Here is a 122,640-nt window from a genome sequence, read left to right as displayed (position 1 = left end):
GTGATGAGTTGGAGAATTTCATGACCCAAACTCATGCCTGCTGGATTTCTCAGTGGCAATGTGGTCTGGATGAGAGAACTTCATTCCTGAAGGTTGCTTCAGCAGTGGGGAAGGGTTGGGGAGCAGCTCTCTTGTAAGGACAGCAGGGAGGAGCTGCTCAGGGCAGAGAAGCAGCTGTGGCAGGGGAGCATTGTGGTTGAAAAGTGACTCCTTAGTATCCAAAATGTTTACAGGATCTGTAGGCAAGGCCCATCTTTTATTGCTGATACTAGTAATGTGTTTATTTGTTTTCTGTTTTTCTTTACTACTTGTGATAGGAGTTTATGCACTTATTAATTTTCTTCAAAGAATCAATGTTGGCTTTGTCAGTTTTCTTCTTTTTTGTCTATTACATGCTGTTAGATTTTTTTCTTTTTTTTGCCCCTGAGCTTTATTGTTTCCTTTGTTTCTGCCTTGGGTTTAATTTGCTCTTTGTTTACCAGCTTCTTACTGTGGGAACTTGGATCATTGATTTCAAACATTTTTCTTTTATAATATATGCATTTAAAGATATAAATTTCCCTCTTATCACTGCCTCAGTTGCACAAATTTTGATATGTTTTTATTTCATTATCATTCAGTTCAAAATATTATCTTATTTCCCCTCTGATTCCTTCTCTTATTTATTTAGAAGTATATTATTAAATTTCCAAATTGGGGGAATTGTATAGATAGTTGTTACTGATTTCTAATTCCTTTGTGTTCAGGTAATATACTCTGTAGGTTTCAACCTTTTGAAATTTATCATGACTTTTATTTTAGGAGCCAGCATGTGGCCAGTCTTGCTGAAAAATCCACTTGGACAGAATGTGGACTCTGCAGTAGGGACTCTACAGCACTTAGTAAATGTCATCACATGTTACACATCCTTACTGACTTTTTTTGCACTTGCTCTGTCAATGACTGAGAGGGGGCGTTTAAATCTCCAACTGTGATTATGGATTTTTTTCTGTTTTCAGTTCTGTCAGTTTTTGCTTCAGGTATTTTGAAGCTCCTAATTGGTATATACTCCTTTATTATTACGTCTTCCTGAGGAATTGATCCTTTTATCATTATGAAATGTTCTTTATCTCTGGTAAAATGTAAACGGTGGAAAGGAAATGCTATAGAATATAAAGACTAGGAGAAAGAGGAGTCAGAAGGAGGGGATGAGTGGCCGCTTGCAATTTTTTAAAGTGATCAGAGAACGCCTCCTTAAGAAGATAACATTTGGGCAAAGACTTGAAGAAGTTAGCAAGGTGGCTGGCCAGGGGAAGAGTGTTCGGGCAGGGGGTAGTGGAAAGTACAAACGCCCCCAGACAAGAGTGTGCCAAGTATTTTCAAGGAATAGGGAGAAAGCCAGTGTGGCTGGAGAGGAATGAGTGATGGGGAAAGAGTAAGAGAGATGATGAGGGAGCTCACGGGAGACCAGATCATGGAGAGCCTTGAAAGTTTTGTGAAACTTGGCTTTTACTTTTAGTGAAATACAGAGTCATTACATGGCTTTCAGTATGACTTGCTGCATGCTCTGTATTGAATATAAGTAATAGTGGAACAAGGGGTAGAAGTGAGGACACCTATCTGCAGACTATTGCAGGAAGCAGTCCAGGCACAGAAAGGGATGATTGGAGCCAGGGGCTTAGCAACTGAGACAGCAAAGTATAAGAGAAAAAGAGTGGGCAAGGAAGACTTCAAGTCTCTTGGACTGAAGAAATAGAACTTTTATCTCCATTTTACAAGTAGGAAACTACAATCTGGCTCAGTTCATTAGTGACTCCTCAGAAAATGAATCACAGGGGAGTTAACATTTATCAGGCCTGGAGAGTTATTATGCTAAGAGAAATGAACCAGTCAGAGAAAAACAATTCTATTTGATTTCACTTACATATGGAATCTAATGAACAAAATAAACTAACAAACAGACTCATACAGAGAAAGAATGACAGCTGTCAGAAGCGAGAGGGGATGAGGGCTGGGTAAAAGAGGTGCAGGGATTAAGCAAAAACAAACACTCTCATAGACAACAGTATGGTGATTATCAGAGGGAAAGGGGGGTAGGTAGGAAAGGTAAAGGGGGGATAAATGGTGATGGAAGGAGACTTGGGGTGCTGAACACACAATACAATTATAGAAGTATATAGAAGTATACTTCTATATACCTCTGAAACATATGATTTTATTAAACAATGCCACTCCAATAAATATAAAAAATAAAAATAAAAAATAATGATATTGAATAAAAAAATAAAAAAGTTGTCACTGTGTCTGTGAGCCAGAGAACTCCACTGTAAATCTTTGGTCAAATGGGAGAGAAGCCCTGGGAGTCAGGCTTCAAATGAAACATTTTATGAGGTAGGCAAAGGTGGTCAAAATTGCTTACAAATTAAATGAATTCCTTAGTTAGTAACAAATGCCTGAAATTATTTGAAATATTGCTTTAAAATCCATATAGATTATACTGCCAAAAGTGATAATGGAATTTTTATAGAGTCGATATATCTCACTGATGTATTACAGAGAAGATACATCATGAATAATTTAAATATATTCTTGGGAAGTTTTGAAAGTGAACATCATCAAAAATGTTGTTAATGTGAGAACATGAGATAAAAATGCTGGTCCAAGAAATAGGTGTTGCAAGATGTTAAAATAGGAAAATAGATAAGTATAGATAAAAATGGGAAGTATTAGCATCAAATTTTTATCACCCAATGGTAGTCACACTTAATACTTAAGTTTTCATATGTCTAGATTTTTATTAGCTTTTTTTGCCCAAATGATACTGTAAATATTGTTTTGTTAGTTGCTTTTTCCAATCAATAATTTATATTTTTCATTTCAGTAAATTTTTATTCCACCTGCCATCCTGGACATATTCAATTATTCTACAAAATGTTCTTTGCAGATGGTTTGTTCAATACAGTATCTAATCCAAGCCCTTTTATGGCTGTTTTTAATGTATTATAAGTGGCTTAAACTAGCACAATCCTTTTTTATGACACCAACTTATTGGACAGTCCAGTTCAGACTTCTGTGAGAACTATCTCCTGCCCTGGTCTGATTGCTTCTTTATTTTGCATTTTTTCTGCTTCCCTGGAATTACCTGAAAACAACGTTAAGTTGAATTAATCATTTTTTACTAGACTACCTCTTAGTAGATAATGTACTTAGGATATGAGTAACTTTAATACTTTTTTAAAAGCATATGTTGACAGAAGATACAAATAACATGAAAAATTATACATCTTGTTATTTAAAATCTCTCATTTAGTCATCAGACTCAACTCGATCTTCATGAATTATTTTTTACCACAGCAACTCAGGAGAAGTAAAAGGTCACTCTCAGTTTTATAATCTTTGCTTTTCTTCTTCCTCTCTCTAGTGAAGGTGCACGTGAGCAATGAAACAGCAAAGTGAAGAGCATCAGGAAAGGCGGCGGGGGGGAAAGCAAGAGACCCCCAGTCACAAACTAGATAAAACCTCTAAGTAATACGTACTATTAGAGTAATAAGCACAGATACTTTTATTTCATTGTTTAAAATTGCAATGTGTGGGGGTGACATTATTGAGAATGTCAGAGTAAGAACCTCAGATACCCTCTTTTCTACCAAAGCAATTAGTATATTGGCAAATATAGTCAAAATTAACATTTTTATAACTTGGGAAATAAAAAATCCAGGGAGCATTTATTCAAGAAAATGGCTGAATCTCAGGAAGAACAACAATCTTTGGAACATTTTAATTTACCCTAATCCTATCTCCCTTTCTCAAGCTCCATGGAAATCTTGAAAACCAACAGCTTGCAATCATGGTGAAAGCCAGCAGCCTAGCAGCAACTGGAGGGGGCAGAATGGCTTTGGAGGTAATTCAAAGTCCCATTCTCAGAGAAATGGAGTCATTTAAACTACCTGGCAGCTTCCTGGCAAACTCCACTTGCAATGCATGTCTTCATTTGACCTGATTCAGAGCTCACCCGATGTAAGCAGCCTTTATCCAGGGGCATTTATTGAAAATAATCAGTGGTAGTTGTTTATCTTTGCAGCTATGTGAGGCAGTGATCATGGATAGGGCAAAAAAGACACTAATGAAAAATATTTAAAAGGAAAAGCTGAGGAATGCTATGTCCATAGGAGACTGTGTAAAGCTCTGACCTATTATTGGAAATCGGTAAGTCCATGTGCATACGTAGGGTTGTATGCATGGTAGGAGAGACCTGAGAAGGCCATAATCCCTAGCTGACTTTGGGGCTTTATGCAGGAATACTGTAATGAAATCACGTCCCAACACACACAGGGACCTCTGAGAAAGAAGAAATCTTTCAGAAAGAACCTAGACAGTAAATCAAATTCACAAGAAGAAATAAAGAGGGCTAAAAGAGTAACTACAGAGGTAAATATAAAAGACAGTATAAATGCAATTCTTGCTTATAACTTTTTTTCCTCCTAAATGATAACTGTATAAAACAATAATTATAAATAGGTGTTCTTGGGCATACAATGTATAAAGATGTAATTTATATAATAACAATACGGTGGAAGGTGGAGGGAAAGGAGATATTTAGGAGCACAGTTTTTATGAACCCTTGATATTAAATTGGTACTAATCTGAACCAGATTGATATAAATTAAGATGCTGTATTAGTTTCCTAGGGCTTTCCTATCAAATGACCATAAACTGAGTGGCTTAAAACAACAGGAATTTCTTCTCTCATGCCTCTGCAGTACCGATGTTTGAAATGAAGGTGTCAGAAGGGCTGTGCTCCCTCTGAAGTCCCTAGGGGAGAATGCTTTCTTGCTTCATCCTAGCTTCTGGTATTGCGGACTATCCTTGGCTTTCCGTAGCTTGCAGCTGCATCACTCCTCTCCCTGCCTCTGCATCACATGGTCTTTTCCCCTGTGTCCATGTTGGCGGGTCCTCTCCTCTTCATATAGAGATGCTAGCCATTGGTTTTAGGATCCACTCTCATCCAGTCTGACGTCATCTTTGTTTCTCAATGGATAAACAAAATGTGGTATGTCCATACAATGAGATGTGATCTGGTAATAAAAAGGAGTGAAGTACTGATATATTCAATGACTTGGTTGAACCTTGAAACACTGTGCTCTGAAAAGGAAGCCAGACACAAAAGGCCACATTTTGCATTATTCCATTTATCTGAAAGGTCCAGAATAGGCAAACCCATAGAGAAGGAAAGTGGATTAGTGGTTCCCAAGGGCTGAGGTACAAGGAATATGGGGAGTTTCTTTTTAGGATTGTGCAAATGTTTTGTCAATGTACTAAAAAGTAGTGAGCTTTATAATTAAAAAGGGTGAATTTTATGGCATAGGCTATATCTGGATTTAAAATGTTTACTATATAAAATTCACAGAGTTCAATATCATTAATTTAAATAGGGTTTTGAAATTTTCACTTGTGCTTTGTTTTGCCTTCTCTTAATTTGACCAACATTGTGTTGTTACAAACAGAACTATGCAGAGCATTAATCTCTTTTATGTGCTGCAGGGTACATCTGCCACTAATTTCCACATTTATCTTTGCTTTCTTCCACATTAAAAACTTGTCCATGTGTAAAATTAAAAATAAAACAAAACTGATTACAGCATCATCACAACTCGTAAGCACTTTCAATAATTCATAATCACGTTACAGTAAATGGTTCAGCAATGACAGTCACCCATTAATGAGTGGGGCACAGAAATAGGCTTGGGTTATTTACCATTATCTTTGTGTTGACTCTAACATCTCCTTTCTTTCCCACTCAACCAAACATTTCTGGAAAGCCTGGAATGGAGCTGATGTCTGTATAAGGATGAATTTTAAATGGTGCGTTTAATTGTCAAATTTTGTGTCTGACACTAATAACAAAGTAGTTATGAGACACAGGAGCTGAGAACTTGAGGACAGTGCAAGTCTTAGGTTACTGAAATTCTTACCTCCTAAAAATAGCATTTTCTTATTCTATTCACGTTGCCACTGTCCACCGTTATTCAGCCCTGCTTTCACCTGCCATTCTACATTCCCCAGGAAACCACCAGTCCTTTCCCTGCAAATCACTGGGGGAAGGGACTGGACAAAGGGGAGGTGGGATCATGCACAGGGAAGTTGGGGTGATGTAGGGAAGGTGCCTGTTAGTCAAACATGGGGACAGAGATCATTGGCGAGAGGGGGCAGGACCACTGCAAGCCTGTGAAAATTGGGGGATACAGAATTCCAAGACAAAGGATCTCACTCTCTTGGTTCCCTTTGCTGTCTTGTGGCTCCCTTGCATTGGCCTGTGTTCCCTCCATAGCCATGTGGCCCTGCGGATTCCACACACAATGGAGTGAAGAACTACGACAGGGAACACAAACCAAGCTAGCTTCATGCTGGATTGGACTGCGCCCCAGCATAGGCTGAAAACTCTGGGCAATGACTTTAATCCTAGCTCTGCTGAAAGCAAAATGGGATTTCTTCCTTGGTGGAATGAAAGGAAATGGGACCTTGGAAACTCAAGGGTTTAATTCCATAAAAATAAAGCTTTCTGCAATATCTGGTTCTCCCATGCAAGTATCAGAAAATTCTCTTTCTGGTGATATCACAAGAAACCCACATCCCCTGGAGACAGGTGGGACATGCAGAGCTCCCCACTGATACCATTCAAAGCCAAATCTTCACTGACCAGGCATTGAAATGATATTCCTTTTTGCAGACCTATACAACTAAGTTTACTTTATTACTTTGCAATTTTCAGAAATTAAAAAAAAATACTAGCTAGCATCTCGTTTATAAAGTAATGTTTCTTAGAAATCCGTCATTCTTGATTTTGAGACACTGTCAGTAATATTGTCCAGAGTTTCCTTCATATATTATTTTTAGCTTTGCTAGCAATAAAAAAATCATATCTAGAGTCACTAGGAATGTTTTCTTGACATTTTAAACATTTTTCTCATAAAGATATAGCTTATATTACATTTGGTCAAATATATAATTTGACTATTAAAGAAATTTTCCTTATACCACAGTAATAAATTTTGTAGCTATTTTCAGCAAAGTTCATAACAAATGTAGAACTTTAAAGCATTATCTTTTTCCCAGTAAAGATTCACATTTAACCCTTTGCACTCGCTTGCTTTTTTCTCGATTCCTTTATTCTACTCGGGATTTAATTTTTTAAATACCCCAGATTTTACAAAGCGTGGCAGTAGAATAAAAAACTGGAGTTTCTTTTCATACAAACTTATTTATTTGGATTTTTTTATATTTCAAATTATTGATACATTCAAAGAGTAATTTTAATCTCTATAATTTTTCATGGTGTGATATTTTTTGAAACATTCACCCACATGAAGACCTGGTTTACATTCACATGTTTCGCAAATATTAATCGTCTCTCTTCTTCCTCCTTTGATTTTTCTATTAGAACAAACAACACAATCTTTGTGTTTTTTGTTAGGGTGAGGTGTGATTATATGGAGCTTTCCATCTAAACGTTGCTCTAAGTTAGTGGATAATAATCTACCCCTGGAAGTTAGTGTACCATCTCTGAATTCTCCAACAAGATCATGTACTAGTTTCCTAAAAAATTTCACATGCGTTATCGGTTTTAATTTTTTCTTTTTTGGCATTCTTTGTACAATATATAGGAATTTACAACACTGACCTCAAGCCCCCAGAAAAACAATTTTCGCCACCATTTTAGAGTCTTCCTCATAAAACAGTATGTGCCTGTGTAGTGATCAGCTATATCAACACCCCCCATAAACTTTGTATAGTTGGTCACGACCTTGGGTTTGAGAACTATTTCCTTCCTACTACCACGCACTCTCCTTTCCACAGACTCAGTCTCTGAAGTGTCCCATGTACTGAGCATTGTGACTATCCTCTTGTCTTTCCACGCAAGAAGCATTACATTTTCATCCCTTAAAGCCACTATCTCTCCTTTCATTAGCTTTGGATGTTTGATAACAGGTGGATTGGGCATTATTGTCCCTGTCAAGTGTGTTTTTTCCTTGAACAATTCCTTTGCAAGAGTGACACTAGTGTAATACCTGTCAGTGAAGAAATGATAACCTTGAGAACCAGGTACTGAGTTCTTCAATCTTTCATGAAGCTCTAAAACTATTCTGCTAGTAAAAGGGAGATCAGGTCTCACCAACGTTTCAGATGTTATTCCTCCATAATAAGGGACAAATGAATGTACGTAACCACATTTTGAATCTGAGAGGACATATAAATGAATACCCCATTTTGTTGGCTTTTTAGGATTATATGTGATGAAGTGTATCTTTCCCTTGAAACCAACAACAGCCTCATCAACAGCAATCTCTCTTCCAGGACAGAATCTCTCCCTAAATTTCATTTCAAGGTATGACAAGAAGCAGTTTACCTTCTTGGTTCTTGTTCTCAAATCTTTACTTGACTTTTGGTCATTTTTCAAGTGTAACATCCAAAATATTTGCAAGAACCTTTCTCTTTTGAAAACAGATAGAAAAAATGGTATATGAGACTCAAAATCCATGGACCAATAACTCTGCAAGTTGGGGTGATTCAATATACCCATATTTAGTATTACACCAAGAAAAGCCTTCATTTCCTCTATCGTCACATCTTTCCAATTATTCCAAGTGGATCGCTGGGATAGTTCTTTCTGGCTAATTTTATGCCTAGCATACTCATTTGTCTCATCCGTTATATTTTTTATCAACGTCTCAGTAAAAAACAACTGAAAAAAGTCTATTGGTGTGGCACATCCAGAAGGAACTTGAGGTCCAACATGTAACTGACCAGTGGAGAAAGGGATTCTGCTAGGCTCTTTGTCATTCACAGATGTAGATGTCCACTTTTCTTTTTCCTGTTTTCCCCTAGAAACGCAACTTTCACTGGGTCTTATACCCGATTTCTCAATGATATCACCTATATCTCCATCACTCTCACTCGAATAAACAATTGTGCGTCTTCGTTTTGCCTTTATGAATTCAATGTCACTGTCACTGTCAGTACTTTCAGCCAGATGTTTGGGCAAAGCAAGGGACTTTTTCCTTTCAGTAGTTCCACTAGGACCAGCGATTTGTTCATCATCTCCACTCGCATCCTCGGAGAACTCACTTTCGTCACTATTACATTTTTCACTTTTTTCTTCGTTTTCGAAGTAAAATTCATCATCGCTGCTTTCTATGTCTTTGGAAAACTTATCCATCCTGAGGAAGGGAAATTCACTCAGAACGTGCGACTGCTAGGGGGCAAACCAATCATCCAACTAAACCCTGTGTCATGACAACATCTGTGATAGGCTAATAGAAACCTAAACAAACCTAGGAGACGAAATGATAAGGAAGGTTCTTTACCAAGGGAAGATGATGCAAGCTCAAAAAGGCATGATGCAATGACTCATGCCTTGGACCCTCCTACTCAAGATTGCTGCCTATGCAAAAGATAAGCTTAGGTGGTGGCATCAGTTGAGACGGCATTTACATTTTACTTGTCCTTTCATGCTAATGAAAACAAGAAAATATACTGGAAAAATAGACAAAAATCCCCCTTCCCCCCGTGGTGAAACTATGTGTCGAGTGTGGCTCGACATACGAGCTGCTACCGATGCTAACCGTGTCAAGTCACACTCGACATCCGAGTGCAAAAGGTTAATATGCTGTGAAGGAAGCTAATGTGGTTCAGCTATTTTAAAAGAGTTTTCTAGGAGTTAAAAATTCAGGGGGGAAAAAAAAAGGTAGGCCAGAGGGTATGAAGATGAGAGAAAATGATGATTAATTTATGGGAATTAAAGAAAAAGGAAAAAATAGAAAAGAAAAGAATTCCTATGCATGATGGGCAATGAGAAGAACAACGAAAAAGAGTAATTTTTAAAACTTCTACTTTCATTGAATCTTGAAAGGGTTAGGTTACACAGGGTCATTATTTCACTAATTTCAAGTTTTCTGCTTCAGAATAATCTCAAACTCACACAAGATGAGCCAAAAATTCATCTAGCAAAATGAACTTTTGTTAAAGCAAAAACTGGACTTTTGCTAAAGCAAAAACTGGATTTTACAGGCAACCAGAAAAAAGCATCTTACCTCTGTGGATTTGGGAGTTAAACTCCTCCTATTTGATCATCTACATAATCATATCAATTGATACATATTTTTTTCTAAATTGATATTGTTTACATTGGCTTCTCAAGAATGTGAAATTCAGTATTTATTTTCAAATTGTATTTTTTTCCTACATTTTAGATTAAGTCAACTTCTTGGTTGCTTAAATATTAATCCTTTTTTTTTTTTTTTAATTTAGTTTAGTAATACATTTTCAAGGGAAGTATAGCTTCTGTTTTATAAAGTGGGCTCCCAAATCTCTACTTACATCATTTTGAATTGTTTTAATAAACTAATATTTCCAAGTCTCAGTGCTGTATGTCTCAATTACTTTAATGTCATTTGAACTGTAGTATCTTTTATGAGGTAGCAAATAAAATCGAAGCCTCTTTTTTTCTTTTATTTTTATTGAATTTTTTTGGAGTGACACTGGTTAATAAAATGATACACAGATTTCAGCTGTACAGTCCTACAACACATCATCTGTACCCTGTATTGTGTGTTTACCACTGCAAGTCAAGTCTCCTTCATCATGATTTCTCTCCCATACCCTCTTCCACTTCCTTCTACTCCTCCCTCCCCCTAGCAATCACCAAACTGTTTTGGGTTTTCATGAGTTTTTTCTCTGAATATTTTATAAAAAGTATAAGGGCTTTTGAATCGAATAGCATTGAGTTAAAATATTGGCTCAACCACCTACTAACTCGGAACATAGAAATAATTAACGTAACTACTTGAACTTCAGTAGCTTAACCAATACAATGAAATCATAATTTCTAGTTAACAAAAATTAAGGGGATTTTATTAGATAATGTAACCAGAGTTTGAAGCTCAGTGACCACCATAAGGTAGCTCTCATTAAATGGTCTCTTCTAATATTATCACCAAACTATTTGAGAAAACATTAGTATATCTAAGACAGTTAGACTTGTCACCAAACATTTTTGCTTTTTTATTCAGATATTTTGCTTATGTAAGCAATGAGATGCATAATAGACTGTTTTATATAAACAAATACTAACCCAGTGTCTAAAACAGTTTGTTCTGCATATTTCTGCTTGTAGAAAAATTTCACACTTTCAGTTTTCCAAATACAAATTGTCAGACAGGTTCTGTGGAAAAGAGAACTGTTTTCTGAAGTCAGTAAACCCTAGGGAAGTTAATAAAATTTTCCCTATTTTACCTTCTTTTCCATGGTTACTTAGCAACCAGCTAAATCTCCTTTGAATACAAAACTGCCATTGAGATTTGTGTCTATTGCTAATTTGAAGATCAAGTAGCAGTCCCAATTTCCCTAAAGGACACAATGCAAATCTAGTTATTACCTCATTACCACTGAGAGACCAATGTTTTGCCCTTCCTGTTTAGGAATACCATTATGTGCTGTTAGTTATGCATGATAAATTTATTACAAAGTCTCTGAGACTGGGATTGTAAGTGGGAATGTGTCATGGAGCCAACTACCCTTCTATAATAATATGAGCCAGTTCTCCAGAGCATTCCTTAATGCTTTCAGAACAAACACATAGAGTGTGACATGAATAAGGTAATAGTACCTTCTGGTTTCCTGGGATAGATAGCATTTACATCTATTGTAAACCAATTAAAACTTGATTTTAACATCTCTTCTCATTCTCAAAATTGACCTGCTTTGAACAATAAATTACATGCTCACCTTGGATTTGAAAAATGTGGAAGCAGTCCAGAGGAGATCCAAGAAAACTAGAGGCATTGGAAACAGCCTCTGTGAAGAAATGACTAAAGGAATTAGGTTTATTTATTTGTTGCAGAAAAGAGAATACTTAGGGAGATTGCACTACTTAAATATAGGACATACTCTAAGAGGAAAAAAAGTCTCTGACCTCTTTCCTACCCAGGGCTCATATTCCCACAGTGGAAATGTGCTGTGGAGGGAGTAGAGATTAGGAAGATGTACACACTGGATTGTTCCCCTGGGAAGGGTTATCATTTTCTATTTTGAATATCCTTTAAAGAAACATATTCTATGTTCAGCAATTCTACTTCTAAGTATATGACCTAGAAAACTTGTGCAAATGTGCATCATTATGTACATTTATTAACCAGGCTGTTAATAGCTTCCCTGTTTGTAATAGGACCACAATGAAAATAACTAGTGTCTATTAACAGTAAAATGTATGAGATACTCATCAACAAAACATGCTGTAAACAAAAATAATTGAGCCATATATAGTTACATGCCACCACATGTATATGTTGAGTGAAAGACATGGTACAAAAGAGTATATATGCTAAGATTTCATTTATACAAAATTCAAAAAATGGGTAAAACATTTTCTTAATCTGATTGCCCCCCCAAAAAGATCTCAAATTAAGGATTCAAGTTCAAACATTAAGATGAAACTACTGGTATCCAATCATTTTTGACCTACGAAAAATGGCAAATATGGTTCAATCAAACAGTTAATTTGGAGAGGAAGAAAAATAGCAGTAAATGTGGGGAAATAGATAAGTAATAGAAGCAGACAAAATAGGTGCATTTTCAAGCCAGTTACCACTATGGATGACTAGAGCTTAATCCCATTTGGGAGACCCGAGGAAATCAGTAAAACATGTGTGGTAATTAACTTACGCAGGGCAAAGAAACTGTGATAGTTATGTACCGTTTCCCGTCAATTTTTGTTGGAAAGATCTGCCAGGGTTTGCAGAGACTCCACACAGCATCACTCTCTACCTCAAACATCTTAGCTTGATGGGCTCAGCTAGGACATACATTTCCCAAAGTATTGTCACTTGTAACTGCTACCAGCCCTTTTTTGTTCTGGACCCAATCCCAACTGGTAGTTCTTCCAAGTTACCCAATGAATGGGTTTGAGGCAATATTCCCAAGTATAATATATGCTCTCCAAAATCCAAAAAGACTAAGTAAACGTCTGTGCCTCTTTCTTCATTTTAGGAATTGCAAGGTGCACCAACTTGTTCTTTATTTCCAAGGAGATATGCTGGAATATCCCTGACCACTGAATCTCTAAACACTCTAGGGGTGTTCTCAGCCCCCGAATCTTTGAAGAGACCATTTCCAAGCCTTACTAGGGCATCCAGAGTATTGCAACTTCTTCATCCTCAGTTCCAATTATTATGCTATCAAATGTAGGTGTGATGTTCTGAGAAGTGTCCAGACAATTGAGGTTCCCATGGACTATATTGTGCTCAAGAGCAGGAGATTTATCACAGTCCTGGGAAGACTGTGATGTAGTCTACCATCATTCTACCACGATCCATATGGTTTTTGCAAGAGCTGGACTGGTGAATTCAATGGAGATATAATGGGGACATCATAGTGTTGCCACTTCTTTTGAAACATGGACTTGGTTATTACTTCGCGTGTTGAGTTTGTTATCCAAAATATCTTCAAAAATATCACAGCATGATTCAGTCTCAAATCTGAGAACTTCTTTTGTACAAGAAAAACATGGAATCCACAGTGTACATTTTATACTATTGAAGCAAATGTTTATCCTTGGTAAAAAGAACACAATTTCATATTTTTATTTTTTAAAAAATTTTAGGTATCATTGGTTAATAACAAGTTTCTTGCAAAGCTATATCCAAGTGGGTTGATTTCGGGACTTTCAGTTCTACTCCATTGGGCTAGATATCTGTCCTTATGCCAGTACCACACTATGTTATTGTAGTTTTGTATTAAGTTTTGAGACTGGAAGGTGTGTATCCTCGAACTTTGTAATTTTTCAAGATTATTTTGATTATTCTGGGCCCCTTGCATTTCCATATGAATTTTAGAATCAGCTTGCCCGTTCCTGCAAAATAGGCAGTTAGAGATATTTGATAGAAATTAGATTAATTCTGTGAATCGCTTTGGGGACTATTTCCCTCTTAACAATATTAGATCTTCCAATCCTTGAACATAGGATGTCTTTACATTTATGTAATTTAATTTTTTTCAACAATGTTTTATAGTTCTCAGTATACAAGTCTTGCACTGCTTTGGTTAAATTGGTATATAGAAATGCAGTTGATTTTGTAGATTGATCTTGCATCATGAACATTTGCTGAATTAATTTATAAGTTCTAAATTGAGTGTGCATGTGTGTGAAATTTAATTATAAAGGTTCTTACATTTAATTTTATGCATATTTCACAAACATATTTACAACAATATCTAGTCTATGTTCTCCCAAAGGTGAGAAATCATCTAGAGTTTTGAAGGGATAAAATTGGGTAAAAGATTAAAATAAATTAAGTTGCATTTCTGAAAATTTAATGGAGTCCATACCCATGTCAAACCGAGCACCTAAATAAAATCACTTAGGATAAAAGATAAAAAGATCCAAAGGTGAAAGATAAACTTTAAAAAGACATAGTAGTATTATAAAAACCTTTGTGAATTTGCAGCTATTTAAATTCTAGAGAAATGCAAGTTCTTCCCAAATGATAGAAAATTGACTACATTTACATGTTCAACTCAAGAGGATAATGGAAACATAATCCTCTTAAATATACAAACCTAAGAGCATAATGTCTGAATTTTCAATTAAAAATGAAATAAAAAAGAATAAAAACTTTCTCCCACTGTTTGTGGTTGCCTGGACTGTGTTACCATTCACAAATATTTGCTGCCCTTATCTGAAAGAGCTTCATATTTTCCTGGATCATTGAATGGCAATCTTGGCCATGTGGCTTGATTTGGTCAGTGAAATATGAGTTGAATTGTTTTTGCATCACTTCTAAGCAAAATCTATAAAAACTATTTTTTCCTTTCTCCCAAAAAATTCCAGATGAAGGCTTCTACTCATCTAGGTTATTCAGTGAACATAATGTAGAGCAGAGATACAGCCAACACCATATGGACATATGATATGAGTGAGATGTAAGCTTTGGGGGTTATAAGTCAGAGATATTTGTTACCAAAGCATAGCCTAATCCTAACGGATACACTTCGTGTTTCAGCCCTTTCCAAAAGGCTACTTGAATTGGGTATATAGAGAAGAGAATATAATGGGGAATGTTTTACAGGCTGGAAGTTGGGAGGGAGGATTCTTCTCAAATCAAGGAATATATGTCTTAGCTGTCCCCTGGCTAGAGAGGCAAAGAACAGCATCCAGATTAATAGGCCCTTGTTGGGTGGGGGGTACTGTCTACCAGGATGGAAAATAACATAGAATGAGGTTAAAATTGCTCTTGAACACATTCAGGCCATACAACTTCTTGGAAAATTCCAAGAGGGGGGACAGTGAGGTTTAAAATGCTGATAATACATGGAACCATTACCTTCAAAGAGTAGAAGATATTCTGAAAAAGCTCTATGCTATATTGTTCACAAAATCAAAATATCACTGACACTTATTTTCTCAAAGCAAATCACTCTTACTGACCATGAATTGTGTATATTCCAGTGGATGTATTATTGACTCTTGAGGTTCCCACAGAGTCAGTCCTTCAAAGAAATGATTGAGGATGAAAACCAGAGAAACAAGTATGTGTCTAATAACTCTTCATGTTGTAGGAATCCAGTTTTGTAGATGAAAACAAATAGATGATAAACTTAAAATATGGTTTTATAAAACAGGTATAATAAACGAAGAGGCTGGAGCACAGAGATGCTTCTGGCTCTTCATAACCCACAGTTCCAAATACAATAGTTCTTTTTGTTAATTTCCTAACTTGGGGTAAGTGGTCAACTAACTATATTAAACTGAGTATTAAAGGTTTTAATCTGGTGAAATAAATTATGTTTTCATTTATTCTATGCAGGAATTTCTAAACTGAATCATAGAATCAATTGTTACTCTACTCTAGACAAAAACTTAATTAAACCACATACTTTTTTTTTTTTTTCAGGTAAACTTAGTGACCCTGCAGTGACTAGTCAGAGATGGACACTTATTGGAAATGAAATATTCTGGAAAAACAATCTTTTCCTCAAAGTGGTAATAAATTACATTTTCTGAAAAGAATGCTTTTCATCTCAAAGGCATTTACTTTAGAAAGCAATCTCATATGCTTAACCTACACTTCGAGAAGTTAGATAACTGAGTGAGATAGTTAAGTGTCCATTGGTCTTGCCATGATTAATATTGTTTGCCTGGTAAGCTTGTGGGTGGTGCACTCATACACTCACTGCTGAATTGATTATAACAATTTATAACGTCCTAATTTCTGCTGTTGTGAAGTAGCATGATTGAGCTCATGTCTCCCTAGTGAACTAAGGTGTATGAAATAGTTCACCTCTTGATTTTAAGTTTGATTTTAATAAGTTAATTAAAGACCCAAGACATTTTTTTCTTTTTTCTTTTTCTATTTTTTCTTTATAGAGTTACCTCAAACTGTGCTATGTGAAACTAAGCTAAAGTGCACAGTCTAAAATGTAATTAAGGCAAAAATACATGTTTGTAATATAATTATGTTAGAAAACCAATTTTTGGGATCCTTATCCTTTGTTACTCTAAAATTACTTTACCTAGGGGGAGAGTAGGTGGGTGGGAGGTAATCAACCAAAGACCTTGTATGCATATATGTATAACCATGGACACAGACAATAGGGTGGTGAAGGCCTGGGGTGGGGGCAGGCTGGAGGGGGTAAATGGGTTGGGGGGGGGAGGGCACATATGTAATACTTTCAACAACAACAAATTTATAATAAAATTACCTTAATCGTGCTCAGAGATTTTCTGCACCTGCTTTTGTCGATGAATTCCCTCACTTGGAATACCAGTGTCCCGTCACCTCCCTCTCTCTGTTTTTATCTATTCTGAGTTCTGTTTGCAAGTCTTTCATGACCTGGTATCAGACCCAACCTGTCCAGGTCTTGTGCTCAGTCCTCTTCTGAGCTTTAGGGTGCCTGTATCTAGTTGTCAGTGATTGCTGTGTGATGAGTAATTTAGTATTGTTAAATATAAAAACATTCTTTTGTGTGTGCTATAATTCAACTATCTCTAGCAATTACGCCATAGACTCTTGTGGGCAAGGATCACATATTTGCAAGTCCAAATCACCTAACCCAATACTGTATAGTTCAAAAGAATGTGTATATTAATTGTCAGATGTGAACTAATTGGCTTTTTTTTTAAGATTTGAAAAAAAATTAAAACATTGTTCTTCCCATCTACCACTGCCAAGTAAGACTCAGTACCCTGGTGTAGGCTAAAGGGAGCAAATTCTCTTCTAGGTTCTTCAGAATCAGGTTTTATGTGCATTTCCCCTTAAAAAGCAGGGGTTCAAAGCTCAAATAACTTAAAGGGGGTCACACCAACTGCTGGAATAGTTCATTTGTTTTGTTTTGAACAACTTTATTGATATGTAATTTATATATCATACAAGTCATCAATTCAAAGTGTATGAGTCAATGATTGTTAGTATATTCACAGATTTATGTAACTATCACCACAAGTCACTTTTAGATAATTTTTAAAACTTCCTTCCAAAATCCCATGCCTTTTACCAGTCACTCCCCATTTCCCCCCAATTTCCCTCTCCCCTTCAACCTGAGGCAAACACTAGTCTACTTTTTATCTTCATGGACTTGCCTGTTCTGGAAATTTCATACAATATTGTATGGAATCATACAATATGCAGTCTTTGGTTACTGGCTTCTTTCACTTAGCATAATATTTTCAAGGCTCAGCATGTTGTAGCATAAGTCAGTACTTCATTCCTTTTTAAGGCTGAATAATATTCCATTGCAAGGATATGCCACATTTTATTGACCCAGGCAACAGTTGGATAGACATTTGAATTGTTTCCAATTTTGGATATTATAAATAACTAGAGGCCCGGTGCATGAAATTTGTGCACAGTGGTGTGTGTCCCTCAGCCCAGCCTGCACCCTCTCCATTCTGGGACCCCTCGAGGGATGTCCGACTGCCCGTTTAGGCCCGATCCTACCGGGATCGGGCCTAAACGGGCAGTCAGACATCCCTCTCACAATCCAGGACTGCTGGCTCCCAACTGCTCGCCTGCCTGCCTTCCTGATTGCCCCTAACTGCTTCTGCCTGCCAGCCTGATCACCCCCTAACCACTCCCCTGCTAGCCTGATTGATGCCTAACTGCTCCCCTGCCAGCCTGATTACCCATAAATACCCTCTCCTGCAGGCCTGGTCACCCCTAACTGCCCTCCCCTGCAGGCCTGGGTCCCCCCCAACTGCCCTTCCCTGCAGGCCCGGTCGCCCCCAACTTCCCTCCTCTGCCGGCCTGGTCACCCCTAACTGCTCTCCCCTTCAGGCTTGATAGCCCCAACTGCCTTTTCTTGCAGGCCAGGTCCCTCCCAACTGCCCTCCCCTGATGGCCATCTTGTGGTGTCCATCTTGTGTCCACATGGGGGCAGCCATCTTTGACCACATGGGGGCAGCCATCTTGTGAGTTGGAGTGACAGTCAATTTGCATATTACTCTTATTAGATAGGACTAGAGGCCCGGTGCACAAAATTCGTGCACGGGTAGGGTCCCTAGGCCTGGCTGGAGATCAGGGATGATCCGGGCTTTCCTTCCCCCAGCTGCCGGCTGCTGGCCAGGGCCTTCCTTCATTCCGTGCTGCCCCCTGGTGGTCAGCGCACATCATAGCAAGTGGTCAAACTCCTGGTCAGTCAAACCCCCGAGGGGACAATTTGCATATTAGCCTTTTATTATACAGGATGTTGCTTTGAGTGGGAACCATGCCAGAGTATGCCAGATGATCAAGGCCAATTAGAGCACAGAGGCCTTGTTCTTAGTATGCTGGATGTCCAAGGCCATGCTGAGTGTAGGAATTTCAATCAGGGTGTCCAAGGACTATACGCAAGGTGCAAGGATGCAGCAATCTAGACTGCACAAAGGTGCCCTTCTATAACCTGAATGATTGATGTCATTATTTGGCAAAAAGCCTCTTGTCTAAGTGGTATTAAAGCATGTTACTGAGGCTGCTGAGATGAGAGGACTCAGATGCGGCTGCTATGTGAAGCTGTGGGTCCAGAGGCAGCGCTGGCTGCTCAGAGAGTAGCTCCTGTGTTGGCGGCTGCTACTACGTAGGAAAGATGTATTGTTACTTAGCTGTGTGTGTGGCTACCTACTGCCTAGGACTGTGCTTTAAAGGACTGTTTTGTCTAGTAGCTCCTTGTTAGCAATGGCTACATGGCCACTGACTACTATAATAAAGACTTTATTATACCCCCACAACTTCTCATGGTTTCTCCGTCTACTACCAGGTGTCCAAGAAGGTCCAGCCCCTGGCAGAGGGGCTTGGACCCAACAGTTGGTGTAGGAGTGCTTCCAACAATGACGCGGTGAACAGAGAATAAAGGAGGAACTGAGTTACCCACAGTTAGTACAGTGAGCAGGGTTTGAGGAGGAACTTGCTCTCACAATTAGTGCTGTAAGCAGGATTTAGGAGTAAGTACTCCAAGAATTAGACCTTGCTCCCACACTTTGAATGTGCAAGTACACGTTTTTATAAGTACATTTTTTAAAAGGACACATGTTTGCATTTCTCATGGAGGAGTGGAATTGCTGGGCCATATAGTAATGTTATGTTTAATCTTCATGAGGAACTGTCACATTGTTTTCCAAAGTGCCTGCACTATTTCACCTTCTCGCCAACAATAAACGAGGGTTCCAGTATCTTCACATCCTTGCTACTTTCTTTTTAATGCTATTTTGAAAAACTAACACAGAAAAACTCTTGGAGTGTGGAAATAAGCAGCAACTTGGCCGCAATTTCAGGGAGGCAGTTTGGGCCTGGTGGAGCCGAGAGCCTCCGGAGCTCAAGCTTATCCAATGGGGAGGCAGCCTCCAGCTCAGCCGACTGCGCCTTTGAAGGTTGTAGCCCCTTCTTGCCAAATCTGGTTTTTCAAAAAAGGTCAGAAATTTGTATATTTGTGTGAAATTATCCAATTTTTATATTTTGGCAACTACTTAAATAAAAGTTCATGTATGCCTGTGGTCTGCTGTTTGTGCCCTCTGCTACAGAGAATACCAGCAGTTTCTTAGATCACAGACGAATGATGTTGTCACAGTGGTTACTTCCGGCAGTTGCTGTTGCTACAAGGCCTCCATCCAACGCAACCCCTCCCTCACCTTATCCCCGTTCCCCATAGGGTGACTTTGTAAATGCTGCAAGCCGTGTGTGTGTGTGTGTGTGTGTGTGTGTGTGTGTGTGTGTGTGTGCGCGCGCGCGCGTGTGCGTGCATGGGTGGTGGCATAGAGAGAATAGTGCCTCCCTCCACTTGGTCTCATTCCTCACTGAAACTGAAGTGAAATGTGTTAGGTCAGGTTAAGAAAACCGTCTCCCTCATCAGAGCCTTCTCTGGCCTCCTTTCAAGACAGGAAGCATTAGAACTTTTGCTTCCCAATTCACTCATCGCTCAGAGTTCCTTGAGCTACACAAGGGTGGTGGCATTTCTGGTCAAGTTCCTGCAGAACTGGGTCTTAGCAGAGCGTGCAGAATCCTCCCCGTGGCTGAGCCCCTGGGCTGTCACTGTCACCATAGCGAATGTACAGAAAGTCTAGGCTACTGTTCTACATCTAGTTTGATGCATTTGTATTTGTCCAGGTTGATACAGATAGTCTGCTAATAGTAATTTTAAGGATCTGTTCCAACGAGTAAACATATTGAGATTTGCCAAACTGTGTCTAAACATTTATTTAAAAACTAGAGGTCCGATGCACAAAATTTGTGCAAGAGTAGGCCTTCCTTTCCCCAGCTGCCAGCACCGGCTTCTCTCTGGCACCCGGGACCCGGGCTTCCCTCACAGCCCCGGCTTGGTCCAGAAGGTCATCCAGTCTAATTAGCATATTACACTTTTATTATTATAGATTTTAAATACATTTGGAGTCAGAGCTTTAGCTTATATAAGGCCTTTGTGGGGCTTGGAGTAGTGAAATATGTCGCCCCTGGGCACTCTCCCCCCCAGGGCTTTATATAGATTTTCCCTGTGGCATGAGGCTTACCAAGGAGCAAGTATTTTTTGGGAAGAAAAAGACCCTCAGAGTAGAAGATTTTGCAAGTGGAGTGTGGGTTCCCTTCAGCCCAGTGCTTCCATGTGGTGCTGAGCTGTGTCCCTGGTTGGACAGGCTATTGGATCAGGCACTCCTGGGTTCGAATCCTGCCTCTGCCATTTATTAGCTGTATGGTCTTAGTTAAATATTCCAAAAACTCAGGTCCTCCTTCTGTTTAACAGAGATGATAACTATGTAATGGAAATAGAGGTGGGAAGGAAAATGGGGGACATCTGTAATACTGTCAACAATAAAAAATATGTTAAAACAATAAAAAATGTAATGGAAATAGGGAGAGGGTTAAATAAGATAAGGTATGTAAGGCAACTAGTACAGCGCCTAGCCCATGGTAAACAGAAGCTGAACAAATGGGAGGCTTTTATTTTTATTACACATTGTTAAGAAAAAATATCCAAAACTTAGAACTAAAGTGTAAGATTGACTGCATATCCCACAGGCTGGAGCGGGGTCCACCAGGCCCACTTGAGAACTGTTTCAGTATCTACAATATTATTCATGCCTGGGCTTATTTTGTGATTTTACTATTGATTAGGGCCCTATCCCCCAAGTTACATATTAAATCTTGTAGGTGTTTATCTGTTATACATGCAAGCGATTTCTGCCTGGTAGAAGAGATAAACTCATGGGTTCCAGTTTCATGGTCCAGTAAGAAATTAATCAGTTTTGTATCTAACCTAGTAATCTCCTATTCGTTCAGGGTCTATATACATTATATTGGGGATTCTTTTTGACCCATCGTTACATTCTGCTGGTTCTCTCATTAATTTACATGAGAGTCATTTTGGGAAACACTCCCTTGACAACACCCACAGTGCATGCTTGGACAAGGACCTAACTTTGAATAAGTGGCTGGTTCCACTAATTAAAATATGGGTACACCTCCTCCTCCTAAACTAGGTCTGCCTTTGCAGAGAGCCCCCACGTTCTCAGTAAGAACTCACGATTTGGGGGAAGCCTAGGGTCTTTACTCAGCTTCTGATTTATCCTTTCTTTGCTGTTGAAGGTCAATGGGTTTCTCCTTTTCCAGTTACCACTGACCTTCACCTTCCTGTCTAGGGGCCTCCTCTTCATTCAACCTTCCACCGGCCTTCCTCTCCCCACCTCAGCCATAAGCACCCAAATCCGTTTATGTTTGAAACTAGTAGCCCACTGCGCGATATCACACACAGTAGGCCGCCCGCTGCTTCCGCAGGAGCCAGCGGGAACCGCAGCACGCCGCCAGGAGCCGTGCTGCTTCCGCGGGAGCCGGGAGGGACCCGCACCGATTCCGCGGGAGCCGGGAGGGACCCGTGCTGCTCCACCGGGAGGCGGGCCGGCTGTCTCCTCTCTGGGCCTGTGCTTGGCTGAGGAGACTGTGGGCCAGCCCCCGTCCCTGTCCACTCCAGCTCCGGGGGCCCGTCCCAGGCCGCTCATGCTGCCTGTTCTCCGCGGCCGCCCCTCCCTCCCGGAACTGGGGGACTCCGGCGGGGCTGAGCGCTGCCATCTTGTGGCTATGGGTGCCGCCATCTTTGTGATGGAGTGACAGTTAATTTGCATATTACCCTTTTATTAGATAGGATACCTTTAATATAAACACATTTAATGGTCAGGAAAAAGAAGCAAAGGGCAAATTACAGAGTGTTCAAATTCTTAAAAAGCACCCTCAGGCTTGCCTCCTCCTCTCTCCCCTCCCCTGCCTCAGTCTTCATTCTCCATTTCAGTATAAATGAGCCAGCTCTGCTTTCAGCTAACCTCTTTTCTCTTTATCAAACTCTTTGAAAGTTCCCTTGGGAGTTTCAAATCATCCCTTCCAGCCAACCACTCTTTTGTTCCTAGGGGTTGAGCTATCAAGCCCTCCACCCTTGTTGAGAAAGGTGTTAACTAGCCTGCCATTCAAGTTACCCCTGACCTTGAGGATCTTTTTACATCTGAAGGAAGCTCTAAGCTGGCATCTCTAACCTTGAGGTCCAGCCACCTGGCTTGGCCCTCTACTTGCCCTAGGAAAAGTCAGTTGAGGTCATTGCCTAACAGAACCCAGGCTCCATGGGCTTGGTGAGTAGAGGTTTTCAGTTGAGAAGTATGGGAAGAGTGTGTGGGTTTTACAATGCTGACGGTGGGGTGGGATGTGAGAGGGAAGGGGCAGGTCTGTGCTTTTGAAAAGGCATATTCCTCAGGGTTTTTTTTTTAATACTTGGAGCATTTTTAAAATTAATATTTTTATTGTAGAAATTACAGAGCAAGAAGCATGACAAAACTGGCTGTTGGCCATGACTGGAAAGGCAGTGCTTTTCTATGCCGGGATGCAGTGGGAAGCAGAATCACTGGAATCTCCGGGAGATAAGAGATTTGTATATGCACCCAAAAGGACATGAATTGTTTACATAGTTGAGAAATGTTGTGGGGTTTTTGGATAAAGCCTTGGTCCAGCTCAAATCCTTCTACTGCTCCAGATTCTTAAAGGGATTTCAAGTAGCCTAACTTACAGTTTTCCAACCCAGAAAAGTCAGTTACAATGTACAAAAGTTTCTAAGCTGTAATCAAATTCTCTCTGGAAGGTTCTGTTTGCTTTTTTTTTTTTTTAAGCTACAAAATGGGAAATAGTGACACATATGTGACACATTAAATGCTCAGATATGTTCTGACAAGTAATAAACGAATAGTTATGATAGTCCCTGAACTATGTGGATGAAATGTGGTTTGTATCAGTGAATATGTGTATACATACACAATATTATAAGGAAAAATTTATGACAACCCTCTGACTAGTGAAAGATTGTTTCAGAAAAACATAAATCACAAGGGAGCCAAGTAACAGCTTTCCCTGAGGGGCCTTCAAAACATTAACATTTGAATTGGATCCTGAAACTCTAAATTTGAATTTATGACCCATTCTTCAACAAGCATTGTAGTTATGTATAAGATAGCACTATAGAAATGAAATTTAATGAAAGAAATGGGTTTGGTGTTTTAAAAATATTACTAGAATTGTGACTCTACTGATCTGACTCTTGCTTTAAACTCAACTGTCCTTATAGCATCAAGAATCTGACCTCAGATCGATTTCAGAAATAATCATTTTTATGAAGTATCATGAGAATACTCACATGGAGAATTCAACTAGGAAAAAGAACTGGACATAACACAGCTTAGTAACTAGAAAATTATTCACCTTGGCTTCTTAAATTTGTATTTCCATTACCAACAAGATAGGCATATAGGGGCATAAAATGACCATTTTCTAGGACCTAACCCAAATCCGTTCTAAATATTAAGATACTTATGTCTTTATAGATTCATCGATCAGTTTAGAATACCACTTATGATTCATCTGTTCCATCATTCCTAAGGATGGAGTTAATTACAGGAAATAATTATAGGAAGTTCATTGTTTATTTAGAGCTAATGAAGAGTAACTTATTTAAATATGCAGGGATTTAATTGCATTCTGTAATGCTTTTCCTTATCAGGAATCAAATTATGTATATTACATATGTAATTACATGTATTGTACATATTTTAACTATAAACTGAATGAATGACTTATAGCACTTATAGCTCTGTCCCTTCCTTGTTGTGGCCTATTTATTGGACCTTTCTGTGCAAGTTCCCTCATCACATTTAAAATTGGGAATAACAATAGTAATTACCTCTGAATTGGTGAGATAATTACATAAGATAATATGAGTATAAAAAACACATAACAAGGCTCAATGGCTGTTACCATTTTCATGGTTAACAAATTCAAATGATTGATAAAATATGAAATATGCCCTTTAATCTGTATTTTGGACTTGTTCTCCTTTCTAGTTGTATTTTATTTAATGTACAATGTAGCCATCACGTTTGTACTATATTTAAATCATGTCATAAAATACGTTGTTACATACTTTGTTTAGGTGCTTAAAAGGGCTACTTCCAACTGTTAAAGTTACTCAGCTGCTTTGTAAGGAGAGAGGAGGAATAATGCCTGTTGAACAAATATATTGTTTTCTATTTTTGTTACTGTCTTATCTATAGAATGGTGTGAAATAAGTTTAAAAAATGGAACTAGAGGGTAAAATGGAAAATCTCAGTTATGTGCCCCCAGGGACACAAAACGTAAGGACTGTGAGACTGATTTCCTATGAAATCCTGACTTACAGAAAACTGATAATATTGGACTTCTCTTAAATGATAGGGAATTGGTCAGTGGTTACCTCATATTAACCTTGGGAAATTTTGCTTATGGTTTCCCAAGACATGAACAAGAAATGACCCAGGTCAGGTTGATCTTGTAAAATAAGATGAATTGAGTGTTGTTTGTATGACTGGACTGTATTTGTCTGCTCAGGAAATTTTCAAAGCTGGTCCTTTTTTTTTTTATGTTAACAGACTCTAACTGAACTCTCCCCCTTTCCATTCCCTGCCCATAAATACAGCCAACCCCAAACCCTCAACAGACTTGACTATAGCTTTTCCTTAATAAACTCCTTTATTTTGCAATTCCTTATTAAACTCACATTTTTTCGACAATTTCGAGCTTGCCTCAGTTTACCTCTGTAGGCTGACAATGGACAGTTCTCACTTTGAAAGAGCCGGTGGGAGTAATGCCATCTGGAAAGTACATAAGAGACCGCAGTCTTTCTTCAACAAGGAAGTCCTCAGCTGTCAGCTCCTGGTGTTCTTGCATGGCCACATGACTCCTAGTTTCCTAAAATTAGTCTAAGAATATTCTGTATTCTGTAAGAGCAATGAATAAACAGACTCACATGCCACTGTGATTTAACGTCTGCTTTGCTAATGAATCAGCCATGTTTGGCCAGCCTTGCTGTCATCACATTTTTCTTTGTGTTTATCCTTAAGCTTAGCAACCAACCAAACATTGAGTGGAATACCAATATTGAAGAGTAAAACGTATTATGAATTTACTAATTGTTCTACAGAGAGACTGAGTTTGTATGGTTTACTTTTTTGTACTTTCCCTTGTACTCATGGTATTCTGAATGCAGGACATTTTGGCTTTCTTTTGCTATTCACAAGTTTTCAAATACTGGTAAACTATATGTCTCCAGTTCACAGAAGAGACTGTTATTTGTTTGTGAAAATACAATTGTAAGGACACAAGGACAATTTTATTAAAGGATCAAAAAGTAACAAATATGCCCAGCTCACTGGTTGAGCATTGACCTATGAACCAGGAGGTCACGGTTCAATTCCCAGGCATACATGTGTCTGGGTTGCAGGCTCGATCTACAGTGTGGGGCGTGCAGGAGGCAGCTGATCAATGATTCTTTCTCATCATTGATGTTTCTGTCTCTCTGAAATCAATAAAAATATATTTTAAAAACAGGACATTTGGTTTACCTTATGGCAGTGACAAAAATAAAGCCCCGCCTCACAGGCAAATAGTTTTCTTTTTAACCAAATAGTTAAAACCTGTATTTCTTAACATAAAAATGTTTTAAGTTGAAAAAAATAGTGCTGATTTTTACTGAAAGGAAGTTTTCAACAAAAGGTTCTATTTTTATGCCATTTAAAAATTATGAATGCCATATATTTATAATCACAGAATGAGTTTTTGTTTTGTTTTCCTTTGGGAAGGTAAAACAAACCCATTTTACACATATTAAACTAATATAATTTAAAAAAAAAGAAAGTGATCATGTTTTATTTCAGGCATTGAATTGGACTAGGCAAGGGAAAATACTGTTTATGCATCAGCTCTGTGTCTAAATGATGCCTCTTCTACCAATGACAGAACCTTTAGGATTGGCAGGGTCTTTCAAGATTATTTTATACCTGCATTTTGTGGTGGGCAGTTAGACAGACATGAGCTAGGACGATGGGCTAGGTACAGAAGGTCACCAGGGTGTAAAGCCCCAGGTGCCTAGCAAGGGACAAACTATTGTTGGGTGGGACCTCACCCTAGGGTGACTTTTTCCTCCCCTAGCATATCGCTGGTGGTGCAGTTTGGACCCCCTGACCTTTCCTCCCTAGAGATAACATCTATGTCTCAGTTGTATTTCAGCTCCAGGTCTAGAAAAGCAGTAAAATCAGACCAGAGACCCCCCCACGGTTGCCCTCAGGGCCAGCTGCATTGAATAATGACCGCCCCCCTACCCAGAGTGGGCCAATCAGTCAGGGGAGACCACAACCCTGAATGGACACACTGTGGAGAACTGCTGAATATTCTATTGGAATCTTCCCCTGGGACCTCCCTAAAATCTGCATCCTTAAACCCTTAGAACAGAGGACCCAGTGCCACCCAGCGTGCTCACCCTCCCAGGAGCACCCCCAGCCTTTCTCTGCCCCTCCCCAAGGCAGGTTACCATTAGCTTCCTCACTCCCCAGCTCTAAGCACCCTCCCTTTACTTCTATAACTTGTTTCCTAAGCCCATTTTTCTTCTAGGAATCACTTCTTCTACCTCTGTGATTTACCAAATAAACGTTATTTTACAGTTTGGGTCTTGGGTCTGAATTCTTTCCTAGCCAGAACCCAAGTCCCGAGGTTGCTGAACCCAGGTTTGGTCTGACCCCACCTAAAGAGCCCGAGGGCGGGGGGGGGGGGGGGCGGTAAGTGGCCAGGGTAGGGTGCCAAGCTCTCCGGCGACCGGCCCAGGATCTGCCCCCCACTTCAGTATCAGGGAGGCTGCTTTCTATGTGCCATTCCCTTTCCCTTTAGGAACCTCATAAAGATAATTCCCAGTGTTTTGAAAGATGACTGCAAAACCGCAGGGCGTATCAGAGGTTTTCTTTCCTCCCTTTCCGAACCCCCTTTCCTTTCCCCTTTCTTACTGTCTCTGCGTGCCCAGCCCGCTTCTACGGGACGGGCGGGTGGTGGCTCCCGCTGACCCCCTTCCCCGGCCTCGGATCTGCTCCCGGGCCGCGTGATGCCGCCCAAAAAGGTGCAGCCGCGCCCGTGTTCCCGCCGGGGCCGGGCCTCTCGCGTGCAGGCCCCGCGCGCCGCCGCCCAATCGCCGGCCGCCTCGCGCTCCGGCCGGTCTGCCACCCGGGGACGCCGGGGACGCCGGGCACCGGGCTCCAGGCCACCCGCCGCCATGCGATTCCGGTTCGGGGTGGTGGTGCCGCCCGTGGGGGCGGGCGCCGGGCCGGAGCTGCTGGTCGTGGGGTCGCGGCCGGAGCTGGGGCGCTGGGAGCCGCGCGGGGCGGTGCGCATGAGGCCGGCGGGCGCGGCGGCGGGCGCGGGGGCGCAGGCGCTGCGGGAGCCGGGCCTGTGGCTCGGGGAGGTGGAGCTGGCGCCGGAGGAGGCGGCGCAAGACGGGGTGGAGCCGGGCCGCGTGGACCGGTTCTGGTACAAGTTCCTGAAGAGGGAGCCCGGAGGAGAGCTCTCCTGGGAAGGTACGGGGAGCTGGCGCCCGCCCCGAGCGCGGAGCGGGGACCCCGGCGGGCACCCGGCCCCGGCGGCCCCAGAGTCCCCGTTGCGATCCTTCTGGGAGCCTTGCCCGACGCTTGGCTTCCGAAGCCGCCCCCTGTCTGCTGGCCGAACTCTCCGCCGGCCGCGACCGCGGCCCCACACCGGGCCCTAGGTTTTTGCTGTGTCCTCGTCAGCGCCCCCTCTCTGGGGTCTTTTTTTTTTTTTTAATTGTTGACTGTCGTACAGATGCCTCCCATTTTCTCTTTTTGCCCCCCCCCCCCCGCCACCACCCCCCTTCCCGCCCTACCCCAGGTCTTCCCCATGGTATTGTCTGTGTCCGTTCGGCTCTTGGGTCTTTGAGCCTCTGACCGCTTCCCTGCACACCCAGTGCCCAGTTCATTTCCAGTCCATTGCCCAGGTCACCCAGCATCGCCGGCGGTTTCCTCCGCTCCAGGCACCAGGCCCCGCCCCACCCTCGGGGTCCCCCCTGCGCCGAGTCCCTGGACTGCCAGGGAGCCCCTCCGCTCAAGGGTTCATGCCTCCATGTGCCTCAATTGTTGTGCTCTCATTTTCTTGCCTTAGTTCACTAAAAAAGGACCCAACCGGTGAAGCCAGCCATTTCACCATCCTAGACTGCAACGTGCCAATTACAGTATGATTTCCCCCCCTTAGGTTTGAGTTTTTCCTCTTCTTGGATTAATTTGATCCCAAATACATGACAGTTGAGGCATGCTCTGATTTCTTGAAATATAAAAGCAATAATGCTGGTAGTAAAAAAAAAAAATCAAATAAATTCACAGGGTAAAAAAACTGTTTGCTCTTCACATCTTAAACCCACCCACTCATATGTATGTGTGGGTGTATATATTACCTTTTAGGGTTATTCGATATAGATGTGTCTCGTTTTTTAAATGGCATCAAAATATTCTGCATGTACCAATGTGCATTTAAGTGCCCCCCCCCCCCCCCGCCCCCGCTCTGTTATAAACAGTAATAGCCTAGTTGAAAATCCGTGTATAGAGTTACCTTTGAGCATTTGGCAAGTGTTTCTGTAGGGGAGATTCTGAGAAATGAAATCCAAGTGTAGCCCTAGTTTACATTTCAACGAGGACTGCCAAATTCTACCCTGAAAGGGTTTCCCCAATGTAGACCCCTGCCAGTGATGTGAATTTACACAGCCCTTTCTTTAAATGAAATGGGTGAGGTGAAGGATTGGAGTGTGTGATACTCAATAGATATCTACAGCCAATGAAATGAAGGTCTTTTTAGAAGTTTATATGACAAAGATAAAAGATAGGCCATTTAGACCATAATGATGTGGAAACAGACTCAGCAAAGATGAGTATTCTGTAATATGCGATATGTTATCTTGTGCCTCTTTTTGTACCCCACGGGGTTACATGGGCTGGTGGCACTTACTGTCCTTCTGCATTTTTATGTCAGAGGTGAAAGTCTCCCTCTTCAGTTTTTTTGCCCTTTTTTTTTTTTTTTTACAGTACTATCATTATTAATAGTAGTGTGTACTTATTGTTTATAATGAAATAAGATCTAATATTTTTAATAAAAATTAAAATGGAAAAAACAGAAATCATCCCAGACCCCCCTCCTTTTCTATTTTTAGCTTTTCTGATTTTCCTCCCAAAGTTTTGAATAATTTGTTTATACTGCTATTTCTTTGTTGTTGTTTTTAAATTTTTTAAATTGATTTTTTAGAAAGAGGAAGGGAGAGAGGGAGAAAGAGAAAAAGATCGATGTGAGAGTGAAACATTGATTGGCTGCCTCCTGCATGACCCCTACTGGGGGTTGTCCACAACTGGGGCATGTGCCCTGACTGGGAATTGAACTGGCAATCTTTCAGTGCCCGGGAGGATGCCCAATCAACTCAGACACAACGACCGGGCAATACTGCTATTTCTTTTATTCTTTTTTTTTAAAAATATATTTTATTGATTTTTTACAGAGAGGAAGAGAGAGGGATAGAGAGTTAGAAACATCGATGAGAGAGAAACATCGATCAGCTGCCTCTTGCACACCCCCTACTGGGGATGTGCCCGCAACCAAGGTATATGCCCTTGACCGGAATCGAACCTGGGACCCTTGAGTCCGCAGGCTGACGCTCTATCCACTGAGCCAAACCGGTTTCGGCAATACTGCTATTTCTTGATGTAGCAACTTTAACTTATGTTTTTAGATTTTTTTCTGAGTTACCATATGAGATATATATATTTAAAATATATTTCTTTATTGATTTCAGAGAGGAAGGAAGAGGGAGAGAGAGATAGAAACATCAATGATGAGAGAGAATCATTGATCGGCTGCCTCCTGCACCCCCCCCCCCCCCCCCCCCCACTGGGGATCAAGCCTGCAACCCAGGCATGTGCCCTTGGCCGAAATCGAACCTGGGACCCTTCAGTCCGCAGGCCAACATTCTGTCCACTGAGCCAAACCGACTAGAGCAAGTTATATATATATTTTAATTAAAATTAGACAATATCTAGTGACAGTTGATGTATACCCATAAAATCAATCACGATACTTGCTATGAAATATGAGGAACTTAGCTAAGTTCATTATCTCTCTCCCCCTGCTGATTTTTATATTATTTTAAATTATATATAAATATTATACAAACGTATAATATATAACATGTATTTTTAAAGTTTTATGTAATTTAAATTCTGTTTTATAAGTGTTAGTATGGCATCCTGCTGTAGATTGATAGATTGATTCTAAGAACTGTAAGTTAAAGAGCATTATGAGGAGGTGTAGGCAGTGTTTAGGTAGGAGCAGGTATTCTGGAACCAGAAGGCTGGGGTTCACTAACTAGTGGGTGACCTTGGGAAAGTCACTTAGGACTAAATTGGCTAATAAATGTAAAGGACTTAGAGTAGTATGTATTTTAAGTAAGTGTTGTTGTTCTTACTATTATGATTAAGAAATATTGTAGAACCAAGTAGTTCAAATAGACTGATAGAAAAGGAAATATAATTCTGTGTCATAGAAACTGTGCCACGAGAGCAAAAAAAAAATCTTTTTTTTTTTTAATATTATAAATCATGCTCAAATTTTACCTAAAATGACACCAGAATTTGTTTTAATTCATATTTGGATGGTAATGTTCTTCAACTTGTTTTAAAAATTCTAGTTAAATTTTTAAACAGGGGAAGCACACAGATCCTCAAAATTTTCTAGCTTGACTGCACTATTTAATGAATGCAAATTGCTTACTTTTTGAGAACATTTTTTCCTAAAAAGATTGGGTAATTCCTCTTCTAATTTTCACTAATATGTAGCTTCCTGAGCACAGTTATCTGGGACTTTTTAAAAAAAATTGAATTACTGTGTTATTTGCATTGTTTTGGATTCCACATCTTCCTCTTTCTTGTATATATGGGTCATTTTGTTGGATTGTGTTTTCAAATAATTTTCAAGAAACAGTAAATGGAAGATAAAATATCTGAGTCCTCAAATACCTGAAAATGTGTTTGTTTTGCTCTTACACTTGATTTATCATTTGGTAAATATTCTAGTCTCAAAATAATTTTCTGTTTGATGGCTTTGCCTTTATACTTTCTAGCACCCATTATAGTTGATAATTCGAATATCAAAATAAGCTCATTTCCATGTAGGCAATCTGCATTTTTTTTCTTCTTCTTTTGAAGCTTTTAACCTTTTCCTTACATTATTTTTTTCTTTTACTATAGGCCTGTGTTACCAGGATGTATCTGAGGGTGTTGTGTGTGTATGTCTTGTTAGCTCATTTATTTTCTACTAGAGGCCCAGTGCACAAAATTCATGCATGGGGGGCGGGGGTGTTGTCCCTCAGCCCAGCCTGCACCCTCTCCAATTTGGGATCCCTCTCACAATCCGGGACTGCTGGCTCCTAACCACTCGCCTGCCTGATTGATGCCTAACTGCTCCCCTGCTGGCATGATCATCCCCAATTGCCCTCCCCTGCTGGCCCGATCGCCCCCAACTGCCTTCCCCTGTGGGGCTAAGGGGACTGGGGGACTCTGGCTGGATGAGGCAGGGCTGAGGGGACTGGGGGATTTGGCTGGATGAGGTGGGGCTGAGGGGACTGGGCACCGCCATCTTGTGGCTGTGGGTGCCGCCATCTTGTGAGGGCGTGGCAGTCAATTAGCATATTCCCTCTTTATTGGCTTGGGTGCCACCATCTTGTGAGGGTGTGATGATCAATTAGCATATTCCCTCTTTATTAGATAGGATTGCTGAGTAATATTACATGGTATGGATGCACCACAGTTTGTTTACCCATTTATCTATCAAAGGACTTGGCTACTTCCAGGTTTTGGTGATTATGAATAAAGCTACTTTAAACATTGATATGCAAGGTTTTTTTTTTTTTTTTTTTTTTTTTTTTTTTTGTGTGTGTGTGGAGACACAAGTCATTCAGAGTGCCATAGCATTTTTTAAATCCTATTCCTGACAGCTATGAATGAGAGTTCCTGCTCTTCCATGGTCTCATCAACAATTGGTATTGTTTGTTTTTTGGATATTAATTATTCTAATAGGATGTGTTGTGGTATCTCATTGTTTTAATTTGCAATTGCCTAATGATAACGTTGAACATCTTTTCATATGCTTAATTGCCATCAGTATATCTTCTTCAATATACTGATATTATATCTTAGTGTCTACTCAGATCTTTTCTCCATTTTTAAATTGGGTTGTTTGTTTTCTTATTGATGACTTTTAAGAATTCTTTATATATAACTTCTTAAGAGATATGTGATTTGCAAATATTTCCTCCCAGTCTGACTTGTCTTTTCATTGTCTTAACAGTGTCTTTCTCGATGCACAACTTTTAATTTTAGTAAAGTTCAGGTTATTAATTTCTACTTTCATGGATTGTGCTTTTGGTTTTGATTTAGGTGACCCCCAAATCCAAGTTCACCTAAATTTTCTCCTATGTTATTTTCTAGAAGGTTTATAGTTTTACATTAGGTATAGAATCATTTTTGTGTTAATTTTTTAATGTGTGGTGTAAGGTCTGCATCTTTTTTTTTTTTTTTTTTTGTATACAGACATCCAATTGTTCCAGTAACATTTATTGAAAATATGATTCTTTCTTTTTTGAATTGCCTTTATAAATAACTAGAAGCCCAGTGCACGAAATTCGTGCACGACGGGGGGTTGTCCCTCAGCCCAGCCTGTACCCTCTCCAATCTGGGACTCCTGGAGGGATGTCCGACTGCCCCTTTACACCAGGATCGGGCCTAAACGGGCAGTCGGACATCCCTCTCACAATCCAGGACTGCTGGCTCCCAACTGTTTGCCTGCCTGCCTTCCTGATTGCCCCTAACCGCTTCTGCCTGCCAGCCTGATCAACCCCTAACCACTCCGCTGCCAGCCTGGTTGATGCTTAACTGCTCCCCTGCCAGCCTGTTTGCCCCCAACTTCCCTCCTCTGCCAGCCTGGTCACCCCTAACTGCCCTCTCCTGCAGGGTTGATCACCTCCAACTGCCCTCCCTTGCAAACCTGGTCCCTCTCAACTGCCCTCCCTTGCAGGCCTGGTCCCTCACAACTGCCCTCCCTTGCAGGCCGGGTGCCTCCCAACTGCCCTCCTGCTGGCCATCTTGTAGTGGCCATCTTGTGTCCACATGGGGGCAGGATCTTTGACCACATGGAGGCAGCTATATTGTGTGTTGCAGTGATGATCAATCTGTACATTACTCTTTTATTAGATAGGATAGAGGCCTGGTACAGGGGTGGGGGCCAGCTGGTTTGCCCTGAAGGATGTCCTGGATTAGGTTGGGGTTCCCTTGGGGTGTGGGGCAGCCTGAGCGAGGGGCCTGTGGTGGTTTGCAGGCCAGCCACACACCCTGGCGACCCAAGAGGAGTCCCTGGTATCTGGAATTTATTTTCCTTCTACAATTGAAACTTTGTAGCCTGGAGTGGAGCCAAGCCTGCTGTTCCCTCTGGGGTGGCAGCCATTTCTGTGGCAGTTAATTCACCTTCTACAATTGAAACTTTGTAGCCTTAAGCGGGTGAGCCCGGCCAGGGTGTGCGGAAAGCTTTGCTTCCCCTGTTGCCGGCGGCAACCCTGGCCTGCTCTCTCAAGCTCCATTCTGCCGCCATTTGTTTGAATTTGTTTACCTTCTATAATTGAAACTTTGTAGCTTGAGTGGAGGCTTAGGCCTGCAACGGCTATGGAAAGCTTGGCTTCCTCTGTTACCTGGGAAACCTTGCTCTCTGTGGCTATAGCCATCTTGGATTGGGGTTAATTTGCATACTCGCCCTGATTGGCTGGTGGGTGTGGCTTGGCTAGTGAGCGTGGCTTATGTACCGGAGTGATGATTAATTTGCATATTACCATTTTATTAGAGAGGATGAGTTGACTATGTTTGCCTTGCATGGGTCTATTTCTGGGCTCTCCACTGATCACTGTGTCTATTTTTCACCAATAGCACACTGTGTTGATTAGTGTAGCAAGATACTAATCTTGAAATAATGGAATATGACTTGTTCTCCAACTTTGTTCTTCTTCAGTATTATATTGACTCTTCTTGGTTCTTTGCCTTTTCATATACATTTTAAAATCAGTTTGTTGCTATCTATAAAATAGCTTACTATGATTTTGATTGGGATTGCATTGACTCTATAGATCAAGTGTACAAGAATTGACATCTTATAAATATTGAATCTTTTAATCACTGAACATGGATTATATCTCTATTTAATTAGGTCTTTCATTAGGGTTTTGTACTTTTCCACATACAGATCCTGTATATGTTTTGTTAGATTTATATATACGTTTTTTTTAAATGTATTTTTTTTTTTTTTTTTATATTTTAGAGAGAGTGGAAAGGAGAGGGAGAAAGAGATAGAAACATCGATGAGAAACATCAATCAGCCACTTCCTGCATGCCCCCTACTGGGGATCTAGCCGGAAACCCAGGCATGTGCCCTGACCAGTAATCAAAATGGTGACCACTTGGTGCATGGGATGATGCTTAACCCACTGAGAAGTACTGGCCAGATTATACATAAGGTTTTTTTTGGTGCTATTTTACATAGTATATATTTTTTAATTTTAGTTTTAAATTTCAATTGTTTATTGCTGGTATACAGGAAAGAAATTAACTTTTACCTCTATTGATTTTTGTTTGGATGCTGGACATTTTAGTTTTACATTGTTTCAGAGAGTATGGTTTTTCCCCTCCCCCAGCAGTTGTTTGTGGATTTGCCAGAGAGTTAATGGGATCTAAAATGTAAATTTTGCTACTTTTAGATGACTTGTTCATGTCCCCTAGAAGCAGAAGGAGGTTTTAATTTTAGGAAAAATTAAAATATTGTTGCATGATTATATGGTGGGGAGGGAGAAAAGTTACAAAACTCTTTTTTTCCAAAAGGTGGTGGAGCAAGTACAGTCTTAAAAATGTTCCTTGGACCTTCTATGGAGACAAAATAATGAGGTGGATAAGGCACACAAGTATAACATTCTATGGTGTTTAGGGAAATAGAAACACATACGGTAGAAATTTTATGTTTCATTAAATATGTTTCTTTGTGTAATGGTAATGCTCATGAGTGTTTGAGATTTGAGAATGAATGAGAAAAAGACTTATAATTTGGATCTGTAGAAAGCCAGAGAATGGATAACTTAACGAGATAAGGGAAGTCTGAGGAGATTTCAGCTTTCTGGGAAAGAGACAAGTTCCTCTAGCAGGTCAGGTTTGACTAGCCAGAGCAGGGGTCCTCAAACTTTTTAAACGGGGGGGCCAGTTCACTGTCCCTCAGACCGTTGGAGGGCTGGACTATAGTTTAAAAAAAACTATGAACAAATTCCTATGCACACTGCACATATCTTATTTTGAAGTAAAAAAACAAAACGGCAAAAACACCCACATGTGGCCCGCGGGCCGTAGTTTGAGGACGCCTGAGCCAGAGCTTCTGTTACAGTAAGCTCATTAGTGTTCTTTTATTCCAACACCATCAAAAAATTGAAACTTTTGTTACCTGGAAAATTTTCTCAGTTTTCTGCTCTGATGGTGGGACCCTGGGCCACGCCCAGCTAGCTCAGGTCTGCGGAACAGGCAGCATACACCAGAGTGAAAAGTTTAATATTTTCAATTCCATGACCTTCATGTTTTTAAATGTTAAATCATAATGTCACATTAGCATAGAGCTTTATTCTGAATTTTAGCTAATTAAATCCTAGGGAATCAGAGGAATGGCTACTATAAAATCAGTTTCTTTTTCAGTTTAGTTGCAGAAGGATCTCAGCTGTTTCCAAGAGCAAAGAGAATTTTTATTGTCATTTGATCTCTTATTGCCGTCATTTCTGGATGTTTTATTTGTAGATCTTATGAACTGTTTGTACCTTTGGAAAATGTTAATGGAACATGTACAGTCATGTCTTTTGTCATAAATTACCAATATATGACCTTATTTTTTGAAATTTTAGTTTAGTTTTATTTTTCTATCACCATTTATACCCTCTATGCCCTCCTCCACCCTCACCTCTACTCCCCCCCACCAATCACCATAGTATTGTCCATGTCCATGAGTTCTCTCTTTTTCTCATTTTGTCTTCAGCAGAGCTAGAATCAAAGCCATTGCCCAGAGTTTCTGCTCCATATGAAAGTCCAGTCCAGCATCTGGCTAGGTTAGCTGGGTTCCCAGCTGCAGTCCATTGCGTGCAGGGTTTGCATTGCTGTGGGCCATGGGGCTGCTTAAGGCCACATGGCTATGAAGAAGGAAGAGGCAGGTGCACAGGCCAGTGGGGGTCATGGAGCAAGAGGGAGAACAAGAACAAGAGCAAACAAGAGAGAACAAGAGCAAGAGAGAGGGAACTTTTTGTCTGGGGATTTAAACTCTCCAAGATTTTGCACACTTCTGATGGGTTCCACCCCCTAGCCAATCCATTGTTCCCCAGGCTAGACTGACAGGCAAGCATCTCCCCTGTGCCACCCCGACTTCTGTGCATGTTCATGTCTCCCCATGCTCCCCCTGAAATACAATCCACTACAGGAGGTGGGAAGGGAAGAGTGTTAATCCCCTTAGAGGGACAATGTTGTGGTTCCCTGGGGTGTGAAGCTGTAGCTTCCTGGTGGAACAAACAGGCCTCTTCTTCCCAGCTGGATATGCTCAACAATGCCTGACTTCCCCCTTTGCTTTCTTTCCTTTTTAAAATATTAATAATTGGCTAATTACGACGATAACAATAGGGCAATTCTATGCTATTGAGGAAGTTTACCTTCTGAGGAAGTGCCAAACTGTTTTGACAAATTGCACCATTTTAATTTCCCACCAACGGTGTATGACAGCTTCAGTTTTTCCACAGCCTTGATAACGCCTGTTATTGTCTGTATTTTTTATTTTTGCCAACCCAGGGAGTGTGAAGTGGTATCTTGTTTTTGTGTTTCCCTAATGACTGATGATGTTGACTGTTTTTTTCATGTGCTTATTGGCCATATGTTAGTCAGTAGATACACACACGTGTGTGCATGTTCTTGGAGAAATGTTTATTTGCATGTGCTGCCCATTTTTAATTGGCTTATTTGTTTCTCAGTTATTGAGTTGTAAGAGTCCATGTTTTCTAAAAATCATGGGCAGGTCACATTAATACAGATAATCCTTGTATGGGCAACAGGAAACCATAGGGTAAGCAGCTGACACACCTAATTGGACTGAACATTGGAGCTTTTACTTTGAAATGCATGAGTTGGTTTTGTATAGAGCTTCACTTTTTTGGTAAACAAATAAGGCAGTATGGTTCAATGCTGATTTAATGGAATTAGCTGTTGGCACATTTATCCTTCCTTCACCAACTCTAATATTACCAAGTTCATCTTCCTGTACATTACCATTAAGTGTAAGTGCTCTTTGCCCTCTTCCCTCAGATCACCTCTTATCTCAAGCTACCTTTCTTCTTTGGAAGTCCTCCTTTAGTCCTGTAAGGATATAGCTTTAGCTCTAATCTCTTTTTCTCGGCTCCAGACTCATACATCCTGTTGTCTGTAAGACTTTTTCTTCTGGATTTCCATTAAGTACTTTAAATTTAATATATCCAAACTTCAACTTATGAACAACCTTTTTCTGTGCTCCTGATTCAAAGACACCATAGCTCAGTCACTCACATGTATGGAAACATATGAACTTCTTAAGCTGGGCTGCCTGATCATGAGCCCCTGGGCAGATTTTGATAGAACTATTTCATAGTTCTGGGACTGGCCAGTGAATAAGAATATTGTAATTTCCCCAGTTGCTTTTCATTTGGGAGACTACTGTAAGAGATTCTGGAGTGGAAACATTGCAGTTTTCCCTACCTCTCCTCTGCCCCCAATCACTCCTTTTTATTTTCATCCTGTTGCTTCTGCTGTAGTTTGGTTTCTTGTCATATCAGTGGACTTCTACATCATCTGACTCCTTTGCCTCTCAAGCCTATTCATTCCTTCTTCCACATTCCAACCAGAGTTGGGGTGTGGCATACTATTACGGTTTACCAATACCCACATTTTCTCTCCAGGGGAGGATTATTCTTTGTTGAAGAAGTATATCTTTGTCATGTGGCTAGCTTTTGTCAATAAAATGTGGTGGTAAATAATGTATGTCATTTCCTGTTGCTTTGCCTCACTCTTTTCTCTCTGCCAATAGATTGTTATTGATATTCAAATAGTGATTGCTTTGTCTGATGGTCTCACTATGAAGATGATGACAATGTCAAAAAGAGCCCTTCGCCAATCTGCAGTAAACTCTAGCTTGGGCGGTAGTAAACCTTTGTTCTTCTGTGCCATGGATAATTTGGGGTTGCTTGTTATTACAGCATGTCCCAGGACTTAAAACAATGCCTGGCATTTGGTAGGTATTCATTAAATACTTCATAAATGAAAGAACTTGAACAATGCACTTTCCAGGTGTCTCAAACTGCAATACTCATACTCTCCATCTTCCCATCCTCAGTGTGGTCCTGGGCTAGTGAATTTGTAGCAGGGGATAGCTGTACCATTGTCTTAAAGCAACAATTTTTCTAATAGACTTTGGAGGGAAAGAAAACATTTTATAATTAAAATAGACATGCATATGATATGGAATAGAACACAAATCGTACACAAAATTTTATTTATTTTTATTTTTTAAAATATATTTTATTTTTTTATAGAGAGGAAGGGAGAGGGATAGAGAGTTAGAAACATCGATCAGCTGCCTCCTGCACACCTCCTACTGGGCATGTGCCCACAACCAAGGTACATGCCCTTGACCGGAATTGAACCTGGGACCTTTCAGTCTGCAGGCCAACGCTCTCTCCACTGAGCCAGACTGGTTAGGGCTTACACAAATTTTTAAAAGAAAAATATACATCTTAAATATTTTCATGACAGTAGGGTACTAGTATTGCTTCAAGCCACACTCCCAAGACCCCTTGGAAATGTTTGAGAAGCCTTGATAATCTGAGTCTGGTTTTTCCTCTGTGAAATGCAGTGTTTGGACAAGAGCAGAGATGTCGAAGGCTTTTTAGGAGGGCTGCCTGGTGTGAGCAGCAAAGAAGTGGGAGCCAGCAGCCCCGGGCTCCAGCACTTGCTTTGCTGCTAAATAAACATAGAACCCTGTCAAGTCATTTAAGTTATGAGAATGTCAAATTCAGGAAAAGATGTACCCACACTTCTGCTATCTGTCCCACTAAATTGTTTTTTTAAGGAATTATATTTTTGAAAATATTTTGAAAATAATTAAGCTCTATTATTTCAATTGAAAATTCTTGCAATCTTCAAATTTGAAGATTTTATTTATATTGTTATTCCACTGGGTGGCAGTATTTCATTATACTCTACTGTAACTTTACAGTTTGTATATAATCAATCCCATGGAAAAAAATTTAATAAACATCACATTCTCTCCTAATCTTATCTTTCCCCTTTCCCATCCCATGCTTTCTCTATCTCCCAAAACAAATTTGAGAAAGTGTTATCATTAACTTAAAAAGAGTTAATAACTCTTTTTTAATGACTCTTAGGGACAGGACAGTCTTCCTAAGTCTGAGCAATTTTTCCAGATTTCTGCTTCATTTGGGAAGAAGTGTTGGGTAGCTTAATTTTGCTCAGATGTGAGCAAATTACTTTGATGTAGATAATTAAAATCAGTTAAAAATCATCTACAAAAATCTTGCCTTTGACTTTTTTGTGAATGCTTGCTAACTTCTGTTGATATTGAGGTTTCAATATAAGTGATGGCCTAGGTCCATGGTCGGCACACTGTGGCTCGCGAGCCACATGCGGCTCTTTGGCCCCTTGAGTGTAGCTCTTCCACAAAATACCACGGCCTGGGCGAGTCTATTTTGAAGAAGTGGAGTTAGAAGAAGTTTAAGTTTAAAAAATTTGGCTCTCAAAAGAAATTTCAATCGTTGTACTGTTGATATTTGGCTCTGTTGACTAATGAGTTTGCCAACCACTGGCTAGGTCTATTAGAGTAGTCTTGTCCTGTAGAGTGGAAAAAAATTAAAAATCTTTAGCAATGTAATGGATTACTTGTTTTCACTTGTAAGAAGACCACTGATGCAATTTTAAGGTGCCATAGTCACTACATTCTATACAAGAAGGGGAGGCAGCTGCTTTGAAAAACGTGGCTGTTGAAAAGTTGTTTATAAAACTTTATACATAGAGAAATCTTTATTTTTAAATGGCTGACACTTGATAGAAAATTTTAATTGTTTTGTGCCAAATAAATCTTTGCTGTTTTCAGGGAGGAAAAAAGAAAAAGTTGTATAAAAAATAGATGTCTAAATTTTACTTGGTATGTTAATGAAAATTTTATATCTTTCTCTTATGGTCGTAACTGTGAATCACATTTCCTCTCTTCTAATGTGTGGAATAATGATAAATGTGTATGCACTGTGTGTATGAGCATTAACCATTTTTTGGGGGGAGCAAGGATGATCAATAGCTTTCCATGGATTCTCAAAAGGGACTTACTAGTATGACTCGTAAAGTAAAAAATACAACAACAAAACACCCTGGTATTTCATCATTATTAAATACTAGAGGCCCGGTGCATGAAATTCGTGCACGGAGGGGGGTTGTCCCTCAGCCCCGCCTGTACCCTCGCCAATATGGGACCCCTCAAGGGATGTCCGACTGCCCGTTTAGGTCCGATCCCACACAGGCAGTCGGACATCCCTCTCACAATCCAGGACTGCTGGCTCCCAACTGCTTGCCTGCCTGCCTTCCTGATTACCCCTAACCGCTTCTGCCTGCCAGCCTGATCACCCCCTAACCACTCTGCTGCCAGCCTGTTTGCCCCCAACTTCCCTCCTCTGCCGGCCTGGTCACCCCTAACTGCCCTCTCCTGCAGGGTTGATCGCCTCCAACTTCCCTCCATTGCAGGCCTGGTCCTTCTCAACTGCCCTCCCTTGCAGGCCGGGTGTCTCCCAACTGCCCTCTTCTGCTGGCCATCTTGTGATGACCATCTTGTGTCCACATGGGGGCAGGATCTTTGACCACATGGGGGCAGCTATATTGTATGTTGCAGTGATGATCAATCTGCACATTACTCTTTTATTAGATAGGATAGAGGCCTGGTACAGGGGTGGGGGCCAGCTGGTTTGCCCTGAAGGGTGTCCCAGATCAGGTGGGGGTTCCCTTGGGGCGTGGGGCGGCCTGAGCGAGGGGCCTGTGGTGGTTTGCAGGCCGGCCACTCCCCCTGGCAACCCAAGCAGAGGCCCTGGTATCTGGAATTTATTTTCCTTCTACAATTGAAACTTTGTAGCCTGGAGTGGAGCCAAGCCTGCTGTTCCCTCCGGGGTGGCAGCCATTTCTGTGGCAGTTAATTCACCTTCTACAATTGAAACTTTGTAGCCTTAAGCGGGTGAGCCCGGCCAGGGTGTGCGGAAAGCTTTGCTTCCCCTGTTGCCGGCGGCAACCCTGGCCTGCTCTCTCAAGCTCCATTCTGCCGCCATTTGTTTGAATTTGTTTACCTTCTATAATTGAAACTTTGTAGCTTGAGTGGAGGCTTAGGCCTGGCAAGGGCAGGCGGAAAGCTTGGCTTCCTCTGTTACCTAGGAAACCTTGCTCTCTGTGGCTGTAGCCATCTTGGTTTGGGTTAATTTTCATACTCGCTCTGATTGGATGGTGGGCATGGCTTGTGGGTGTGTCGGAGGTATGGTCAATTTGCATATTTGTCTATTATTAGGTAGGATTTTGAACTAGCTTTAAAAATTGCTCTCGATATTTAATCCCATCAAATATCAACCCTCATTTGTACAAGAGGAAACATGGAGGAATAATGTTATCTTAGTTTCATAAAGAATTTTAGAAAAATCTCCCAATTTCTTTGTGCACAAATTAAAAAGCAGCTGGCCAGCTAATTGATGAGTTAGGTGGGTTCATTGCAAGTTGAACAACTGAACCTAAAGTGCTCTGATTAATAAATTGGGAAGAACATGAGGGTGAATGCAAATGGCAGGTCAAGTTGCTGGTCTATGTGCTTTCCTGATAAATCTTTTTATTAGTCATTTAGGAGGCTTGCTTATCAAATTTGCTGGTAAGAGAAAACTGGTAGAGAGAGTTGTTATTTTGTTTCCGAGAAGCAATATGCAAAATATTAAGTCCCCCAAAGATAAGAATAAACTGACAAAGAAGAAATTAATAAGTTGTCTTGTATTTGCATGAACAAGTTATTTTATAAAAATAGAGAACTAGAAAAATTATTTTGAGAATAATTCAGAGGGAAAATATTTTGGAGTTCCAATTAGTTTTGGTTTTAGGGAGAAGTTAGCAGAGTTTGGGCAGAGTTTGGGCAGAATTTGTAGACCAGGTGAATTACTGGAAAAACCAGTGGTCTTATCTTTGGAGCCCATGAACCCATGTGAAGTAACTGTTATTGTGGTCGTGTCTTGAAACATATAGGTCTGAACAAAGCTGTTGTTGAAAACAATTTGTCCTCTTTTAGTGGTTTACTTGTTTTGCAAGTCAGCGTACAGATTTGCAAGCACATATGAAGGGCTGGAAAACATGTAAGAAAATAGTAGCTAGGAGTTGTTAAATTGTTATTAAACACCAACCATGTTTAATCCTTTAAATGGATTATCTAAGTGAATTCACTCACAGCTCTATGAGATAGATAGCAGTATTATGATCCCTTTATCACACAGGAGAAAACAGAGACACAGGTTGCTTAAGTGACTCACTACTGTTTACAAGCAGTAAATAGTGTAGATTGGGATGGAGTTTGCGTCTGAATGTTGAACCCATGCACTTAACCCCTGTAATATAGTGCCTTCCAGGAGAAGAGAATTATGGAACCAACAGAGGAGAGTTTCAACAGGGAGTGGTCACTATTGCTAAATGCTTAAGGCAGGTAGAGGAAGATGGAAAACGAACCTGACAGGGGACGAGTTCATTTAAAGTTTTTTGTTTTTTTCCTCCCATTGGAGTGTTGAAGGCAGATGCCAAATCGCAGTGCAGAATGAAGAGTGAAGTGAGGTTGTTCAGTGAGGACAGGGCCAGTTAGAGGAAAGATAAGGTTGTAAGACATGACTGCGGGGCAGAGACTGCAGGAAAACTGGAAGAGGAGGGATTTGCAGAGGTTTAAAGCTAGAAATAGAAGGAGATGCTGTGTTATAGCAAAGATGGTATAGCCAAACATAATCAAGTGCTAGACAAATAACACCTCTCTCTTGCATTTTTTAATTTTAAAAAATATATTAAAATCCTTTTAGTTTTACTGTTGATTTAAGCAAGATAATTTATAATGAAAAATTTAGTACATTGGGTACTTTTGAATTAAATCAGGTAGAGACATGTGGTATCTAAAGAAATGGGGTTTATCTTCCAAAATGATTTGCTGGAGAAAGATGATGTATTCAGATGTAGCACAGTTGCCATCAGTGACCTAATTAGCCTTTGTTTCTCCCCACTTTTCCGGGCTAACAATCCTGATTTGTTTTGGTAGAGGCAAGATGAATCATTATTGCTCTAACTGGTGTGGTCATCTTACTCCTTGGCTGACAACTGGACTAAGGATGGCTATGTCACGTAGTTCTGGCTAATGAGCAGTAAGAAGTCTTTTGGGTGAGGCTCCCAGGAAAGTTTTCACTTCTCTCGTGAAAAGGAACAGAGACTCTTCACCCTTCTCCATGGCTAGGACTCCCGACATGATGCCTAGAGGTCACCCCCTGAATGTGAGGTGACAGGCATGACAACAAAGGCAATGTGTGAGGAATGGCAAAGCTGACATTTAGAAAGCACTTGGTACCTCACCAGTGTGCTACCTGGCTTTGCAACTCTTGTTATGTGAAAGACCTGTATTTGTTAAGTCACTGTTAGATTTTCTGTTGCTTGCAGCCAGACATAATCCTAAGAGAAGCAAAATCCTTCTTCAGCTCTTATACATGTGCAGTTTATGGCTATGGTAAATTTTAAGATACTCTCCCTAATTCACCCTATTTTGTTTTTTACAGGTGATAATTTCTTATTGAAAGGGTTTAAAACTATCTCATCAATTTCTAAACAAAATGTCATCTTTAAAAATTATATTTGACCACTCTATTCTCTCTTTCAATCAGCTGGACATTTCATTTCTTTTCAGTAACTAGAGCAGTGCCTACATGCCTATCAGCTGGGTCTCTATAATGTCCATAACATATTTTTGTCATGGAAGAAACCATAGCATAAAGCCATCAGAGATGGATTTCACATCACAACTAGACCAGTTCAAAGGAATATTTCCTTAAACCATTTAGTCCACATTCTTAAAAATCTTAATGGAAGAGAGATTTCATACCAAAACATTTACTTACTAGGAAACTGCAAAAACGCCTGTCTGCTGGGCTAGTCGGGGTAGGATGAAGTTAAATGTATAATAATCCTCAATGGCTTTCAGGGTTCCTGGGATGAATAAGATTATTCTGATTTCTTTGCATCTAAATGCTGAACACTCTTGAGATATAGCAACTAGGGAAGGTAGCACCTTCTGCCTCAGCATTATTTGACTTGAAGTTCACAAAGACAGGTGACATGGGAGTTTTTGTCTTAAGATTCAAGGTATGTCAATGAAGTAGTGAAATTACTGGTTAGAGGAATTTATACAGTGAGTCTAATACCAATATAAATACTTCCTCTGTTTTTATAGTGTGACTTGGATTTGTGTTCGGACAATGAAACACAATCAAATTTCTAGTCAATTCTGGGAGTGCTGTGGAGAGAAAAAAATGACCTGTTAATTTAACAATAATAAAAGTCTAGACACTACTATGAAATTGTTTAAGCGAGAGTAGGAGAATCAACATTAAAATTATTAGAGCAGTTAAATAAAATTTATTGAACACATGAATATAAACATCTCTCATGGGACACAGCAAGTAAATGTATCCAGCAAATATGTCCAATTATGCAGAGATGGAATATTTTAATATGCTGATCTTCTTGTTAATCTCCTGAATCATGGCATAATTAGCTACCAGAGGATTTGATCATTTCAAATCAGGTGGTCAGATCTTTGGCCTCACTCTCCATTATCACACTGAATGAATTATTAATAATTCAGTCTTAGTGCTTTGAGTCAAGCCTATTAAGAACAATATAAGTTTCAGATTTTCTCTAAAAATGATATAAGAAGGAGAGCTCTTTTATTGTATTCAATTTTAAATGGAAGCATAATTGCCTGGTAATGCCATTGTTTAGAATGCTTTTAAAGAGAATCTTCAATCTTTGAGATGCTTCCCATGAATCACTAATTAATATAAATATTCATTAAAAAAAAGTCTGACTGCTTAAATCATGGTTAAAGAAGTGGTAATTCTGTTCTCTGCTTTTCCAACTTATGAAATCCATTTATTTTACAGTGCTTGTATTAGAATTTGATAAGTTATATGGATCTCCTATGAGTCCATATTATGTGGTCACGCTACCCAGTGAAATAAACCTATTTCTTATTATCTACTAGAGGCCCGGTGCACGAAATTCGTGCACGGAGGCGGGGGTGTCCCTCAGCCCAGCCTGCACCCTTTCCAATCTGGGACCCCTAGAGGGATGTCCGACTTCCCGTTTAGACTCGATCCCACTGGCATCCCTCTCACAATCCAGGACTGCTGGCTCCCAACTGCTCGCCTGCCTGCCTTCCTGATTGCCCCTAACTGCTTCTGCCTGCCAGCCTGATGACCCCCTAACCACTCCGCTGCCAGCCTGATTGATGCCTAACTGCTCCCCTGCCAGCCTGTTTTTCCCCCAACTTCCCTCCTCTGCTGGCCTGTTCACCCCTAACTGCCCTCCCCTGCAAGGTTGATCGCCTCCAACTGCCCTCCCTTGTAGGCTTGGTCCCTCTCAACTGCCCTCCCTTGCAGGCCTGGTGCCTCCCAAATGCCCTCCCCTGCTGGCCATCTTGTGGTGGCCATCTTGTGTCCACATGGGGGCAGGATCTTTGACCACATGGGGGCAGCCATATTGTGTGTTGGAGTGATTGTCAATCTGCATATTACTCTTTTATTAGATAGGATAGAGGCCTGGTGCAGGGGTGGGGGTCAGCTGGTTTTCCCTGAAGGGTGTCCCAGATCAGAATGGGGGTTCCCTTGGGGCGTGGGGCGGCCTGAGCAAGGGGCCTGTGGTGGTTTGCAGGCCAGCCACACCCCCTGGTGACCCAAGCGGAGGCCCTGGTATCTGGAATTTATTTACCTTCTACAATTGAAACTTTGTAGCCTGGAGCGGAGCCAAGCCTCCTGCTCGCTCCGTGGCCGGCAGCCATTTCTGTTGGGGTTAATTCACCTTCTATAATTGAAACTTTGTAGCCTGGAGTGGAGGCCTAGGCCTGCCAGGGCAGGTGGAAAGCTTGGCTTCCTCCATTGCCAGGGGCAACCCTGGCCTGCTCTCTCCAGCTCCGTGGCTGCCGCCATTTCTGTTTGGATTTGTTTACCTTCTATAATTGAAACTTTGTAGCTTGAGTAGAGGCTTAGGTCGGCAAGGGCAGGCGGAAAGCTTGGCTTCCTCCGTTGCCTGGGAAACCTTGCTCTCTGTGGCTGTAGCCATCTTGGTTGGGTTTATTTGCATATCTGCTCCTGATTGGCTGGTGAGTGTGGCTTGAGGGCGTAGCTTGTGGGTGTAGTGGAGTTAGGGTCAATTTGCATATTACTCTTTTATTAGGTAGGATTTCCTGCTTTGAATCACATTCATACATTCTATGCCTTTGTTAATGTATCTATAACATACCCTGTTGTCAGTCACAGCTTGTGACCCAGCCCATTATCTATCACAAACCCTTTCTCAGTAATTCTAACTCACACAGCGACAACCATCTCCATTTTCGGTCTTCTACATTTGTGTACACACCACAAATCTATCAGTTCTCTTTCTTAGTGAGGTGATTGCTCCTATAAATATATCTCAGTATACTATTGTACATTTAAAACACCACTGAGATGAAGCCTATTTGCAATCTTTGAATGATCTATTAATGTAAAAGTATTTTATCATATACTTTTAAAGTGATGTCATCATTTAGTTTAGTGTTGTTTCATTTACTAATTGATTTGTGTAACCTTTGTCTAAACACCAATGGTCCATTCATTGTTGGAATCAGGTTTTAAATTTCATTTATCTATCTCAGTTTACTACAGAACTGGATACGTAACAAGCTCTCAATAATATTTGGTTATTAACTGAATTAAATTCTAGAATATTTCACATACATGAGGGTATTAACCTGCATGAGCTGCTATAATGAAATACTATAGACTGGGGGGCTTAAATGACAGAAATGTATTTTCTCACAGTTCTTGACCAGAAAGTCCCAGGTCAGAGGGCCAGCAGATTTGGTTTCTGGCGAGGACTCTGTTCCTGGCTTTGCTGATGGCTTTGCTCTCCTGTGTTGTCACGTGGCCTTTCCTCTATAGCTGCATGGAGAGAGATCTCTGGGGTGTCTTCCCATTCTTATAAGGACACTGGTACCTATGGGCCCCCATTGTGATCTCATTTAACGTTAATTATCTAAGGCCCTATCTCCAAATAGAGTTCTAGAATGCTTTTCTTCTCAATCAATATTGTGTTTCTTTGTGACTCACACTACATCCTTGTTTCCATTGCCATTGTGTTCAGATGCATCATAAATTCATTTTCCTAGTTCAGACCTCTGGTCTGAGTGTCAAATAATGGACTCCAACTCTCTACTTGACGTCCCCTTTGGGATACCTAAACAGCACTCCAAGCCCAGGGTGCCAAGCCAGACCAGTGAGCTTCCCTTCCAACCTCTCCTAGGTGTTGCGTTATATATCCTAGAAGTGTATTGATTCCCTTCCTCCTTCACCTTCTATGTCTAATGAATCACCAAGCTGTGTGGCGTTTTCCTCCTGAATCTGCCCACTCCTTTCCTTTTCTACCTCCAGGCTTTCATCATCTCCTACCACGGATTTTGTGCTTCTAGTCCTAGCGTGCTTGAATCAGTTTTTACTCTGAAACCAGAGAGAGCTTTACAAAGTACAAACTTTGTCATGTCACCTGCCTGCTTAAAATATTTTAATTGTTTAATTGCTTTTGTGGTAAATACCTAAATCTTTAACATGACTTAGTGCACAGTGCCTGTCATGTAGTTGGCACTCAAATATTTGTGGAAGAATGTGTAAATGAACTTGTGTAGGCTACAGTATTTGCTATTAAAATAGTGTTGCCACATACATATATATCTGTATGTATCTTCTTTTTGTTCATATTTCTTTTAGGTATATTTCTAGAAGTAAGATTGCTGGTATAGTTTGGTTTTCATCTATTAAATATCCAGGTTGATAGGGCAGTTGGTATAGTACCTTGCAGCTATCAAGAGCAAAAGAGGCATCTCATCCAGGAAGATCAGTGATGATTTATTAAGGAAGCCATCCTTACCTTCTATCTGATGGAACGGAATTATATCCTTAAAGAGTTGCCCAATGACTTAAGGAATTTTTTTTTGAGATTTTATGTCAAATAGCTTTAGATTAAATATTTTATAAGACAGAGCAAGGAACAAATGAGTCAAAATATTATAGACAGAACACATGTGACTTACACCTATTTTCATTTTGCTTATGTTTTTAATTAGTGACAAATTATGGAAATTAGGTAATTTAAGGAAAGGAATAACTTGAAATGGGGTGGTGACATAAAACACTAAGAAAAATGTTGTATGATTTATAATTTTCATGGAAGTGATCTGTTTACTAGTGTCCTTGATACTGGGTAGATGGTGTTTCAGGGACATAGTCTTCCTTCTCTGCCTCTTTTGCTCCACTCCCTGGGAGGAGGATGGTGTGTGTGGTGCTTGTGAGGTAGGCAGAAAACAGCATGAAGCTGTCAGGTACTGGAAAGGTGGGGACTAGGCGCATCAGGTTACTAATAGCTCTGCACTTGCTAGTTCTGTGACCTTGGACAAGCCAGTTAATCTCTGTGAAACTTACTTTCCCCATCTGAAAATGATACCAACCACTGACTTGGTACATGCCAGCTAGATTGGATGTGATCATTTGTTTTATTATTTATTAATGCATTTATTTATTTATTTTTTAAAATTCTTTATTGTTTCAAGTATTACATATGTCTCTTTTTCCCCCCATTGACCTCTTCCCAGCCATTCCCACCCCCAGCACATGCCCTTACCTCTCTACTATCTGTGTCCATGGGTTATGCTTATATGCATGCATACAAGTCCTTTGGTTGATCTCTTACACACACACACACACACACACACACACACACACACACACACACACACATCGTTCCCCCCCCCCCCGCCCCCCGCCTTCCCTCTGAGGTCTGTTTGATGCTTCTTTGTCTCTGAATCTATTTTTGTTCATCAGTTTATGTTGTTCATTATATTCCACAAATAAGTGAGATCATATGATATTTATCTTTCTCTGACTGACCTGGAGAGCATTATGCTAAGCGAAATGATGTATTTATTTTTAGAATTTGTGTTTTTTTTTTTTGAGCTGATACTAAAACACTATATTACTGATTCTAATCATGAATTTGTATACCAGAACATTAAAAGCATGTACTACAGAGACGTTAATGGCTTTAAGAACCCTTTTCAGCAGCTTATCAGGCTGCAGAATAATTCGCAAGAGGCTCTTAATGCAATGAGAGTACCAAGAAATTCTAAAAGAGTTAATATGCTCAAAGGGAACACAGAACTCTATGACATTCATCACCAGCTTCTTACAAATTTCTCCTGTTTTCCCTCTTGCTCTAGTGTATGTTTTAATACTGAAATGTGTAGATTATGTAGCTTTATATTTGTTATTATCTTATTATTAATTTTATGTCAGCTGCTGTGTGACTGTTTAAGCAGAACTTTGCTGGAATTGTTCTGTCTGTCCTTTCTTGTTCCAGGCAATGGGCCGCACCACGACCGTTGCTGTACTTATGATGAAAACAACGTGGTGGATGGTGTTTATCATCTTCCAATAGGACACTGGATTGAGGCCACCGGGCACACCAATGAGATGAAGCACACAACAGACTTCTATTTTAATATTGCAGGCCACCAAGCCATGCATTATTCAAGGTAAAAATAGTGCCATGTTTATAAGCATAGAACTAGGGCAAGAGGTAGCATTAGGACAATGGAAGTATTTACAGCCTTTGAAACTGCAGCGTCTCCCTTCAGAGGGGTACAGAGGGGCCAGCAGTTCCTTGAGGGGATGGATTACAGTGAATCACTGTGTGAGCTTGTTTTTCATTAAGTTCATACCCTAGTGTCAACATATTTTGACCAGACATTAGTTCAACAATCTTTGTACTTAGTGGATTAAAAATAAAAACTGGATAAAAATACCCTTGATCAGTATTTATATCTTTTATGCTACCAACCAATAGGGAAACAAAAATGGGAGTCTTCTTATGAAATCTTATTTAAATAAACATGGGTGAAAATTTAGACATAAAACTAGATTGGATGTGATAATTTGTTCTATTATTTATTAATATATTCACTTTTATATTTTTATTATACCTGCAATATATGCCCTATTAAAAATTTAAATACAAGAGAATACTAAATCACAAGTAAGGCTTACAACATTTTTCTTTATTCCCACTTGTCATAAATAGCTATATTTAACCAGTTATGATTAGTTTTGCTGGAGGTTTAAATCCAAGTCTTAAATAATGTGAATATACTTTATTTGTTAATGTATCAATTTAAAAATTGCTGCCCAACTGGCATGGCTCAATTTTGGTGTTGTCCTACGAACCAGGAGGTCATGGCTCGGTTCTTGGTCAGGGCATATGCCCAGATTGTGGGCTCAATCCCCAGTGTGGGGCATGCAGGAAGCAGCCAATCGGTGATTCTCTCTCATCATTGTTGTTTCTATCTCTCTCCTCCCTTCCTCTCTGAAATCAATAAAAATATATTTAAAAATTGCTATTGATACCCTCTATTTAATTATTTTTTCCTTTTCTTATATACTTGTTTTCTCTACCCATTCCCAATCCCTATAAGACTCATTTAAAAAATTCTTTGGTTATTTAAGTTCATACAAATTCTGTTTCTTGAGCCATAAATTTATGATAGTGCCTCTTGATTTTCTACTGCATAATATCAGAAATGTATTGCCCCTCTATTTCCCTCCATGGCTACTTTCGCCTGTTCAGTTCTGTTTTTCATTACTTTTACATTTGTAAGGTTTTACATTTCATTTAGATAGAATTTACATTTCATTTAGATAATAGAAGTAAGTATGTAATACTTTGATGATTTCAAGTTTCAAACTGATATCCAACATATAAAATACTACATATATATTATTTACAGTAGAACATGGAGTGCTTGTACCATAGACAAAGAGATGCATTCTCATGTTCTTAAAAATTGTATTGCTTTGAGTGAGAGAATCAACACTAACAGAGCTATGAGAGATAGGAGAGAGGGAATCATCATAGTGTTAGGGAATCGATAATCTTCTTGGACACACCTTTCTTGCAAACATGAACACTATGATGATTTCCTCTCTCCTATCTCTCATAGCTCTGTTAGTATTAATTCTCTCAAAGCAATACAATTTTTAAGAACATGAGAATGCATCTCTTTGTCTATGGTACAAGCACTCCATGTTCTACTGTAAATAATATATACGTAGTATTTTGGTCTTGGTCTTGCAGATGGATAGGAGGCAAAGCATGAGGAAGACAGTAGTTAAGCATGACTCATGGTTTTATGGCCTGAGTAACTGGATTAATGATGTTGCCGTTTCCTGAGATGGGGAACAGTAGGAGATGAACAATCTAGAATAGGGCTTGAGAGAAAAATTCTATTTTAGACATATTACCTTTGAAATGTATGTTAGATTGCAGAAAGGAAATCAATTTGATGTGTGAAGCTTTTGGGAGAGGTTAGAAATGGAGAGATAAAATAAATGACGTTCAAAGTAATGAGACTAGACGAGACCATTTAGCATTTGAGTGTGGTATAGAAGAGAAGTAGTGAAAATAGGCCTTTGGGTCCACACAATTTAGAGATCAAGGAGAAGAGGAGGATCCAGAGAAGACAATGAGAAGGAGCACCTGTTGAAATGTTCAGATTTAATGAGGATGTGTTTATGGCTTGTTTTTCATTTATCCTGAACCACATTTGCTGATCCCTTTTATCTGAAAAGTCATGTCTTAGGCTCTAGGGCAGAGGTCCGCGAGGTCCGAAAGGTTGGCGACTGTTGCTCTAGGGATTTTCTTCTATTTAATTATTTTTTCCTTTTATTGTCTTTATTCTGTCAACAAAGACACTCCTGAGATGGATGTTGGATTTTATGGATTTACATCCCATTATAGAATTTTAAAAAATGATTTTCACTTTCTGGTTTTATTGCTTTACATTTTGGGGTCACTTTACTCCCCCCCTCCCCATTTTGCACAAGGAAATATAAAGATTTGGCTCTTTTTTTTTTCTTTCCCTCCTCCCCCAAACCACAGTTACATCCCTTGTATTATTCAATCCTCCCAATTTAGTTATGGCACAATTTTGAGAAGATCAGTATTTCACATGTTTATTGGTATTGCAGTGTAAATGCTATTTAATACCCTAAGCTATTCACAGATGTCTAAATCTTCCTTTTTTTTTTTATAAATCTTTATTGTTCAGATGATTATTACAGGTGTTCCTCTCCCCCCACCCCCATAGCTCCCCTCCACCTGATTCCCCACCCTACCCCATACCCTTACCCCCCCGCCACTGTCTTCATCCATAGGTGTAAGATTTTTGTCCAGTCTCTTCCTGCACCCCTCAAACCCCCTTCCCCCTGAGAATTGTCTGTCGCCTCCCTTTCTATGTCCCTGATTCTATTATATTCACCAGTCCATTCTGTTCTTCAGATTTTTTTATTCACTTGATTTTTAGATTCACTTGTTGGTAGGTATGTATTTGATGTCTTTTTGTTGTTCATAATTTTTACCTTTACCTTTTTTTTCTTCTTCCTCTTCTTAAAGAATACCCTTCAGCATTTCATGTAATCCTGGTTTGGTGGTGATGAACTCCTTTAGCTTTTTCTTGTCTGTGAAGCTCTTTGTCTGACCTTCAATTCTGAATGATAGCTTTGCTGGGTAGAGTAATCTTGGTTGTAGGTTCTTGCTGTTCATCACTTTGAATATTTCTTGCCACTCCCGTCTGACTGTTGAGAAATCAGCTGACAGTCATATGGGTACTCCCTTGTAGGTAACTAACTGTTTTTCTCTTGCTGCTTTCAAGATTCTCTCTTTGTCTTTTGCCCTTGGCATTTTAATTATGATGTGTCTTGGTGTGGTCCTCTTTGGATTCCTCTTGTTGGGGTTCTGTGCGCTTCCTGGACTTGTAAGTCTATTTCTTTCATCAGGTGGGGGAAGTTTTCTGTCATTATTTCTTCAAATAGGTTTTCAGTATTTTGCTCTCTCTCTTCTTCTGGCATCCCCAAAATTCGGATGTTGGTACGCTTAAAGCCATCCCAGAGGCGCCTTACGCTATCCTCACACTTTTGGATTCTTCTTACTTTCCGCCTCTCTGGTTAGGTGTTTTTGCTTCCTCATGTTCCAGATCTTTGGTTTGACTCTTGGGGTATGGTGATCTACAGTTGAGTTTCTGTATATTCTTTATTTCAGACAGTGTATGCATAATTTCTGACTGGTCCTTTTCCATTTTTTTGGTATTCTCATTAAGGTCCTTGAAGGTCTCTTCAAGTTTATCAGCCGTTTTTAGAAGATTCTTGAGTAACCTTATAAATGTGGTTCTGAACACTGTGTCGTCCATTAGTTTACTTTCCTCCATCTCTTCTATTTGTGACCTGCTTCGGTGTCTCCACATTTTGGCTGCCTCCCTGTGTTGATGGAGTGGCTTTGTGTGGTCAGTGACCTATAGGGGCCGGTAGCTCAGCTTCCCCAATCTCCCTAGGTGGTCGCTCTTGGTACCCCCCTTTGTGGGCTGAGTGCAAAGTCTTGTTGTAGTTAAGCCTTGATTGCTGTTGGTACACTGGGAGGAATTGTCCTCCAGGCCAATTGGCTGTGAGGATCAGCTGTATCTATGCCGGGAGACAGCCTTATTCAACTAGACTTGCAAAATTGTAAAAGCCTCTGTGCTCAGCTTGGATGGGGCGGAGTTTCAGGTTGGAGCTTACAGCCTTGGCTTCCTGTCAGCCCCGCCCTATGAGGTTCCTGGGTCTCAGTGTCCCTCAGTGTCCCACTGTACTCCCTGCAAGCACCTCTGAGAGAAAGGTGCCCTGGAGTTTCGCCTGCTGCCAAACAGTCTAGTCTCTCCCCCAATGAATCTGGATTCCCAGATTCTCGCCTGGAACTGGGTTTCAGTGAGTCGGAACTGGGGCTCAGCACAGTCCGGAGCTTTTGTCTCCTTCCCGCTAAGGCAATTCAGCGGCACAGTCAACAGTCTGTCCTCTGCGCACGTTCACGTGCGCGCCTCTGGAGCTCTGCCTTTCGCCACTCCCCTGAGTTTCTGCCTTACAGCCCAGATTCCCCCAGTATGAGCCTGGCTTCCCAGGTTCTCACCAAGAACTGGGATTCAGTGTAGTCGGAGCTGGGGTTCAGCGCAATCTGAAGCTTTTATCTCCTTCCCGCTAGAGAACGCAGGCCCAGGCACTCAGCCGCCCCGTCCTCTCCGGCTCCGTCCTTCCCACACGCGTGCGTGCCCGTGTCTCCGCCCGTGTCTCCGTACCTCAGGCTTTTACGGCTTCTCTGATTTTCCTTGTGGTTTTCTCTTTCCTTCTAGTTGTGGGCGTTTCAGTTAGCCAGCTTTCCTGTGGTTCTGGATGATGTCCATTTTGACTTTTAGTTGTATTTTTGAAATTGTTGTGTGAGGCTGCAGGTTAGGTGTTTACCTATGCCGCCATCTTGGTTTCTCCTAAATCTTCCTTTTTGGAACTCCTATTATTCAGATATTGGAACCCTGGCCTGGGTTTTTTTGTTTGTTTGTTTGTTTGTTTGTTTGTTTTTAATCCTCACCTGAGGATATTTTTTCATTGATTTTTAGGGAGAGTGGAAGAGAGAGGGAAAGACAGAGAGAAACATCAATGTGAGAGAAACACATCGATTGGTTGCCTCCTGCACAAGCCCTGACGAGGGCCTGGGCCGGGGAGAAACCTGCAACCGAGATACATGCCCTTGACTGTAATCGAACCCGGGACCCTTTGGTCCGCAGGCCGACACTCTATCCACTGAGCCAAACTGGCTAGGACTGGCCTGGGTGTTTTATATTTTGCATATCTTTGTCTATTTTTTTCTAACAGATTTCTCAACTTTATCCAACTCTGCTATTTAGTTTTTTACTTCTGATAGCATTCTTTATATTCTAAGAGCTCTTTTAATTCTCTTGAGTGTCCCCTAGTCCAGAGACTTGTTTACCCTTCCCCAGAATATAAACCTCTAGTTTTTGTCAGGACTGGAGAGGGAACGTTTCCCGGTGGAAGAGGGTGGGAAAATGACTCTGAGACCTGGCTGCTTCTTAAAAAAACTTTCAACCAGTTCTATTCTTTTCACCTTAATCCAGAAGTACCTGGTGATACCAGTTTCTGAGCCTGTTGGGGATTCTGTAGTGTAATTCCAGTCCATTACCAGCTTTCTTTGTTACTGGCCTTAGGATTTAGTTTTTCTCTGCTTAATTATTCAGCAATCAACCAGTTGCTTTACAGCTTCCACAATTTTGATGTTGTCATCTTTTTTCATGTTCTGTCTTGTGATTTTATGTGTATAATTTGTTTTTTTAAAATCACTCTATTCTTGCTTTAAAGGAATTTAGTGAAGTCAATAGATGTGTGAAATCAATCTGTCTACAATAAAAGTGAAATAAAGTATTTAAAGTGCCTAACATAAAACTTGGTCATAGTAGCTCAGTAAATTTAAGTCCATTCTTTTTTCTCATATTTAACATCTATTCTGTTCCTCTGATACAGGTATGATTCTACCATGCTAGCATGAGATTTTAAAAATCAAAGTGCACTTCCATATTCAGGCTGGGGAGGGAAACTTTGTACTTGGTACCAAACTACATCTTCCTCTTCAATAGATTTTTCTTCATGCAAAAGAATGAATGTTTGCCTTAAAGACACAGATAATGAATTAAACGAGACGTTAGTGGAAAGGGACTGTAATTTTTGTATCTTGAAAAGACTTATTGCCTATTATGCTCATTTCAAGAGACAAATTAGACTTTATAAACATCACACTTTATACTGTTTACAAATGTGAAAGCTTGGAAAATGTCTTGTAAAAACATGCTTAAACTTTGCAGTCCCTTTGTCTTATAAAGAAAAGGTATACAGTAGGTTTTAACACTCAAACGTATTTTAAACACCTGAGCAATAATTTTGCACATTTTAAAATACTGTTTTATTTAGCACATTTTCCGAAATGAATGAAATTAATCATTTTGGAGAGTGAATGAGGACCTTGGGTGCCAGCCCAGCTCTCTCATTTACTGCTGGGTAACATTGGGACAAACCTGTAATAGTTCTAGATTTAACTTTCCTGATTTGCTGGTTGAACTAAATGATTTCTAAAGGCAGTTCTGGAAATAATCAAGGATTAAAATTAATTTAAAAATCAAAGGCTTATGTGATATTTTGCCACTATGTTATATATAGGCCTAACAGCAACTGTACTTCATATCAGCGTCTCCGGTTTCAGTTCTAGGGAACAAATGCCTGCAATCTAGTGATGTTTCTAGATGGGACTTTCCCTCCTTTTATTGCAGCCCTGGACATACATTCAGTTCAACTTTACAGATGCTGGGTTTGGAAATACATATATTATAGCCAAATATACAAATAATCTTTAATGAGTATGTGTGTGTTTCTCATATAATGTTATTTTTATATTGCTCACATTTATAAACAAGTTTTTTTAATAAATCTTTATTCAGATTATAACAGGTGTTCCTCTTTCTCCCCCCCATAGCTCCCCTCCACCTGATTCCCCACCCCACCCCATGCCCTTACCCCCCGCCACTGTCTTCATCCATAGGTGTAAGACTTTTGTCCAATCTCTTCCCACACCCCTCAGCCCCCCTTCCCCCTGAGAATTGTCAGTCCACTCCCTTTCTATGTCCCTTATTCCATTATATTCACCAGTCCATTCTGTTCTTCAGACTTTTTATTCACTTGATTTTTAGATTCACTTGTTGGTAGGTATGTATTTGATGTCTTTTTGTTGTTCATAATTTTTATCTTTACCTTTTTCTTCTTCTTCCTCTTCTTAAAGAATACCCTTCAGCATTTCATGTAATCCTGGTTTGGTGGTGATGAACTCCTTTAGCTTTTTCTTGTCTGTGAAGCTCTTTGTCTGACCTTCAATTCTGAATGATAGCTTTGCTGGGTAGAGTAATCTTGGTTGTAGGTTTTTGCCGTTCATCACTTTGAATATTTCTTGCCACTCCCGTCTGGTCTGCATAGTTTCTGTTGAGAAATCAGCTGACAGTCGTACCTACTCCCTTGTAGGTAACTAACTGTTTTTCTCTTGCTGCTTTCAAGATTCTCTCTTTGTCTTTTGCCCTTGGCATTTTAATTATGATGTGTCTTGGTGTGGTCCTCTTTGGATTCCTCTTGTTTGGGGTTCTGTGTGCTTCTGGAACTTGTAAGTCTATTTCTTTCACCAGGTGGGGAAAGTTTTTGTCATTATTTCTTCTAATAGGTTTTCAATATCTTGCTCTCTCTCTTCTTCTGGCACCCCAAAAATTCGGATGTTGGTACGCTTAAAGTTGTCCCAGAGGCTCCTTACATTATCTTCATATTTTTGGATCCTTTTTTCTTTTTGTTTTTCTGGTTGGGTGTTTTTTGTTTCCTCATATTTCAGATCTTTGGTTTGACTCTTGGGGTACGTTGATCTACAGTTGAGTTTCTGTATATTCTTTATTTCAGACAGTGTATGCATAATTTCTGACTGGTCCTTTTCCATTTTTTTGGGCATTCTCATTAAGGTCCTTGAAGGTCTCATCAAGTTTCTCAGCGGTTTTTAGAAGATTCTTGAGTAACCTTATAAATGTAGTTTTGAACTCTGTGTCGTCCCGTAGTTTGCTTTCCTCCATTTCTTTCATTCGTGACATGTTTCTGTGTCTCCGCATTTTGGCTGCTTCCCTGTGTTGATGGAGCAGCTTTGTGTGGTAGGTGACCTGTAGGGACCAGTAGCTCAGCCTCCCCAATCCCCTGAGGTGGACGGTATTGGTACACCCCTTTGTGGGCTGAGTGCAAAGTCTTGGTGTAGTTAAGCCTTGATTGCTGTTGGTACACTGGCAGGAATTGTCCTCCAGGCCAATTGGCTGTGGGGACCCGCTGTGTTTATAATGGAAGAACTGCTGTGCTGGAGACATGCTTATGGTGCAGGACTTGTTTCAGTGGGGCTTTGGTGCTCACTGAGTCTGCCTCTTGAATGTGTCACTTGTGGATGTGAGGAGTTGAAATCTGTGTCTCACACTGACCACTAGGTACACTGGCTTTGGATCTCCAATGGAGTGCAGGTCAGCTACTGTCTGAGGTCACCCTGCAGGAGCTACAGCGAGAACTACAGTCCTCTCCTCCCTGCTTGGGATTTGTAGATTATGGAGCTGTCTGAACCGGTTTGCAAGTTTGCTAGGTTAAGCGCCGATAGTGAAGGCCATTCATATGTAAAAGCCGCTGCTTGGAGCTTGGGTGGGTTTGTAGGTTGTGCGGGGCAGGGTGTCAGGGCGTCACTAGGCTAGGGCGTGGCAAACAGCAATGGCTGGCAGCCAGCCGTCCCACACCTCCGACCATGTCCCCATGTCTTGCACCCCGGGGCAGCAAACAATTATTCCTCCTCGCAGCTCTACAAGCACGCCACCCTCATTTTCCAGCCTGATGGCAGACAGTCCAGCTTCTCCCCGTAGGAGTTTGGGTCCCACACGTCTCCCCTTCGGGTTGAAGAAAGCAATGCCCGCCGCCAGCCCAGATCCGCCGCCAGCCCGTATCGCGCGTGCCCCCGTACCTCAGCTTTTCAGCATTTGTGCACTGAATGCTCCTTTCTCTTTCCGTCTAGTTGTAGAACTTCCACTCAGGCAGCCCTCCTGTGGCTCTGAGTGATAGAAGTTTTGTCTTTTAGTTGTAGTTTTGAAATTGTTGTGCACGGCTGCAGTTTAGGTGTTTACCTATGCTGCCATCTTGGGTTCTCTTCTATAAACAAGTTTTTACAAGAAATCTCTTTTGGAGTAAATAGAGAATAGCTATAAAATTCTGTGTGCTACTTGCCTCATTGCATTTCCTACTAATGTAGATCACAGTGAGGACATTATTGACCAAAGGAAGAATCTACTTTCAAATGGTAATTACATCTGATTGAATGACTTGAAGTTTTACTAAACATTAAAAACAAGATTGTAATTGTTCATGCTCATGTAGGAAAGGAAAACAACACAGTCCTTTTTTGAGTTCTGATTGACCAACGATTTTTATTGAGTATTAACTGAGATTCCTTGAAGTTTCCTTTCCTATATAAATAATGCTGTTCAGATTTTATAAGATCAAGGTAATTGGTGGATATCCTCTTTTTCTTATGATTAAAATATGTTATATGAAACATTTAAGTATATTAAATAGAGTCTATATTTCATTTTCTATGAAATTATACTGAGATGATTTATTTTTAAAACCATATAAAAATATTGGTGATAGGTATTAGAATCCTAACAGTAATATGGGCTAATGAAAACATACCCTTTAATTCTTATTTTTTAGGAGTCATTTAAAACTTATCTGCTAAAGTGCATGGGGAACATAGTTTTAGCTGACAGTGCTGCTGTGGAATCAGTACAGATAAAAAGGGAATAGCTGGCTTCTGTGCTATCTTGTATATTAACAACAGTAAGAATACAGAGGAGGTTAAGGTCTGAGCGAGATATATAGATTGGGTAACTAATGGAACATAAATATACTGACTCATGAATTTTAATTTTTACAAGACTCTTCCAATTCCAATATTACAGTGGCCATGGCAACCAAAGAAGAGTTATTCTCACATATTAAATGAATACAGAAGACAGACAGAATATTTTTGACAAGCTGAGATAGGCTTTTCCTGCAGTTTTCTGTGTCACTTCAGCAAAAGCATAAGGAAGTCTAAGTAACACACTAAAATGGAGTCTTAGTAGGTTACAAATTATAGGCCATGTTTTTCTAGTCACTATGGTGGAAGGTCCACTTCAGGAAGATCAGGGGATCTATTTAGTACATTAGAGTCAGTGGATACATTAGGGAATGCTTCTGTCTTGTTTTCAGAGGGTTGGTATATTTATGTCACTTTGTCAGTCATTGATTGTGACCATGAAAATTGGCTTAAAAGAACTCATTTCTTAGAACATAGTCTCATCTTTGGCTGAACTAAGTGGAAGGATTAAGAAACCCATGGGGGATGGATCAGTTAGGAAATAATAATTAAAATACATATATTTCTTGCTATACCTGAGAATCAAATTGCTGTTGACTATTTCTATATCATAAAGGCCCTATTTTGACTTTTCTGTTCACAGAATTGTTTTGGAAAAGCAAGATATTTATTTTCATGCTTTGATGAGTTGTATAATGCCTTTCCTATTTTTCTTTTTCTAAGTCCTTTTAATTTTTTCCCCCTGAATGTCATGTAGACTTTTGTTTCTGATAAGTGAATCAGTAGATGTGAAAATATTAGCTTAATTGATTAGCATGTATAAACATTACTCTGAAAAATACTGGTTATATCAACACACAGGGAAACATATACACAGAACACACACACACACGCACACACACACACACATACATATATACACACGGATAACATCTACACATACAGCCCCTTCATTTTATAATAAAGGGATTATATTTCACCCACAGGCCACATGATGTGTTTGACAGAGTGCTAGGCTAGGTCTCTAGGATCTGGGCTAAGGAAAGCAGTGAGTTGTACAATGATTATATTGGGTAAGTAGAACCATAGTATTGCTTTATAACCCTCAGCTACTTCTGACTATGAGAGAAGAGGAATCTTACACGCACAGAATTCCCTCATATTTATAGAGAAGCAAAATAGGAAGCAAAAGTACCAAGATACTGCCATCCCCAATTCTCCACATGCCTCTATTTTTCCTCATAAGACAGGCCTCCATTTTCTTGTACCACAGACGTTTATCATCAACTTTGATCAAAACACACATCTGGACACAAATAAATGACAAAAAGAATCCTACTTATTTTTACCAATCAAAGTTTCAAGTTTGTATAGTTTATATAAGTCTAGAGAAGTTCAGTTAATTATAAGAAGAACCAGAAACCTTTTTTCCCCCTCTCCTATCACTTTCATGCCATTTTTCGAAAATAGATATTTATTCAGGCTTTTGCCTTGTAGTTTAACGTGCCTTGTTATTCCTCCCATCTCATAATCTTGAACGATTGTATTGACTGCTTGTCTCACTTCCCCTTTCCCTAGATTGCAGATCCTGTCCAAACACCGCTTTCTTTCAAAAGACTCCCCTGTTTGGCTGTTTTGCTTTTCTGAGATAATTATTATTAATCTTCTTAATTTAGCTGCTGACATTTCCATGGCTACGCCCTCCTCTCAGACATGCTTATTGCATTTGTCATTATGAACAGGCGTATTGGTGTTAGAGAAAGGCGTTTTATGAAAGGATCTTTCAGTGCAAACCACATTATGTTCTTTTTTTTTTTCTACTGCTGCTCCAGCTTAGCTGTGTCAGGTGTGACTCCTCATTGTGGAAACTTAATATATAAAGTCCTAAAGCTCAAAGAGACATATTTGCATTAAGTTGGAAGTCACCAGAGAATTTATTTAAATGGTGACTTCCCCAAACATTTGAGGATTGATTTCAGCCTTTTAATTTTTGTTTTTTGGTCTAGTTTTAGGAGGGAAGAGAAACCTAAAGCTAAAATTAATGATCAATCAAGATTGAAAAATAAATATCTCAAAGTGATAAATTGATGAGAACATGGTCAATTTGTTACACAAATAGTAGGTATATGCAAATTACCAGGAACCATTTTATTGTTCACAGTGAAATATGTCTGTCTCTATAAAGCTACTTATATGTTTACAGTTGCTGCTTAGTCAGAACCTAGAAAAGGTAGAAAGGAAGGAAAAAGGAGGAAAGACAGAAGAAAGTGAGGAGGATGAAGAAACAGACTTCTTTTATGGACTTGGCTAGTTTTTGTTTAGCTGTTCTGTGATAGCAGGAGGTAACATGGATTATTTTTTTAATCCTTTTTCCTTCTGAGCCTGCTCTGTCCCCTGAAATTTCCTTCTGAACAACCTCTTGTTTCTGATGTTAACAGAGATGTGAAATAGGACCTCTTGTGTATCTCATTGCTTGTAGGTGATATTTTTATTACTTCAGATCTTTTTGAAGGAAATAAAGCCCAGGGATGCAGTGAAAGTGAAAGAACCGTTCTGAGACCTCAGCAATGCATTGGTCAATGGTCCTCAGCCAGAATAATGGCTATTGACAGTTGATGGGGTTTCGAAAGTTATCCTTTAATTCAGGGTATTTAAACTAGATATTGTTACTTTAGTCAAGGTGGAGTAAAAAAGATGATAAAAATAGTATCAGAGACACTGGAAATACGTGTAACTAACTGAATATAGAAATGGATTTGAACATTAGCACATAAAGTTTCAAAATACCTTTTTCATAAGATCATTTAATATTATTCTCTACTTGAAAAAACAAATTAAGAAACAGAATTTGGAAGTACTGTTAAATTTCTCAACTTAAATAATAATACAATTATATGGTGCATATATATATATTTTTATATGGTATATATTTATATGACTGAAGTGTTCTTCACTTGGTGAAAGGATTTAGACAAGTGGACATTCCCAGGATAGAGCTGAGGGGCAGGATCTCTCTTCTGCCTGAGGAATCCTATTAATAAAAGCCTAATATGCTAAGTGTCTAGTTGTTCAATTATCCGTTCAACCAATCAAAGTGTAATATGCTAATGATATGCTCAATTGCTTGCTATGATGTGCACTGACCACCAGGGGGCAGACGCTCTGACCCATAGGTTAGCTTGCTGCTGGGGTTCATCCAATGGGGACTGAGCGAGATGGGCCAGACACGCCCTGGAGCCCTCCCGCAGTCCCTCCCTGACTGGACAACCTCCTGCATCCCTCCCCGGCCCCAATTGTGCTCTGGTGGGGTCCCTCGGCCTGCCTGTGCCCTCTTGCAATCTGGGACCCCTCAGGGGATGTCGGAGAGCTAGTTTCAGCCCGATCCCGCAGGCCAGGCCGAGGGACCCCACTTGTGCACAAATTCATGCACCGGGCCTCTAGTATAATAATAACATCTGTCCTGGCTGCTACCACTATGACAAGGAAAAATAAAAAATAGGAAAAAACAACAACACCCAAAACTGTGAACAGTAATTAATCAGCTAATTCACATTTCAAAGATGAGTAATGAGAAGTTTAAACCTGGAAATTCATGAACTACAGATGGTGCAGTGGCATGTATAAAACTTTACCTACAAATGCACCTTTATCAGGTTTTGCTCTTATTCTTTGCCATCTCTCCTATTTTTCTACCTTTTTCCTATACTTCCAGACTATTTCTCTTGTTGGTCCCCACCCCACTTTGTTTTACTGTTTTCCACTATGCCTCTGTTTCCCTGGCTTTTCCTGTCCTCTTTCCCTATCTTAGTGTCCCTCCTTTCTTTATTTTCTGCTTGATACTTTATTAACTGGCTACAATATGAGATTGAAGTATAACATGTTTTGTACTTTCTGTTCTTAATGTGATAATCAAGTGAGTTTGGTCTGTGATCATCCCATTCATTGATTCATTCCTTCATTAAACTTTTCTATCCTCACCGAGGATATGATTTTATTGATTTATTTTTAGAGAGAGAGGAGGGAGAGAGCCAGAGAGAGAGAGAGATCAATGTGAGAGAGAAACATCGATTGGTTGCCTCCCATACATGCCCCAACGGGGGATCAAACCCATAACCTTTCTTTTGTGTTTGTGTGTGTACAGAAGATGCTCCAATCAACTGAGGCACCTGGCCAGAGCAGATTGATTTTAATGTCGGTAACTCAGTAGCCAGTTATCAAACTACTAGAGGCCTAGTGATGGATTCGTGCACATTGAAAGGAAATTAATTAGAAGGTGGCCGGCAGGGCAGGACTGGGCGAGACAGGCCGGACACACCCTGGAGCCAACCTCCCATGGTCTCTCCTGGCCGGCCACATCTGGGGTGGCGCCGGGCTTGAAGGGCATCTGCAGAGTGAATGGGGTCCCTCTGGCAGGTGGGGTCCCTCAGCCTGGCCTATGAGGATTGGGCCGAAACCGGCTCTCCAACATCCCCCGATGGGTCCCGGAGTGCGAGAGGGCACTCTGCAAAGTTGCTGTCACTCAGCAGCTGCTGTATTGAGCATCTGTCCCCTGGTGGTCAGTGCGTGTCATATCTACCGGCTGGTTGGATAGTCACTTAGCCTTTTATATATATAGATAAGCCAAATATTTCCCTTATTTCAATGTTAAATTTTAAGTAACCAGGAAGTGATCTCAGTTAACAGACTTCTCATACCTTCCATTGCTGGGGAAACAAAGAAGTGAGTTAGAATCTAGGTCAGGTTGTAATAACCTTGACAGACTTTGTAAAGCTCTGAAGGCATCTTTGGATTTCTATTAGACTCCTAAGTATGGTAAATCAAAACCTCTTTTGTATTTCATACAATCAAGAAAATTTTCAGTAGCATAGAAATTTAAATTATTATTTTTTGGTTTCTGCTTCCTGGTCCTGAAATAATTTTCTACTGTCTGTGCTTTTATACAGTATTAGAATTGCATAGCCCAGTGATGGGCAACCTTTTGAGCTTGGTGTGTCAAACTTCGCCAAAAAACTGAGCATAACTCGGGTAGTGTGTCACTTTGAGGAAAAAACATTATTTCGCAAATGTTTCATCCTCAGGAGCAGCAAATATTTCATCCTCGGCATGCGGCCGCCTCAGCGGCCACGTGTCATCAGAAATGGCTACGCGTGTCAGTGCTGACACGCGTGTCATAGGTTCACCATCACTGGCATAGCCTGTGCAGAAAATGGTAAAATTAACACTTTAAAAATATATTGCTTGGTCAACAAATATACAGGTAGTTCTGAGATGAGGACAGTAGAGGACTGAAGTTCAGGAAAACCTCCCTGACCTCCTGAAGCCTCCAGGCTGGAGATCAGGGAATAGTCAATATTACAGTTCAAATCTGAAGGCTATCTACTGGCTAAATTTTCTCTACTTCCTGGGAGTTCAGTCTTTTTTTTTTTTTTTTTTTTTTTGAGGCCTTCAACTAATTGGATGAGGCCCATCCACATTATGGGGGTAATATCCTTTACCCAAAGACTTCTGATTTAATATGAACCTCATCTAAAAAATACCTTCACAGAAACATCTAGAAAAATGATTGACTAAATACCTGGGTACTGTGGCCAGCCAAGCTGACACATAGGCTAACACTCAGATATCACTCACTGCCTCTAGGGGCCCTTCTCCTCTTACCTTCACTGTTTAATTTATATATTGCTAATAAAATGCTTTGCTAATAAGTCTCTCTTTCTGGAGAATGCTGACTAATATAATATCAATAATAGTTGAGTGCTATGGCTTCAGCGGAAAAAAATCAGCTGGAAGATTGTTGTGTCTCTTACTCCCTTTTACTGAATTTAACCTGCCTAGATGAGGAGCTCCTGGAGATCGGGGAGAGAATATCAAAGGTCTGCTTTGGATAAAGGCTTTCAGGGGGAGCATCCTTTAATTCTTATGTTTAAAACTGTCAGAAATTAATATGCAAAAACCATAAGCTTATCATATGGATTTCTGCTTTCACTGGTTATTAGGAAGGCTTTTAGAGAGAACAGGCAGCGCTGTGGAAAGCACATCAGTTGAAATGTCTAGACTTCATTCTTCAAGAATTGCAGGGCATTATACAGTTTCCCCCTTGTCTACATGCCTCTGTTTCTGCTTGTAAGTTAAGCAAGATAACAGAATTTGGTGACCCCACACAAACAGGCAGAACAAATCTATGTGTTACAAGTCCAGGCAGTGGTTCTCCTTGTAATGACTAGAAAGGGGGAGAAGTTCTCTTTCTGGTTTTGGGTGCTGGCCATATGGATATGTTCGCTTTGTAAAACATTTACTGAGCAGTACATTTGTATGTGTTTTTAAAGTGTATTATGTTTCAGTAGAAAGGTTTTAAAAGTTTCTGTCTTGCAAATACTTTGAAAAAATGATAGGGCTCAAAATTACAATGTGCCACAAAGATAAACAACCCAAATAACTTGTTACAGCATTTCCATTCAATAGAGTCCACCAGAAAATTAGTAAAGGCAAACAAAAAGAGATGGTAAAGTAGACAAAGACAAAGGAAAACAAATTTCTTTGCAGTCCATTAACTGACTTTCAGTCAATCCCTAAATTGCATTTTAGATCTCTGGTACTATACTTATTTTCCTTGTGATGTTCATCTCGAGAATGCAATGAGCCCAAATAGTTGTATTTGTGAAAATGCTTTTTGGGGTTTGTTAAAACAGGATGGAAGAGCCAAAGTCATAGCAGCATAAAAGGAACAAATAAAGCCCCTTACAAGAATGTTTGAAGCGTCATGGGTCCTAAAGTTAGAAAATGGAATTATTTCGTGTTTCAGTAAAACTACGGGACCATCCTCCTTTTGTGAGCCATAAGTGTCACAACAGCCAACTACTTTTAATATCAGTGAGAAGCAGATGGATAGAATTTTCATGCACACAGAGAATGTGTGGGAAACAATAAAATATACACAACATTTTCTACAGATCCCCTTTAATCTATTTAATAAAGTAACAGAATCCCAAATTAAGAGATAAAAAAGAAATGCATCTGAGAAGCGGAGTGTGTTGGGCAATAGGGTGAACATCAGCATAATTAAGGACTCACTGCAATCCTCCCTCTTCTCTTTTGGTTATTTTATATTCATGGCCATTCTTCCCTTGTGTAAATATAAAAATATACCATTTAATTCCTAATTCTGTTGGCTGGATGGAAGAGGCAATCCTGTAATATATCCCCCCAGTATTTCGGGTTGTGGTAATGCTGTGCATTGCTCAGCAGCGGCAGAGGGAGGCTGCCTGTACATTGATAGAAACAGGTGTTCTCTTTTAATTGTCAAGTCAGCTCCCTTCTGAGGATCTCAGATAAGTGGTCCAAATTACATCTAAGAGGAAAATTCGCCAAAGCATAATTACTTTTCATCAGGGTGCCACAAATAATGAAAAGAAAAGAACATTGGATGTATGTTGTAATCTACTTAATCACCATCATTTTAAAAAGCTGATGGAGAATTCCTTACTTCAGGACAAATTGTATCGCTTTGGTGGTAAATTAGGCATATTTTCTAAACACTAAATTATATTTCTTCTACTTCACACTTGGCTAAGAAAAGCTGACTACACTGGTCTTTGTAGCAATGGAATATAAGAGATAAGGTTTGCAGCTGCCATTTGGAACTGCATTTTTGTCTATTCTTCAACCGCTTCCTGTGTTTCTATTCATATTGAATGAATCCTCTCCTTTCTTTTTCTTGGTAAGATACATTCAATCAATGTTGCTATCTGTGCAGGATGCAGGCAGATTCCTTACATCACCTTGCCTGTCCATCCTCCTCCTGCTCCCCCTCACCCAAGAGCTAAACTTTAGACAGCATTAGATTATTAGTAAGGTAGAAATAGTAAGGCTTAGCTCAATGATAAACAATGACCTTACACAATGCATAAGAAATCTTATCAGAATTTCATGTCCCATTCCTCTGCATTTAAGAGAAGTTCTAGAACTGGAAAATGTCAATAAAGGCACAATGGAAAATCCAAGATGGGTAAAACTAGGTTTGACTATAAGCTCAGCCATTTATTAGATACTAGGAGCCCGTTGCACGAAGTTTCGTGCAATAGACTTTTCCTTCACCTGGCTGCCAGCACCAGTTATCTGCCAGCAGCAGTTTTCCTCTGGCCACCCGCCGATCAGAGCGCCTCCCGCCAGCACGATCGGCCACCCCGAGAGGAACTCCAATCGGGAGGCGCTCCAATCGGGCGGGTGGCCAGAGGAAAACTGCTGCTGGCGGAAAACTGGTGCCAGCAGCCATGCAATCGGCCACCCCAAGTTCTGCCACCAGCGTCTTCCGCAGCGTGGGCCTAAGCAGCGCTGGCCATTTAAGCCGGTGGGAGGAGCGGGGGTGGGGGACTCACGAGTCCCCGCCTCCCACTCCTACCGCCAGCCAATCGGCCACCCTGAGTCCCGCCCCCCGCGCCTCCAGCCGGCCCAATCGTGGGAGTAGCGGAGTGATGGTAATTTGCATATTACCATTTTATTAGGTATGATGGGAAGTTGCTTAAACTCTGCCTTGGTTAATTCATCTATAAAGTTAGGGTAATAATACCCATCCTGTAAGAATCAAATAGCAAAACAATTTTTCTAGTTTGTATTTGATTAATGGTAGTAATTATAAAGGCAATCTCATATTTTGTTGGGGGTGAGTAGACCTTTAAGGAGGGGATTGGAAATAGGGCCCATCCTACATCAGCTCCTTTAAGGAGGGTCAAGGCCTCAGGTCACTTTCTGTTTTCCCAGTTGCTTTCTGATTCTTCCCCGTCAGCAGCTCTTCCTCTATGATCCTCACTGTTCATCCTTTCCAGCTCACATCACTGAGACCCTTCCACCACCGTAGCCACTCTCTTCGCATCCCATGCAGATGACTGTTTCCTTTCTTCCTCCAGCCAACTGGCTCGATGGAATAGAAATGCCCACTCATAAAATAAAACTTGTCTTGATGATCAAGTTACTATGGGGAGGAGCTACAGGCTTCCCAGGACCTTACACATCTAAAGCAGGGGTTGGCAGACTGGTTCTATAAAGGTCAGACAGCATACACTGAGTGGCCAGATTATTATAATCTCTGAACGCATAATAATCTGGCCACTCAGTGTATATCCTATATAACCAAAGGCTAATATTCAAATTATCCCCTCGACCAGGAGTTCGACCAGCAGGCAGGCCAGCCAACTGCCCATGTCCCCTCTCCCTGGCCAGGCTGGCCGGACCCCACCCATGCACGAATTCATGCACTGGGCCTCTAATATAAACACACACACACACACACACACACACACACACACACATAGCACACACACTGAGTGGCCAGATTATTATGCGTTCAGAGATCATAATAATCTGGCCACTCAGTGTATATTTCAGGCTTTGTGGGCCACTTGCTTTCTGTTGCAGCCCTTCACCCCTTTTGTTATAATGTGAAGGTAGGTATAGACCATATGTAAGCAAATGAGCATGGCAGTGTTTCATGAACACTTTATTTACAAAAAGAGGTGGTAAGCTGCACTTGGCTCATGGGACATAGTTTTCTGAGTCTCTCAGATGGTGAGATGAATTGCACCATACTAGAGTTTAAAGGGACATAGCAATCATGTAGTCCAGTTTTCCCCAGCATGTGCTCTCCTGCAACCAAGAGTTAATGGGTCAGATATATTTTTGAAATGTTATGTGATGTGTCCCCTTGTTAGAGGCTCACCAACATATTAGCATACTAAAGGCCCTGACTTTTTTGAGGGTGTACTATTAGTAATAGGAATAATAACTAATGCTTTAATAGTTCTTACCATGTGCTTGAAAATGTTCTAAATACTTTTACATATATTATTTCCCTTACTCTCACAACTCTATGTGGTAGGTAGTATTGTTAATGCCATTTTATATTCAGGTTATTTAATCTGCCCAACATAAGGTGATTTGTGGATCCAGGATTCAAATTTAGGCAGCCTGGCTCCAGGGTCTGTGCCCTCAGCCACCGTCCACCTTGTAATATCTAGACACGTCTGTGAAACAGTGTGAGTTGAGAAAGTGCTTCTTTAATCCAGTTCTCTCAGTTTACGCATTAGAAGTGAAGTCTAGAGAGATTCCAATGACTTTGTAAAGGTTGCAAGCTTAATTAGTAACTGAGATAAGTCTACAAATCAGTTAAATCACTACCTGGTACTTGAAGAAATGCTTCAAATCATCCTTTATAAAGACAGAAAATACTTTAAAAATGAGTAATCACTTCTAATTTCCCCCTTTAAATTCAGAGTTTATAACCAGTTTCATTTAATGGGAGTAAATATACAGTTTGATTTTTAAAAGGTAGAATTATTTTCACCTTATTATGAGGCAGTATTATTAGGCAATCCCCTGTCCAGGGAAAGATGAAAAATCTTTATCTCCAACTCTGACCTCTCTCTCATTCTACATCAGTGATCCCGGGGCCTCAATCTACCTTAAATCAGTTCGGATGCTTGAAAAAAAAATGATATTGGGCCCTATCCCACTGTCTCAGAATTCTGTTTCATTGAGGATCTTGAGTGAATATTCCTAAAGATACCTCCAAGCGATTCTGGTATGTAGCCAAGATTGCGAATCACTGCTCCAGAATAACATTTATTATTGTCTGCTAAATTTGTCCACTTGCAGTAGCAGCTAACATTTAAAATACGACATGTCATGAAATGAAACTTATGGCTATGGTCCATGGCTTATAATTAATGAAAATGTGACCACATTCCAAGCATGAGTGGAACTTTATTATTGCAGATGAATTGTACTGGCGGCTATAATATTCTATCAGTTTTATGTGAGTGGAATCTTTGGATTGACATGCGTAGCTGTAGAACTGGGCTGACCAAAAAGCTCAGGGTGTTTGATAAGTTGCTGCAAGTCTATGGCTCCCACAGAACTGGACTTTACCTTTTATGTGACTGGTTATGCCTGGGACCTAGGTTTTGGCACCATCCTCCACCTACTTGTAAATATTATAATAATTTATAGTAAATTAATTTATAAAAGAAATCATGTGTAGTAGAAGAATTCAGGCTAGAAATAGACCATTTATGAGAGTGAATGTGATAGAAATGACTGGGAACTTGAGACAGTCTAATTGCTACTATTGACACCAAATTTATTTTTAAGTTTTCTGGCAGTTAAGGCAAAAAAGAAAACATGTTGAATTATGTGATTTATATTATGGCTGAAAACAGCTTTCACATTTGTCTGCAGAGAAAATTGGTATTTTGAGCTAATTTCAAGCAGTAATTTAACACATACATCCTTGGGATAACACAGTTGAAAATATCTTCACCACAGTTTTGCAAAAGCCATAGTCCATAGTTGTTCACTCACTCACTCACTCATTCATTTATTTAATTACCTATTTGCTTTTAAGGGATAACTATATACTGGATATGATGTTAAGTTCTGGGAATATGGCGATCAATAAGACATTCTTCTTCTCAAGGAGCTCACAGCAATGAGGAGGAAATGCTCAGGAATACCAACATTTCAGAGTGAGAGAGTCCAGAGTGAATAAATCATTGGTACATGTTATTGGGACACAAAGGATGAGTCATGAGGGATCAGGGAAGATTGAGTAGTCTTGATTAGATGGATGAGCAGTGAGAATGCATTCCAAGAGGAAGAACTGTAGGATAAGAGGCAGGGAAGGGAAAATGCATGGCGCTTCAGGAGACTTGCAAATCTCTCCCCTAAATTGGAGGGTGGGGTTCATATGGGAATTCTGGATTAATGATATATGTAGGAATCAGATTCACAAGGGTCAGACCAGAAATTGGAAACTTCTTAAGAAAGTGATGGGGAATCACCTCTGTATTTTAGGTAGTGGAGTCACGTGATCAGTTTTTTGTTTTAGAAGGATCACTCTAGCTACATGGTGGAAGGGAGACAGACTGTGAGGTCACTTACGAGGCTATTGGTGTAATTCCCTTCTTAAATGTTGAGAGTCTGATGGGAAACAATGATAATGGGAGAAAGTGGACAGATTTGACAGCTATTTAGGAGACTAACAGTATTAATGACTACAGGGAAGGAGAAGAGGAAAGAACTAAGGAAAGTTTCCTGGCTTAGGTGGCTGGGTGGCTTGTAGTGCATGCAATTTATGGAGATCAAGAACCATGGAGGAGAATTAGGTTTTTGGGTGGGGAGCAAAGGGTGGAGATGGTGAAGAGGCATTTAGTTGACACTTACAGGACGTTGAGTGGAGAATTCCAGTAGAGCATTGAGGTCTGAGCTGGAGGCAGTAGATTTGTAACTAACCAGCATGTAGATGGCAGTTACTGATGGCAATGTATATTAGTGAGATAAGAGCATAGAAATTGAAGAGAGACCACAGTTTGGAACTCTAAGAAACACTCACACTAAAAAGGCTTGCAGAGGATATGAGCTTATGAAGGAAACAGAAGCATAGTAAGAGTAAACTAGAAGTATCTAGGGCAGTGGTCGGCAAACTGTGGCTCGCGAGCCACATGCGGCTCTTTGGCCCCTTGAGTGTGGCTCTTCCACAAAATACCATGTACCCTAATTAAATTAATAACTATGTACCTACCTATATAGTTTAAGTTTAAAAAATTTGGCTCTCAAAAGAAATGTCAATCATTGTACTGTTGATACTTGGCTTTGTTGGCTAATGAGTTTGCCGACCACTGATCTAGGGAAATGGAAATGATCCATAGGATAACGCTACCACCTAGTAATAGAATTTGGGACAGAGATAGAAAGTGTACATCAAACTGTCTTTGTAAAAGATAAATTGTGTCAGATGGCACTTGATAGGTGCTGGGTCTTTGGCTGCTGGACTGAATTCTCTTACTAGGAGCCTACATATATTATTTAATGGACAAATGATGCAGATATATGATATGTTTCAAAAGTTTGACATCCAAACATTTCTCCACACACTGAAGCCCAGTGGTGAATGCAGAATAACTTTCCTGAAAAATCTTGAAAATATCTAAACACTTGCATAGCGAAATGTCGAGATGACAATGTCCTGGGCTATGAAACACAAAAGAGGAATTTTAGCTTAAAAAATTTCAGACGAATTTGTACCAGTTAGACACTTCAGTGAATAGAAGCTATGTATGCTCAGTAGAATGGATGATCTTAAATAAAACTGTATTGTGAAGGTCTTGCCAGAATGAATTAAGTACATATAAGAGCACCATATAACTGAATGCAATCTCATGATGATTAGGGTTATTTGATATTTACCTATTTAAACATGACAGTGATAGTTTGCATATGATTGGTACTTAATTCTCTTTGTGAGTTGTATTGGAATACATGTCCGACTATTTATTTAAGACGTTCCCTAGTTAGAAAGAGCATAAGTAGATCAAGTTTTGCTGAACCTGTCTTGTTCTCCCATATCTATGGGTCTGCAGGATCTGTGGTAACTTAAGAAAACAGGCCTTTTTGATTTGCACATTCATCGGAGTGTTTATTGGCTATCATGGCTTCTCTCTGGACATCATAAAATACACTCTATGTGGCCTGACTCCCGGCTGAATGAAACAAGCAAAATTTCCCAGGGATTGTGTAGGTCCCAATATCACAATATTTTCTTCAGTTATGCATCTCTCTTTGTTCACTACTCACATCTCAAAGGGGAGAGGAGATGTTTATTTTTTGTCTTTCTGGAACCTTATTGAATTTCTGACACTCCTGAATGCAGCACTACTAACTGCATCAGAGTTCTCAACCATTTAAATTCCTTAGTGTCCCATAAATTTCAAGCCTTGTGTGTATTTTTTTCCAGTTTTCAGATCCCTATGTAAAATCTCAAACTGCATATTTTAAAATATAACACTAAAGGGAATTTCAAGATCCTACCGAGAGGCCAATGAGCACCGTAAACAAGGAGAAAAGAGGAATGCTTTAGAACTAAGGAAGGTCATTTTGTGAACACAGCCATTTGGCTTCCTGCAGATGGGAAACAGAGAAAGAGGGATAAGGGCATTTTAAAGTTTTCTGTAATCAGTAGAATTTTTTAAAATAGCAAGCAGGCCTGCATGGTTGATATGAGGCCTCTAATATTAGCATCAACAATACAGATCAAATGCTTATTTTTTGTTTGCTCTAGCAGGAGGTCTTATTTAGTTACTTCTCAGTGCACCTGAGCATTATGAATGGTATTGAACTATCTTGTATAATCCTATCTAATAAAAGAGTAATATGCAAATTGACCATCACTCCAACACACAAGATGGCTGCCCCATGTGGTTAAAGATGGCTGCCCCCATGTGGACACAAGATGGCCACCACAAGATGGTCAGCAGGGGAGGGCAGTTGGAAGGGACCAGGCCTGCAAGAAAGGGCAGTTGTGGGTGATCAGGCCAGCAGGGGAGGGCAGTTGGGAGGGCAATTGGGGGCCATCAAGCCCTCAGAGGAGGGCAGTTAGGGGTGACCAGGCCTGCAGAGGAGGGAAGTTGGGTGTGACCAGGCCTGCAGGAAGGGGCAGTTGGGGGGGGGGGACCCAGGCCTGCAGGGGAGGGCAGTTGGGGGGACCAGGCCTGCAGGGGAGGGCAATTAGGGGTGACCAGGCCTGCAGGGGAGGACAGTTAGGGGTGACCAGTCCTGTAGGGGAGGGCAGTTAGGGGCAAACAGGCTGGCAGGGGAGCAGTTAGGCATCAATCAGGCTGGCTGGGGAGTGGTTAGGGGATGATCAGGCTGGCAGGCAGAAGTGGTTAGGGGCAATCAGGAAGGCAGGCAGGTGAGCAATTGGGAGCCAACAGTCCTGGATTGTGAGAGGGATGTCCGATTGCCCGTTTAGGCCCGATCCTACCGGGATCGGGCCTAAACGGGCAGTCGGACAGCCCTCGAGGCGTCCCATATTGGAAAGGGTGCAGGCTGGGCTGAGGGATACCCCCTCCCCCCATGCACGAATTTTGTGCACTTGGCCTCTAGTAATATAATAATAGTATTTCGATTAAATAGCATTATTAAAGTATTCCTTGCTACTCAAAGTGTGTTCCAAGGGCCAGTAGTGTTGGTGTTGGAGGGGAACTTGTGAAATTGCAGAATCTCAGCTCCAACCTAGATTGATTGAATGACTATACACATCTTAACGTGATCCCTAGATGACTTGTTTGTGCATTAATATTTGAGAAGCACTGGCTTAGATGAGTATAACCATAGTACTATCTAAAATGATGTTTTGGTCAATAAAATTATAATGAAAACAGCTATTGTGGCTCAGAGTATTTAATAGAATCCCCTTTCACACCAGGAATTCCTTGTATTTCAATAAATGAAATGATTGGCAATGATGAAGAATTAACGTTAAAAAATAAGAAAATCACGATTTTTTTTTTCATATTTCAACCGTCTTTTCCCCCTCAATTTGTTTTTGTTTTAGAGCTGAAATAAAGACCCATAGGTGAAAATAATACATTAAAAATATGTTTAGTAAACTGATTAAATAAATAAACTAATTCCATTGTCTATAGTGGCTATTTCCTCAATATGAATTAAATCTAAATGATGGGCAACATATCCTGTGTACAAATTCCTTACATCTATAAAAAAAACCCTACCTTATTAACATTTGCATTATAGAAATAAAGATTTGAGTGGAAAACTGAAAGGAAGTTTGAATAGTTTGATATCAAGACTTTAAGAAAAAAAAGACTTTAAGCATATGGCTGCCATTGGCATGATGGTTAGTAAATAAAATGGTAGTTAATCTGAAACTTGTAAAAAAAAAATATATATATATATCAAAGAAACCTAGATATATAAGCTTCATTGAGGGTAGACCTGTTTAAGAAATTGTAGATTATAATACCATATTAGTAAACTTGTGGTCATTTTTATTTTTACATTCCCTCAAACCTTTCATCCAATTCATGTGCAAGTTCTGTTGGCTCCACCCCTAAAGTACATTTGAGTTATCCCACTTTTATCTGCACCTATATTCCAAACCATCACTATATTCCAAACCATCGCTATCCAAAAGGTCTTCCCTCTTCCCCTTAACAGCCAGTAACTATATTCCAAACCATCGCTATCCAAAAGGTCTTCCCTCTTCCCCTTAACAGCCAGTCATCTTTTAAAAACTCTAAAATAAGCCCATGTTACTGCTCTGCTTAAAAATCCTTCATTAGTTTTTCATTGTTTTTATATTATTATACAAATTTCCTAGCACATCAGTAAGGCCTAGCGTGGTTTTCTCAATCTGTCTCATGCCACACTCGTTCCTTGTTCACCTCACTCCATGCTTCTAGGTGTCTCTTAGTTCCTAAAGTCTAACTCCCTCTTCTCTCCCTCATTTTCCTGTCAGGTTTTAGCTTTAATGTTACCTTTAGAGAAGAACTTCCTGATCGTTTTATCAGAAGTCTAGCTCCCTTGTGGTTCTTTATTTTAACTCCCCGTTTATGTCCTTGAGAGCACATTACAATTTAATTTCACAAATTTTATACATTTTATGTCTTTACTTGCTTATTGCCTGTCATCCTCAAAGAATGTAGGTTCAAATGTGGGCATACCGTGACTGTCTCCCTCACCATTGCTTGTTGGGTGCCTGGCACAAAGCAGGCATATCACTACATGTTTGTTTAATAGACAAAATGACTTTAAAACAAATACCAAAAAGTGCATATGTTTAACTTTTATCACTTCCTTGATCTTCTTTGGTTTCCTAATTCATTATGCAAGTGATTAATTTTAAACAAATCCTTTTAAATTTATTATTAGAAAAAAATATTAAACATGACACTATACTCTTTCAAGGAATGCTTAGCATTGGAAACAAAGTTACTATGCCAGGATGATATTTTATTGGAATGTTTTGTTGAGAGTTGTGTCAAGAAAACCAGTTGGTGCTGCTATCCTAGCTATTTGTCTCAATCTTTGTGTTACCTTGTGATTGATTTTAAGAAAGTGATATGTGCTAGTTGCCTTATTTACCACTTGAATCTGTCAATATGGCATATAAACCATATTTCAGGGCAATAAATGCACAAAATGAGAAGGGCAAACTCTCTGGGACTAAGAGTCTTAAAAAGTTATGAGTCTGAGAGACTGTGCTCCTACACATTTCAGGTAATTCTCCATTGAGATTCATTCTCTGAAAGCCAAGCAAAGGGACCCAAGATTCTACTGTATTTATCAAAACCAGACACCTCATAACTTTAGAACCGAGACATCAGATCAGGAAGGAAGTCAGGTGGTCTAGCCAAGCTGGAGGTGCTCAGGTGATGGATTGAAGGACCTGAGTTAAAGGGGAGTGGGTAGTATTGTTTATAAGAGAACAGTTTGGGCACCACAATCAAACATTAGTCATATTTGTAGAATTCCAGACATCAGGATGAAAGGTGAAAACTATCTGCTAAAATGCTTTACTTTAAGTATACGTGATGTGGGGATACCTGAAGAATCTGGATGATTGAATGTACATATTTTAAGTCTGAATGTTTAGACCTTGTATTCATCTCCTGGGGCTGCCATAACAAAGTGCCACAAGCTGGGTTGTCTAAATGACAGAAATTTATTGTCTCAAAGTCTGGAGGCTAAAAGTCTAAGATCATGTATCTGTAGGGTTGATTTGTCCTGAGGGCTGTAAGGGAAGGACCTGTTCCAGGTCTCTTGCCCTTTGTAGATGGCCCTTTTCTTCCTTTATCTTCACATTGTCCTCCCTCTATACATGTCTGCACCCAACTTTCCCTTCTGATAAAGACAGCAGTCATATTGGATCAGAGCCTACCCTAAAGGCTTTATCTTAATCCGATTACCTCTGTAGAGATAGGTCTCTGACTAAGGTCGTGTTCTGAGGTGTCAGGGTTAGAACTGCCACACCGAAAATTTTGGAAAACACAACTCAACCCATTGAAGACCTTTATAAATAATTTAATTACTGTATTTTCCGGCGTATAAGATGACTGGGCGTATAAGATTTTCCTGGGTTAAAAAGTCATCTATACACCGGTGAATACGGTAGTCCAATATATCTAATCCCATCAATATAGTCCAATATACCATATTTTCCGGCGTATAAAACGACTTTTTAACCCAGGAAAATCTTATATGCCCAGGCATCTTATACACTGGAAAGTACGGTATATGGCATTTTATAATATAGAAAATAAAAGAACATATGTCAAAAATATTTGCTCCATGTGGTTATAAACATAGCATGTCTAAAAAATTGAAGAAAGTGACTGCATTTTTAAGAGAACAATGTGGGCACCACAATCAAACAGTCATATTTGTAGAATTATAGAGCACGTGCTCTATATACACAATAGTCTATGATTCATAAGCAAACTACAATAAAACTCTTTCTTTAAAATAAAGAAGTTAATTAGTATCACTCTCCAAATTGGAATTTGTCTTTGAGCAGTTGTCCAAGCCTTCGCTGGAGTCTGTGACAAGCACCCTTTTGGGTTAGAAGTTTGGCATTAATTACCTAAAACAACACCAGAGGACACATTTTCTGCAGAAGGAGCTCTATGTGCTAATGAAGCTCGGAGTTCACTGGGAATTGCTTTTAATGTTTCTCTTGCTTTCTCACTAATGAGATCTAAATTATAGGAATGATACATGTTTTTTCCCTGACCCATTATTTAAAAGCCAGATCACATTTTAATTTCACATCAAATTGCCCATAAAATATTAAATAAGGTAAATGTAACACAATTATCCAACTTAGGAAATGTGCTAATTTTTTTATATATATACTCTTAACCGGGTTTTGTGAAGAACCTCTGCAAAATTCATCTTTTTCTATCTCTGAAATGATGCTGCGTTTGTATGGCTAAGAAGAGGGCACTGCAATTCAATAATTGTGTTCTCTTGGTGTGATAAGAAATAAACAAAAACCTATGTTCATACATCGATCTCATCATTCTTGTGGTTTTCCTAATTTTTTCCCTATGGACAAAAATAATGCTAATGTTCACCTTCAGGAAAAGGTTATTCTGCCACTTCTCTGGCCTTTAGTGATGAAGCCTGTGATGTGGAGTCCATATAATGGTCTCATTTCCTGATATCTCTTGTCTTTTTCATGCCCCTCCTGCCAATACCCCATGTTTTGTTTGTTTTCCCCAAAGTGTGTGGATGCACATTCTGCCTGATGTGCTCATTATTGCCAGCGAGGCCTCCTTTGACTGACAGCTGAGATGTAGCAAGCTGGCTTGGATTCATATGCTTCAGTAGCCATCGTACCACTGGCCCTAGCCTGACAGGTGGAGCAAATGGTGTAGTACTGTGATCTGACTACCTGGAACCACAAATCCAGGTTTACTCAAATGAATGAAATTGGTTTTGATTTGCAGTTGAAGAAGGTTCCAGAAATGTCAGCCATGCATTTCTTTCCTCTGGTCTTTAGCTACATTGTAATATTTCTAGAACGAATTTTATTTAAGGTCCAATCTTGTTGGATCAGAGCGGCAATAGTCAAAACCTAGGTTAAATAATTTTTTTCTACAAAAATACATTCTCAATGGATATAACTATATTAAATATTTGTCATGACTCAGCAGTTGATTTGACTTTCTAAGAAGAAATGATGCATTAAACACATGGGCATACTTTCTCAAAACTGTTCTTTCCTAACAGTTCCCTTTCCTCACTCTCTGTCTAAGAATCAGTTGCAGTCTTAAAACTGTTTTGGGAGAAAGGTAAGGACTTAAATTTAGATATACATGTGTGTAGAGTTGAGCAAATCCACATCCTCTCATTTCCATATTTTGTACTTATACTAAAAGTTATTGAGATCTATATACTGAATATGTAAGCTTCTCTTACATATTTTTTGGCATCTGCTGAGCTGGTAACGTAATCCTCTGGCTAATTTCTAAGGGAAAATAATCCACAGAGTTTTAGACCTCACTCCAGAGCCATTTTATGAGTACTTTTGGGGTAGAGCCTGGTAATAGCAGTTTTTATAAAAGCACCAGGTTTGGGAGCCTCTGTCCTGGGCTGGCTGAGTGTCAGTACCCATTTGGTACCATGGACTTTGACTTTTCCAAATAATCTATAGTGAAGTTGCCAGAAAGCTCTGATAAAAACTCAATATTAATAGTAAGTTACTCATAAACTAATCCTCTGGAAGTTTTACATTGTAATTGACAATTTAAGCTATGTATTTTGTTCCATTTTTATATCTTTGAAGTTTGGTATGTCTTGCATTAAAACTACCTTTACAGAAAATTTTTATTCCCTAAATTCCATACTGCAACAAGTTTCTTTTCACCTTTTAAAAAATTTCTGATTTTTAAAATTGTTTAAAGTATCACGGACACCAAAAGAAAATGAAAACTAAGATGGAATGCCTAAAACTTGACTTTTGATGGCATCAAATTATTCTCTTTTGAGTGGATAAGTATGAGTTTAATTACTATTTAGAAAGCAAATCATTCATCTTATTACTTTCAGTTTATCATATACTAGAAATATATCACCTACTGTTAGAGCCAACAAACTGCACTTTAGCTGTCTGATTAAGCAGCATCCATTGATTTGTGTGTTTTTAACAAGCCCTGTATTTTGTCTAAATGTCTCATATAATGGTTTAGTAAATTTACTTTATATATTTCTCTATCCTTCAATACAGTGCTTGTTTTTAGAATTTATCTTTAGTTATCTATCTCCTAGGTCCAGAACATCTTGCTTAAGAAATCAGGAATTGTTTTATATTCATTTCTTTTTTTAAAAAAATATATTTTATTGATTTTTAACAGAGAGGAAGGGAGAGAGATAGAGAGTTAGAAACATTGATGAGAGAGAAACATCAATCAGCTGCCTCCTGCACACCCCCCACTGGGGTTGTGCCCGCAACTAAAGTACATGCCCCTTGATCGGAATCGAACCCGGGACCCCTCAGTCCGAAGGCCGACACTCTATCCACTGAGCCAAACCGGTTTCGGCTATATTCATTTCTTAAATAAGACTCTGACTTCTGGCATTTCTAGGGGAAGAATTAATTATGTTATCAAAAAGTTGGAAATAATATGATAGAGAAACTGGTGTTTATATGTGTGTGAGAAGGTGTGAGTGTGTATTTCAAGGGCTTATTTCCATTAGAAAATGGATGTGGGAAATATATATGTTAAGGTACCAAGTTTGGGTCTGTTTACCTTTGACTTATTCTGAATTTCCCAAGGTTCCCAGTTAGTTTAAACATACTTGCAGGGCATGGCTGAATGAAATGATAGGATAATACATTTCTAAGCAACACAACGTGATTCTATGCACTAATTCTGGTTTGGGATTCTGATTTCTTATTTTTATAGGCTCAAATATCCCGATTTACCCATTGTATATCTCTATGAATTATTTTTTTGGTCTTTATGCAAATCTTGCATGCTAGCCATTTTATTTTGGCATTTATTTACTAGCTAAATACTAAGTACTACCCACTCTAATGACAAAATATTCAAGTGAACTCCGGGTAACGTTTGGAATAAAGCTTGCCTATCATGAATCTATGTTTTAATATTTTACCCGTGCACTTCAAGATTTTCCCAACAAAAATCCATTGTTGTTCAAAAGGCTATAATTCTTGGTTTTATAACTGAAGTGTCCACTTCCCTCTCTTTCAGCTTAGGGTACTTCAGTATTCTCAGTTAAACCCCAAAGAATAAGTATGGCAGCCTAGCACTACTAGCTACTAGGCATCCAGCAGGTTATTGGAGGAGGAATTTTTAAAGGATAATGGAAGGGAGTATGGAACATATAGATAGAGGTAGGTTTCTATTCTCACTCATTAGCCAGAGGGAAAGGGCAGTGACCCAGGGGTTATGAAGTTTCCATTCCTGCAAAGACCAACTATTGAGAGAGCAATGTCCTGGTCAAGCACAGCTCTGGGGAATGCTAAAAGGGCGCCTGTTGATGCTCTTTTTCTCAGCCCACTGGGCCCAATGGGATATCTGAGAATCCTATAGTCAGGATTTAAAGTGGAAAAGCCTTTGGGTCCTATTCCCCTCTTCATAGTACCTTTAAGTCTTTCCTGGGTTTCTCACTTTTTCTCTTTTTAAAATTGTATTCCCTTTATTTTCCCACAACAATCCATAAGGAAATTCCTAATAACCCTTTAGACTTAGAACCCAAGCAACAATAAAAAATTGGCTTATTCTTTCCTGGAGGGTAAGTAGGATGCAAGCTTTACAAAGACAATGCTGGATCTTATAAGATATTTCATTGAGGATGGAATGAAAATATCCACAATTTGAGATTAGTCAATTGTTTTATTACCTTAACAGCTACAATGACAACAACAGCCAAAAGGCAAAAAACAAGCTGGATTTCATAAAAAAATAGAGGATGAATATTCTACTCTCTGCAGCATTTAAATGAGGGATACACAAAGCAATGAAAAATTATATGAATAGCCATTACAATACAAAAGAAATTACCAAAATAAGTAAATTATAATAGCTAGATAAAGTCCACTTACATTTATTGTGCATTCACTAGTGTTGTTGTTAACATCTGCCTTTATTATTATCATTACGTAGTATACTTAAAAAAGAACAAGTAAAAAAAGAGAAAAATAGATAATCATTTCTACCCAATGGTACATCTAGAAGATTCCTTCTTTTTTTTCTCAGAAAATAGAGTGAAGATTTTCTTGATTTGTCCTCAAAAAGCCACCAACAATAAAACTGGAAGAGAGACAAATTAGCTCTAAATACCCACAACCCATTCTGGGTGGAGTATAAATGGTTAATCATGACTCCCTTTAAAAACAAATTTTTATCTGACTCTTGGATGTGATTTATACTAATGGGTTATATAGTCTTATTCTATCTACATGATTGGATTACATAGAAAAAGTGAAAATAAGAAGGGGGAATGAGATATATTCTTTACCTGTATCCTGAGGTGAATAAAATTGCACTTTAATACTACATGTTTTATGCAGCTTCTCAAATCTCAAGCCATAGCCACAACAGTAATAGTTGACTCTGTATGTTCTCATTAGAATTCTACCAAATATCTGGCTGGGTAGCTGCCCTCGCCAAGTGGAACACGTAACCATCAAACTGAAGCATGAATTGGGAATTACAGCTGTAATGAATTTCCAGACTGAATGGGATATTGTACAGAATTCCTCAGGCTGTAATCGCTACCCAGAACCCATGACTCCAGACACTATGATTAAGCTATACAAGGAAGAAGGCTTGGTCTACATCTGGATGCCGACTCCAGATATGAGCACTGAAGGTAAGCATCAGAATCATGTTGGCTCCTTGTGAAATGTGTTTCAGAGAAGCCCTTGCCTATCTATCTGTCTATCTGTCTATCTGTCTATCTATCTATCTATCTATCTATCTATCTATCTATCTATCTATCATCTATCCATCTGCCAGCCTACCTTTCTGTCTATAATTGATTGATCTAAATATGAATAATAGAAATGGAGTAAAGAAAAGGGTTTAGGTTTAACAATTAATATGTATCTTTTGATAACTTGGTTGATATTCTGTTTCGCATGGGTCTTTGATTTGTTTATTTATTAAACATGTATTTATTGCATATCTACTGTGTATGTGGCACTGGTGACCGAGAATACAGCAGCGAAGAGAGGCAGGACAACTCCTGCCCTCATAGGGCTTATAATCCTATAAAATGACTACAAATAGAAATTAAAACTGATATTGTTGTTGTTGTTGTTGTTAGGAAGATACATGGATGTAGCTATGAGAGTATGCACAGACAATCAGACTCAGGCAGGGGAGTCAGGGAAGTGATCTGGGGAAGCTGTGTTTGAACTAAGATCTCAAGAGAGGGCTGGTGTCAGCGGTGAGGCTCTCAGGCAGAGGGAGCAGCTTTCCAAGAATCCCTGTTGCAGAAGAGCATGGAGGGTTGTAGGAACTGAAAATAGGCTTGTGGGCTTCAGATCAGAGGGCGAGGGAAGTGAGTCTTGCAGAATTTGGGCATAATAAGGACTTCAGACTTTACCCTAAAGTGGTGAGAAACAGTGGAAAGAACTGGCTGGGAGTTGCCCAAGTAATCATTTTCTTTTCCTTTAGAAGTACACTTTGATTGCAAAGTAGAGAATGGATTGGGTGGGCCCAGAGTGAATCCAGGACACCAGTTAGGCGGTAAGTGCAACATTAAAGTGAGAGAGAATGAGAAAGTTAACGAAGTTCAGGGAAGGATTGTGGATCATGAGGCTGCATTTATTGCGCAAGTACTGGCTGAGCCTGTCTTTGTGAAGAGACAGTTATGATGTGACATGGGTGCTGCTGGGGAAACAGACATAATTTTGATGTAAGGAGCAATAAGACATGTTCAAGACTAACTACAGTACAGAAGGAATGCATGAGAGGCATGAGTGATGTGCTCTAGGAGAGTTATGGTGTGAAGAACAGGCAGGCAGGTGACATGAGTGTCTTGTCATTTCAGATGGAAGAAAGCATAGGCCAAGGCACGGAGGTATTGGATTTTAGAGGAATGGTCTATATTTCAGCCTGGTGGGAGAAGAGGGTTCTTGTAGAAAAGGAATGGAGCTATTTGAAGCCAAGAGAACCGAGTTGCACTAGTAACATGAAACAGATGTCAGCAGGGGGCAGCAGAGGGCTGTGAAAATGGCACAGGCTAAGGGAGTTTGGTCAACACTATTCTGGGGAAAGAAAAAAGATCCTGATGCCTAGGGAGGAAACGTTTCTATTATCAGTCCTTTTCCCCCAAAAGTCCATATGTATCAAACACTCTTCTAAGCAATTGCATGCATGAACTCATTTAATTCTTATAACCAGAGTCAGGACAATTAGTTATCTCTATTTTGCAGAGGAGGAGACCGAGGTACAAAAAACTTAAGTAACCTGGCCAAGGTAAAGAACAGAGACAGCCTGGATTTCAGAACAGTCTGACCCAGAACATTGCTCCAGACACCATACATGCCCACATGAACTCTTCACACATATTCTGCAGACCGCCACACTTTCAATCTGTCATTTGCATCTTTAGGTGGAATTAGGCAGAGTCATGGGTTGCCAGGGAAGCAGCTAAATCTTCCCAGAGTCAATAGTCAAGATGTGGGTGGGGACAGAAGACCTTGAGAATCGGGTTTCCTGGCACGTGGCCACATTGGCTCTTTTTGAATTTCAGGTGGTCCTGCTGGCTGAGCTGGATCCCTTTGTGGGTCTGTGTGTGAACTGAGCTATCTCTGGGGATGAGGTATAATTTTTGTTCCTTAAGGAGGGGATCATTTGTTTACTGTTCTTGGTAATGCTGATCCAAAGATGCTTAAGTTAGGCACATAAGCATTGTCTTTTTTTCCAAGGGAGGAAAAAAAACCCTAATTTGCACAGAAGAGCGCTGGTTGAATCTAGGTCATATTTGTCCTGTCCAGATTTTTTCTCTGGTTTCAAAACAGAAGAAATTGTTAGAGTACTAATAGCTTCCAGAGAGCGTTTGGATTTTCTCTTTTTTGATTCTGGTTTTATAGCATTGTTATCCCATTGGGATATTATGTGTGATGAGGCTCAGAGAAGTTGAAATAAGTTTCAACTTAGTCCCAAGTCCGTAAGTTTGTACCAATGGGTGTTATAGATAATATGAACCTTATCTATATTACGTTGCAAAGGTGGAAAAGAAGGTATACTAGAAGATATACACGCATCCCATTGGCTCTTTATGAATCCATCCCATGCTCTGATTACCTGAAGTCCCTGCTGACAGATAGGGGATTTGCATGCTCTTCCCGAAGATCCACTGTAGTTGTATTTAAACCTTTTGGGGGTCTGCCTTTGTGAAGAGAGAATTGTGATGTGACACAGGTGCTGCTGGGAAACAGAGACAGATAAGATCATTCCCCTGTGACTGGGGGTGCCAGTCACAGCAGTGGAGCACCTTCCACACTGACTACACAAAATGACAGCAAATGAAAGCTCCCCCTTGAAAAAGGCTAAACCCCAAGACTACATAGAGTTCTTTCCTTTTTTTTTTTTTTTTTGGTTCAGCATAACCTGGGGAGTCATCAAAGGTTTAATGACCATTTTGGAGTCCCCGAGGAATTTTTGACCAGAAGTTCCAGGTATGTGGCTCAAAGTATTAGCACAGTAAACATATAGATTAATTCTGCTGAATATTTCTAGGACTTTAGAGAAAAATCCATCTGAAAATGTTTTGAGCCACATAATGCTGTCAGCGAACGCCTGAGAAAGAAGACAGTTTGTTAGGACCGACCTGTTCCAATCAGTTGTGCCATCGATCCTTATCTTGTACATTTTGTCATATACAAATGGATTGGTTAGGTTTTCTCTGTTGTTTTTTTTTAAATAACTTGATTTGTGTTTTTCACCTAAGAAACAGAAAGCTCCCAAATCTAGCGTCTACTCAGAAAAAACAAGTGTGCTCTTAAGATTTAGTTTTCCTTCACATAGGAAGTGCTCTGCTTGTGTTCTGCCCTCTGTCAGGGCAGTACTTGGATAACAAATGGTCTGCCTGGCCTCTCACACGAGCTAGTGTGCTGCCGAGTCCTCAGCTACCCGTTGTCACAGTCTGAGTTCTAGCCTCTGACTCAACACACGGCATTCAGCTCTGCCATGAGGCAACGACCCTGACCTTGGAGCCACAGGCCCTGGCTCGAGCCTCGTCACCCTGCATGTCTGTGTGATATGGGGCAGACTAGTTCCTGCATTTGGAAAATGGGGATGATAATTTCTACTTTACAGGATTATAACAGTAGAATAAGATGATGGATGTGAATGGGCTTTGAAAAATCACCAAGTTGGGGTGTATTCGTCCCAAGTTCTTAAGTTTGTACCAAAGGATGTTATAGACAATATGATTCTTATCTATATTACATTGCAAAGGTAGAAAAGAAGATATACTAAAATAATAATAATAATAATAGTAATAATAATATATTCAGCCATCAGTCTGCCCCAGTATTGAGAAAGGAAAGATGTGTGTGTGTGCATGTGTTGGAAAGGCTGAAAGTTTGTGCCAGGAATGATTCTTTCAGGGCCAGCCTTAGGTAAACCTTGGATATCATTAGGCCCCCCCACTTATTTCAGGCCCTAATGCCTCAGGCTTCCCCAACATAACCTTGACCCCTTCTCACCACCTTTGCTTGTCATTGCATGATTTCAGGAAGTTTTTGATCATTTCAGAGTTGGATTAGCCTGGAAGAGGTGCGGCCTGAAGTTAGATTAGCGTGTCAGATCAAGTTGGTATTATTGGGTTTTGTTTTAATTCATGTACTTACCTAAGGCCTTTTGAGCATCTATTGAGAGCTAAGGCTTACTGTGAGTTCCAAAAGAATGTTTCAACTTAGTTGCCAACATTTAAAATTTTGACTATTTTACATTTTAAAAATCTGCATTTCTGTCTTGCCTTTAGGTATAATTATATTGGGGAATAAAAGCGTTTTTTACCCAATTAAATTCTACAAGGAGCCAAAATACACAAAACATAAAAATCAGGGCTCTGGTTGACATTGGGTTTGTTATGTGAGCTTTTATTCCTCGGTGGGTTACATATTAACTAAAGCTCCCTAGAATGGTCTTCAAGAAGAGCAATGTGGGTGCATTGGGCACAGCTGGCTCCTCTAGGGGTGGTGGCAGAGGTACTCAACCCCAGGCCAGATGTGGCTCTCACACAGGGGTGTAGGCAGAGCATGACCAGGTGGGTGGGGTGCAGGGACTGACTGGGAGTTTGATAAATTGACAGCATGGGGACCAGCAGGAGCTGCTTAGATGGCAGTTCTTTCTACCTTTCTCCTGCTATGTGCTGTTCTAAGAACTGAGCAGGCAGTAGCTCCTTTACAACCACCTCTTAGCAACAATGAGCTTGGGACTATTATTATCCTGTTATATCTGAAAAAACTGAGGCACAAAGGTTTTTCAAAAGGTCATTCCGTCATGGCCACTCAAACCCAGCCAGCCAGATGCCAAAGCCTCTGGTCTTAAGCTACTGTCCTTCCCTCATCTGCCTCTGGGAGAGTGCCATAAACAACTGACTGCATGGCAGGCCCACCCAGGTCTAACCTCAGAGCAGAGCAGAGAGCAGTACATCAATCAAAGCTATGGCTCAGTTTGGACTCTGAGAAATCCCGAGACATGTAGGAGCTGGCGTGCCTCCAATTTAGATGCCCTCAGGGACCAGGTAGGCAGCACAAAGAGCAACGCTGCTCCCCCCCCCCTCTCCCCCGCCCCCCGCCCCTGGAACTGCAGAGTATATATACCCTGCCTAAAGGAATTCCAGTTAAAACATCTCCAAACTGCTCTCTAGATCCCCATAGTAAGAGGGATTAGCAGAGCATCAGCAGCAAAATTAGAATATTGTCCTGGTTTCATGTAGAATTTTTATCCCTATCTCTGAGCTGGAAGCTAAGATAGGCCCCCTGGATAGAGTGGTATCTGAGGGGGCCTTCAGGCCATGACCAGGTCTTTGGTAATGTCTGCCCTTCTCAGGTGCTGATACCTGATCACAGTGTGTTGTGTTGGACTTTCAAGACTTGCATTATAAGGGTATAGCTAAGGTGGGAAGTCTGAGTAGCTCTCCTGTGAGAATTCTGGGCCCCAGTGAAATCTGCAGGAAAATCATTTGAGGGAGGGGCTTTCCCACCTATCCGGTCCTCCAGTGGGCTGGCAGTGTGAGACTGTGGCTCTCAGGACACCACACGTTGTATCTCTGTGGTTGAGGACAGAGAGTAACTGGAGAGATCCAACCATAGGCATGAAGTTGTATTTCCATGGACTCTGTGTATTTCCCGCTTTCATCCATTTTTGAAGTCATTTCCACTGACCTTCTTCCACCTGTCCCCCAAATCCACGAAATGTCTTTGACTTGAGAACCTGTAAGCAAAAGAAACTGCAGCATCCAGGAGTGTGATGATTTTAGGGGGATCTCTTACAACAGGCCTCGGCAGAGCATACATATCCTCTCTCCGTGGCAAAGAAGACATCTAAATCATCTTGCAATAGAAAAAGTAGTCATGAAGCTGCAATAACTATAATCATAATTGCCCAGGAAAGGAAAAACTGAATTAGTTTTAACGCACACTGCACCATGAGGGAATAAATGAACGATTTCTCCAATATCCCACGTGTATCAATTAATAAGTTAGTCATTTCATTGGACAAATGGAAACTAGCACACGCTGAATGAGTAAGGTTGACTTCTTTAATCGGGATGGACTAATTCTGTTTTACATTTACCTGGAAGATCCTTTTGGATGAAAGGAAATTGAGGTGACAGGACTGTCAGGTCCTCTTTGAAATCCTCTAAACCTCTGCTGGATCTATGCTAACGGAAGATGTAAAAACCGCTCTTCTGACCACAGGCAGTGGTGAACGTTTCTTTAGGGGAAATTGGTGCGGACGCAGAAGTCTCTCAAAGGAGCGGCCAAACCAAGTGACAGAGCTGCCCATTGCCTCCGCAGGGCCCCTCCACTCCTTTATTAGCAGGATTTGATAGTGTCTCACCTTTTCCTTCAAAGCACAGGAATGAAGCAGGCTGTGTTATCCCTGCCTCGCTGGGCAGTGCACTGTGACTTCACGGGGTGCTGGAGGAGTTATTGATGGCGCTGTTGGGGTTTCATTACTCACATGTCTGTGCTGTGCTTTCTCCACCCAGGCCGGGCACAGATGCTGCCCCAGGCGGTCTGTCTCCTGCACGCGCTGCTGGAGAATGGACACGCCGTGTACGTTCACTGCAACGCCGGGGTCGGCCGGTCCACGGCGGCCGTGTGCGGCTGGCTCCACTACGTGATGGGCTGGAAGCTGAGGAAGGTGCAGTACTTCCTCGTGGCCAAAAGGCCAGCGGTCTACATTGATGAAGACGCATTGGCCCGGGCACAAGAAGATTTTTTTCAGAAATTTGGGAAGGTGCGTTCTTCCATATGCAGTGTGTAGGTGGCCCATCTACCCTCCCCTCTCTCCTGATTTCCTTTGGAAGCTGGAGTGACAGTAGTACAATGACCTAGGAACAAAGATTCCACCTGAAGAGACAGGTCGCTGCCTTCTCCCCCAACCCGCCTCCTTTAGTCTGGGGCTGACTTGCTGTTACGCTTTGGTCGAGCTGCATCGCCTTAGAAATATTTTACAAAGGAAGCTGTGACTGACACATGAGAAAAGCTACAAGCGGCTGGGCTGTGCAGTGTTGTTCTAGCGTCAGATAGAAAGGGAATGCGTGCAGTTCCTGCTGCTGGCAAGCGGACCAGCCCTTTGCTTGATGGACACTGCATTTGTTGTATTATGAAGTCATGACAACTCTTGCTGCCTTGTAACGTGGAATTCAGAAGAAAGCTAGGACGTTATGTAGATTTCGTCACTTTAATACTGAGATTATAAAATGAGAGCTGGTGAATTGCCAAAGAAGGACATAAGAGTAGAAGCCTGGATTGTGACAAAGTAACAGCTCAATGTGACAAAAATTGATGGCTTTCTAGATCTTGGTTTGCATTCTGCTTCAAAGTCTGTTCTGTTCCAGGGCATCACCTTCCTTATCTACCCACAACCCTGGGTAATACTCAAAGTAGAGTTATATTTTCTCTACTTGATCCAGGCTCAATGAACATAGATAGCTTGCCCAGGATTTCCTGGCTATTCACAGATGAGCTGGAGTTTATTTGACTCAGTGCTTTTTTCAACACAACTTGTTTTGCCAGCAAACTGTAGTGAATTCAGCTTCTCTATCTCAGAATAAGGTTGATTTTCTGCAGCAGTTTCTACCGTGAGAAATGGAACAGCATTCTGATCAGTTGCCAAAGAATTTAGGAGAGTACTTATATTTTGAACAACCTATTTTAAAACATGGTGGGCTGTCTCAAGGCCAAAGCGGCCTGAGCTGCAGAAGAGGAGCTATACAGGGTGGGGCAAACGTAGTACATGAAACAGTTTATTCTTGTATTATTATCAATTAATTATTGTATTATTTTCCAAACGAACAATTGTAAGCCTACTTTTGCCCCACCCTGTATTACCAGAAAAGCCCAAAGAGCCCAATTCCATAGGTCATTGTTCCCCAGCTTGGGAACAATCCTGGTCCACACTCAGTTGAATACAGTATGCAGTTACTGCACCTCCAGAATTTGCAACTCACTACCTTACCCTAGATTCTACAGGAAACACAAAGATGAACAAGACTTTGCCTTCCAAAGCCTGGGAGCAGCCCTGTGTGCAATCAACTATGATGCAGGATTGAACTGTGAATGCCATGCTAGAACAGGGAGAGGGGATGTAACTTTTATTGGGTGCCTCTTATGTGCTAGCTTGTTAACCATCTTATCACTTTTTATCTTCCTAGTACCCTATGAGAGAGGCTTTGTTACCTCCATTATGGAGACCAGGAAGCTAAGGCGCTGAGAGGCTAAATCAACTGTGTAGGATACATGGTGATTAAATAGATGAAATGAGATGCAAAGCTAGGTTTGTCTGACTCAAAGCCCATACCTTTCTTATTAAACTATGATGCTTATTTACTTTTCTGCTCCTCTTTCCTTTCATAAATATTTATTGACAGACACGAGAGAGTCTGATTTAGGAAGTATGGGGTATAAGAAGGATATAAGGTGAGCCCCAGTGGAGTTCAGAGGAGAGAAAGATGTCTTATGACTATTAAACTCAGGGGAGATGGCATTTGATTTGGGCAGAGAAGGCTAGACAAGACACATTTCTCCCTCAATTTTATAGTTAGATTTATAAACCAAGATTGAATAATCTGAAGTCCAGCTCCCTTGTTAAAAGGAACTAGAGATAGCTGTTGTATTAAAGTAACCCCTTTATACTAATAATGTGTTGTATGAAATTTAACCTTAAAAATGAAATATTTCTAACTAATTGTGTGTGTGTGTGTGTGTGTGTGTGTGTGTGTGTGTAATGTCTAAGAAGTCAAGTGATGTAATTTCTACTACAGAAAAACCTTTTTGGGTAGACTCTTTTGCTCTGATAGGCAAAATTATTTTAGGGCTATTAAATAATATTTTGGAATAACCTCTCTCTTGTTTTCAATGAATAGATGTCTAATGTATTTCAAAATCACCTGGAACTTTTGCTAAATAAAAGCATTAAAAATGACCTCTGTGTGCGGGATTTTTTGTAAAAATGTTACTAATTTTGTCTGCAGTTCAGAAGAACAAACTATGTTTTCTTATTTTTAATCTAGTTTATTCCTTTATTTTTCAAGGGAACAAACTAAGACCCTGAGACATCACATGACTCTTGTACAGCAAGGAGTTTCAATTAAGGGCAGAGGAAAGGGATAAGCTGGGAAGCTCGGTCAGATTTATTTTGGTGTTGAGGAGTCATTGGAGAATTCATGGGTATAAGAGAAGGCAGTGTAGTTAGTGGGAAAGAATTGGTGGGAGGATTAATGAAATCAGAGTAAGTGGAAGAAAAATGGCTAAAATGAAAAAAAAAGCAAAGAAAAATGAAATTTTCAAAAGAAGAAGAAACAGGCATTTTCTTTTATAAAGATACTATAAGAAGGAAGGTGTGACTGTAGACACACAGGGGTAGAGAGAGTCAAGGTTATGTTCCCCGAACAGAAGGTTGTGCTAAATACTCACTGCAGTAGAAAAGGACAGCTCGATGTAATGAGCTGACTGAATAGGGGGGTGTGCTGTGCATTGATTTATTACCTGCTAGGAAAAAAGAAAGAAAGCTGAGAGGAGATAGAACTAAGAAGAAAGAGGAAAGGACTGATGAAGCTACCTCTCATTAAAACAATCATAATGGCAAGATAAGAAGGCAAAGAGGTGGAACAATCATAACAATACTTTGTTCTTTCCTTCCCTAACCCATTTCTCCCAAAGTCTTCTCCAATTCAGGTAATGGACACATACTTCCATACTTCTGGTTGTTCAGTTTCCAAATCTCAGCTTCCAAATGTTCGTTCTTAACTCCTTCCTTTCAGAATTCACATTTGCTCCAACAGGAAAATCTGTTAACGCTCCTGTCAAAATATGTGGAGTCTATGTTTTACCTGCTCCAAAGAACAACCCTGTTAGAGCTTGGATAGTAATCTCCAGACTGAACTTCAGAAATAGCCTCCTAACTGGTCTCCCTGTTTCTGTCCTTCCCTCTCCCTGCCCCTACCAGGATCATATCTCCTATTACACACTGGCCAGGGAGAGCCTATAAAAATGCATGGATCATGTCATTCCTGTGCTCAATGTCTCCAGTGACCCGCCACGTCACTCAGGGTGACAGCCAAAGCCCTTCAAGGATCTGCACAACCTGGTCCTCTGTTAGGTCTCTGACTCATCTCCTACTGCCCTCTGCCTCACTCTGCTCCAGCCACACTGGTCTTCTTGCCCATTAAGTACTGCAGGCAGGCTCCTGCTTCAGGGCGCTGGCACTTGCTGTTCTCTCTGCCTGGATGGCTCTTTTCCAGGTATGCACATGGCTCACTCCCATACCTCATTCACGGATGCCATTCTAGACCGCCTACCAAGAATTGCCATTCCCAACTTCAGCCCTTCCTTTTTTTCATTTTTGGCTTTATTTCCCTTCATGGAACTTATTACTGGCCAATATATTACATCATTTGCTTATTTGTTTTATCGTCTGCATTCTCTCACTACACTGTAAACTTCATAAAGGTAAATGTCTGCATCTGTTTTGTCTGGTGATGTACCTAGAGTGCCTGTCGTAGAGTCTGGCATATGTAGTTCAGTGAGTGAAGGTCAAGAATAGCCGATAACTATTGACAGCATACACGTTCCATGGGCTCTTCTCTAAGGGCTTTGCTATATCAGCTGATTTAATCTTCCCAACAATACTAGGAGATAGATATTATTATTATCATCCCTATTTTACAGATAAGAATACTAGAGGCATAGAAGAACTGTGAACTCATTTTTTAGGCAAGTAAGTTTCACTCTTGGTTTGATAGAATAAGCTCCTAATGATCCATCCTGTATATACTCTGGGCATCCTGCATGCATTAGTTTGCTAGGGCAGCTGTAAGAAAGTACCACAATCTGAGTGGCTTCAACAACAGAAATTTATTGTTTCACAGTTTTGGAAGCAAGGTCACAGTATCAACAGAATTGATTCCTTCTGAGGGATGTGAGGGAGAATCTGCCCAGGCCTTTCACCGACTTTCCGGTGGTTGGCTGGCAATCTTTAGCATTCCTTGGTTTGTAGATTCTTCCTATGATTTTTTGTGCATGTCCAAATTTCCCTTCCATTTATTTTGTTGAGCGTATAAACAGCTGCAGGCCTCACAAAGTCATAAATAAAATTCACAACTAAAAGATTAGACAAACCTACTGACCTGTTACATTTCAGATGTCTGAATAGTGGAATTCTCTGTTCCAGAGAAAACTGCAGACCTTATAGTCAGTATTGTTATTACATTAGCAGTATTCCCTTTTGAACTTAACACCAAGTTTTAATTTTTCCCTATTTATAGTGTATTGTTTTCTCCAAATATAATACACATTTAACTCAGTACTTTAAATGAATCATATTTCTGTACACAAATTTTTTGAGTATTTTTAACATATTAAGCTGATTATTTTAATAAATTAAGCTGATGATTAGAAAATGGAGGTGACACTCTTTGGAAGATACTGGATCATTACATATGTAAACCAATTAGATAGAAGAGCCTTGCATATATCACTGGCAAGCAGTAATTGGAGTCCTTTAAAGAATATTTTTTATTTTTTGTATTTAAATAGTTCTGGATATGCATGATGAAAAACAATTGATATAAGACAATTCTATTTTGCAGGGTGTTTTTAAAGTGTCTATTAGCAAATTCCTAGTTTAAATGGAAGCATTAGTCAATATTATTACTCTAGGAATTACTTTCACAAAAATATTTGCTGTTAGTACAGAATATATTTTATCCCTTAGTAGTCTCTTTTCTTTTGAATTAAAGAGAACTGTTTGACCTATGATACTTAGTTTTTGATTTTTATGTTTTATTAGAGGCCTGATGCACGAAATTCATGTAAGAGTAGGCCTTTCTTCCCCCGGCTGTCGGCACCAGCTTCCCTGTGGCACCCAGGACCCAGGCTTCCCTCACAGCCCTGCTTCATCCAAAAGGTCGTCTGGTCTAATTAGCATATTATGCTTTTTTATTATAGACTAGTGGCCTGGTGCATGAAATTTGTGCACATGGTGGGGTGGGGTGGGGGGAAGGGTATCCCTCAGCCTGGCCTGCACCCTTTCCAATCTGGGACCCCTCAGGGGATAACTGGCAGTCAGACATCCCTCTCACAACCCAGAACTGCTGGCTCCTAACTGCTTGCCTGCCTGCCTGATTGCCCCTAACTTCTGCCTGCCAGCCTGATTGTCCCTAACTGCTTCCCTGCTGGCTTGATTGCCCCTAACCACCTCTGCCTCGGCCCCACATTCGGGACCCAGGATTCCCTCCTCCAGCCCACCACAGGCACCCGGGATCCAGGCTTCCCTCCTTCTGGTCAGCCTTAGGTGCCCAGGTTGGCTGCAGTCGCAGGGGATGGTGGGCAGGTGGCTTCGCCTGGGCTCCAGCTGCAAGTGCTGGCGCTCGGGACCGCGGGGTGGGTGGCTTCTCCATCTCCTGGGCCACAGCCAGCCACAGGTACTGGTGCCCGGGACTGTGGGGTGGGCAGCTTCTCCATCTACCAGGCTGTAGCAAGCCGCAGGTGCTGGCGCCTGGACCGCAGGCAGGCGGCTTCTCCATCTTCCCTGGGATGCAGTGTGGGCAACTTCTCCAGCTGTCTGCGGCCTGGGATCACGGGGCAGGCAGCTTCTTCATCTCCCGGGCTGCAGCCAGCCTCAGGCACTGGGGCCTGGTTTCTCTGTCTCCCCCAGGAAGTGGGGCAGGCGGACATGACGCTTCTGCTGCTGTCTGCGGCCTGGGATCAGGGGGCAGGTGGCTTCTTCGTCTCTTGGGCTGTAGCCAGCCTCAGGCACTGTGGCCTGGTTTCTCTGTCTCCCCCAGGACATGGGGCAGGCGGAGGTGAGGCATCTGCTGCTGTCTGCGGCCTGGGATCAGGGGGCAGGCAGCTTCTTAGTCTCCCGGGCTGCAGCCAGCCTCAGGCACTGGCCCCTGACTTCTCCGACCCCCACAGGCCCAGAGCGGCGGGGGGTGGGGCTGCTGCCATGGTTTCAGGTTAATTTGCATACTCACTCTGATTGGCTGGTAGTGTAGCGGAGTGATGGTAATTTGCATGTTTCTCTTTTATTAGTGTAGATAATTAGAGGATAAAGGGGATAGAGAGTAAAGGAAATTTACATTTTAGTCAGGAGTCTTTCCACAGCTCATAACTGAAATGTTACCAATAAGATATTTTGCAAAAATATAAAATAAAGAGCGGCCGGGTTTAGTAATAGTTCAAGTGAAAACAATCTAGGGTATTTAAATGAGCCAGCTACTTGCTCTTGCTGCTAAAAAGGCTAACAAAATGATGGGGTGATTTATTGCACACACAGGTCTTGAGCCCACAAAGTATACCAGTAGTGTAAAACTTTTGCTCTGAACAATCATCTATTGAAGGATTATATTTATTTCTCTAAACAAGTTTGAAGTAGGATATTGACCTTTGTAGATTAGACAGTTTCCCAAAGAGAATATCTATTTTTCCCCAAAGTACTAGTATAGATGGAGAAAACAAAACCCAGAAAGCTTTTTGTACTAGTAATTTCATCTTTTTAAAATATATATATATATTGTTGATTTTTTACAGAGAGGAAGGGAGAGGGATAGAGAGTTAGAAACATTGATGAGAGAGAAACGTCGATCAGCTGCCTCCTGCACCCCCCACATTGGGGATATGCCCGCAACCAAGGTACGTGCCCTTGACCAGAATCAAACCTGTGATGCTTCAGTCTGCAGGCCGACGCTCTGTCCACTGAGCCAAACTGGTTAGGACAGTAATTTCATCTTTTGAATAATTGTGCAAATGCTTACTATCTTCCAGGTATCGTATGGGACTTTCACTCATTTAGTACTCATAATGGCTTTGTTGAGTGGATGTAATTATCAAAATATATAGAAAAGAGCATAGGAATATTTGCTTGGATAAAAGAAGACTATGGATAGAAATAGCACTCTAACTATTTGAAGGACTGACATAAATAAGATGATTACCTTGCACATGGTTAGAAGTTATAGGGTGGTAGCATTCATCTTGCTCTAAGAAAGAAATTTCCAAATAGAGTTGAAAAATGCTAAAACTGATTTTTTTTTAGATAGTGAGCTCCCTGCCACGAAATGATTTTAAAACAGAAGTTGAAAAAACTCCTCCAAAAATGTTTTAAAGAGGATTAATTACTGGATGTAAGATTTGACCTTATAACTTCTAAGGTACCTTCCAAAGTTCTCATAATTAATCATCTATGCTTCTAATTATTGATTCATGTTAACTTTCCATTTCTTCTTTTCATTTGCACATGAAAATATACAAATTAGCATTTACTAAGGTAGCCAAAGGACATTGGAGGGGGAACAAAAGTGCTATAGTGCTCAAGGAGAAAACTGAATGCTCAGTTGGCTCTTGCCACTTCTAAGTATTGTTGGAAAAGGTAGGGTAAAGAGAATGCACAGCATAAGTAAAGAAGTGTAAACCTCCTGTAGCTATTCATGGTTTTCGCATTGTGTGTCAGGAATTCTGAAATAACTTACTGGGGGCTAAATGAGGTGAGCTGTGGATTGCTCGCCAATGAGAAGAATTTTAAAGGAGAAGGAAGGTCATAGCCTGCAGGAGAGAAGAGGTTTTGCCCAGGAGCCAGCCCCTGAAATCATTTAGAGTTCATGTAATTGTCCTGATTGGACCTTATCTTCTCCATGTACTTTCCATGTAAGATTTTTATTCAGCATTCTCCATGAAGATTTCACTTTAAAACTTGTCTGACAAAACTTTAATCTGATGTCAGTAAAATATTTAAATTTGACCATTCTTGGACCCAGTTCTAGATTATTGGCTAATAATTCTATGGGGCATATTAGATTAGGTGTATTGACTGGTGAAGTCCTGATCACTTATTTATTTTTTAAATATGTTTTTATTGATTTTTTTTTTTTTTTTTAGAGAGAGGAAGGGACAGGGATGGAGAGATGAGAGAAAACATTAATGAGAGAAAACATCGATTGGCTGCCTCCTGCACACCACTCACTGGGGGGGTCAAGTCCGCAACCTGGGCATGTGCCCTGACTAGGAATCGAAACAGTGACCTCTTGGGGCATGAGTCGATGCTCAACCACTGAGCCACACTGGGTAGGCTCACTTATTTATATTTATTTTATTTTAATTTTGACCCAAGCATAGAGGCAGATCAGATTTTTTTGATTCAGGGCACTACTAAGGCAAGCATAATAGACATACCAGGATCTTATTAATTACTTAGCCTTCTGCACGAATACCATCCTCTCTCTCCCGTTGGAAGAACTTCCTTTTACTGTTTCACAGGACAAGAGCGCTTTGCTGTGAGGATGTCTTAGCCAAGTGCATTAAAGAGAAGGATACTTGTGAATATGATCACATTTCTCCAATCGTCTCCTGAGTAGTTTTCTTCCTATTTTCACTGCTGTTTAATTTCTTCCCTTTGACATAATTTGATGCTTGTTCAGTTAAACAGAGTTAGATATTTGTGTTAATTAGATATTTGTTGTCTACCCTCAAGTGGAGGTACTTAGCTCGTGATGGGAGCTGGCATTAGATGCTCATTCTGAGAGCATCTCTTTGTTTCGCCGTTTTCTCTGTGGTGCACTTGTATCTATTTCTTTAGACTGTGTATGGCTCTCTGCAAATACATCACACTTAAATGGGCTCTTGAAGAAGCACTTCTTTTGTAGTCTGCTGTCTTAAAAATGGGTTGATTATGTTGTTTTCTTCTTTAGTACCACTGGAGAAGAGAGATGACCAACTAAAGAGGTAACATGAACATTTCCTTTTATTCACCAAGATCTTGAACTGTTTATGAGATGATAAGTGTGAAGCAAATGTAATAGGTAACTTGAGTGCATGCAGAAAGCAAGTCATTTTACAAAAGAAAACAACTTGAAAAGGGCAATAATGAAATAGTTCTTAAGTGTAATTCTGATTCTTCAAGCTTTAGACAGTGTATGTCTGTGCATGCATGCTTCAGTATATATGTATATAAAACTATTTTTGAATCCTGTGTCCTGGAAACCATGAGCCCAGTGCCCAACCACCAGGCAGTGTAGTGACAAATGTTAAGGACAGGAGAGGAGCAGCAAAGGGTTAAAATAGTACTAGTAAGTGTTGACCCCACATGATAGGGAGCACTTTGAAAAACCAATGTAACTTCCCTTTTGCCTGCTCACCCTCTTGATTTATATTATCTTGAACATAGGACAGGTTCGAATGGGGATCCCATGTCAGCTGAAGGTGCAGGACCAGTGATATGTCTCCCTCCATAGTTCGGCGCTGCCCCCTTGTCAGTCAGAGCAGCTGTGCCATCCTCTCGCTCCCATTACAAGCCACACACTACTGTCATTTCCACCCCCTGTGCAGTCTTCATTCTGTCCACCCACCTTATTGTTAAACTAACTTCATTTGTTCATGTTTTTCCCTCCTGTCTGTCCCACTTCCCTCCTGCCCCACCCCAGGTTATAGCCAGTCCCAGGTACTTTTTATTTTGTCTCTTGATCAGCTTCAACCCATAGAACATACAAACTGTCTCTGGTATAATTATAAATTTAATTTTTGCCATCCTCCTGCTCTTTTAAGCACCGATTATCCTGCTCCATTCCTTCCTTCCCTCTCCCCACCCCAGTGATGCCATTTTTTCTCAAATTGCCTTCCCTTTCTTTTATGTTTCTTTGGAACATCTTGAAGAATTATTTGATTTATGAAAATTATACTCAGGCTCTGGAGCAAATGACACTAAATACTGTACATTTTCAGTAAATTAATGTTCATGAATTATTTACTTTGAAGATGGTAATAAAACTAAATGGGGAAAGTTCTCTGCATGGGAAAAATATTATTTCATGTTGAATAGAATATTTCAAGATATTCTACTGTGTCTGGGTTACATTTCCCAATAGTTGCACTTTGTGGATTAAATATAAAATTTACATTTATAAGAGCAGGGTGAAAACTAATGCTGAATCATTCAAATATGCATATGTTTTATTCTTCACCAGGAGTGAAATTTGGTAAAAGGGAGTATCCTAAATGGTCCAATATGCCCAAATGTCTATTATATTTTTTCAGTCTTATAGTAAATTCCTAAAGGAAATTTTCAAAACTTTGTATACAGTAATATTATCCAGCAGGCATAATAACATTTCTCAAATTCCAAAGAAGTACAAACTACTTTATTTCCTAAAATGATAAGTTTAAAAAAATATACACACATTTTAGGGATTTTTCTTCATGGCCCCCAAAGAGCATAAATTCTTTATGATTATCCGATTTAACTTCTGTCAAACATTTTATTATTTATAATTCTGTTGGATAAAAATAAAATAATTGACAAATTTCCATCCTATATATTTTAATAAAATTTATCCCCACATCCTCAAATTTACCCTGAAGGCCTTTTTTCCCCATTTAAATTGCTTAATAGATATTGTTAATGGTTTGAAATATGACAATGTATTTATATTTAGAGTCATATAACTTGTAGCTTTTTAACTGGAAAGGATTCTAAGAGATCTTTTCTAGAACAACTTCTTCACTCTACACATAAAAACAATTTGGATTGCAAAGAAGCTAAGTAAGCCACCTGAGATACATGGCAGAAATACTAATTCCCAGTTCAGGGCCTAGGTCAGTTCAACAAACATTTATTGAATTGTACTGGGGATTTTTAAGTAATTGAGAAATAATGTTGACCTTCTAGGAGCTCATAATCTAATCTGGTGGGCAAATGTATAAATAGAAAATGTAAATAGAATGTGTTAAATATGGTAATAAAGGTAGGTGCCGGATAAAAATGTAAAAGGGAGGAATTTATTAATATAAGTGCTTTCACTTTTCATCAACTAACATTAATTTGGCACCTACTAAATGCCAGATGATAAGTATCGGTGAACTAAAATAGATGTAGTTCCTGATCTCGGGCTTTTTAGTCTTTTGGGGGACAGATGTCAATGAATTAATCACATAAAATTATACTAAAAATTAAAGTGATTTGACTGCAGGTCTTGAAAGCACATAACAAGAGAACCTGACTGTACTAGGTGTTCAAGAAAGAATTTTTTTCTCATCAGTCACTGGGACAACCCACAAGTCTAAGGGGTCAGCCTTACTGACTTTAACAGTCAAATTAAAAAGTAAATTAATAAAAAAATATATATTTATTGATTTTAGAGAGGGAGAGGGAGAGAGAGAGAGAAATGTCAAGGATGAGAGAGAATCATTGATCGGTTGCCTCCTGCATGCCCCACACTGGAGATCGAGCCTACAACCCAGGCATGTGCCCTGACTGGGAATTGAACCACGACCTCCCGGTTCAGGGGTCAGGCTCAACCACTGAGCCATGCTGGCCAGGCAAAATTTTTTTTTTTTAATTTATAAATAATAGATGCTCTTCTAGATAGCTTTGTTTGTGCCGAAAAGGAATTCATTAAGGGTATTTGACAATGTCACAGGCTTGGAGGAGTCACAGCCAGAAATGATGCCTCAGTTGCAGAGATGCTCTTGTCTACATGGCCAAGTGCAGACACCACAGAGAGTCCTGTCAACAGGGAGTGTGGGTGCCAGCATAAAGACTTCTGTCACTCTGTTTCTGGATCCATGTCACTGGATGTCTCTGGTCACTCTCCTGGACTAAGTTCTAGGAGGAGACTACTTCTTCATGCTGCTGCCTTCCAAAAATGAAGACTCGGGAGCAGAGGCACATCTCTCATAAAGCTACTGAAGCTTAAGCTCAGGGCCCCTCACTTCCATGTCCCTTCCACAACCCAGGGTATGACCCTAGCAACATATTTATTTGGTTCATATATTTTTGCTCCTGTAGGGCACTGGAAGTGTGTGCTTATTGATGTTCTCAAAGACCTTGGGGTTCTTACTGTGCCACATCACAGATGGGTTCAATTTGTAGCTTTCAACATGGTTCCCAAACAAGTCAACTGACATTGACTTGGCCTCCTTTGGATGAAGTCTTTTCAGGTGTCCATTTCCAGACGAGGGGAGTTTCATTCATATTGAATATTTGCTCTGACAAGTAATTTCCCTCCACCATCAGCTTATCTAGAGTTTCCAAAAATTCTTCAACTGCTTGCACATCATCACTCACAGACTCACCGTTCACTTCCATGTTTTATATTGAATATGGAGTCTTGCATTGTTTAAACCACCTGGAGCTAGCAGTAAAATTCAACATCATAGTTGGGTCTGGCCTTTTCTTACACAGTTGGTTTGTTTATGCCAGCATTGCCACCAGCACGTGAATAATGCATTATGCTACAATGCTAGGAGGGCTACAGTGTCACTAGGCAACAGGATTTTTCAGCATCATTATAATCATAGGAGACCACCATTTTAATATGTAGTCCACTGTTGACTGAAATGTCACTATTGGGCACATGACCATAATCCACCGATTCTTATATTGGAGCCCTGTTGATGTGATATTTAGATGTGGGTGAGAAGAAGTGTTCTGTAATCTCACGATCAAATCTGAGGTCTTTTAGTGGGCCTGTTGCCCTTGGGCTATGAACTTCACAAGTGTTTGTAGTTTTTCCTCCTCTACATAGAGAACAGAATAAGAGGGCTAGAGGTGTATAAGACTCTAGTAAAGTCTTTCCCCTTTGTTATGGAGAACATTCAGTTCATTGATTTCTCTTCCTTCCACCAGAACCATGAGGGGATCTTTCTTAACTCTTCACCATGAGAATCCTTTGAGATTCCTAAACCCACAAAGGTGTTAGGGTGTCCCTAAGACTGTGGCCCCAAGGAGTTTCTCATTTGCATTCTAGTCCACATTCAGACTCCAGAAATTTGTCAAAATTACCGTTTAAGTGTTCCTGCAGTGCATGGCTGCTGCAGCATCGGTTCTGGGTAAACAGGTCTTGGCTGTGGTTTCCTGTATTTTTCTGTCTCTGTGTTTCAGTGTTCCAGTTTGCCCTGGTACTTCAATTCTCTGAGAGAGGTCATTGATTTTTAGTTTGTTCAGCTTTTCTTTTTTTAAGAATGGCAGTGACAATTTCCAAGCTCTTTACACATCAGAACTGAAACTGGAAGTTATTTTTTACAAGTTTTATTTTGCTTGTCTTGCTTCTTTTAAAAAATTGTTACATGTATTGCTTACATAACCCAGATATTATTAGTTTTCTATTAATTCAAGCTGATTCTCTTTTGGCCTCATATCAGTCAGTACATGAAACTCGGGCCCTTTACTAGTTTCACATGAAATCCAATTGCACTTATCATTTATCATCATCCTTTTCTTTTTCTTACTTTTGCAGCCCCTACTTAAGATTTATAGAGGCACCAGAAAGAATGACAGTCACACTCTGTGCACCATGCTCCTAGACAAAGCCCCATTAAACACACCTCAGACAAAGTCACTCTGTCCTGTTGCTCCTTCAGATATTCTCCTTCCCCATCCCCTGGACACCCTGTATGTCCTCCCCAGCAATGATTCTCAGCTTCCATTTCTCCATTAAAACTGGATTCTGTAAATAAAGTACATATTATTTTGTGGAGGTAAGCACATTTGTAAATGAAAAGGGACATAAATGCTCTGTGCAGTTGTACCCTAGACCATACTTTCCTCACCAACAGCTACTTCCAAGTAGCTGTAATCCATCCGCACTCTCACAATGGTGGGCTGCCTCTGAAAACTGACTCCAGACTGCCCACACGCTCCAGAAACCTGGCTGTTTCCACAGATCAGTGCTGCCCCTTTCTCTCTGGCACGTTTCTTTGTTGCCAGCAGATTTTGTGTTCCTGCTGTAGACGTTCCCATTTGAAGAGATCTAGATCTTGGCCTTGATTGAGGAGAAGGTTCTCTCCTAGTTATTATTTCCCTTATTTTCCACTCCTCCTTAGCTTGGGGGCAATAACTTTTGCATCTGCTTCCACTAGCCCCTTAGAGTTCTCCATCTCTTTTAGTGGTTAACTACCTTCTAATAATGAATAATTTCTTACAGTTCAAATAATAGTGTGGCCCTAGCCGGTTTAGCTCAGCAGACAGAGCATTGGCCTGAGAGCTGAAAGGTCCCAGGTTCGATTCCGGTCAAGGGCACATGCCTGGGTTGTGGGCTCGATCCCCAGTGGGGGACTTGCAGCAGGCAGCCGATCCATGATTCTCTCTCATCATGGACGTTTCTATCTCTCTCTCCCTCTTCCTTTCTCTCTAAAATCAATAAAAATATATTTAAAAAAATAATAAAAAATAATAGTGTGGTTTCTGTCATGATGGAATTGACCAATTTGTCACAGGACATTTTTTTCTGGGTCTTTACCTATCTGGGTAAATAGTTCTTGGCTGTGGTTTTCTATATTTTCTCTCTGATATCACAGGTTTAAGTTTATAGATGTAAGTCATAGACTACATTTATTTTTTATTATTTTTTAAAAATATATTTTATTAATTTATTACAGAGAGGGATAGAGAGTTAGAAACATCGATGAGAGAGAAACATTGATCAGCTGCCTCTTGCACACCCCCTACAGGGGTGTGCCCGCAACCAAGGTACATGCCCTTGACCGGAATCGAACCTGGGACCCTTGAGTCCGCAGGCCGACGCTCTATCCACTGAGCCAAACCGGTTTCGGCATCATAGACTACATTTAGCCATCTTTTAACCTTTAGCATCTTTCTCTTCTAATAAAAGGACAAAAAGAGTTTGGGAAATTAATAGATAATGATGATTATTTTTAAAAATCATCAAAATGGGAATGTTTCTCTACCTTTATGATACAAAAAGGAAAAATAGCTTATAACAATAAATGCCAATTAATAATATTTCCTAAACTCTTATACTTTAAAAGTTTCCTTAACAATTTCTCAAATTTGAATTAACTTTGGGATTAGTAATGAAGACTGGAATAAAGTTTCCTGAAGAACATTTCTCAAAAAATGGCTCAATTCTCCTCCAAGTTAAGCAGGTTCCACATGAGGACCTTTTAATTCTGTTCTCTAAGGAATTAATCCATGAAATGCATGATTTATTTAATCTTGTTAAATAAAACATAAATAGGCTTATAAAGTAAAACCAATTTACTTTTCTATAGAACTCATGGCTTTTGTTACGTTCTTTCTAACACTAAAGAATGTTAAACTGTGAGATTATTTTTCCCCATACGATAAACATGTCAGTAGTATTCTCAATGAAGTCTAGCTCTAATATCCTGTATTTGGTAGTGGAGACATATTATTAAGGCATCCCAGTTGAATGTGTAATTCACTTCAGTTTAGCTAAATCTGTAATTTATCTTCCAAACAGAATGCTATCTGATTTGTGCATGTATAATTTTTTTAAATTCGGAAGTTTTATTTATGAGATTTCATCAACATTACATTTTTATTTTCAAATATCTTGAAAAATTAAATTTTAAAGAATAGGATGGATTTGCTTAAGAAAAATGGCATCTCCTTTAAGATTTTAGATATTTTGTTGTTTTATACCTCATAAAAAGTTCTTTAATCAAAATTCTTATTTTTTTCTTCTCTTGGGAATTATTTAAGAGTTGGATTAAGTGAGAATGGTGCGTGGTAATGACATTTAGAATGTATGAATTGAGTACTCAAGGTGTGTGGTACATCGCAACGTCTTATAAATTATCTTCTGGCCCTGGCTTCACCCGTTTGAAAAAAAATGAGTCCCTTCTCTCCCCAACTTGCTGTAGTGAGAGAATTCTTATCTACAGAAGTCAAGGAACAGCTGTTTACTAATGGATCACAGCAGGAGAATAAACACAGCAGTCTGGGCAGAGGATATTTTTCACTCTTGTGCAACTTGTTTCTCAATATTTTGTCCTTTGTTGTAGATTATAAAGTGTGTATGTGAAAGTAAACACCAGGCAATCACTATCACTCTCCCTCATGAGGAATAACACTTGGAAGCCTATTAGTAATTCATATATTCTGAGCCATGTGCAATGCAGTTCTTTATTGAATAAAATGAGTACAAAATAAACATGGGTTTGGTTTACTTTTCTCATTAATCATAAGAATAACAGATTGAGATGAGAATGTTTCTTTCAAAAGGGGCATCTCTGGTTTGGCTGTTTTGATATTCTGCTAACTTATTACAAATTACTGCATGCCTTCTACAATTACATGGCTATTGTCATACACTAGGTAAGACATTATGAGAATGAATCAGAGGAGAAGTGATTGCAATGAGAACGTTTCAAGAAGATACAAGTTTTTAAGGGGTTCAAATACTTGAAAGAAGTCATATATAAAGGGAAATTGAAAATAATAACAACAACACAGCAACACTCATTGGATTTGACAAGTAAGACGTTTTGGTAACGTTGCAGTTAGTTTGGGAGCCACAGTGCAAGGGATAAAGATTGATTATTGGTTACTCTTTCTTAGAAGATTGACAGTAAGGACCATCAGAGCTTATTTGAAGGTTTTATTTAGGTAAAGTAAACAGTAAGCATTTCTTTGGGTTGGGGAAATATCGAACTATTCTTATCATCTTAACTTCTAAAATTTTATGGTTGGAGCTTGGGTTAGGATTGTGAAGATGGTTAGAAATTACTATTAAATAAATAGGCAAGATCATTTTAGGGGGCACATAGTTGTCTCCACGTTACACAAAGATCTAAAAAAAGGAATGCTTTTTTGACTGTGTGCCTCATATATAATTGACCATATCACTTTATGTTCAAAGAGAGTAGCATTCAGTGTCCTCTTTTACATTAATGTGGCTTAAAATAATAGATGCCTGGGCTTTAGACTCAATGACATAGAGAGTTAATAATATAATTTCAAAGCATAGACAGTTCTGATGAGATATTTTGGTATTTGACAGTACCCTGGTATTACACCTATGTGCTGCCCTCTACTTCCCGAGGGCAAGACCCCATTCTTAGTGTCAAAGTGTAGCTCAGAAAAATAATAAAAAGAATAAGATTTCTATGCTAAAAAGACTATATAATTTAAAAAGAAGATCATGAAGATGGTGTAGCAGAAAAAAGATTTACCAGTCTACGTTAAACAAGCAAACCACTAGACAAAATGTATGCACAAATAGTTCTTAAGACACTACATATCAGACAGCGAAGGACAATAACCCTAAATGATGAGAAATAAGTGACTTGAGCCCAGTGGCTGCCTTAGAAGAGTTTCCAGACTGCCCATTTTTGGGGGAATCTAGGAAAACCTAGCCCACTCCCTTAGCGAGGAGATGGAGCTAGGATTTGGGTTGATCAAAGCAGCTAGAGTTTGCAGAAAGAGTACTGGGGAGGGGAGAACTAGACCAGGAAATGAGTAATAAATGTAAAAATTCCAAGCATTCACATGGATTGGGATTTGTGCCTCTTCCTACCAACCAGATTGGAAAACCTAATAATTTATAGAAAACTGGTTAAGCACACAAAAGGGCTCTGCATAGATAGTGAGGCAAAATTAGCTTTATTCTACTGGCTGCACAAGGTCCAAAAGGATCAAACTGTTTCCAAGTAACTTATTTGTATGCTAAAACAAAGCTCAAAACTACTTCTAGATACATATATCATAGTCACATAGCTGGCTTATACTACATGAAATATAAAAGGTAGTCTTTTAGACAGAAGAATAATGATACCAGATAGAAATATGGATCTAACCAGAAGAATAAAGGATATTGAAATGAGTAAATTTATAAAAACCTTTTCTTCTTATTTAAATATTTAATAAATATAATTGACTCTTTAAACAAAAAAATAACAATGTACTCTGGGGTTTATAGTTATGTGAAGGTACAAAGCTTAAAGACCAAGATGAGAGAAATCAAAGAATAGCATGCAAAGCAGTATAATATAACTTATAAACCTAAAGCACCCACTAAAATAATAATGCAGAAAGTTATAGATAATAAATCAACAAAGTTTTATTGAAAATACAGTCTAATTAACCCAAAAGACAGAAGAAAGAGACAAGGAAACAGATGTGACAAGTAAACAAACAAAAAAACACAAAAAAAGAAAAAACAATGAGATGCTAGACTTAAACTTAACCATATAAACAATCACAATAAATGCAAATGGTCTAAATATCCCATTAAAAGTCAGTGATTGTCAGACCCAATTATATGCTACTTACAAGAAAGGCACTTCAAATAGACACTGCTAACTTCAGTGTTAAAATGCACCCATCATATAGTACAGCCGGTCCACTCCCACATATTTACCCAAGAGAAAGAAAAGCCATGCAAATACTTTTATGCATTCATAAAAGCTTTGTTTGTAACAGCTCAAAACCAGAAATTATCCAAGTATACAACAACAGGTAAATGAATAAACTGTGGGATATCCATACAATAGAAAAAATGAACTATTGATATACACATTTATAACAACTCAAAATAATAATGTTTGGCTAATGAGACCAATAAAAAAAAAAAGCACATAGTGTATGATTGACTTACCTAAAACTCTTAAAAATGCAAATAAAAAAACAGATAAGGTGTGGGAGGGAGAGTTTATAAAGGGGGATGAGGAAACTTTGGAGGATGATGGATACATTCACCATTTGATTGTGGTGATGGTTTCATGGAGTTTATATATATAAAAAGTTATCAAATTGTATACTTTACATGTATGCAGCCTATTATATGTTAACTAGTGGCCTGGTGCATGAATTCGTGCACATTGAAAGGAAATTAATTAGAAGAAATATTTTAATATCACTATTCGCCCTTTCTCTATAATAGAAGTGTCAACCAAATTCTTGATAGACAATGACAGATGGAAACACAGGTGTGCAATTGGTGCCAGCAAGAGCTTTATACTGGTATATATAGATAAGCTTGCTTAATTAGACCTGCTTTCTGATTTAGCTAAACTTTTTCCAGCCCAGTGAAGCACCCCAATTTCTCTTTCAGGTAATTGTCAGCAACACAGCAGTAAATATTAACACGAAGCAGATTATTATTGTGTACGAATTCGTGCATGGGTGGGGTCCCTCAGCCTGGCTGGCAGTCAGAGCCAATATATTAGTGTAAACTACTGCTGTGTCTTGATGAGGATATTTTTTGCCCCTCAAATCTGACCCTTAGTTTCTTCCCCACTAATCAATCAATCAATCAATTGATCACTCATTAATTGGCCAATGAAGAGTGAAGGAAGTTCAGAACAGGCACCAATCTTTCCCTTCCCTATCTAGCATTGTTTCTGAGGTCTAGAATAGTAGTTTTAATCATCCTAGGGAGACCATCTTCCAGGAGAGAAGTGCTGTGTGGGGTGGGAGAAATGGGGGAGGGGGATGTAAAGCAGGAGTATATTAGAATCTTTGGAGGATGGGATGATGTATGTAGTTAAAACACAAAGCAAACCTTTGCTCCATTATGGTATTTTTTTTGTGTGATTCTTAATTTATTTTGATTTTTAAATAGCTTTAAAGAAGGGCATCAGATTTTTATGTTCATGAAAGAAAGGAAGGCTTATAGAGATTGTGAAATACGATTTTAGGGTATTCCTATTACTTTTGAGTTAGTGGTTTGTAAATTTTTGAAGTTTTGAAAGCCACAGGCACTTTCCTAAGAAAATTAATCTACATTTAATGTTTTACAAATGGCTCCCATGTGCTCATGGATTCTGGGCTTAGAGTCTGTATCTTCTATCACCCCCATTTTCAGATGCCATTGGGGCTGTTTCAGGGTATCAGGAGCTCTTGACACAATCTGTGCTCCTGGGAGTATTTTAAAAAATGAGGCTCCTGGGAAACACTGGGACAATGAGACTACCTGGGCCTTGTAGCCTTTGGAGAGGAAGCAGGAGGTCAGCCTTTACTAAGAACATTAGTTTTATTTACTGCTAGCTGTGTGATCCTGGGCATAGTACTTAATTTCTCTGAATCTTGCATTTCCTCATTTTTTAAAATAAGGGGATTATACTATCCATCCAATCTAGTTTATCACAATCAAGCATCACATGAAGCTCAAATAAATCTATTAAAATCCGGCTGTGTACGTGCAAAACTCCATTAAGTGTAAATAATTATTACTCTGTATAAAAGGACAGAAACAAGACAAAGGGGGCTTTGAAATGATGCATTTGAATATATATGTGCAAATTGGGATGAATGAGACTGCTTTGCTTTCCAGAATGATCAAGAAGCTCTATTAGATTGCAAGAGCAGTGGACAGGCCATAGGTGAAAGTCAATCCACTTGCTCCCTGTAATGCATTTGCCATTGCCACGGAGGTTGTGTGAATTTTCTGGTCCCATCAGGAGCTTCCTGTAATCTCATGCCTGACTCTTGCTGCATAGCATGCTGGGGGTTTATGAGGTCCCCTGAGTTGTTCCTTCTGTAACTGTATCCCACATCATCATGGACTATGCAGATGCTACCGTGGAATGATTCTAGTACCAGTGAAAAGTAACACATTTGTAAAATTCACAGCTGCTTAAGGAGGGTTTTTTTTTTTTTTTAAATACCTGTCTAGGCTGTTATTACAAAAGTAAATGTTGACTACACCAACCTTGCAGGAAGCAGGACGGAGTCTATGCTGCTGTGCCATTTGGCCTTTTCTTTCTCAAATTATAAAGCTTTTAAAGGGGTGTACATTTCTCTGAACAGCATTTCAGCAATTCATATATCATTTGGTTTTGAAACCTCCATGCCTGTGGCTGCCTCCTCCCCCTTCAGTTCCTTTGTATCAGCAGTGGTGACACCTCCAGTGCCAGCTCATTTCGGGTCTGGGCACCAGCTTGAACACCCCACAGGGAAGTAATTATTCCATCAGAGGCCTTTTATTGTCCTCGTCCTACCTCTGATTTCTGCAGATTTAAATATGCATTTGCCACTGCTTGTTATTTGCCTGGTGTTTGCACCACAGGAGCTGTTATCAGAGAGGGCCTGGCGTCTATCTTTCTCCACCCTGCAGCGTCAGGTTGGTATCTGACACTTGAAAAGAGAAAGCATGAAGGAGATTAGAATCTAGTTCTTGGCCTGCCCTTCACAGAGCACTTTGTACTAGATTCGAAGTCACAGGTCCTGGGCTCTTATTCCGGCTTTGCCATTTACAGGTCATGTAAACTCAGATAAGTTACTCGGTCTTGTGAGTCTCAGTTTCTCGTTGGAGAGTAAGCAGACAAGAGTTTCAGCTTGTTGGAGAAGCCTTAGGTTCATTCCCTAGGTGTCATCTCACTCTCAGCCCCTTGGGCATATTTGAAATGCAGAACAGGTAAGTTTATTATAGAGCTATAGTAACAAGTTTAATTAATATGATCTTAATTAACATACAATGACATTAATTATGTGGCATCCTTCATGCTGTCAAATTCTTGATTTCTGAGTCTGGAGATACAAGTATGAAATGCTTCTATCAAAACCAAGGGTGCATGGCTGGACAGCATGCGCCAGGCCATGGAAACACCCAGCTTGCACTGGGGGAAGTCACCTGTTCCGGGCCCTGCACAGAGACAGAGGAAGGCCAGATGTCAGACTCTGCGGGAGTGACCACTGACTCCCTGCACTATCAGAGAAGCACCAGCTGTTCCTTGGCACAGCTGGTTTCAGGATTTGGCATCAGTATGATGGAGCAAATCACGGTACTGCCTCGACCTCCCAGTGTTCTTGGTTTGGGAAAAAACAGGATGAGGCAGACACGATTAGCGCTCCCAACATTCCATGTGCAGCTAGGTCAGGGCCTTGTGGCTAGTTCAGAGCAGTGAGCTAAGAGCGGATCCATCGGTGCCACTTACAGACTAAGGTGGTTCGAGCCAGTCTGCTGCCACCACATTTCCTTTAACTTGCGTTGTCAACATGTTTCAGATAGTGTAGCTCCCAGACAGAGCTGGCTCCCCAACCTGCCTTGGCCTTTACCTGACCAAAAAATAAACCTTTGTTGTTTTAGGTCATTCAAAGTTGAGGGCTTGTCTGTTGCTGTAGCTAGTGTTAATTGACACACACTTAAAACAGGGTAAAAGATATGGGAGAGTGAGGAGTAGTATTGGAAAGTGATCTAGAAACAACTTCAGTTCTTAATGAGGAGTATTCTAAGAGAACATTTCAAAAATAGTGGTCAAGAAAAAAATATTGACCCATCCAATGAGAGGATGAGCTTTGTCTGAGTCAGCAGTGTTTAAGAAGAGCTTGTGTGCAAGAGATGCAGCTATGCAGCTGCCAGGATTTTCCGGCGGCACCTCCACCCCTGAGGATTGGGAGACTGGCTGAGCCGGCGTCTATGAAAATCTACACCCGTGCACGACAGCGTTAACTCATAAACGATGGGTTTATGGAAAGTGTACCAAGAATGTTTCACCTTTGTGATTTCTGAAGAAGAAAAGACTCTGGGCTTGGTTTATAGGGTTTTCACTGTCCTTTGATAGGACTACTAAACCAGAATGACTTTCATGGGCACCAGACACAATCCCAATACAAGATTTCTCCAGGCCTGAGGCTACTTTTGCCTTTAGGATTGTTGCCAGGCAACACCCTAAAGCTGTTGGACTAAAACACTTCAGAGAAGCTCATCTTTTAAAAGAGAAAAGTTTTAGTAGTTTCTTTTGACCCCAGTGAAAAGTAAAAGATTAACTAGCATTTTGAAAGGTGACCTGCCAGACCTTTAGAATGTTCTTTGCTGTTGAGGGTGTTGGGAATGGGTTTTTGCTCTCTTCCCCTTGGCCACATTAAAGCAGCTCACCCTCAATCACCTTCACTGGTTAATGCCTAGGAAAGGTGATCACCACTCAGCAGACAGTTGAGGCTCCAGCTCTTACCTGCACAGGTGCTGGGGGCATTATGTGGGTGAGATCAGGCTGGGAGCTGCACAAGGAGGCAGAGGAAACTCAACAAGTCATGTGCAAACATATCCTATATAATAAAAGCCTAATATGCTAAGTGTCTGGTCGTCCAGTGACCAGTCGACTGTTCAACCAATCAAAGCAAAATATGCTAATGAATGCTAAGGCTGCTCAACCACTCACTCGCTATGATGTGCACTGACCACCAGAGAACAGATGCTCTGACTGGTAGGTTAGCTTGCTGCTGGGGTTCGGCTGATAGAGACTGAGCAAGAAACACCCTGGGATCCTCTCATAGTCCCTCCCTGGCCCCTCGGCCTGGCCTGTGCCCTCTTGAAATCTGGGACCCCTCGGGGGATGTTGGAGAGCCAGTTTCGTCCCGATCCTGCAGGCCACTCCCCTCAGGAGGGCACCAGACACAGGGCTCACGTCTGGCGAGCAATGCTGCAGGGACACGAGTCTCTCCCTATCAGGACTGATTGGGCACCTGCGGGGCCGGGATGAGAGGGATTGGCAGGTAAGAGCTGCCGGCGTTGTTGGAGTTAGGGTTTCGGCCCAATCCCCTCAGGCCACCCCAAGGGTGTTAGATTGCAGAAGGAGGAACACATGAGACCAGAATGGTTAGGAATTACAAATTTATTCGATCATCCGCACAGCACGTGGCTGAGCCTGGATGGCTCTAGCACCCAGTGATGGAAGTCAGCAGCTTTTAAAGGACTTTTGGCGGGCTTTTTCTGGGTGGAGACTTCTTTATGCCCGGAGGGGAGATAATGGAATGTAGTCGCAGCAAGTGAAATGTGGTCTCAGCAAAGGGAATATCAATAGTGAAATGGCCTGAAAAGCCAGTTCCTGGGGGAGGGGTATCGATTCAATTATTTGATCAGACCTAACAGAGGGACCACACCCATGCATGAATTTATGCACCGAGCCTCTAGTACCTGAATAAGATAACTGGCCACCAACAATCCAGAAACTATCCAGAGGTGTGGTTAATATTTTTATTTTAAACCAAAACAGTTCAGAAGAGAATATAATGCAATGTCAGTGATGGAAGAAGCTTAGAGCTTCTAGTTCAAATCCCCCAATTTTCAGGAGTTTGCCCAATGTCATGGAGACTTGAGATTTAGGACTAACACTCAAGTCTCCCAATTTTTAATCACAGCCTTTGGTATTATTCCACTAATGCATTATTTGGAGATGTATTATGCAGGTAATTTTTGGTAAAACTCAGCCACCTACGAAAAGATGGCCTCAGGTTATGGAGTTAGTATGAGGATTTCAGAGGGCCAACTGTGTTCCAGGAAAAGCAGTGCTCCTGGGTCCGTGGGCTTCTGGTGGGCTCAGAGAGCAAATGTCCTTGGGCAGCCTCCCTGCTTGGGAAGGGGCTTGGAGCTGTGAAGGCTGGGGAGCATGTTTTACGATCACAGCTTTCCAAGAATCTAAAATTCAGTTGATGTTGGTTTTTTTCCTTGTCTAATCACCTCCTCCCCATTGCCTCATAAATAGCCACCTCATCTGAGCCCACAGAGGAGGTACAACTACATGGGGTCCCGCCCTGAGCTCTCATTTGCATTTAGTGTGCCATATACAGTCACATCATCAGGAGCACCAGTTGTTAGTGCCATATGTTAGGAACGTGACACTTTGGGGGCAGAGCCAAATAGTGGGTAAATTAAAAAACCATGGGATCATACAACAGGCATTCCACTAAGAAGGGTGGCCAGTGAGGATGCCAAGTATATATATGAGACAGTCCACGAGTCAGATGTGCTGGAGAGCCGAGGCTGGAAGATGAGGCTGAGGCAGATGGGAAGCTTGAGAACAAACAGAGAAATCCAAGTCCAGACCAGCGGGAGAAGGAGGCTGAGCGTGAGTCTTCTGTAAGTTGCCCAGATGAGGCATTCTAATGCTGCTTCATTGGGGAGCCCTCCCTAAGGCAGACCTGTCCACTGAGAGAGGACAGGCAAAAGCTGCCCCAGCTCACATTACAGTAGCAGTGGTGGTATCAGGCCTGCCCTCCGCAGAAAAACAGAAATGAGTGCCAGGCAAATGTAAAGGGCTACTGATTAGCCAGTCACCTTCCATATGCGTGTAAGCCCTGGCTCTGATGTGGGTTGCTGACCTCAGTGTCCACTACAAGACTTCCCACCTCCAACCCTCAAATATATACACATATGCCCATACAAACACACACACATGCACACACACACCCTGTGTATATGTGTATACACATATGTGTATATACATGCAAGTGTATATTTGTATGTATTATGTTTTACTTATTATGTATGAATAATACTATAACATCAGTTATTATTTTATATATTACAGATGAGTAGTAATATATATATCATTAGTCATAGTTATACACACACACACACAACACACACAAGTTCTCCAGGATCCTTGAGTTTCTTTCAGGCTGATTTCCTCCTTCCCTAGGCTGCCCCTTGTTCACCGTGATCCCTCACCAATACATGTGCCTTGAGCAGGGCCAGAGGCTTCATTCAAACCCTTTAAATTCCTTCTGTTCCTCAAAACTTACCTGTTCAGTGTCCCATTTCCTAAGTACCCTTTGGTGGGGTTGGTTCTAATCTAATAAGCTGGTTCATTTGGTGATTGCTGATGACGTACTGTGTTATACTATTCAGAGAATGTATTTGCATGTGAACCGGGTCCTTCTGAGCTTTATCCCAATGGGTTGCCACAGCCCAGAGAAGGGTGAGGTAAATGAGCTGCCCAGGCTACACAACTTAAGGAGGAGCTAGCACAACTCTGCAGTTGAGCAGCTTCTTAGACTTTGTGCCTTGGGAACCCCTCTTACCACACCCCAGTTCACCCCCGACTGCTAGATGGTGGCAATGCAGAGCACTGTGACCAGCAAGAAGAGGGATACTTCTTGGCCCCTCCCAAACCACATTCCATAATTATCTGCTTGCTCTGAGTATTACCTTGGGACACCGTAGGTCTTCAATTTGTTTGCTAAGTCAAAATATAAAATGTCACATAGACATGCCAATTTGTTAAGATATTTCTTAATGAGTAACAATTTTGAAACATAGCTAAAAAAGATTCTTGGTCATAACAACAGAAGGGAGTTGAGCATAAACTAATGCTAATGTAGTGGCACTGACCTAGTTTTATTTTTGTAGAATAGAAATTCTGAAATGGTATTAAGGATGAATTTAAGATATAAAATGAGACATAATCAGGAAAAATAAAGTTTTTAAGTCAAAGACACAAGTATGTTTTTCAAATAGAGTAGTTGCCATCAAATGCAAAATTTACAAGATTCCCCGGGGACACACATCGGCATGGTTACTAGTATATCCGATGCCTGCCCATTTCCAGGTAGGAAGGATGACTGTAAAGCTGATGTTCAGTTACTTCCTATCACCTTGCCTAAGTCATAGGTGCAAAGCAATGTTGTGATAATAAGGAATATGCAATGCAATAATTTTGAATGTTCTAAAAGAAATCATTCTGGTCACAAATGTTTTATCCAAATAGGAAGTTAAATGAACAGGAAAATATTACATTATATTCTTATTACAGGAATAGTGGTTGTGAACAACGATTGCTTTTGAAAACAAATGGGCAATTTTTTCAGATCTATCCATAAAGGCTAACTGTATCAGCCAAAAATAAGAGATTGGGCTTTGAGGCAGGCTTTCCTATTAAAGAAGCAGTGGTACATGGTGTCCTCTAGCAGGTGCATGCTAATGATCTCCCAGCTTCAGAAATGTCCTTTTGACTTCCAGTCATTCTTCTCCAAGGGGCACTTGGTGGACTGGAGCTAAGGAATGCAGCCACAAAGGGGGAGGGGGCGAAGCACAGATGAAGCAGTACTGAAACTCACTGTACATCTTTCATCAATATTAAAGAAAGGATGGTTCAGCATTTGTTACTTTTCTATATCACCTATTTTAAAATTGATTTTCTCTACTCATGCTTAATTATTTTCAGCACCCATAGAGTATTGTGCTCACCATGTTGATGGGTGGGGTGGGGGAATTTTTGCAGGAATTCAAAGCCTGTCCTAAACCTTAGGCCAAACCCCTTGGTGCAAGAGGGTTAGGTTTATTTGGGCACACAATATTTAAATGAATAAAATAATGTTAGAGTTGTTCCATTGATTTGTTTTTTCCCCTATTTCACCATATCCAGATATGTTTTGTCAAGCTTGCAGTAAATGCTGATTTCATTTCCCTATGCTACGAACCTTGAATGATTTCTCATTGCTTTTGCTATGGAATTCACACTCACAGCTATGGCTTAGTGAGGCCGGCATGGCCCGGCCTCTTTTGGCCTCTCTAACCTCATCTTCCTTTATTTGCCATGTTCTAAGCAGACTGGTCTCTTTCTGTTTTGCAAATGCTGAAGGCCTTTCACAACTTGGAGCTTTTTCATGCATCCCCTCTATCTGAGGTGCTCTTCCTCAAGCTCTTCTGTGGCTCTCCCATCCCTTGGTCTCAGCAGAAATATTACCTTGTAATAGAGTCTGACTCCATTTATGATGCTTAAAGCTCTGCTCCTCTGGGCAAGCCAGTGAGAGGGCTCCCTTGGCACAGGGGCAAGTGAGAAGTTCGAACCACGCATGCCGCGATCCATGCACAGAAACTTCACCCTTGACCACAAGAATTAACAAAGCCACATGCTCCTCCCTTTGCTCAAGCCATTTGAACTGGCTTGGGTATCTGCCTTGCTCTCTCCAAAAAGCCCCATTATGTGAGTAATAAAACTTCCCATACACTCTTAGTGCCTGTGTAACTTCATCAGTCTCCACATAAAACCAGTTTTGTGTGGTGGGTTTGATCTCATCCTCGGTGGTGCAATCCCAAGAGATACCTCCTCAGAGAGGTCTTCTTTAGCACTCAAGATGGCTCTGCCCATAATTCTCAACTGCATCACATTTCCCATGTCATACTCCTTGAAAAAGTCTTTAATGCTTCTTGTTGTCTTCAAAATAATAAAAAATAGCAGTAATTTGGCATTCAATGCCTTCTACAAACTGTACACTGCATCTCCAAACACGTCTCTCCCTGCTCTATGAGCTCCCAACTCACTAGTCTTTACAGTTCCTAACTAGGATATGACTAGTCCCTCTCTACCTTCTTACTCATTGAAATTCCACTTACTTGGGAAGCCCTGCCTCTTCTCTACTTGTTTGAGACGGATCCATCCATCCATCAAGTCTCAGATTTAGGACCATTTCTTCCATGAATCCTGCTTAATAACTTCAAAGTTCAGCAATTACTCCCAGTTCTGAACTGCAGAAATGTTTGCTGGCATGATTCACTCCTTACACTTTCCTCCTTTTTATTTCATTCTAAGTACTCAGACCCTCAGGAATTTGGCCAAGGGAGGAAGTTAGAGAATCCTGAAGTCAACAGCTTTTCTTACATTTTGCAAAAAAGTTATTCCATTGAGTTGATTATAATAGTACCCTGGAGCGGTAGGAGAGAGGAGGGGAGTCTCCGAGAGGAAACTAGAGAGTGAAGAGTGTCCTCTGCAATGAGACAGGTCAGAGAACTACGAGGCTCGCCAGAGAACAGAGACTGGGCAGCAGTTCCAAGGCAACATCCCCAGGTTGGGGCAAACTCACAGGGGAGAGCCGTGGGCTGTGCCAACGAAGACGGCACCGTGGGTGGCAGAACTCAGCCTCTCCCAACACTGTCAAGCCCTAAGCAGACCTTCAAAGTGGCAGAGTGCTTGGTTGTGAAGGGATCATGCGAACTGGAAAATCCTGTCTCAAAATAGCTAACGTGGACACGTAGGTGCCTGGTGGCCTTCCCAGACCTGGACACTGCATCAACTCGGGAGAGGAGACATTGGCATTGAGTCAAGTTGAATTCCCTTTTAATCTAGACCAGAATTGGGCTGATCTAGAAAAGAAAAATAAGGCCATTTCTCACAAATGAGTTTGCTACTCTACTGGTTTATTTACCTCATTAAATTAGCATGATATTTATTACTGATATTCCTTCTTTTGTATTTGTATAGTATCATCCCAGCTCCTGGAGAAACTGTGTAATTTCAGACTCCAGTAGAATTTGCTGTGTGTAAATAACGGCTAGGTTTCTGTGCATAGAAAAGCTAGGGACACTGTCTAGAATAGAAACTTTAATTAGTCTCTTGGCCATCATTGCCCTTACAAATGCAGGGAAGTCGTTGTGTGCATTCAGTAACCGAACAGTTCTTATAGAAATGAGAGAAGATATGGGAGTCCCGGAGTGGGAGCACAGCAGACAGGTCAGTTGTTAGGGCTTGCCTGACTCCTGGCTGTCATTTGTAATCAAAGCTACTGTTGTGTGTCCTTACTAGGGCAGGGCTCCGCTGCCATTTCCCCTGCTTTGTTGCAGTGCTGTATGTTAGTAAAATGAAAATCTCCACATCAAAACCAAATCTACAAAAGTGCTCAAAATAAAATAAGGCAGGAGACAAAATTGAATATAGCATATTACTCTTAAGTTTGTTGTTTGTATGTATATTAGAGAACACATACACATATTTTTATGGCTATGCATGTAAATACATCTATCGATACCTGTATCTACACCTATAAACATTAATCCTGGTTATCTCCAGATGGTGAGATTCCTGATGACTTTTATTGTATTGTTTATAGTTTTCAATATTTTCTAAAATTTCCACAATGCACATGCATTTTTTTAATAACCGGAAAAAATAGTAAATGGTTCAATTTTGTAAAAGACGAGTGGATAGAAAGGCAAAATGCATTCTTTTTGACCAATACTTTCTTTACAGAGTTCACACAGTATTTGTCCCCATCCACCTGGCATGGAAAAGAACAACCACACCAACAGTACACGTTCAGTGATCGTCTTCCCATGACCTGTGTTCTTCAGACTATTTTTAGTGAACATTTTCTGAGTTGTATTACTAAAATCAATTTTAGAAACACGGATAACATTAATGTTCAGAAGATATAGAAATTTGCTTATATCTTTATAGCTTACATATAACAAAATTCAAAGTGATTATTTAAAAATGAAGCATATAGTCAACTAAAATTTTTGACAAAGCTGTTTTTTAAATAATATGGTTGTGGAGCTGAGTAAGCATTGATAGTACAGTCAGTGGGAGAACTACCCCATGCCTTTCACTCCCCAAACCTGGCCAACACTCCCATCTGCCCAGGTCTTTGAGGGAAGGGAAATTAACTTTTAGTCAGCATCTCTTAAGGTCGGGCAGTAGCCTTATGTGTACCTGAGTCCACATAAGTGTCTGAGCATCAGGTGGACAAGAATAAGGGAGGAAGTTAGAGAATCCTCCTTGCTTTATGAATTGTACATCTGGAGGGTTTGGGTTATGTGACTACAAAATCTAGAGTGGCTAATGTCATCTTAATATAATTATTGTGTAAATCGGTCTCAGATTAACTGTGGTGAAGGGATTTGCTTCTCAGGAAGTTGAGATTAATGAATGTTCTTTATTGATTTGGTGTTTACTTGTTAAAAGAGCAAATTCCTTTTTTTTAGCGTGAAAGTGTTGTTGTAAATGGGGTCATGCACAGACATTATGAAGGAGTAAATTTCTCCTTGTCTCCCTTCTACCATTGTTTTAAAAACCTTTCTCTTTCCTGTAGGTGATAATTTTCTTTATTGACATTAATGCTATTGAAGAAAACTGGAATAATTATTATAAAGCATTTAAAATTCTTATAATCCAGTCTCTATCCATTATTTATTAGCTGCATATAGGTTTATGCCATCTTTTAAGTTTCACAACTCTATATTTTTGTAACACAAATCATATAGTTAAGAAATGGAAATTGGGATAAACCCTGGCTTTATTGATTTTTTTTCAAATCCTCTGCCTCTATTGTCTACTGGCTTCCTGCAAGCAGCTACTAAATTTTGGTCTTTTTGATAAGCCCCTAGGCTCTAGGCATTGCCTATCCACCTCTCCTCTCTATTCCCATCACAACTGACTCCAAGATAGATTGCTGATTGTCAGAAATGATAATTAATTTACACCAGGATTGCTATGGGTTACTTATTTACATATTCTACAAGGAGTTATCGATGAACTCTTTCTACCACATATTTGGCCTGCGCCTGGATTATAAAAATGAAGACAACATCCATGCCCTCAGGTAGCTTCTGGCTCACAGACATGTATACTGGACAATGATGGCCGTGTATATTTTCCCTCAGTGACATATCTGTTTTTAGAAGAGCAGAGTTGCAGTGATGGAACTCTAGGTACCAGCTCATTGGTGTTACACATGTATTCTACATCAGGGTGCAGGTGAGGGGGCCCGGAAGCCTAGAACCTGTAACAGCAGGACTTTGCTTCTGCATAAGGCTCATCCTGTTAGAAAACAGTTCATTCTACACTGTTACCATGTCTACAACATTATCATGTGGGAACTTCATTAAGTTTCATCTCATTTTAATCTGAATTCCATAATGTAGCCTTATAGGCTATTTTTTTCAATGACATTTGGGATCACAATTTTGGCAAAGCAGAAGGCATGGTGATCCTTTCATCTTGAAATTTTATCTTTTTTCTTTCTGCAGCCATGCAGTTGTGCTTATAGTTTAGCCAATGTTTCTAATGGAGTTTGGGAGATGTTACCCCCAAATACGTCACCTTGGTATTTTGAATATCTTAAAGCTGAAGAAGTTTGAGAAAATAGTGGAAGCAGAAAGGTCAGTCTGACCTCCCCCCACATCACCCTTCTTCCCTGAAACCAGGAGATAAATCTCACAGGGGAAAGGCACCCTCCTGTGTCAGAGTTGGTGAATTTCTTATCATCAGAGATGGTGAATTGGGGGCCCTGTGGAACTCCTGCCAGGAAATGGACTAAGTGGTTTAAAAATGCATCATTTCTGAATTTAAAGATTCAGTAAAATACTGATGTAATGATATGATGCTTGCATATTTAGAAAATATGAAAAATGTTATGAAAATATGTGTGCATTTTTTATTATGTAGTGAAATCTGCACAGATAAGCTGTTAACCTTGTTATACTATTATTTTCTATTTTCATGTGTATGCAGTGTGTCACTGGAGAGAGAATAGATCCAAGGCATATCTGATTTGCTAGGAGTCAAAGGTCTTCTGTCTTACCTTTTTACATTACTATGTACAATATTTACAAATATATACCTCCAGACTTTCTTGAGTGATTACTCTAAACACAAAAATTAAGTACAAATTATTATAAACACTTCAAATATATTCAGAGGG

At 40.2% G+C, this 122,640-nt stretch overlaps 1 protein-coding gene across 2 annotated transcripts; it reads left to right on the top strand.

Moving 5' to 3' along the window:
* The first annotated feature begins 25,574 nt into the window (after window positions 1–25,574).
* EPM2A (EPM2A glucan phosphatase, laforin) lies at window positions 25,575–92,632 on the top strand. Of its 2 annotated transcripts, XM_079779963.1 has the most exons (4): window positions 25,575–28,387; window positions 50,711–50,885; window positions 83,625–83,866; window positions 90,233–92,632. In XM_079779963.1, exons 1-4 carry the CDS (start codon window positions 27,919–27,921, stop codon window positions 90,508–90,510), a joined length of 1,164 nt encoding a protein of 387 aa, XP_079636089.1. In that variant the 5' UTR covers window positions 25,575–27,918; the 3' UTR covers window positions 90,511–92,632. The 2 variants fall into 2 exon arrangements, with proteins under 2 accessions (XP_079636089.1, XP_079636090.1); XM_079779964.1 differs by lacking the exon at window positions 83,625–83,866.
* The last annotated feature ends 30,008 nt before the right edge of the window (window positions 92,633–122,640 follow it).

Source organism: Cnephaeus nilssonii (genome assembly GCF_951640355.1).
Source record: "Cnephaeus nilssonii genome assembly, chromosome: 9".
NCBI classification, from domain to species: Eukaryota; Metazoa; Chordata; class Mammalia; order Chiroptera; family Vespertilionidae; genus Cnephaeus; species Cnephaeus nilssonii.
The sequence above is the reverse complement of the archived record's forward strand: the minus strand, read 5'-3'. Positions and strand labels throughout refer to the sequence as shown.

Excerpts from the sequence above, each read along its gene's own strand:
- EPM2A (XM_079779963.1), top strand. The coding sequence starts at position 27,919 with ATGCCGCCCAAAAAGGTGCAGCCGCGCCCGTGTTCCCGCCGGGGCCGG. Across the intron at positions 28,388-50,710 it reads AGGAGAGCTCTCCTGGGAAG|GCAATGGGCCGCACCACGAC; the intron begins GTACGGGGAGCT and ends TTCTTGTTCCAG. Across the intron at positions 50,886-83,624 it reads CAAGCCATGCATTATTCAAG|AATTCTACCAAATATCTGGC; the intron begins GTAAAAATAGTG and ends TGTTCTCATTAG.